Raw genomic sequence first — 144179 nt, 5'->3', positions numbered from 1 at the left:
AGCGGGTGGGTTGGTGGCACTGCTGGTACAAACACTTAAATGGGCATTTTATCCCCACAATGACCCTTTGATGTAGCTTTGTGCTGAGAGACAGTGAATGGCCAAAGGGCACCAAATGAGCTTTATGGCTGAGTGGGGATTTCAAACCCCTTTTGCTCAGGAAATGAAAAAGAAAGAAAATACTGCTGCTATTATGAGGCAATAATACATAACCACAGCAAATGAATAAGGTGCTTGCTTTTTAACTATTTAAATCTTTAATTTATCCGAGCATGAGCATCTGAACTGAATTGGTGTAAATCTTAAATCACCTTTGCTCCCCTGCCAGGTCTGATCTTGTCCTGAACGTAGTATTGCTGCCCTAAGATCAGCTGACGAAAGATTGACAGTTAACATGACTCACTTACAATTTGTGAAACTTGCCAAGACTGAGAGCTGGCATTAGAAGAGAGCAGGGCTCTCATGTCTTTAATAGATATGCGGCAGGTAGATGTTAAACAAAGTAAGCCTTTTGTAGTATGGATCTAAAATTATGGGGAAAGAATTGCCTGTTGGATAGTCTGTCTGTTGGACATCTTATTACTTGTGCGTGACCCATTTTGTTTGGGTCATGTGCAAAAAAGGGTAGATAGCTTCATGTTACATTAAGTGTATGAAAATTTTATGCAAACTTGTGTCTGATTTGGCGAGTGCCACAGAGGGCCCTAGGGATGCGGGTGGTGCTGTGGGTTAAACCACAGAGCCTAGGACTTGCCGATCAGAAGGTCGGCAGTTCGAATCCCCGCGACAGGGTGAGCGCCCGTTGCTCAGTCCCTGCTCCTGCCAACCTAGCAGTTCGAAAGCACGTCAAAGTGCAAGTAGATAAATAGGTACCGCTCCAGCGGGAAGGTAAATGGGATTTCCATGCGCTGCTCTGGTTCGCCAGAAGCAGCTTAGTCATGCTGGCCACATGACCCAGAAGCTGTACACCACATCCCTCAGCCAATAAAGCGAGATGAGCGCCGCAACCATGACTGGACCTAATGGTCAGGGGTCCCTTTACCTGTACCTTTACAGAGGGCCCTATCTGTGCCAAGAGCCAGGAGCAAGTGGTGAGGCACTGGGAAAGTGTTATGTGCCAGGTGGCCTGCCCTGCACCCTCTAAGCCAGCCTGGTGTCCTTGGGTGTAGTGGAAGATGCTGTCTTGTCTAGCGCTGGGCAATATCAGCTTTCAACATCGCGGTGCATTACCAGGCAAACATCGCAGTTTGGCAATCTACCACGATGCTGAAAAAACAAGATGCATTGGCCTCTGCTCACGAGACACCGGGTGAAACTGCTCCAGCTCTCACCCTTGAGAGTGGAGGCGGTTTCACCCAGGCTTGTAGGCTGGGACAATGCAGCTTGTCCGCCCCCCACCCCCCTAGCCAAGACAGGCAACTGCACTCCCCTCAGCTGAGCAGTTTCACAGACCCTCCACCCCACTACCAGCTTGCAGGAGCCAGCGCCGGGCCGGGGGTTCCTTTAACTGCTTGGCTGAGGCAAGGGCAGCTGCACACTCCTCAGCTGAGCAGAGGGAGGAACAAGCTGTATCGACGCCTTGCTGATACAGCTTGTTTCTTCCTCTCTATAGTATAGCAGAGTGGGATGGCCAGTGCCAGATTTATGTATAGGCTAAGTAGGCTGAAGCCTAGGGCCTCTAAATCTAGGGGGCCTCGCCAGCCCACCCACTCCGCAGCGGGCATTCTTCCTTCTCCCAAAATTGCAAACCCAAGACTTCATGCGAGGGCAGGGCAACTTGGGCCTCTAAATCTATGGGGCCTCGCCAGCCTGCCCACTCCCCATTGCCGCAGCCTCCTCTCCCAAAATTGAAAATCCCCTGCTGTGCAGATAATGGAGAAAGCTCATAAATTGTATCCCTTCCTGCATCCTGGCCAACTCTATTACGCTGGTGTAAACCCTGGTGCACCAGAAGCCCAGAATAGCAGCAAATAAAATTCGCTCATACGTCAGCAACTGATAAGACTTGTCAACCAGTTCTTCCAAGGTCTTCCTAAATTATAAAGCTCCAAAATACAGGCCAAAAGAGAGCAGGTCTGGGAAGAGCGAGGCATACAATGGGCACCACCAGTGAAAAGGCCCTGCTCCATGTAGCTCCTGCCCTGTCATTTGATAGGGTGCCCACTTGCCCTCCTTCTTGACATAGAATGCTCTCGATTGGAGTCTCCAGGTCCAGTACAAAGGTCATTAGAAAGGAGAGCAGGGACCTTGAAGTTCCCAACAGCTGTTAAGCAAGCAAGCAAGCAAGCAAGCACACAGGTCACCTTTGTCACAGTCAGGACACCTATGTCCTGGACCAAAGCACTCATCAGGAGAGCTAGAAGATTCAGGTGAGGGTCAGATGCCTTGTCAATCCCAGCAGGTATATAACAGGAAGACCCAGCCAGGCCTGCGGCCAGCGGTAGTTCAGTTATTGCAAAAGTTTTTCAGTGTTAATTTTATGCATTTTTTTAAAAATCACCATGGTATTTAACAATAATATCTTACGTTATTTAAAAGAGAAATTGTGAATTGCAGAATTTTAAATACCCGTCATCATCCTTGGCTTCACTGAATTTTGTTTATAACGCTCTTCCACTTTCTTCTAGTTGTGTGGGTGGGGGAGGGGCCTCACAAGTGGAGTAGCCTAGCACTTCTCTTCATCCAAATCTGGCCCTGGGGATGGAGGTTTCACCCAGCGATACATTGCTGGTGAAACCACCACCGCTCCTGAGTCCCTATGCTAGCATCGCCCACTGGAGGAAGGAACTCTTGACTCCCTCCAGGGGACGCTGCTAGCAGAGGGACTCAGGTGCGGTGGTGGTTTCACCAGCAATATACCACTGAGTGAAACTGACATCACAATTTGCTCCTCACCTAGGCCTAGTCATGTCATCAGGAGTGAAGATTCAGCTGCCAGTGCAGTTAGCTTTGGGGATGAGTAGGTGCCATGTTGTTATTCTCAGGTAGCAAAATGTATGGCTCTGTATAAAGCTACATTTAGAGCAAAACAAGCGCATGGGTGAGGGTTCTAACATCTCCCTGTACCTCCTCAGAGTCCATATCCTGTATATCTTTCTCCTACACCAAGCTCCCATACTGGAAGTCAATTCCACTGGAAATGCTTGGAGACAGGAATGTAAGTGTAGGTGGTGGGTGCCTCTTTTGCTCTCAATGTCAGATTACTCAAAAGTCATTTCATACATGGTTAGGGCAGACCAAGATTTAGACAAATGAGTCTGCCTGTTGTCACTGTGTGTCCCTGATGTTAGTGAGGCTGAGTTGGGCCCAGGTGACATCTTCTCAAGACAGCTCCATGTTCACAGTTCCATCAAGTCAACCTTGGAACCTGCCTTGTCCAAACTTGATATTTTGCCATTATCTGGGTCAAAGTCATGAAAAGGATTGCTGTCTATCCAACACTGAAAAGCACCTTAGTTTCCAAAGTGTGTGAAACTGCTTCTAGATCTGGCACAGCCAGCTTGTCTTATGGGTCATGCTGTTCTCCAGTTACTCGTTTGGGTGTCAGAAGTGTACTTCGTTATGCAGCTCAATCTTTAACAGGCAGTCAGGCTCTATAACTAAGTCACTACCACTTAGATTTTTAAGGTTTAAGGCTTAGGGAACACATAGATTTGGGCATGGACAGGGGGGCTACATCAAAAAAATAATCCCCAAAGAGATGTAACATTACCTTTTTGAATACGTCATATAACTTTGATTTCTCTCTTTTTAAATATGGGCATTCTGCTGTACTTGGTAGGGACATCTGGAGACTAATAAAGTTGTTTTCTGGTCCAAAGCTGCTACATAAGCACACATATCAATATGGGACGATCCAACAGGTTTCTTGCTACAGGTGTGCAGCTAGTCATAGCTTTCAGGTAGAGAACGTACTCACAGCAGCGCAACCTCCTCACAAGCCTCCCCAGCTTACAGATGAGCACTTTTTTACGTGTAGGAAATCCCTAACGTATGAAGAAGCAACTCTGAATGAACGGTTCATCCAGGCTTCCTTTTGTGCCGCATTTCTAGCCACAGGGCGCCTGGCTTTAATCTGACCTGATGCATTAAAAGGTGGGAATCAGGTGAAAATTCTGCCAGCCAGGCAAACTGGGCGCATTTAAATTATTTATCAAACTGCACGTCTGAATGTGCCTATTTTCCAGAAACGCTTGTCTGCCAGGAAAACAAAAGGGCGCTTCGTTTTATTCTGTATTTCCCTCTGGGAAAGCTCCGTACTTCCTGTCATCGCTAGGCGATTCCAGGCGGGGCCCGAGCTGCCAACGGCAGACTTGCAAGGGAGGGAGGAAGCCGAGCGGTCCCGCCACTCTTCGCAGCGTCGCTTAGGATCAGGTTTCCCCCCCTTCAGCTTTCCCCATCTGTTCCCTTGCGCCGCCTCTCATTATCCGGAGCTGCCCGCTTCTCCTGCCTAGCGACAGCGGCGGGGCGGCCCAGGTGGCGCAAGGTGGGAGGAGGGCGGCAGAGGCGGCGGGGAAACAGCCGCAAGGCTCCCCACCGCGTCGGCGCGGGACCTTGGGACAAGAGCGCGCCGAATGCCGCGCCAAACTCGCCGAGCCAGGGCTTCGATCTGATTGGCGGGAACGCCAGGGGGACGCCCCGTCGGAGAGAGCCTGATTGGCCGGATTGTAAAAATATGTTGCAGGGCGCCAGAATAGAAGCTTTAGCGCCTAGTGGAATCTCGGGGCTGCGGGGAAGCGGCCAGTGCAGGCACGTCGCAGGCGCAAGCGAGGGAGGAAGGGCGCGGGAGGTCAACGCCGAATTGGGGCGGGGGGCTCTTTTTCTTCCCCTTCGGAGGCACCCCCATGAGCCTCAAGCCCGGCTGCGGCTTGAGCGGGCCCGGAGGCGCTGACGCGAAGGGCTCCCTTTGAGAGGACAGGAAGGAAACTCGAGAAAAAAATGTAAGTTTCTTGAACTTTTCTTGCGGGGCGGGAAAAATGGGAAGTGGGTCTCCCGCGCTTGTGCCGCCGTCTTCTTCCCTGCGGCTGCACCGAGGGGGCGGCCGAGCCAGAGGCTTCATGGCGGGGGGCGGGAGACCACCTTTTTGGGAGGGGGGCCGGGGTCTCTCCCGCTCTCAGGGCGCGAGTCTCGCTCAACCGCCTTGGGCTGCGAGGTGGGCAGTTTCTGTCCCGCTTCAGTTTCAAAGCCGGGATTTCACTTCCAGGTTCTTTGCGCCAAAAGTAACTGATCCCGGGGCGAACACCCTGAGCTCCCAAATGACAGATTCGCCCTCAGAAGATCCCCACTTTTCGGGGACACCCACCTCCTCTCCCAGGCCAATTTCTACCTAGTCTACTGAATCTGGAGATATTTTAATACTGTAATACGTTTCTTCACCGCCGCCTTGGCCCCCTTCTATTATTTTGGGTTGTTGTTTTTTTTAATTTAGTGTTTAGAAAACACTGTGAACTTCATAAGCTTTGCCCAAATTATTTTGGGGTTTGAAGAGGACCCGAAAGCTGATTTATTTATTTTTTAGGTGGGAGATGATGTAAGGTGCTGACCCTCTTGTGCAACTTTCAATTTTACAGATGGAGGTTAACTGCTTAACGCTAAAAGACCTGATCAGCTCGAGACATGGAAAAAGGGATTTTATAGATGAAGATGGGGAAAGTGCTCAAAAGGTAAGCAGGTGCCTAAACACCCAGTTCTGTATTTTCAAAACTGCTCACGGCCGTCAGGCTTTGTTCTAAACTGTGTTCTCATTTATTAAAATCATGGTGAAACTTTCAATATTCCAAAGTAGTAAAACCTACCTGTAATGTCCAACTCAAAAAAAACACACCATTTTAAGTATTATAGTTAGTTCCATTAAGTTTAAAAATAAAATTGTAACAATATACATATTTAATCACTCTTTCAGTTGGGCACTTCTCTCAGAAACTTGCAAAGGATCTTCCCCTTGGTTCTAATTTCGCAGAAAGCCAGTTTCTCCACCCTGCCCTTTAAAGGAAATGAGGAGTCATTTTTTCTATTAATGAGATTTTGTGCAAGACATTTGCCATATGGGCATGGGATTACTGACAATCCTGTCATTCCTGATTGGATGTTTGTGGCAGACTCTTATACCTGTGAAAGGGTCGAAGCTGATGCAATGCTGTATCCTACTAGTGCTCTCACTGAGCAAAATGGATCGATACCTGGTTTCAGATATGAAACAGTAAACCTGAAGAGGTGCTCCTGATTAAACAGAAAGCACAGCAAGAAAAATGTCTCCAGTGTCAAGTGTTTTTACTTTAATGCAGTGGTCTGGATTTGAATGGAGCAGTGGCATTGGGGGAGGGGTACTTAACCCTTTATCTTCCAACCATTCTGAAGCTGCTGTTAACCAAATGAGAGGAGTGGAGTTATATCCTCCGCCGCAGCTTCAGAGATGAGCTTTCCTTCCAGGAAAGGGCTGTTCCGTTCAAACCGGGGGACACACACTTGGCAGTTGCATTAAAGCAAAAACAGAATACATCAAGAGATCTCCTGTATCAATGAGGCGTACAAGTCAATGTAATGGATTGGTTTCTCCTGAGATGCTACATTCTATGCTGACTGGAACCTCACATTATAGATTTTATCTAAGGGGGGAAGCACAACCTTCACCTCAAAATAGCACTTTTTAATCTGCAAAAGCAATGACTAGCTACTAGTGGAACAATAGGCCTGGAAATTTACAAGCAACGTGTGTGTAAAAGTGAAGAAGCCAGAAGAAAGCTCAATTAAGTATACAAATAATCTTGCTCTCTGATTCAATAGTTTTTTAAAAAATGTTTGTCTCAGTTTGCTGCCATTGTAGGTATTAATCAGTTCAAGTTCCGCAATCACTTTTGGCTCTTTTGACATTGTTGGTTATCTACAGTAGATCTCTAACACTAGCTAACCAAACAGGCAATGCAAGTCTATATGACTGTTGACTGCTATGGTTATATTCCCACCAGAAAAGCTAGATAGATGTCCTAGTGAGAGCAGAACAATTGTTTTTCAGCCTTGTAAAGTTTCCAAAAGCAGGAGGCTTAAGTAAGAAACATGATACTGGTACAGCAGTGTGCATTGACATGACCATATTGGTAAGATGTATTAAATCTGAAGTAGCAGAAAACTAAGGTGTCTTGCAGGAGAAACGCAGTATGAAAGAAAACTCAATTTGGCCCTCACAAAGTGTGGCTCCCATTGAGTTCTATAGGATGGAATAAGCAGGCTAAAGTTTGGGCCACAGCTGAGAGGGAATTCTGTGGCTTCATTTGCATGTCACAGTAAGCCAAACTCTGGTTTATTGGGACCTTGCAGCCCCAGTCTATTTTTACTCCTAAGCTCAGCCAAGGTTAGCTTAGCATGTCATTGATACCTGGGTCCATGGTTATGCTTTTCCTCACTACAACTTGTGTTTAGTGAGAAGAGACCCTAACTACAAGCCTGGGTTTGAATGACACCATACAGCACATGGTTAGTGAAGAGGGAGCTGAAACATGAACCTGCATTTGGGCAGGATGCTAAGTCAAACTTTGCAGGCAAAGTGACTTGTGGGCTTTCCAGGAGCCCACTTGCACGAAACCTTTACCGCAGTGTGTGAACCAGGCCTGCGTCCCTGGCATTTAAGTCGAGCTGCCAAATAAACTTAATCACTGGTTAAATAATACATGAGTCAGTGTGATGTATCACACAGAACAGGGATGAGATACTTGTTCAATGGACAGTTTTCATCAGAGATTTGTACAATCATACCTTGGCAACTCCCAGGGATAGAAATGTATAGTTTCAATGTGAAATTTTCTCCCAAGTGCATTCATCAACTTAGCAACTGTTTTTAACCCAGTTAATTTGATCTTAATTGAGATTTTTTTTGTATTTTTGTTATCCCTTCCAGAAAAGAGTGAAAGCATTACACAATTTAAAAACTGGTTTTTCTCCAGCATTTTCAGTGTTGGTAACCAATATAAGATTTCACAATGTACAGAAGTAATTTCCATAGGTTCTGTCATGTTCTTCTGTGACCAAGAAATGGTATCCTGGACATAGCTGTCAACGTTTCCCTTTTTTAAAGGGAAATTCCCTTATTCCGAATAGGATTCCTCATAAGAAAAGGAAAAAGTTGACAGCTATGATCCTGGGTAGGTTCATGAAAATGTCAAGGGCCTATGCTGGTCAATGGCTTCCACTGCGTTCTATGAACAGGGTAAAGGTAAAAGTACCCCTGATCATTAGGTCCAGTCGTGACCGAATCTGGGGTTGCAGCGCTCATCTCGCTTTATTGGCCGAGGGAGCCGGCGTACAGCTTCTGGGTCATATGGCCAGCATGACTAAGCTGCTTCTGGCAAACCAGAGCAGCGCATGGAAACGCCGTTTACCTTTCCGCCGGAGTGGTACCTATTTATCTACTTGCACTTTGACGTGCTTTCAAACTGCTAGGTTGGCAGGAATAAACAGGGTAAATAGGCTTAAATTTGACACAACTGGACTCTCCCCACATATTGTGGTCATCAGAGTCTGGGACAAAAAGTCCGTCCGTCCCCCCCCCCCCGCGTTGTTCCAATCCACTGTCTGGTTTCAGTCCACTTTTCACCAATTTACATGAAGGGCGTTTAATCCTATGGCAAAAATTAAAGCCCTAATCTTAGGAACAATGCTAACCTTGAGCATTGTTCCCTGACCATAAAACTGTATTTTGGTCTTTGCTACTTGACTGACAGGTATTTAGCTCAGGCCCAATATGTTTGAACAAAATGCCTGTCATTGTATTGGGTGAAGCGTGTTTAGAAGGAGGGCCTGTGTGGCTGCGTGATAACTTGCTCTTAAAACATCCTAGCACCTCAGGGTAGTGTCCGTTGGTGGGGGCTGGGATGTGAGGGGGGTCACAGATATTTATTTCATTTATTTTTATTTAACAAAATTTACATACTGCTTGGGTGTAATAAAGTCTCTAAGTGGCTTACATGAAATATTAAATTTTACAATTACAAACATTTTAAAATGATAGAAAAATGAATAGTACAAAAGAGATTGAAACACACCAACTTCTACATGTTTGGATAGACCTGCCTAAACAAAACCTGTTTTGAGCAGGTCCTGAAAAGAGCCAGCAGAGGTTCTTGTCTGCTGTCAATAGGCAGAGAGTTCCAATATGCAGGTATAAAAATAATCATTTTCTTTCAATTGTGGAATAATTATGTGGCAGCTGTAATGGTGCCAGTTCCCCAGACTGAAGCAGTTGAATGGGCACCTAGGAAGTAAAATACAGTCGTACCTCGGAAGTCAAACAGAATCAGTTCCAGAACTCCGTTCGACTTCCGAAACATTCAGCTTCCAAAATGTGGCTTCAGATTGGCTGCAGGAAGCTCATGCAGCCAATCAGAAGCCATGGAAGCCCCATTGGATGTTCAGCTTCCAAAATAACGTTCAAAAAACTGGAACACTCGCGTCCAGTTTTCGATTGTTCGGGAGCCGGAACGTACAAGCTCCAGGGCATTCGAGAACTGAGGTAAGACTATACAGTAGTAGAGTTCTTCTAAAGTGCATCGCTTTATTTCCTGCCTATATGGCTAAGGTAAAGCAATGCACTGGATATAAACTTGTCTCCTTCCTTTGGGACACAAGGGTCTGGGATGAGGTTCTCTCTCAACTCCATCCTAAATTTTAGCCTGTGTATCTTGCCCCATAGATCTCTATGGGAGCCATTTGTAATTGAGCAGGCCACCGTTTCTTGGTACAATAGGACCACAGCATTGATTGGCTGCTTCTCTGCCTTCCCGTTATCTCCAAAGCTATCTTTTCTTTCTAATAGGAAAATATATTTGATCGACCCAGAATGACCCCAAAGACTCCCATGAAAAATGAACCCATTGATTTGTCAAAGCAAAAAACCTGTACCCCTGAGAGAAGTCCAATTACACCTGTTAAGCTGACAGATAGGCCCCTGGCAGATCCATGGACCCCCACAGCTAACCTAAAGATGCTTATTAGTGCTGCTAGCCCTGACATGCGGGACAGAGAAAAGAAGAAGGAGCTCTTCAGGCCAATTGAGAACAATGAATTGAATGACGCTTTTCCCGATTCCTTGCAGGTAAGAGAGACTTTCCACGACACATTTGTTTTGAATTAGTCATTTTTTATCTGTTTAAACTAAATAATATTTCATTTGTAGCCTTCTTCATTTATCTGATTTGTGGACAGCTCTCCCAAATTGTTCTGATTTGACTTTTCGCAGCCGTTCTCCTATTTCTGCTCACATGACCAAAGTGCCACTTCCTTTGTTGTCTCTTTGCCTGCCATTTTGAGCTGTACTGTCACATATTACTTCCTCTGCACAGCTGCTTCACGGGGCCACCAGCATAGAAGATTTAGAGAATGTGAACCTTCCTTAGAAGCAAGAATGCATGGGGGAGCAGGCAGGCTCTTTGTGCTTTCCAAATGACACGAGCAAGAGACTTAATTTTCTAAACCTTCCCCCCCCTCCCCAAAATATCACTGCCGTTACAAATATATTGCACAATAAATGACTACCAGCTGTTGTGTCACTGGAATCATGAATTAAAAAGATGTAATTATGTATACATAAAATGTGAAAAAATTCTACTCTTCTCCTGTTTTTCAGAAATCCTCATGTCAACGAGTTGACCCCCTCCCTGGTTCAAAGCGGGGTGAGGGAGGGGCGTAGGTGGTAGATTGGGATCCACTGGTAGATCTCTAGATAGTTTGCAGCAGAGCAGTGATTCCTGGCTCCCAATTGTTTTACAAAAGCAGTAACAATGTTATTTTTCAATTTATTTTATTTATACACCGCCCTTCATCAAAAGCTCCCAGGGTGGTGTGCAACATTAAAAACATACTTTATGGAGCATAATAACAATACAATACAAAGAATAACAACATACAGCATAATAATAAAACAATCATAATCACAGCCCGTACAACTTTCCCCTCTGAAATTAGGCTGCCGAAATGAAGAAAGCTCATTAGCATGAGTTAGTCTTTGAGCTCGGTTTTTGTACTGAAAAGGGATTCCTTGGCTCACTGTGTATCTTACACCGGACTGCTTGGTACATCCTCGAGTTCCAGCAGCAAGAGGCAGAGGAGCAGTGTGGGTGGGCACTGGCTGCTTCCCCAACCTGCCCATGCCGTGTGTTTCTGCTGCTTACGGAGAATGAGAGGGGCGAGGCGCAGGGAGCTCAGGGTGGTAGCAGAGCCAATACACTTGCTGCTGCACACACGCCACCCTGAGCTCCTTGGATCTCCCTCCGTCAGCCCCTGTGACATGCAGCATTGGGAAGTCAGGGTAGCAATGTGGCCCCACCCTGCTGGCGGCTGCTGGGTTCTAATAAAAAGCAAAGGAGGTCCAGTGAGCCTTACGCTACCCATTTAAAGTACACTCCAATCCAGCTGCTGTATTGTGCCTCTGGTGAACTTCTCCAAATAATGCTGAACGCTCCCAGTTCGAAGCATGATTACTTGTACTCACTGGCCGTATTAATCTTGCTCCCCTTGGATAAAATCAGCAGTTCCTGTTTAGAAACGCTTTCTGCAAATTCTTTAAAATGCAAAGGCATAGATTCCAAAATCTGCCCCCACCATGCACATAAAACATAGTGCTACCTAAGGCAGCCAAAATCTTCCTGAGAATGGTCACTCCCAGAGCTAATCTAGTGAGAACCGCTTTCATACATTATTGCTTAAAATACAACTTCAGGGGGTGGGGGAATGAAAGCTGCAGTTTCTTTCAGCATTTGAGACTGTTTTAACAAATGTTCCTTTTAAGGACCACTTGTTGCACTGCAGTAGCCCTCAAAGTTATTTACTGGAGCCGTTCCAGCATCTTTTAAGATTTCTCTTAGGTGCAGAGGCCAATTAAACTCACTATAGTGTAAGAGGCTTCAGAAGTTTTCTTTTGTGGTATGAAACCTGGCCTTTGGGGTTGCTAAAGATCTTTCTCTCAAAATTGCCCTCTTTCCTCTGCATCCAGTTTTCCTTGTGTTGTGCCTTTGGGGCTGTAAGCCTGCAGGCAGCAGAAGGGCTACAGCTCAGTGGCAGAGTATTTGCTTGGCATGCAGAAGCATCTACAGGTAGGGATGGGAATGTCCCTTCTGAAACCCTAGAGAGCTGCTGCCAGTCAGTGTGGGCAAAAGCTAGATGGACCAGCTACTTGGCTTAGTAAAAGGCAGCTTCCTATGCCCCTAGGCCAATTGTTTTTAATTGGTATGGGGTGCTTCGTGAAGTTTAAATGCTCTACCCCTCTAGAGATAGGTGGAAAGGCTCCCGATCAAAACTAATGTGCAGTGTTGCTCATTACGTTCAACACCGGACCAGTTTTATCCTTGCCGCCTTGCAAATCACGACATTCCCAGTACTGTCCTGCTTGTCAGAGGAGCTACCAGTGTCCAAGACCTGTCCGCCATGCTGCTGTCTTGGCCCAATGGTCAGGGGAGATGGGAGTTGTAGTCAAGCAACATCTGGAGGTTACTTGGCTATCCTTGATCTACAACTCCACTTTCTAGACTTGCTTAATACCTTATGCATGTATTTCGTTTTCCTGCTGAAAGTCCAGGTCTTACGTATTAAAAATACAACATGTATTGCTGGTGCCGTGCTATATAACAAAGTGTTATTTAAAAAACCAGGCAACTACAACCCATTTTATTTGTTTCTAGTGTGGCACCGTAGATGATGGAACAGTGGATGAATATGAAAAGCAGAGACCCAGCAGAAAGCAGAAAAGCTTAGGGCTGCTGTGCCAAAAGTTCTTAGCCCGCTACCCCAGTTATCCTTTATCAGCAGAAAAAACAACAATTTCTTTGGACGAAGTGGCTTCTAGTCTTGGTACGTATGCAAGGAAGCAATACTGACTGCAGGAATGAATGCTCCGGTTGAACTAGATAGTAGCCCCTTTAAGGCAAGCAGTTCTCCTTACAAACCCCATTTAAATTAACTATCCTCTCATGAAATTTCCCATGCATTTCAGTGGTGTTTCCATGGAAGAAGGTACGGGGGGGGGGGGGGCGGGATGGCATAAAAACTCAATGACTGAAACTGAAAATATTCCCCCCTGATGCTACTTATCAATTATCTGAAACAGGATATTTAATATATACAGCACCATGTTTCTTATTGGATGTAAACCTGAGGTGCAAAATCAGATGGACCCAAATATGTTTTATTTAACTAGATTTGGGCTGTAGCATTCTATGCATTTCTTGTTGTGAGCTGCCCTGAAAATTCTGTTGCCTATAAATTACATTAATTAATAATTGGCCTTCACACAAGTATTTGGAAGAGCACATTTCTTCCAAGAATTGTAACTGCTAGGTCTTGCTTCTAAGCAAATTGTTTCAGGACTGAAATAGAAAACTGCTTTGGGGGCAGCAGTTGCTCAGTTCAACTCCTGTAATTTCGAGTTAAAAGGAGCAGGTTGCTGATAATAGGGAAGACCTCTATCAGAGAGCTTGGATAGCCACTGGTAGTCACAAGAGGCAACACTGGGATATCATGTATAAGGCAAAGCAGCTTTTTTAATGTTCCAGTAAGAGTAAAGCAGTATTGAGCTCAATAGTCTGATCTGGCACAGAAGGAAGTTTCACATAAATATGTATAAAGTTATTTTTCATCTTTCTGTTTGCATAGCATATTTCCTTAAAATAGATTTTTTGACATGGTGTTGTTAGGGCAGATTTGTGTAGCCTTTTGCTAAAGGAAGTTTAATGGAAGATGTAATGAGATGTGACAGCGTCAAGAAATATTGAGCAGGGCACTAAGTCATTTTCACTATAGGCTCGCCGCCCCAGATCTGCTGCTGAAAGGGGGGGGCACCTCTCCGCTTCCACTTGAGCACCATTTTCATAGTTCCCTAAACTCCCATTAATAGTGTCATCTGTGGCTTAGCCTGTGAGTGATGATGCAGGGACACTGCTTGGTCCCAGCTGTAAATCTTCACCTGGAGCATGAATAATGGGTGGATGACTCTACCACAAGTTCGCGGTACCATCCCCTTTCCCAGGTGAATTCCAAGCCTTGTTGAAGCGGACGTCAACATTGTAATTCTAGGGAGCTCTACATCACAGCAACAACTCAACTACACCCAGAGCCCAACAGTTTCAAATCTTCTGCCTGTCCATCCTAGAATAGTAGTAATAAATACTTGAAGGAGGTGGGTGGCAACTGTGTTTTAATACAAAGTAGGCTGCCTTCTCTTGCCCCATCAGCATACGCTGCACTGCCGTCCACTCCGAATAACCCTAAAGAGCAGCCAATGTAGTGCCCATCAGATCTTACGGACTACAAGTCCAATCATCCCTGACCATAGGCTGTGTTGTTTGGGGATGATGTATGCCAGGCATCCCCAACCTACAGCCCTCCAGATGTTTTGGCCTACAACTCCCATGATCCCTAGCTAAGAGGACCAGTGGTCAGGGATGGTGGGAATTGTAGTCCAAAACATCTGGAGGGCCGAAGGTTGGGGGTGCCTCGTGTATGCCCATAACACCTGGAGGGTACCACATTGGCTACCGCCGGAATAACTTTCTTTCTCTCTGAGGACTTGACTGCAGTTTACAGTTTAGTAGCATGTTAACAGGGATAATTTATGGATGTTGCCATGCAAATTTAAGGATCGTTGCGTAGATTTTAATGCTGTAACAAGCGCCACAAAGCCACATGCTGTTTTTGACTAAGTAACTATACATTATTTACTCTTTTATTGGGGGTGGGGGAGAGACAGAGATTCTAACTACGTGAAGATTTCCTATCACTGCCACACTAATTCCTCAGAAGGCGGTGTTATTAGGAACTCTGGTACTTTTGTTTGTCCCTTAAGCAGTGGCAAAGGCCGCTTAGTTTAACACTGGGATGGTAGTCAGCAACCTGTTCTCTCTTGTTCTGCGTGACAAACTAATAACTGCCTAATTGATATTTTAAATTAAATTAAATGTCTAGGTATAGACAATCATGAGCTACTTCTCACATAAAGCTTTTCATTCCGGGATTGGCGTTTTCAAATGATAACGAGAGTGTCTAGACATGAAAGGATGATGTAGGGATTGACTATTCATGTAGCACTTCTCAAGCTGAATGCTTCCACCTTGAGGCACCCAAACGAAGATAAATCGTTTTAACAGAAGTCGCTATGTAGGCTACAATCCATATTGTGAATAAGCCGTAAAAGCCCTCCTGTAGGATACCTCTGAGCCAAAGGACCTGGACAGGTTACTTTGAACACACAGTCCTATGCAGGCCTGCTCAGAAGCGGTATCCGGGGTGCCTCCTTCAAAAACAAGTTGTTGAGGCTGAGGGGAGACAATATGCTTGGGAACTGTTTTTAAGCCAGAGACACCATATTAACCCTCTGGTGTTACCTAACACACATACATACCCCAGGCCAGGCAAACCATGAGACATCGCTGTGATGCAAATGCTTCAGCTAGAATTATGTGAAAGTCTCTATGACTTGTATAATATGGAAAGTAGCCCTGAAGAGACCAGTTTTCTCCTGTTATGTAACTTTACAGCACATCTCTAACGAGCCACTGAAAAGTTTTGCTCTTTTGACAGATGTTGTGTCTGTATCTTGTCTGGTTGCTAAACAGTAGAACACAAGACCATAATTGTGTTCCTTGTTTTGGAAGTAGAATACTGTACCACCATGACTTGTCTTGTAATGTGCCCAGGAAAGGGAGTTTTGTTTTTTTTGGTGTATTTTGCGATGATTTGCTTTTATTCTCTTTGTCTTTCTTTTCGTTCCACTTCTAGGAGTTGAGCGTAGACGAATTTATGACATAGTGAATGTCTTGGAGTCTCTTGATCTCGTTAGCCGAGTAGCTAAGAATCAGTACTGTTGGCACGGTCGTCACAGCTTGAGTCAAACGCTCAAAAACCTCCAGGAAATAGGAGAGCTGCAGAAATATGAAGAACTTATGGCTTCTTTCCAGCATAAAGAGCTAGACCTTGACTGTAAATTTGGAGAACACAAAAAAGAGACCTTTCTAGATTTCCAAGACCGGCAGTTGCTTGACTTCTCGGAGACAGATTGTCCGTCTGGTAAGTTAGCAAAGGCTACTGGCAAAATAAGAGAGAGGTCCTTGCCATCATCAACATGTGATAGGTGTTCTCTTTTTATTTTTGAAGTAAATTACTGCATTGAAACATGATTGTATCTTTTGGGGGGACAAGACTTCTTTTCGTCCAAATGGTGGAACTATATCAGGGTCAGCTCTTGCGTCACTGCCATCTCTTGTTGCCCCAAACGCTGCCCTGATATTGCAGATAATAATAATAATAATAATAATAATAATAATAATTAATAATCTATTCATACCCCGCCCAGCTGGCTGGGTCTCCTCAGCCACTCTGGGCAGCTCCCAACAGAATATTAAAAACACAATAAAACTTCAAACATTAAAAACTTCCCTGAACTGGGATGCCTTCAGATGTCTTCTAAAAGTCAGATAGTTGTTTATTTCCTTGACATCTCGTGGGAGGGCGTTCCACAGGGCGGGTGCCACTACCGAGAAGTCCCTCTGCCTGGTTCCCTGTAACTTCGCTTCTCACAGTGAGGGAACCGCCAGAAGGCCCTTGGCGCTTTACCTCAGTGTCCGGGCAGAACGATGGGGGTGGAGACGCTCCTTCAGGTATACGAGGCCAAGGCCATTTATAAATGGTGCTATGTAAATGCTTTTATAAATAGATGAGATAAATCAAGCTACATATCCTTTTTCTTCTGGTGCTTCTAACTTCTGATTTCACTCTTCTATATTATACACAGAATAAAATCCACAGAATGTCCTGCTTTCCACACACTCCTTCAAGATACTTTGCTATGACCTTCCTTCTTTCCTTAAGAGAGTTAAAGTGCAACTGCCCATCTGCTATAGTCAATTATTTTCTGCTCATTAAAAAAAAACCTGCTTCCCAACAAGGAAATGTTTTTCTTTTTTTTCTGCTTGAGAAGCCTTCAAAACGCTTTCTTGGCTGTGATAGATGTAGCATGCTGAGACTTGGGTTGTGTTTGTAATACAGCGTCTGCAAACAGCAGAAAGGACAAGTCGTTGAGGATTATGAGCCAAAAATTTGTCATGCTGTTCCTCGTCTCCAAGACCAAGATAGTTACTCTCGACATAGCAGCGAAAATATTGATAGAAGAAAGCCAGGATACAGCAGATCACAGCAAGTTTAAAAGTAAGATTGTTTCTGGGATGAATTATCATTTAGTCACTGCAGAGAATAACAGTCATACTGACATCACAAGGGAACGTACTTGGTTTTTCAGATTTTTTTAGGGGGGTGGGATTCATGGAAGACTATGGCCCTGCATCATGTCATGCAGGTGATACAGGATCCTAGTTCAGACCTTAGCCTGTGCAGGATGCAAAGTGTGTGCATGCGTGTACATGAATATTAAATGATTACTTGGCCACTGTGCACTGAAAACAGATTTTTAAAACTAAACGATAAAATGATCCCCTGTGGTCCTGCCTAAAATGAAAACAGCACACAAAGCTCTGAAACGAAATTTATTATCCTAGATTGGGTTATGAATGTATTTTAAAGAGGCTGCAATCCTGCCGGATTAAAATCAATTCATTGATTTATGTAGGACCAGGGTTTGAACTCAGGGACTATAATATAAAACAATTAGTTTTATGTTTTTTTCTTATTGAATATAGCGTATTCATGTTCCAGATATAAATCTTTATGCATAGTAATTTTGCTAGGACGTTCATCCACCGGTCAAGAGTAAGAGTTTAGACCACATCCACCCACCCCAAAGACCTAAAATATATTATAGTTTTTGTACCCAGTCCTCATGGGGAGCCAGTGTGGTGTAGTGGCTAAGAGCGGTGGACTCGTAATCTGGTGAACCGGGTTCGTGTCTCCGCTCCTCCACATGCAGCTGCTGGGTGACCTTGGGCCAGTCACACTTCTTTGAAGTCTCTCAGCCCCACTCACCTCACAGAGTGTTTGTTGTGGGGGAGGAAGGGAAAGGAGATTGTTAACCGCTTTGAGACTCCTTAGGGTAGTAATAAAGCGGGATATCAAATCCAAACTCTTCATGATTTTACTTCTGGGTTCTCTGGTAGCAGTTCTTCAGCCTGGTTAGTTACATCTTAATGTAACATAATGCATTTGTTCAATAATTAAACTTGTTTTCTTTTAGCAAAGGTACGGCGGTTGTACGATATTGCCAATGTCCTGACAAGCCTTGGGCTTATCGAGAAAGTGCATGTAACAGAAGAAAGAGGTCGTAAGCCAGCCTTCAAATGGATTGGGCCGGTGGAGTTCACTGGAGACAATGGTAATATTCTTTATATTATGTCATGATCACTTATGCATTTCTTACAGCCTTAACGGCACCAACCCGCCCCTGGTTGGCTCAAATGGTTTCTCGTATTTTTGTAAAGGAGACTCAAGTAATGCGAAGAATAGAAAGCCCAACCCTTAACAGTCAAGGGGCCTCAGGAGGCATCTTCTGTTTATAGCTGTTCCACTTCACCTGCAAAGTGTCTTGCTTTGTCAATGGAACTGGTTTATTGCCCAAGTGATGCTCCAGGGCTTCTTCATGTTGAGCGTGGCTTGCGGGTCATCCTTTGGCGAGCTGATTTTAACGAAGAATGCATCTCTTTAGGTGGCATCAAGATGGAGATTCCGACCTGTGCTGCTTTAACGAAAGCGAAAGCGGCGGCACGTGTCCCCCACCAAGCCTGTTCCAGTAGGAAAGAGCGGCTCTCGCGACATGCTTCTTTTGGCGCGGCTCAGCCTTCCGAAGTGGCCAAGAGGAAGGCCAGCTCAGAACCCAGCAGCCCACGCAGGGGAAAACAAGGTAACCTGGGGAGGGCTTGTGCTCCTCCAACCCACCAGCTCTGCTAACAAGCTTCCAGCTAACAGCCGTGCGTCTGTGCATCTCTTTTCGGGTAAAACAGCTCCCTTTCCACAAGCTTAAACTCGGAGCGCGCTCCTTTTGTTAGAATTTGGCACAGGCAGATTAAAGCCCTTTAAATGGAAAGAGAACATATTATTTTATGGTTGCTGGTAAGATGGAGCTGGCTGGAACAATCCTGTTTATAGTACTTTCACACTTCAGCACTGTCAGGCTTTATAAAGTGATTTGAAGGTTTTACTAGAATGGCAATTGGCCCATCTCTGCCTGGTGCATGGCGCCCAGCTCAGAAAGTACTGTGTTACCTTGGCCTATGGAACAATAGAGTTGCCTCTCTCCCAACTGCAAACAAACTGTGCTTGAGTGTAAGTTGGAGGTATCAGGGCTGAGCTATAGAATACTTTTAAAACATCAATCTGAATTCCAGGCCACCATTTTCACTGGGGGGTCCATAAATTCCTGGGAGAGGAAGGAGGAAATAGTTTCTGCAATTCCACTGAACCTCAGAGACACTTGGAGGGTACAACTTCAAGAACAATCCTACACAGGGCCCCCCTCCCAGCTCAAAAGAAATGTGTATCTATATTGTGATGTTCTTCAGGGCCTCTTCAAGGATCTCTGAAGTGCAGCACAATTGCGGGAACTCTGGGCTCAAGAGAAGGGCTGGGCTAGACCTGGGATAGCTCAGTTGGTAGAGAATGAGACTCTTAACCTCAGGGTCATGGGGCCGAGTCCCACATTGGGCAAAAGATTCCTGCATTGCAGGGGGTTGGATGAGATAACCCTCCTGGAACCTTCCTACTCCACAATTCTATGATTCTTTGATTTTGTATCATGCTTAGCTTTGGAAGAGGAGCTCAACGTGAACATGCTGAAGAGCTATGGGGTGAGTGGGAAGATGATTGTTCTCGCAGTCATACTGCATTCCCAAGCTCAGCGGCGAGTGGGGAAGCATCCTGGCCACCAGACATTTTAGCTATCATAGAATCATAGAGTTGGAAGAGACCACAAGGGCCATCGAGTCCAACCCCCTGCCAAGCAGGAAACACCATCAGAGCACTCCTGACATATGGTTGTCAAGCCTCTGCTTAAAGACCTCCAAAGAAGGAGAATCCACCACACTCCTTGGCAGCAAATTCCACTGTCGAACAGCTCTTACTGTCAGGAAGTTCTTCCTAATGTTTAGGTGGAATCTTCTTTCTTGTAGTTTGGATCCATTGCTCCGTGTCCGCTTCTCTGTCGACGATGGCCAGCCAAAATTTGTGGACACCTGTATTTTCACATAGGCTAGAGAAGGGACCTGCAGTGCCCAGCCTACTGCAAATCACTTTGAGGGTGACAGTCATCTGAAATCTGATGTCAAGTGATTGAAACTTCAGGTTGTGACTTCAAAGGAAGAACTGGGAGCGTAGCGAAGAATGCTCTCAATACTTCAATTGCAGCCCCATCTGAGACAGAGCCTAGAAAATGCATAATTACCAGATCCTATATACATGGTCCCTGAAACAGTACTCATCAACGGTGCTGCCTGTCTTCCTAAGTCTCTCTGTGTATTCTAGTTGTTTCTCAAGAGAAGACATGATTGGGTGTTTGCATGGCTGTTTCTCATACGGTACAAACATAACCATCACCCGTTGGTAATTAATTCAGCGTTCTGCTTTTCCTTCATTCTTCAGATGACTGCTGCTCCAAAATGATAAATCTAGCATCTGTTTGCTGCCAGAAGATGGAAGATGACGCAAGGTATGTTGTGGATTTTAAAGCTTGATACTCTGCAAAAGCTTTGGTCTGCATTAAAATGAGCTTCAGTCTTCCAAGTTTAGCTGTTGTGCAACATCCATATGTTATGAGAACAGGCCATGGTTCAGTAACAGTTTGTGCCTTTGCGTGTTTCACGAAGAGTTTCATGGGGTACAGCAGCTGCTCCAGTTGGATTGCTCATTAGACTTGAACAAATTTTGGCTTTGCACAAGGTGCAGCACACAGAATAAAGTGAACTCAGGGTGTGACGTTTCCTTGATAGTTGTGAAAATATGCATCCCACTAAGTGAAGTAAATAACTAACGTTTTAGCAAAGGTAGACGTTTTGAAGCTCTCTAATTTGAAGCTTTGGTTGCACTAAAATATAATGAATGGCGCCTCCAAAAATTATCTGTGCTACCATGGAGAGACTGAATAACAAATCTAAAGAGGAAGCTGGATTTAAATAAAGCTTGTGTTACCCAGTGGCCATTTTATCTTGATAACGCAGGTGTTCTAATATTGTGATGGATTAAATCCAAGGATGTGGTCCTTTATGTGAATTTAAAGTTGAGTAAAATGTGTATGGCACCATCTTAAACTTAAACACGGCAGAGACAGCTTGCTGAGAATCTTGTTTGGCCTCCAGTGCTCATTTCATAAGGCAAATAAAAATTCCTGAAATGAGTACTCATCATTGTGAATGTTGTCATGAATAACACTGATCAGCTAGCACCGTGGCCACACAGCTCTTTATAGAGTGTCAGTTCTCCTATTCTTTTACAAGTCTAGCATAAATTTTAAACCCCTTTTACCTTTTGCACAGAAAATTGCTCATGTAATAACATGGTGACTTATCACATAATGTTCTAGTTAGTGTCTAAATCTAGGTGAAGCCATTAAAAAGGGTGGCAATGACGGTAGGAGGGTGTGTGTTTTTTATTTGGCACTGCCATTTTGTAACAGAGCAGATTGCTTATTTTAATTTGTTTTTCATTGAAACACTTATATCTCGCCCTTCTGGTGTGAAGGCCTTCAGTGCACATCAGAAAATTGCAACAAGCCTTCCTCAGGCCTAATCTTGTTCATTGGATTTTCCCATCCCAAACTGGAATAAATAGACACATGCATGCAAACCTTTTGGTGATTTAGTTCTTTCCTAAGCCAGTAGAATAAATCAGGTTTTTCTTAGTAGAGCAAGAATAGCGTGTGCTGTGGTTCTAGACTAACTTATCTCTCCCTTTGTCTTTATAGCAGAGGTCTCGAAGCGGCAGGAAACCTGGGCATCATTTCCCCTTTCTCTGTTCTTTCTGGAGACTCAGACTATTGTCTTAACACCTTCCCTCCCTCAAATACAAGCTCAGACACGTCACAGCCATCTCTACCAAATGGGATAAATGACCAAGGTCTGCCATTATCGGCTTCCAAGCCAGAGGCTGGCAAAACCACTGTGCTCTCCAACCAACCTTTTGTTTACTTGCCATCTCCCTCTCTGTACATGCTGTGTGGCAGTCTTCATGAGAGTCTCTCGAGGGGAAGTCCTCCAGAAAAGGGAAATTGGGACTTCAAGGGCCAGGCTTCACCCTGCCCATCAGAAGGGGCCGAGTCTCCAGTTAAAGGTCAGAAGCGGAGTTCCCAGTGGCGTGTTCCTCCCACTGAAGAGGAACCGACGGCAAAAAGGCAGAGTCTGGAGCAGAGCGATGGTCCCATTTCACTGGTGGTATCTAAGGTAAGAGAAATGCATTGGACCAATATCCAGGTTTTGATTGCAGCAGGAGAAATGGAAGTTTATACTTGAAATGACCCTTTCCTAGACGAATTAGCATACTGCAGAGAACTAGGCAGCATTCATTGCCCCTGACGTGTTTGCTGTAAAGCGTGAGGTATTTGCTTCCCCTCTGTGCTGCAGAAGTCATCATAAAGACATGTGATAAATGGCAATGAACGTTTTTTTGGCTAGCGCAGTTTGTTAAGAGCGTGGTACTGAGAACACCGAGGTTGCAGGTTCAGTCCCTATACGGGACAGCTGCGTATTCCTGCATTGCAGGAATCTTTTCCTTAGGGTCCCTTCCAACTCCGTGATTCTGTGTGCAATCCCTCCAGTATTGGAAGAGGAAAGCAAATAAACGAAACGTCTCCTAGAGTTTGAAGAAGTCAAAATGCCATTTGTCCCCCACCATTTGCTCAGAAGCACCGGTCCACCAACACCTCCGCAATGTGCCACATGCCATGCAAATAAGCCTGGATGAGTCATTCCAGTGAATCAAATCAGACATTGTAGCAGAAGGATTCCTTAATGAGTGGATTTGGATGTAAAATCGCTCCCAAGTTATCAGTCAGACTGAACAAGGGCAAAATGCTATCCGTAAGTCATTGCCACCCAGCTTCCTGTTCCAGATTGTGACAGTCCTTGCTGTTTCTCATTCAGGAACAAATCATTGGTTCTTATTACTTTGTCATTTTTTGCCAGTTGCATGAATTAACTCCTGCCAGTTCTGCATTGGAAATCAAAACTTCGTTTTGGTTTTGGTGGGCAGGGGAGGACCCTATTTAAAAAAGCTGTTTTATGATACATTTATCCCTTGATTAACCATTTTTAACCTAGACATAATTTGTCCTAGTCCCATAATAGAACTGCACCTGTTTTGTTTTGCATTTCTCTAATGAAATGAATTGTGCTTTTGTTTTTCTTAGAAGAACGCTAAGCCAGCAGATGCCGAATCTGCCTCAGATCGTAACTGCAGTCCCATTGACCAACTTCAGTTCGAAGCAGGGGTGCCTGCTGCTATAGAAGCTGCTAAATCTTTGGAAACTTGGGAGCAAGAAAAGCCATTTAGGAATAAGTGTTCGAAAGAAAATGCAAAGGAAAATGAACAGGCCTCTCAAGAAAATGGCAAGCAGTCCTTCTTGCCGCAGTATCTCTATGTGCAGCCTGCAGCTGGTAAGGCTACTCTTGGAAACTGGGTACTGATGTAGCATCTGGCCAGAACATACTTTAAACTAGGTGCATGCAAAATGCCAACCAATTACTAGGTGGGGAGGTCGAATTTCCAAATCTAAATCCTTTCACTGCTACCTATCCCCTTTGTTGTAGCATAGGTAAAGGTAAAGGTACCCCTGCCCGTACGGGCCAGTCTTGACAGACTCTAGGGTTGTGCGCCCATCTCACTCAAGAGGCCGGGGGCCAGCGCTGTCCGAAGACACTTCCAGGTCACGTGGCCAGCGTGACATCGCTGCTCTGGCGAGCCAGAGCCGCACACGGAAACGCCGTTTACCTTCCCGCTAGTAAGCGGTCCCTATTTATCTACTTGCACCCGGGAGTGCTTTCGAACTGCTAGGTTGCCAGGTGCTGGGACCGAGCAACGGGAGCGCACCCCGCTGCGGGGATTCGAACCGCCGACCTCTCAATCGGCAAGCCCTAGGCGCTGAGGCTTTAACCCACAGCGCCACCCGCATCCCTTGTTGTAGCATAGCTTGCCCCAAGTCTGGGATGGCGTGGAGAAGTCACGCTGTCTACTAGATCATCTCTACTTCATAAAGCTTAGCAGAAGCTGTCCAGATTTTTTTTATTTTTCAAGCCTAAACTCATACCCTGTAGAAAGAGTAGCAAGCAAGGTGGTACCCCAGGTGCTGTGCCCCCCAACTCTCATCCCCCCCAGCTGCTATGGCCAGTAGTTTGTCAACGTAATCTACAGCAGAGCTGGAGAACCTGTAGCCCATGAACCATCCTTGGCCCTTTCTCAAGAGAAAAGGATATACAGTGGGTGGAATTCAATGTCTCATTTCCCCAGTATTTTGGTCTGGAGGTTCTCATCACACACACACAAGTCAGTTTGGGGGAGGAGAACCCCATTGTGCCAAGCAGAAGTCGAACAGGGTTTACACTGCTGTGGCCAACTAGGCGAATCCCGCCAGCTACTGTCTCATCTAACTGCAAATGTCTGCCTCTGTTCTTCCCTCTCTTTAGGACTGAATGGGTTTAATTTCCTGTTTCCTGCCAACCAAGCTCCTGGTCCCGTCAACCTGTCTTCAAGCCGTTTGCCTTCGCTTAACGTTCCCTGTATGATGGTTCCGTCTACAGCCTTGGCACCGTTCCCTCTCATCTATTCCCCAGCAGTCACAAGCCAACTTACTTCCGCTCCTGCCGGCTCCTTCTCAAATGTCACGTGCATGAATTTCAGAATGCCTGGCCTGGCACCTACAACACCTGTTTTCATTGGGACCCCAGCAGCAGTCGTCACTCCAAATTCAGCACAGCTACCAACCCTGGAGCCGCACCAGCAGATTCAGCCAGCTGTACACCTGAGCCCTGTCCTCGGGTCTGCCTGCGGCTCCGTTAAAGCAGACTCGCCGGTTTGCATGGGGCACCCAGTCACCCTCCTGAAATTCCAGCAGGTGAGAATGCAAAGACTGGGTGTGAACGAAGCTCAGATTGGGAGCGCGTGAAATGCATCTGTTTAAACCAAATCACCTTGCATTTCAAAACTGGCACTTTTGTGGAAGTTAAAGATCATAAAATTGCTAAATGTTTTATTTTATTATTTTGTAAACAGCAGTTCCTATTTATGAAATCAGACAGGTGCTTATTTATAAATGAAGCTAGGATTTAGGATTCTCCTCCCCTCACTCACATAGGGCAAAGTCACTCATCTTTATAATAAGCTCCAGCGCATATATGGACTTACAACCTATACAGGTTTTATGTATTTATTGTATTTCTATCCCGTCTTTTTCTCCAAGTTGCTCAAGGTTTTCCCCTTCTTTCTTTCATCCCCACAACTCTGCAAGGTGGTTTAGGCTGTGACTGGCCTGAGGCCACTCATTAAGTTTCATGGCTGAGTGGCAATTTGAGCACTGGCCTCCTAAGTCTTAATCTGACACTAACCCCTAGACCACAGTAACTCTCTTGTTGATTTCAGTAAAGGAATTCCTTTTTATGGGGTGCCACCCAATCAGGAACCATGCAACTAGGGCGAATTAATGCAATCCTATACAACTGAGTGCATGCTTAAAAGTTAAGCACTCTTGTTTTAATGTTAAACACTATCATTCTCTGGAACTCTTGTGAGTGGAGTCCAGCTTTGTTTTTTTGACTGGAGCCTCTTAAAGGCTGGGATAATTAGATACAGTGGTGCCCCGCAAGACGAATGCCTCGCAAGACGGAAAACCTGCTAGACAAAAGGGTTTTCCGTTTTGGAGGTGCTTCGCAAAACGAATTTCCTATGGGCTTGCTTTGCAAGACGAAAATGTCTTGCGAGTTGCTGCGATTTTTTTCCGCTCCCCACCCCCTTTTTCTAAGGCACTAAGCTGCTAATAGCCTTTTAGCAGCTAATCCGCTAATCCCTTAAGCCTTTAATAGCCGCTAAACCGCTAATAGCGCTAATCCGCTAATGGGGTTGCTTCGCAAAACAAAAAAACCGCTAGACGAAGAGACTCGCGGAACGGATTCTTTTCGTCTTGCGAGGCACCACTGTATTTGGGTAAGTGCTGCTAATACAGGCATTGTCCTGAACTGTTCATAGTGGCATACATTCATTCATACAAGATTTGAATGGTTTCTGTTCTGTGTGGTGGTCAAATTCAAATAGGCTGAGGGACAAACTTCCTTGCACCCATGGTTTTTCCACCAAAACAAATCAACAGTTCTAATGGGGGAAGAGACCGGTTATAAGACCATGACTACCATCTAGAAATTGCTCGCTCCATTCAACCTCAATCTGCAACTCATTTTAGTGATTGCAGAGGCAGGGAACCTCAAAATGATGCTGAACTCTTTACAGCCTCAGCCGGAATAGCCAAGACTCAGAGATTATGAGAGTTGTAACCTCGCAGTATCTAAAGGGCCACAGGTTCCCCCCACCTCTGAGCTAGATGAATTGGATTTGAAAGAGAACGGCTACTGAATTGCTTTTGTCTCTCCCTACAAATAGTCTTCTGCAGCCCCGCTGACTCCTAAGAACATGCATTCTACACCCCAAGAAGTGTTTTTCAAGACCCCTGGCAGCCTTGAAGACCCTGTGGCATGGCGGAAAAGCGAAGGCAGCCAGAGCAGAACGGCAAGCTCTGTTCAAAGAAGATTAGAGATCTCCAGCAACAGCTCTGACTAATCCCGCTCACAGCAGAGGTGCGGGCAGCTTAGGATGCAGAGCCTTAAACTTTTTTTACAGAAATAATCAGTTATTACATAAAAAGGAGAGAAGAGGTTTTAAAAACAGGCACGCTTGGCCACTGTTCATTTGCCAACTACGCTGTTGACGTTCTTCCTCGTGAATCACCCCAGCTGTGGAAATATTAATACCCGTTAAAATCTGAATTATGTGCATGCTGATACAAGGGAGCCTCAGGTTCTCTTTGGGAAGTTTATAAAATCGCATTAGTGATCAGTTATGTGAACAGGTTTACCAGGGTCTGTTCCGAAGTCCAAAACTGGGGGGAGCTGGCTAGCACTTATATAGGGGAAATGCTCTTTTACAAATATGCTATCCTGCTTAAGTATGCAGGATAGGCCAAGGGGGACCTCTAAGTAAAAAAAAAAGTGTAGGAGCCGGTGCTTCTTTGCTACAACACTGAAGTATTGCAACTTCAGAAAAACAGACTTTTGTGGAGTACTTGAATGTTATTGATGTACAGTTTCCCCTGCATTTGTTAAAAGCGGAGACGTCTGATAACTTACAGTAGGAGTGAATGTATTCATGTGAAATACTTTAAGACCAAAACAACTGTGAAGTTTAAAATATTTCAGCGGGGTTTGTATTAGTGAACTTCGTAGTTTCTCTGTGTCCTTGTTTTCTGCACAAAACGTACCGGCTAATTATCAGTTGATACAAATGCCTGTCCCCAATACTATAGAGGGTGTAATAGGTTGCTTCAAGAATAAGGAATCTCTGAAGTGTGTGTGGTAGAAATTCATCCCTAGTTTAAATATACAGTGGTATCTTGGCTCTCGAACTTAATCCATTCCGGGAGTCCGTTCAACTCCCGAAACCGTTCGAAAACCAAGCTGCGGCTTCCGATTGGCTGCAGGAGCTTCCTGCAGTCAAGCGGAAGCTGCGTCGGACGTTCAGCTTCCAAAAAACGTTCGCAAACCGGAACACTTACTTTCAGGTTTGCAGCATTTGGGAGCCAATTTGTTCAGGACCCAAGCCATTTGAGAACCAAGGTACCACTGTAGTGTAATTCTGTACTTAACTACTTGGAAATATGCCCCATTGAATAGAATGGGGTTTACTGCCAGGTAAGTGTAAAGGATTGCAGTGACAATCCCATATACAGTGGTACCTCGGTTTTCAAGCATCTCGGAAGCCGAACACCGAAAACCCAGAAGTAATTGCTTCTGTTTTTGATGCACCTCGGAAGTCGAATGGCTTCCGCTGCATTTTTTTTTCTCCATTGACTTTGCTGAGCACCCTTTGTGCCTCGGTTGTCTAACGTTTCAGAAGTTGGAACAGTCTTCCGGAACGGATTATATTCGACAACCAAGGTACCACTGTGTTTTTCTTATTGAGCCAAGGTTCAATATATTGCAAAGCATGTTCTGTAATTCTGCCACTGGCTCTGAAGCTTAGTTGGGCAGATTTGCCTATAATGTGGACTTGTATGAATTACACAATAACAGGTCTAGTTTTCATCAAGATAATCCTTTGAGCACGGTATTTATGGCATGAGTGACTGCTGAGGAAAGATTGGATTTATGACAGAAAGAAATAGAGGATCTGTATCCCAGCATGGAAATAGAAAAATTAGGGAGTGATCAGTGAAAGGGTTGCATTAATTTATGGGCCACTCTTCATTTACTTACACTATAGAAAGTCAGTTTAGAGTCTGCTGCTGGAAATGGGTTAATTTCTTACAAATTAACTGGGCAGTGCATACTTTTGCATTTATTTCACCAGTTTCATAGACTAACGTGACACTCATTGCTGATTTTAAAAGAAAATTCATCATGATATTTTTCATTTTTAAATCAAGTAAATAGATAGTGTGGCTGGCTCTTCTTCTTTTTCACCTAGGGATGACTTTGTAGCCATGATGTACGTTTCTTGAGGTCAGAAAAGTTTTCTGAACTTTCATTTCACCAGGTTTAAGAAAGAACAATGGTTTTGTGTGACAAGATATTTTGGTTCATTTAGTTTTGAATAATGAATGTGTTATGAAAATTAAGTAATTAATTTTAGAGCTGCAAAATAATTTGGGAATATTGTATTTTTATGTTAGAATAGACCAATAACAGCCTTACAAGGAGTGTAGTGCAACTTAATGTTTCTTAAATCTCTTTAGTTCAATCACAATAGGAGATTGAAGAACATGAAGGAAGAGGACCTTAAAACAAAACTTTTTACACTACAGAATTTTCACGTTTTTGTGACTTTTACCCAATGCATTGTTTTATTCACCCACATTCAAGTTTTCCCACATGAAGTGTAATCTTCTGTTTAGTAACAACTGTTGCCAAGCATAATTGCGGCAGGTGCCTGATTTACTGGTGTACTCAAGTCTGTACCTCTTTTGCTCAAAGGATACTGTTTCTCTTAACAGAAAGATAGCTGGTGTGCCTGCTCTTAATTAGTAATCCCTCCTCCATATGCATTACATGTGGCAATAAAGGGGTGGTTCTCAGCAATTAAGGCCGATGGAAAAACTCTTGATTCTAAAACATTAAAAGACAGTATGTCTTGTTTTTTCATGATCAATAGAACTATACATTCAGTAACCAATACAGTAGTACCTCGGAAGCCGAACGCCTTGTGACTTTAAGGTTTTGGCTCCCGAGCGCCGCAGACCCGGAGGTGAGTGTTCCTGTTTGTGAACGTTCTTTGGAACCCAAACGTCCAACATTGGTTCTGCAACTTCTGGGTTGCAGAAGCTGTGCCTTGGTTTCCGAATGTTTTGGAAGTCGAACGGACTTCCAGAACGGATTCCGTCCGACTTTCCAGGTACGAATGTACTTGCTTTCTTGGGCATATTTTAGCTGCGTTGGTGACAGCATAGGAAGTAGTGAAGTGATTGTTTGAACATCGAGCATCACAGAACTACCAGGGCAAAAAAGCTATCTGTAAGGCACGAACATCTACAAACCGCTGCTAGGCTGGAAGTTTAAGACTGTAGGCTGCGCTAGGCTTGCCACTACCTCTGTCAGCTGTATTTGCAAGCAAGGTGTGAGGAGGAGAGTGAAGTTAAAGATACTTGGGTTGCGTGAACTGGAGAATCGGCTAGATTCAAATTTTCTGTGCACCAGCATGAAGCGAGACCTGTTGCATATAGCTAGTGAAAGGGGAATCAGATTTGGTGGCAGCCAAAGTGGTGGTGTGAACAGGCCAAGGTTTGCTTCTGGGGCCAACCTTTTAAAAGACTGGCTGTAAACAGAAGCAAGTGTGAAACTGCAGCCTTTTGTGGTGGAAGCAGGAGCCTGCAGGTCTGGTGACCCAGAATGTGGTGTTTTGTCTTATGACTCCTGTTTCACAGAACCTGTGGCAAAACTGCTTCAGCAGAGGCAAGCATTCATTTGCACTGATGCAAGTGCTCATGCACTGTCTTGTGCAGGATTTCAGGGCTTGTGAAAAACCTTAACTCTGGTACTATGGCACTAACCCGTTTGCAGGGGGGAGAGTGTGTGTATAACTTAATACTTGAATAATATAATATACCACGTTTACATATCTCGGTTCCTTTTGTAAAAGGTGCTATTTCTGTATTTAAAAAGCTGTATTGTTTTTGATAATGTAAAGCTGCTTCGTGTTTATAACATTGCACTGCTAGTTTCTTATCTTCGTATTAACGTCTCAATTGCTTGAGGGTCTTCACTGGTTAGAAATTGCTCTCTGCTTGTCTTAGGTTCTTTGCTACACTCTGCATTCAAAACTATTAAGAGCACACACTATTTGAACGGGGGAGGGGGGCATATTTTTATACTTAAATTAGATAACTCCTAATCTTTGTAAAATAATAAACATAAAGCCAAAAGTAAAAGGGACTGCTTCTTTTTGTTTCTTGCAAAACCACCAGCCAGCATGTATTTAATAATTCCTCAGCTCTGAACACAGTTGATCACAGCGATCCCATGCATCTCTTCCCTCTGACGGGGCCAAATGAGATGCAGTTCAACATGTCCATTATAAGGGCTCCTGACATTTCTCCCCACCACAACCACTTTTTATTAAAAGCATCTTACATGGGCATCCACTCTGGGTTGCAACTTAATGTTTCTTAAATCTCTTTAGTTCAGTCTCTCAGCCCAGGCAGGTTCATATGTGATAATATGGTCTTTCAGATAGCCTGGGCCTAAGCCAGATGGCTTCATAACCAGCCCTTTGAATTGTGCCTGGAAATACACTGCTACATGCCACCCCCAAGCTCCAAAGCAGTGTGAGATTCCAGGGAGTTCCAGGCACACTTGACAGCAAGTCTGTGTTTCCTTTTGGACAATGAGGCACAGCGGAGACTGTGGTGTCTTTATGATATATGCTTTGTTTTTTTGATACAGTATATGGTTTGTTTACATGTGCAGTGGTACTACCTCTAGTTATGGACTTGATCCGTTCCGGGGTGCCGTTCACACCCCGAAAAGTCCGTAACTAGAGCGGCGCTTCTGCGGAAGCATGAAAGCACTTCTCCGCATGTGCAAAGCGCGCACAGTGAAACCCAGAAGTATACTCTTCCGGGTTTGCCGCATTTGCAACGCAAAAGCACGCAACATGAACCTATCGCAACATAAGTTATGAGGTATGACTATATACAACCCAAGAGGGTCCATGATTCTCCCATACGGACAGCAGCATCCTTGCGTTGCTCCCTCAAGCCACATCTCTTGCTAACCTATTTCCCTGCTTTTTTGTAACACTGGGAGAGGCCAGATTCCCCTTTAATCCTCTTTTGTTAACGACCCATTACCCCAGGCTAACTCATCAAAGGAAATAATCATACATGTTAATTTCCTAGGCCTAGAAGTGTCTAATACACAATTTAGGAAGCTTGCCTATGGAATTAGTCTTTCTCGCATGCTAATTTAAGGATTAGAAGTGTAGTACACACTAGCTTTGATTACATTCTAAGACTTGGGGGTCTGATACACAGCTTTAACACACAAGCCTTAATTAAATTCTAGCATCTACAAGTCCTATAACAATATATATCTACGGACAGTCACGTTTTTGCCAGCAGCATAGGCTGAGTTACATAATGATCCTAAACGAAACCTAGGCAAAGAACACGTAAGACTTGTCAAAGAAGTGCAGCCCATTTTCTTTGAATGTTTCTTAACCCATAGGCTGCATACTCACAATATATTTAAAGCACGTTACTTCCTCCAAAGAATCTTGGGTACTGTGGTTTTACTCTCACAGAGTTACAAGTCTCAGCACCCTTAACAAACTACAACCCCCAGGATTCCTTGGGAGAAGTCATGTGCTGTAAACATTTGGTTTAGTTTGGCCTACAGTCACCCTACATGTATGTTGGCAGATCTAATACCTGACAAGAAAAGCTCCCTGAAGTGTGAAACTGCAATATCGCCATTGTTTTGAGGCCTGTGTTAATTGCGTGTGTTCTAGATATTGGGCATGAGTATTTTGATCAAATGAGACATGAGGCTTCCAAGAGTTCTGTTCTCTTTTTGTTGTACCACTCCTGATTCAAAGAATTTGTCTTGGTTCACCACACGATGGCAGTAGTGCTTATGTGACAAACTAGAAAACTAACCATGCATATTTTTAAAAGGGCAGAGAAACATCCTAGTTTGGGTATTTCTGGGTGACCCTCTATAATTTTTAGCAATAGCTCCTTTGGCTATCCTGCAGCTCTAAGCCTCAGACCAACTGCAATCATGTCTTTGTGCATGCTTTATTTCCTGATAATAATAAAAATATTTTTTATTAATAATAAAATGAAAAGCAAAAGTGGCCCATGCTGGTCCATAAGGGGGGAAACCTCTAAAATCCACAAATGGGGGAAGAACTTTGTATCGTACTTTGAAAACCACTTAGAAGCCAATCTTGGCATTGAACAGCAAATAAATAAATACCAACCAAAACGTCACAAAATTGGACATGCTTTTGAGCTCTGTTTTAAAACAAACAGATACGGTGACTAGTAAGATACAGGTTAACAACAGTAGCAGATATGGGTACAGTGGTACCTCAGGTTATGAACTTAATTCATTCCAGAGGTCCGTTCTTAACCCGAAACTGTTCTTCACGTGAGGTGCACTTTCGCTAATGGGGCCTGGCTCGCGATTTCCATTCTCATCCTGGGGCAAAGTTCATAACCTGAGGTACTACTTCCAGGTTAGCGGAGTTTGTAACCCAAAGCGTTTGTAACCCGAGGTGTCTGTAACCCGAGGTGCCACTGTATTAACATTAGCATTATCACACAGCCAATGTTGTGTGGAACATGCTGTCCGCTTGTTTTCTTAAATTCTCTCAAAACATCCCGTCTACTTTATGGGCTGAGTTTTTGTTGCAATGACAACATGCCAGGTGACATCAATAGAACTTCTGTACTGTTTTTGCTAGGGGTGCCAACTTGAATACAATATGGGGGGGGGGGAGGTAAGCCCCGCCTTGCATAATCTAATCACATGACTGCTTACATGCTATTTGAATCGCAATGCCCATCAACTTTTTGGGGAGTTGTTATGTACTGAGTTGAATAGGATCGAAACTGCAGCAGTCTGATTGGTCCTAGAACAATAGGATCCAAATCGCAGCAGTCTGATTGGTCCTAGAACAATAGGATTCAGAATGCATCAGTCTGATTGGTCCTAGAACAATGCAGCAGTCTGATTGGTTGGCAGGAACCACCCAATCATGCTCCAGATATAAGTGAATCCACAACCTGATTGGCTTACAGTAGAATTCCAGAATTAGCCAATCATGTGCAGCCCATTGTGTAAATAATGTATATAAAGCAGATACTTTGAGGGGACTTTCATTCATTCCTCCTCACCACTATGAGCTGAATAAAGAGCATGAAATCACTTTGCGACTCTGAGTATATTTCACTGGCGACGAGGATGGGATCCCGCTGAGCTGACTGCCACACACCGCACCGCAGCACCGCCACCTGCCGCACCGCTGCCTCGCACCGTGTATCCAGGCTTCAGCTCCGGGACACAAGGAACTCAGAATGGCAACCAACAGCAGCTTCGCGCCGTTCAACCCAGCATCTGGAGACTGGGAAGCGTACGCCTCCCGTTTCACCTTCCTCCTAGAAGCCAAAGGGGTCACCGATGAAGAAGACGCCAAGAAGAGGGCAATATTCTTCAGCGTCTGTGGAGAGGAGACGTTTGAAATCGCCCGGGCTCTCCTTGCGCCTGAAGACGTTGCTACAGTTCCATACAAAACAATAATGGAACAGCTGAAGGGGCACTTTTCGCCACAGCCCTCAGTGGTGGCTCGTCGAAATGCCTTCTACGCAAAGCGGCAAGCCCCTGGGGAAACCATAACTGGGTTTGTGACCTCTCTCCGCCAAGCCGCCCGGTTCTGCAACTTCTCAGAGCTGGAGAACATGCTTCGTGACCGCCTCGTCGGTGGCCTGAAGGATGAGAAGCTGCAACGACGCCTCTACGCCAAGAAGGACCTAACATTCCAGGTCGCTCTGGAGGAGGCCCTGGCGACGGAAGCTGCTGAGAGGTCGACGCAAGAGGCACGGCCGAGCCAGCCGTCCCAACCGAGGGTCCACCACGAAGACCTCACCGACAACTCAGGATCCAACAGGGAGGAGGTGCACCGTGTACAGCAGCGCACTCAAGCAGCCCACATACCACAGCTGCCTCGACGAGAAGGAGGGAACTGCGCAAGCTGTGGAGAAAGTCACGAGAGGAGGACCTGCCGTTTCCGCAACGCAGAGTGCAGGCAGTGCAGAAAATCGGGACACATCGCCCGGGTGTGTCGGGCTCGGCCTACCCGATGCCAGGCATCAGATGACCACTCCAAGAGCCCCAGGTCCCGGGGCCCAACGCACCAAGGCAACTCAACGGAGCTCACGGACATCCAGGTATACCAGTTGCCCTACCCCAACGTAGAGAAAATTTATGTAGAGGTACAGATAGAGGGGGCCCCATGCCGCATGGAGCTTGACACGGGTTCAAATCTATCCATAATCTCGGCAAAGACCTTAAGGAAACTGTGTCCTACTGGGGGTCCCAAACTCAGGCCGGCCCCATTCACCCTCCGGGACTTCCAGAAACGTAAGGTCCCCACAATGGGGGTGGGGACCTTCAGGGTGCAATACCGAGGGCGGACGCGGCAACTGGACTTGCTTGTGGTCAAGGGCCCCTACATTAGCTTACTGGGATTGGCATGGTTTGGACCACTGGGGCTAGCCGTCACCGGGGTGAACAACACTAGCTTACAAGTGGACGTGGACGCCATATGCAAGGAATTTCCGGGGGTTTTTGATGGGAAATTGGGACAGTATACGGGGCCCCCCATTGCTCTACAGCTTGACCCCGCAGTACGACCAGTCAGGCTCAAGGCCCGCCGGGTCCCGTTCGCCCTGAAACCCCGTATAGACGAGGAATTGGACCGGCTCGTGGAGCAAGGAGTGCTGGAGCCGGTGCCTAATGCCCCCTGGGAAACCCCAATCGTCACACCCGTCAAGCCTAATGGTTCGGTCCGCATCTGCGCAGACTACAAATGTACCATAAACAAGGCCCTCACGGCCCATGCATACCCAGTGCCAGTGGTCAGCCATGTCCTTGCCACCCTGGCTGGGTCGAAAATTTTTGGCAAGCTGGACTTGGCCCAAGCATATCAACAGCTACCAGTAGATGAGGCCACAGCAGAGGCACAGACGATTGTGACGCACAGAGGAGCGTTCAGGGTAAAGCGGCTGCAATTCGGCGTCAGCGTGGCACCAGGCATATTCCAGAACCTAATGGACTCTCTCCTTAAAGGAATTCCTGGCGTCACCCCCTTCTTCGATGATGTGTTGATTGCCGGGCCCACACCAGAGGAGTTTGAGGACCGCCTCCGCACTGTTCTGCACCGTTTCCAGACGGCGGGTCTCAAGGTAAAGCGGGAAAAATGTCTACTAGGAGTGCCTCAGGTGGACTTTCTGGGATTTATGGTGGACGCAGAAGGGGTCCACCCGACTGGGGACAAGGTACGGGCCATTTGTGATGCCCCAGCGCCCAAGAACAAGACTGAACTTCAGGCCTTCTTGGGACTATTGAACTTTTACCATTCCTTCCTTCCCCACAAAGCGGCGGTAGCAGAGCCCCTACACAGACTTCTGGACAAGCGGGCCCCTTGGGTGTGGGGCCAGCGCCAGGAGGCTGCATTCCAGGCAGTCAAGGACTTGCTTGTCTCAAACTCGGTCTTGGCACACTTCGACGAGAGGCTGCCGGTGGTGCTAGCATGCGACGCCTCACCCTATGGCATTGGCGCTGTCCTGGGACACCAACTCCCGGATGGAAGAGAGGTACCAGTAGCATACTTTTCCCAGACACTCAGCGCAACCGAACGGAACTACTCACAAATAGACAAGGAGGGGCTGGCAATTGTGAAGGGAGTAAAAAAATTCCATGATTTCTTATACGGGCGGCCCTTCACCGTGGTGACTGACCACAAGCCGTTGCTTGGCTTGTTTGCCCCCGAAAAGCAGACCCCCCAAGTGCTGTCTCCTCGAGTCCTCAGGTGGTCAATTTTCCTTGCCAGCTACCAGTATGCACTGATTCACCGACCTGGGAAGGCGATGGGCCATGCGGACGCCCTCAGCAGGCTACCACTACCGGAAACAGGCCCCGACCCAGCACCTGCACAAGAGGTTATGAGCCTGGAGCTGCTTCCCGACCGCCCCATTCAGGCACAAGAAGTTGCACACCATTCCAAGAAAGACAGGGTCATCTCCCGGGTCCTGGACTGGGTGTGGAGGGGATGGCCCAGCAACAGCCCTGGGCCAGAATTCGCTGGCTACACAACCCGCAAACATGAACTGTCGGCCCACAAGGGGTGCCTGTTATGGGGAAGCAGGGTCTTTGTTCCCCAGCCCCTCCGCAAAAGGGTCCTCACAGCCCTACACGAGACACACCCAGGGGTAGTAAGAATGAAGGCCCTGGCCAGGAGTTATGTGTGGTGGCCGGGGATCGACGGAGAGATAGAGGCCTGGGTCAAACACTGCCAGGCCTGCCAAGAATCCCGCCCAGATCCCCCAAGGGCCCCAGTCCAGTCCTGGGAGTCCGCCCGAGCACCATGGTCACGCCTGCATGTGGACTTCGCTGGCCCCTTTCAGGGGAAAACATTCTTCATAGTGGTGGACTCCTACACCAAATGGCTGGAAGTCGCACTGGTACCGTCCACTTCTACATCCGCAGCCATCCGGGCACTACGCAGGCTGTTTGCAACCCACGGGCTCCCTGACACTCTCGTCTCAGACAACGGGACTGCATTCACGTCAGGAGAATTCCAAACCTTCACGGCGCAGAACGCCATCCGCCACATCCGTTCGGCGCCATTCCACCCTGCCACCAATGGCCAAGCAGAACGCATGGTGCGGACCACCAAGGACACCCTTCGCCGCATGACGCAAGGGGATTGGGAGTACCGCCTTGCCACATTCCTCCTAGCACAGCACAGCACCCCCAGCTCAACGACCGGCCGGAGCCCCGCTGAACTACTAATGGGTCGGCGCCTTGCAATCAGATTGGACCGCCTTCACCCCGATAGAGCTCAGGATGAGGTAGTGGTGGGGGAAGGCAGGAACCCCCGGACCTTCGAGGTCCAGGACCCAGTGTACGCAAAGAATTTTGGGGCAGGCCCAGCATGGGTACCCGCCACAGTCACCAGGGTCACTGGCCCTGTGTCATACGAGGTGCTAACGGATGGGGGGCAATGCTGGCGCCGCCATTGCGACCAGATACGGCGACGATTCCCGGGAGAAAACCAGGAGGAGGAAAGGTCAGAGGAGTCCCAAGGGAACAGAGCGGCAGTGAGGCCCATAGAGCAGGAGGGGCCAGCAGGAGAGGCAGAATCAGTAAATACAGAGAGGACCCACGAGGCCGAAAGGACACTGGAACCAGAACCACGACTGAGCGAGCCGGTTGCGCCAGACCAAACAGGCCCATCACAGCCAGCATCCTTGGAACACGAGCCAGAACCTGAACCCCGGACCAGGGAACACCACAGGCCGCAACGTACACGTAGGCCGCCGGCGTACCTCGAGGACTATGAATGTGACCTCCCGGGCAGGACTGGAACTTAGAGGGGAGGGGTGTTATGTACTGAGTTGAATAGGATCGAAACTGCAGCAGTCTGATTGGTCCTAGAACAATAGGATCCAAATCGCAGCAGTCTGATTGGTCCTAGAACAATAGGATTCAGAATGCATCAGTCTGATTGGTCCTAGAACAATGCAGCAGTCTGATTGGTTGGCAGGAACCACCCAATCATGCTCCAGATATAAGTGAATCCACAACCTGATTGGCTTACAGTAGAATTCCAGAATTAGCCAATCATGTGCAGCCCATTGTGTAAATAATGTATATAAAGCAGATACTTTGAGGGGACTTTCATTCATTCCTCCTCACCACTATGAGCTGAATAAAGAGCATGAAATCACTTTGCGACTCTGAGTATATTTCAGGAGTAGTTCCTATGGGTTTGGCATTCCTACAGCTGGGGGCATACCCCCTCCAGTTTTGCACAGGCAATGTGACCTAGAGTGCTTGCAATGGTTTGAATTCAGTTGTAGTAAAAGCCTGTGCGAGATTATCATTTCTCTAACCCACCAAAACATAGTTTGCTTGAAACTGCTCCCACAAAGAAATCTGAAACCAAGAGATTTTTGTGACGTGGGGATGGGGGAACTACTTAATAGTCTAGTCTGGACTTTAGCAGCACCAAATTGCTTCTCCTAATGCAATTTCCAGGAGAACATTTGTGCAATCTGTACAGAAAGTAGCATATTCGTGCTTGCCTGTGCTTGGAAACGTTTCAGCTAATTTCATTCAAACGAACTGAATGTAACAGAATGCTTCTGCATCTCTTATTTTCATTCCCCATTTTATTGGCCCATTGATTCTATATAATAACATTCCTTGGTGCTGTAGGTGAAGCCATGGGCTGCGTCAGCAATAACCCATAAATCAATTTGAGAACTGATGAAGACATTGGAAACCTCTAAAGTCCCACACATTATGACAGGGTCATCAAATTTATAATAAAGCAGTGGAGCTGACACAGGAATCAAAACTTGAATGGCTATAATTAAGCACCAACTTAATAGTCAACTGTCTCCTTTTGCATAAATTGCAAAATGTTGGAAAATGTTAGAAAGCACATTTCTCATAAGAACTTTGATCGTAAATATGCTTGACTTTTGGAGTCCCTTTTTACCAATATGTCCTTCCTTTAAACATGATTAAAGCACCCAAGAAGAATAAACTGTAAGAAAGGATTTCTAAGTCTTTACATATCTAGAACTTGAGATTGCTTGCTAAAGTTCTATGCTGCAGTAAATATATTAATTAATTTAAGTATTTTATGCTGATAGTCAAATATATATATTGGGGTTTACAAAATACAACAATAAAACAGCATCTAATAAATCTGACAAATCAAATCAATAAACCAGCTACAGTAAACTGCAGTAGAATCAGCACAACCAACAGGACAAAGGAAACCAGCCTTTAAACAAACAAACAAACAAATAAAAGTCAAAGCCCTTATGAAACACTGTTCAGCTATCTCTAAAACAACAATTACAGGGAAGAGGCTACCACAAAGAAGGCCCTGTATTTCCTTCCTCCACTGTGGGGATCCTACATATAATTTATTACATGCATATTATGTCTCTCCAGATTCGCAGTAAGCTTGCCCTCTGCAATATTGGGCTTTCTTGTGTTTGCAATTATGGAGGGTTATGATTTCTTGAGGATCATTTTTCTAAATATTCTGAGCCCAGTGCTGGCTTGAATCACATCCATCCATCCAGATGTCTCAAATTCTGCTGTACTAGAGGATCACTTGACTGTCATAACTAATGTGGAAGATGCATTCCAATGCTCTAATCCAGCAAAGGAGGAATGAATAAAACACCTGCCTTATACTGAGTCAGACCATCTCACTTAGCATTGTCTACACAGGGCACTGATCTCTGGTTCCTCTCCCAGTTAGCTAAAGCTACAAAAATAGCTTTTGTATGCTGATTCCTTTGTTGCGGGATGCATATGCATGTCCAGATGCTCATCTGCATTGCAAGGTGCGTTTGGAGTTGAGTCATCAATGCAGTCCCCATTTGTACAATAAAATACAAGGAGAGGGGGACACACATTTTCAGAGGCAGTGGAATACAGATAGGAATGCACATCTCCAAGCAGTGTAAACGGAGAAATTGAGCAAATTCTGATCAGGCATTTTTCCAGATTCTGAACAAATAGGTGAACTAATGTGAATGTCACAGTGTTACCATATCTCTAAACCCTTGCAGCATAAATTCTGTCTCCGCCATGCTAAAATATTCCAACAAGCTTCAGTTTCTCTGATTGCGAACATACCAGCAGCAAGAACAGGCCACAAATGATTACTTCTCATTGTTCCACTCTGTAAGAAACTTGCAATTTTTCATGTTTTGTGAACAATTCAAAATTCAATATGCTTAAAATAAAAAATAAAAAACTTTCTCCTGACATATATTCTATGAGACTATCAGTCTCCAAAGAACTGAAATAAATAGGCTCAGCATGGAGCAGCCGATTTGTGTTTAGAATTTGGAGCAGCCATAAGATAATGCATTCAGGCTTCCAAATGTGTAAAGATTTATCATAGTTTCCCCAGAGCACTTTGGGGGTTGGGTTACAAGGAGAATATAGAGAAGGTTTGGAATGTATTTGTGCTACAAGCGTGGGCCAAGTTTCTGTCCTCTCTGCTTAAAGCTACAATTATTTATCAGGTCCACTGATCCAATTTTAGTTGTTTAATAATGTGATGCGCCATAATCAAGCAGTTACAGCCATAAGCTTTTCCTCTGAGCGAAAAGTTGAATGATTCAGAGGTTGGTTGGTTGGTTGGTTGGTTGGTTAAGGTAAAGGTAAAGGGAACCCTGACCATTAGGTCCAATCGTGACCGACTCTGGGGTTGCGGCGCTCATCTCGCTTTATTGGCCGAGGGAGCCAGCGTACAGCTTCCGGGTCATGTGGCCGGCATGACTAAGCCCCTTCTGGCGAACCAGACCAGCACACAGAAACGACCTTCTGATCAGCAAGTCCTAGGCTCTGTGGTTTAACCCACAGCGCCACCCTATGGTTGGTTGGTTGGTTGGTTGGTTGGTTGGTTTGTAGCAAATGTTTATGACCCACTCTTCATCTATATGAAGACCAGGGCAGAGTACAAAACATAACAGAAAAATAACCCACTGATTCATAAAATGTAACACTACGTATAAAATGGACCATCAAACAAACAGGGCAGCTACAACAGACCAAGTTAAACAATGATCAGTTGGTGCTGCTTACTGTATGAAAAGATCACAGAAGAATAAAATTCTGCTTCCCTGGCAATTCTGACTTATAGAGTGTTTGGGAATAGTCAAGAGTTTCACCCAACTAGTTGTAGCTAGTTGTAGTCTAGCAATAAATGGAGCCCCACAGGTCTTCAACACCTATAGTTGAGTATCAGAGCCAGAGCACATTATTTATCATAATAAGTCAGCTATGGGCAAACGAAATCATGTGCTATACTCAGATTTGGGTTATGATGGTCTGCCAGCACACGGATGTGTTTCCCCCTGACTACTTTGGCACCAAACTTATATTCAATTCAAATCAATGAAGGGGTTCTACTCATTGGGGGACATCACACACTGAGAACATATCCTCAGTGGGCAGGTTTGAAGAGGACCAGATCTGTGGAGGAGAACTCCTCTGTTTATACTCAGTCCATTCATTTCAATGGATCTTGTACATCAAATGTTTTCATACTGCCTTAAGGTATGTCGGCTCTGCAAACGTAGAGGAGTTGGAACTGGTTTCTTTCAACTGTTTGCTCTGAATATAAAACATATTAAGTAAAGAATGTCAGATGACCTCAGCATTCCTATTAAAAAAATCTTTTCTACATATTGTATGGATTATGGCCCACCCATAATACCTCTAAAAATGAAAGCTGATTGGAAATGGTAGTTCCAGAGAAGTACAATGGTGCACTCTGCAATTTCTTAACATGAACATTAAAAAATCCATTTGAAGGTTTAGAAATGAGACATTGCCAGCTCTAACCCACCTTTCTCATAACCCTGTGTGTCCACAGAGAATGCCTGTTGGATCAAACAATTTTCAGCTGGCATTAATCACATCTTTCCCCCACCCTTCTTTCAGGCAGTTTCTCTCCTACTGCTTTTACCTTCACAACAACTCGTGAGAGGTAGGCTAGGTTAAAAGAGGATGACTGGCTTAAGATCACTCAGTGACTTTTCTGACCTTAACATGGACTGGAGCTTGGTCACCTCAGTCCTAATTCAACTCTCCAACCACTATACCACGCTAACACTTCTTAGCATAATTGCAATGTATTCATCACCTGTCTCTGGTCACCTAGCCCACTAGGAATCTTACTTATTCTGGAAATTCTTCAGTGTCAAAGGGCCTTCAGTTTGTTGAGAGCAGGGCTAGCTTTGAGCACCACAAGCATGTGAGTGTCTTCTGCTCACTTCCTTTAGCACAAATGTGGAGTAAATGCAATCATAGTCTTGCTCGTTGAGCTTAGGGAGTATGAAACAATAGCTCTCAACAAGATTTCAATAGCTCTCAACGATATTTCTTATTGCTTCCTTGTGCTGAAACAGTCTACTAGCAGCATATTAAACTAAATCATGCTGAAACGTCAAGGCCAAAGTCCAACAGCTGACTTTTAAAACAATTCTTGCCAATATTCTCACAGATTCAGCACTAGATAAAGGCACACATTTTAAACTTATTTTGTTTTAATGGTTGTTCCTGGTTCTAAATGGGATTTTGCTGCTAGCCAGGGAAATTAAATGCTGGAGGATGCATGAATCATTCCTTATAGAAATGATTTCTAGCAAATCATGTTGAGGCTTGGAGAGGATGACTTTTCCCTTGTGTCCTGTATTTTTCTTTTAAAAGATCCAGGTAATTGATTGTTATAATTAATGGCTGCAATTACTAACGGAATTAGGATAACATATGGGAACATGCAACAGATTGGTGGAGCAAGTAGCATAAAGCATCAGAGACTGGCCCAGGGCCAATGGTGCCCTTCTGCATTCTGAGGGTTTTCTGCTTGGTGCAGCCTGTGTGAGCTTCATTAACTACAAACCCCCAAACTTGGGATCGCCTCCAAACCTGTGCCAAAGTTTTACAGTCATTTTGCAGCAAATCTAACCCCCAGCATTTTGCAGTGCCCCCAAACTGAGTAATTGATACTCAAGTTATGGATCATAGGTATCAGCCAAAAACCCAACATTCTCCAATTCACTCCAAAAACTTTGGCACAGGTTTTGAGTGGGATCCCAAATTTTGGGGTCTCAGCCTTCCCTGCCAGTATAGAGTCATTCTCGGCTTATCCTATTCCCCTCCTATGGCCTGGAGGCTAGGAATTGAACTGTAACTAGCCTCCAGGCCATAGGAGGTGTATGCCTGGACATTTTTAAGGTTATCACCCACACCTTGAATTGTGCCTAAAAGCTGACATCCGCATTTCTCTGCAGATAAGGGGCAGGTGGGAACTTTCCAATATATATTTTATATAGCTTGTGAAAGTTCATATGGAGAGAAGTGCTAGCTAAAATATCCTGGAGCCAGGCCATAAAGGGCTTTGTAAATCAAAACTAGCACCACAAATCGTGCCGAGCAGATAATCAGTAACCACTGCAGTTGCCACAAAGGTGGCCTTTCACAGCAGCCCTGACCTAAAGCAGCTGAAATATTTCCAATTGCTTTTTCTCCCTGGGGGGCAAGGGGGAAGGGAAAGAATTCTTCATGCCTTTGGATCAGGGCTTTGCTGTAATCACAAAAGCAAAGTCAGAATGAAGGTGGCAGCAGTCTGGATATGTTATCACTGTCTCCTTACCTGTTATGATGACAATAGTGATGATGATGACAACAATGACAATGACGACGACGGCGATTTCTATACCACCCTATACCCGTTGATATCAGGGCGGTTCACAACATAAATTTTAAATATAAAAAACACAAAATACATAATAGAAATATGAACAAAAACAAACCAACACAGTGGTACCTTGGTTCTCAAACTTAATCCGTTCCAGAAGTCTGTTCTAAAACCAAAGTGTTCCAAAACCAAGGCGCGCTTTCCCATAGAAAGTAATGCAAAATGGATTAATCCATTCCAGACTTTTAAAAACAACCCCTAAAACAGCAATTTAACATGAATTTTACTATCTAACAAGACCATTGATCCATAAAATGAAAGCAATAATCAATGTACTGTACTATAAAATAAATAAGACAGTATTGTAGATGATCAAAATTAAAATATATTTTTTTTCCTTACCTGCACTGATGATAGTCATTGTTTGGATGGGGGCTTTTATCCATTTCCACAGTCACACAATAAATCAATCAGTAGCTGAACTGGGTTCCACACAGTCACAAAAACAAATTAACCGAAAAAGCCTCAAAAACAAACACACAAATAGCAAAAACAAAAGCGCCAAACTTAATCCATTCCAGAAGTCCGTTTGACTTCCAAAATGTTCGGAAACCAAGGAGCAGCTTCTGATTGGTGCAGGCACCCCGGAAACAATAGCCGACAGCTGCATCAGACATTCGGCTTCTGAAAAACGTTCGAAAACCAGAACACTTACTTCCGGGTTTTCAGCGTTTGGGAACCAAGGTGTTTGAGTACCAAGGCATTTGAGAACCAAGGTACCACTGTAATCCCTCCTTCTACAACCAGTTCTATTCTTCTAGAAAAAGAGATGTCAACATGAATGCATCCCTTGTTTTCTTATAATGACAATGGCACCCCCTGTGAGGAGCCAGAACTGAGTTCTGGTGAACTCCAGCTGAAAAAACGCCCTGTCCACAACCCATTTAAAAGGGCATTGGGTGTCAGTTAGCCAAAGGTAAAGGTAAAGGGACCCCTGACCATTAGGTCCAGTCGTGGCTGACTCTGGGGTTGCGGCGCTCATCTTGCTTTATTGGCCGAGGGAGCCGATGTACAGCTTCCAGGTCATGTGGCCAGCATGACTAAGCTGCTTCTGGCAAACCAGAGCAGCACACGGAAACACCGTTTACCTTCCCGCAGGAGCGGTACCTATTTATCTACTTGCACTTTGACATGCTTTCAAACTGCTAGGTTGGCAGGAGCAGGGACCGAGCAACGGGAGCTCACTCCGTCGCGGGGATTCAAACCGCCAACCTTCTGATCAGCAAGTCCTAGGCTCTGTGGTTTAACCCACAGCGCCTGTTAAAGACGCATGTCTTTGCTTGGCACTTAAAGGTGTATAATGAAGGTGCCAGGCGAACCTCTCTGGGGGAGCCACTGCAGAAAAACCACTTTTGAACCAACTTGCATCACCCAAATAATTTTCAGTCTCATATTGATGGGCTTAGCAGACAGAGAGATTCTCAGTAGCTGGAGCAGTTCACACTCTGGGTAAAAAGGCATGAATGATGGCAGCAAGACCCCTGGCACAACCTGTAAATGATGGTACCCTGTATCCATCTCTTGCAGGATGTGGCCAAAACCTTCCACACCAAACCAGTTATGAAAACCAAAGTCTGCTGATGAGCTGAGCGACAGAAAAGACAAAAGAAGTCACCAACTGGAATCAGGCTTTTGCTTTTTTCCCCTGGTGTTGCAGCCTCCTAAATGCAGACTGTTCCTGGAACTTTAATCACAAAGTGTATAAAATCAAAACAAGCTCTTTTGTCACCAGGAGGATATTCATCAGCATTACTTTGTTATGTAAAGTGCCTCAGGCAGTGGTGAAGATTGATCTGGCTGCATTTATGTGGCTGTTAACTGTGGTGTTCTTCCCCCTGCTGTCAGGCAAAACAAACAGGGGCTAAAAAAATAATGAACCACACACAGAGAGAGAAAGGCTGGTAAAACAAGCCTCTGGTGTCATTGGGAGCCACTGGCATGGATAGTTACAACAAAGAGTTACACTGCTTAGCTCTGCTTCCCCGACAGGCTTCTGACATAATAATCCATCCTTAATTCATGGATGTTGAGCACAACCACCCTTTTGCCGCCAGAGCTACAGGCAAGTTATCAACAGGATCCTACAAACGCATTTTTTTCGCCTTGGTGGCATTGTCCTCTGAGTCCTTGTGGCACCACTAGGGGGCTGAACATGGCACTTGCTGTGCAGCTTTGCTTCTGCGCTAGCAGAGAAGTTAAATGTCTTTTCTTTATCATTCAGAGGAAATGCGTATTAACAGTGAGAGGAGCAGCCTTGCAAACCTGATCCTTTAAAATGGCTTCGGCATGGCGAGAAGACAAATTAAAGTTTGTCATTTTGTACTTCTTATAGCACATATTTTTGGATGCTCAAGGTGACAAACACCGGTCTTCCCACCTCCATTTTATCCTCGCCACAACTCTATGAGGCACATTGGACTGAGTAGCAGTAAGTGATGCGAGGTCATGGGAGTTGAAGCTTGGGTCTCTGTGATCCAAATCCAGCATTTGGCAAGGGCTTTTTTTCAGCAGAAACTCACCAAAACTCAGTTCCTCTCAAGTGGGCGCTATTGCCATTACAGTCAAACCTCGGCTCCTGAATGGCTCCATTTCAGCTCCTGAACGACGAAACCCCAGAAGTAAATGCTCCAGTTTTCAAACTTTTTTGGAAGACGAATGCCCAACACAGCTTCCACTTGAGTGCAGGAGGCTCTTGCAGCCAATCAGAAGCCGCACCTCAGTTGTTGAACATTTCAGAAGCCGAACAACAGAAGTTTGACTGTATAAGAAAATAAGGGAGGCATTTGTGGTGAATTCCAGCACCTTTTTCTAGAAGAACAGCACTGGTTATGCCAAAAGCCAGGCATGTTGGTAGAAGGTGGCCCAGGTCCCCCAAGTGACCTACATGCCAATAATAAGATTTTTTTAAAAGCTTTAAATCATGTACACAAAAAGTCAGTGGGAAAGGCCAGAGCTCAGTGGTGTAAAGCATTTGCTATCCGTGCACATAGGCTCCCAATTTCAATCCTCAGCATGTCCAGGTAGGGAGAGACACTGGCAGTCAGTGTAACCAAAAGTCTGCCTCTCTATAAGGCAGCTTCCTCTGTTCCTAAAAAGCCTCTCAGTGAGTTAAAATGAATAAACAGCATATAATGCCTTCAAGTACAAACGCTAACATATAAAACAAATACAGTGATTCCTCGGGTTACAAACACCTCAGGTTACAGACTCCGCTAACCCATAAGTAGTACCTCGGGTTAAGAACTTTACCTCAGGATAAGAACAGAAATTGTGCGGTGGTGGCACAGCAGCAGCGGGAGGCCCCATTAGCTAAAGTGGTACCTCAGGTTAAGAACGGTTTCAGGTTAAGAATGGACCTCCGGAATTAATTAAGTACGTAACCAGAGGTACTGCTGTATTAAAAAAATCAGCAGATAACTGCATGATGTGCAACACAAATCCCTGCCTGAGATTTAACAAACTTTATAAATTATAAACTAAAATGATGGGTGACAAAAGACTATAAACTGGCGAAAATGCTCAAATGTTTAAAAGCTGGGGAGAAAATAAAAGTCTAGCACTGTAAAGATTCCAAAGATCCCCAGAGGAACTTCCCTGGGAAGAGCTTCTTGCAGCTGGGGAGTCATCACTGGAAAAGCCCTCTCCATGTATGCTCCAAAATGCAACAAGAGGGGATTCTCAGAGGAGGGACTCTGCAGATGAAATTAATGCCACGACTATGAAATTAACTATCTGAAACATACTTGGAGTCGAGAGTGGATTTCATGCTCTTTATTCTGTTCATAGTGGTGAGGAGGAATGGAAGTTCCCCCAGAATGTCTGCTTTATATACATTATTTACACAATTGGCCCCATGTGATTGGCTAATTCCAGAATTCACTTGTAGGCCAATCAGGTTCACTTCCAACTGGAGCTGGATTGGGTGGCTCCTGTGGACCAATCAGACTGCTGCATTCTGTATCCTATTGTTCTAGGACCAATCAGGCTGCTGCATTCTGAATCCTATTGTTCTAGGACCAATCAGACTGCTGCCTTTTGGATCCTATTCAACTCAGTACATAACACTATCCATTTTCCTTAAGTTTAGATTTTTACTCTCTTGCAGTGGTTATATTTTTGGAGAAACGAACTTCCTTGATCATCTATCAAGTCATATGAAAAACTATCTAGCACTACTAACACATTTACCAAAAACATATACATTAATTAGATAATAATGTATTGCAGTGTAAATCTATATCTATGGCTATTGATGTTTGTATATTAAAAAAAAATACTTTCTAAACGTCATAAAGAATTCTTAGCTATAAATAATATACCAGGCACCTGATTTTAAACAACATGGTGCTGAGTTTCCATTTGACAGAAAACATTATCGAATTTTAAATGTATCACACTTCGCTGAAACGCAATTCAATTTTAAAATGTAATCTAAAACATCTCAATTACATTAGACATTGGCATGGAGGCAAATTCTGTCTCCTAAGAATATTTAATTATAGTAAATCACATTCCACCTCAGAAATGGAACAAAAACACACCTGGGGAATGGAGGAGAATGTTTCATGAGAGATACAGGAGAAGGAAGCGAGAAGGCAGAATTAGCTATCAATGGCTACTATTCAAAGTGGCTATGGTTTCCCTCAGTTCTCAGAGACCCTTTGACTTTGAATACCAATTGCTGGGAATCACAAGTGGAGCAGGTACTATTAAACTCAAGTCCTTCTGGACTTCCAATAAGCATCTGGTTGGCCACTGTAAAAACAGGATGCTGGGGCTTGGTGGGTCTCTGGCTTGATCCAGCAGAATTATTTGTATGTTCTTATCTCTTTAAGGCATCAGATGCTCTTATACGTGTCAATTTCCAAGTGAGAAGACTTTCTCTGTTGTGATATGACTTCGGAGAGACTCGCTGGGCATTCCAGCGCCAGATGAACACTTTTTTAATTTCCCAGGTTTAAAAACAATAAGCTGTGAGTTTACTGTTTTGAACTTCTCTTTATTTTTCTCTCTGCTGGGAATCTTTAGGCTGCAGGCTGTTTTATGATATTGGTGGGGTTTTTTAATTGTATTTTATCATGTTATGCTTCTGAGCTGTTATTGAGCGGCCTTCTATAAATATAGTAAATGAAATAATGAAATAAATAAATCACGACCATTTTCTGATGTCTGTTGAAAGCTGCTTAGGAGATAAATCCCGGAACTGAAAATGTATATATATATATTAAGCCCAAAGAGATACAGTTAAGGATTTGATATCAAGACACATTAATTACACGTGTGCCATGGGATTTAAATACATCATGGCATCCAATGGTACAGTACAAGCAAAACACTGAGCATAGTTTGTAGAAAGGCAAGGAGAGCGTTAAAAGGAATAAAAGTGTTATTTTTCAATAGTTTTTCTAGACTTCACAAGCTAGTTAAACAAACAGATAAAAGAGACCTAGAAAGGAAGCATATCCTATCACCAAAGAGCCATTTTAAATAGTAAAAATATACATCTGGTAAGAAAAGGAGGAAATGCGTGTTTTGTACATTCTGTAAACTTCTGTGCTAGTGTGAAAGTTGATATCAGAACAGAGAAGTCCCATATATCCTGCAAATGATAACAATTCAAACAAACAAACTGAAAGCCACCCGCACGCTCCTCTCTACTCTTATGAACACTGACATGAATGCCTTCAGAAATGTAGCAGCGGTTTGTCTTTGGAGGGTTATAGAGCGGGTCTGTATTATATTTATATTATGTAATTTCTTCATTTGTAATGTATTGCAAATGCACATAATTTGCATAGGCAAATTTACAACTCTGTGGTCTCTTTCAAGCTCTGCTCACTTTGTTCTTTAAATACATGGTTCAAACATTTTTTATTTATTTACATTTCTATCCCACCATCCCTCCAATCAGGTAGCTAACATGGCGTCCATATTGTCGAACTAGAACTCCCATCAGCCCCCATATGACCCCAGTAAATCAGGGATTTGGGGAGTTGTAGTCCCACAACATGTTTTAGATTATGTTTGCAATTTTTAAAAAGTGATAATGTTATCTTTTTTATCTTTTTTGAAAAGCGCTTTGAGGTTCCCTACAATCAAGCGGTATATAAAATTTATGAAACAAACAAACAAACCACAGCTGTAGGGCACCGTGTTGGCTGTCCCCGCACTACGTTCTGACAATGTTGTTGCTGTGGGAGAGACCAAAGAATGCAGTGCACATTCTCAAACCAATATATGCGTAGGTTTTCTATCTGCGCTGCAGATCAAACTAGCCATGTGAAAGCAACTTTGGCCTGTGGGTGGTGTCTTAATGGACTATGCATTATAGTAATGCTACAGTGTGCTGCGAAAAGAACCAGTGGGAACGCAGGAGAGGAATAAACAGAAGCTAGGATTTATTTCAGAGACAGGAGGAAGCAAGAAGGACAACTCAGGTAGGTATACAATGTAAAGTTAAGCCACAGAACAGGAATGAACAGGATCCAGTAATGGCATTAGACTTAGTAACAGCATTAAAAGTCTCTTTGATGTGCCTCTCGCTACACCGTCCTGGGATGTGCAGTTCTATGCCTCAGGCTCTGTCACACAAACCCTGGTTGTATACAGCTGTGAGGAGGCAGAAGGTGACTGCTGTTCTCTCCATGGTTCCTTTCTACTGCCCTTTTTTCTGTAATCTCCTTATTCTCTCTGTCTATGCTAATATTCAACTCTCCTGGGAATCACCTCCAAGTCTCCTCAGACCCATCCCTTCTGGGCAGCTGGAAAAGGGTAGAAAATGTTTCTGCTATAGTTATCCCACAGAGAGGCTGCACCAAAACAGGATTACACTTACAAATGAGCTATGCTAATTTGAAATAGATGAGTTCTATGTGATGATATCTCAGATATCACCACCATTTTGTATGCGTGTGGGGAATGAGAAGCCAAGGTAGGATTTCAGGGAGATGTAACTGTGGAATGAAATTCTCACACACACACACATGCAGGACAAGTGTGTTTGTGTACACACACACTTATCCTAAATTCCACTGAATTTAGGGAGTTTCAACAAAATATGTTTAGAATTGTGGTGCTATGGTACTTTTCAAGCAAGGGGTAGGACCAGTAATGTCAAAAGCAGTTTTGTCAGAATATAGGCATTGGGGAAAAATATTCTGCAATTGCAAATCAAGGCTCACAATCTGCCCAGTGGGGCATATACAATATCATGCGTGCATTTCTTGAGAGTAACCCACCATTAATACCACCACATGGCAAAGCACTTTTGAAACTGAGGGGGAATTTAAAACTTATTGTGGGTGGTGGGGCTGCTGTTCAAGGAATCAACCCTAAATCCCACTGAGCGCTCCCAGGCTTTTTGACTGCTGCTAAAGCAGTTTTCTGGATTGTGGCCATGGAGTTTTACAAGACTGAAAGCCTGCTTCGGGTCTCTTTCCGCCACTTGTTCCATTTTTATTTTTATTTTGGAAGAAAGGACAAACCCTCCTTTTTGTCTTGTCTGCCTCACAGAGCTCCACTCAGTAAGTCAGAAACCTGTTACCATCATATGTAATGCTTCCTGCAGCTTGAAAGGTTTTTAAGGCCTCCTTCCTGCCTTTTATATCTGGCAGCATGATTTTAACAGAGCTGCCTTTGTTGGCTTCTTTCCTTATCTTACTCACACACAGGTATTCTCTACCTCCATCAACAGATGGGTGTTTCTTGTACCAAAAAGAATGCTGGCGTTCCCTTCACCTCCACTTGCCTTCTGCCACACAGTTCAAGGAATCTTTTCAGTCAGGCTGGCACCTGAGCAATTCCCCTCACACCTGTCTCCCTGGACGCTCTGGCCTCATTTTAACCAGCAGGCTTGTTTTTCAAAAGAGTTTCCATCTTAATCACCTTGCTGGTATTTTTATTTTACCACTGCAATAAAAAACAAAACGGCCATGTAAATAAGCCCACAGGGGCTAACAGCCCAGTTCACACAACTACTCTAATGCCCCCTTATAGCCATACACATACAGCCTAACAGAGCAAGGTTTAAAAAAGGAGCAGAGGAGGGAGAAGTAGGCATCTGAGAGTCACAACTTTCAGCTTCTCGATGAGGATTGAGGGAGACAGAAGCGTCCCAATTTCTAAATTGGCTAGTAGCATTTTTATGGGCAAATCTGAACTTAATAATCAGCACAACAGCAATATGTTATTGCTGTCTGATAGCTGTTGGGGTACTGAAAGTTTTCAAGGTTGTGATAGCAAGAGAGAATTTGTTATCTAAAATGTGGATCTTCTTCCTGCTATCCTTCCTGCAGGTAAGTGAGGAGAGAGATTAGCCTGTCTTTGGAGCCTCTCTCTGGCAGGAGCCCCAAGGCATTCCAACTTCTTGTCTGGTCACTGTAGGGAGGGAAAAGAAGGCAGGAGAGATGTTTCATTAACATTTTATTTCCTGGCTTTCAAAAGAAGTCCTCTGTCTGGTGCTTTTTGTTTGTTTGATTAAATATAAATTCAAACAGTAATAACAGGAAAGAACAACAACGTTGTGCAGTGCACATTTTACACAAATGAGACAGCATTCAATGGATTTAGCAAGAGCTGACTTCCTGGCTTCCATAACAGAGACCCTTTTTTTGCCTCTTCAACCTGAAACAGAGCTTCCTTCTTAGGTGTAGGCTACCATTCTTACCTGGTGCCTTCGTTACATATCTTTATGTTACATTCCTCAACTCCCAGGCCTTTGGCTAATTAAACAACCCATGGCCTTTTGAACTGAGGGAAGGAGAGAGAGAGAATCATTTTTATTTGTTACAATAGTATGTATTTCTGTGTGTTTGTATCGTAAACAATAAATATAGCAAAAGCTGCCTTTTAGGGGTAGAATCTCCTCACTCCTGCTGTATCTGTGGATCCTCATGAAGATGCCGACAGGACATGGAAGTACAAGAACCATGGCAAATGAAGGTTGTTTTGCACTTATGGTGATCCTTGGATAAGGATTATAGGCCAGGCCTGTAGAGCAAGGATGTGGAACCTGTCTCTCTCAAGCTGTTGTTGGACTATAACTCCCATAGGCCGTGCTGGCTGAGCCTGAGAGGACCTGGAGTCCAAGAACATCTGGACAGCCACATGTTTCTCATTACTGCTATCCAGAACCCTGTACTAGCCAGAAACAGACTTAGGAACTCATTTGCACCATTGTTGCTGTTCATTATGGCTCAGTATTTGAATATAGTGATTTAAAGTCATGTGTGAAGCCCATGGCATAAGCAACATACATATATGATAAATCAGTCACATAAATCTGAGCAGGATTGCAGCTGGAATTATTTTTACACAGAAAACAATAATATTTCCAAGATGAACACTTTAATATGAATCAAACTTATTTCAACTAAAATATGATGTACTAGGATACATGTATATGCACATACAGTATAGGCATATACATGCACACAAATACAGAGTTCAGTATGTTATATGACAATGAACTTGCTAGACTGATAAGTGAAAATCACTTCCAGGATTGTGTCAGTTTGTAATTCTGCATGATTGATGACCCAGTTATAAAGAGGACTTCTCTACTTTACGCTGATCAGTCAGCACAGCACAGCTTCAACTCATTCGGTTTTATTTTAAGCACAGTGAAATGCCCTCTTAAAGAAAAGCTCATAGGGAGCTGTTTCATGGTTATATACTTTTGACATTTATTAACTTGAAGCCAATTCATAGGTCACTTTTTTCCAACGCTGAGATTAACGTTCACCTCATTAAAAGCACCATGTGAAATGTTCCTTGAAAAAAGCCCCACAATCATCTGTTTCACTCCCACCATGCACTGGGAATCCAATATGGATATTGATTTCTCAAGGTGTATATTGAGAACAGCCAGCCATACAGCTAAGTAGAGCTTAAGATTTCATTTCTGAAAAAAGACTTTCCTCTATCAGAAAAAAACACATGCAATTTTCAGAGCATTTCACAAGACAAGCAAACTTCATTTTAAGATTTATCACAAGTATCAAATCAGAACAAAACCCATAATTAGAAAGACCCTAAAATGAAAAAAACTTGAAAATAAATAGGGTTTTTTACTGCAACTTTATAAAGAGACAAACTTAATGGCAGTACTGCTTGTTTAAATTGCTGAAGGTTAAGTACTGATGATACTGTCTCCAGTGATAACATTTTCTTTAAAAGAGGGTAGCTCTTTTTTTTATATTGCTCCCATATCTTTAACAGCACCCTAACATACAAAAATTAAGAAGAGAATGAAACTATGCAGAAAGCTTCATCAACTAACTTTCTCTGTTTCTGGCCGCTATTAAATGCCCAGGAACAGGGCCAGTCAAAACCTGGCAAATATAGTTAAATTGCAGTTGCTGTTAAGATAAAAAATAAATCCTTTCATTATCTAGTCTATAGTCTGAATACATAAAGATTGCTTCCTACATGAAAAGTTTATAGGTCCAAGCAAAATATTCCAAATGTTTGGATAATTGGTGCTATAATCCCACTATATATTCCCTATCATGGTTTTTAATATGTTGTGGGAATCTGTGTTAATCAAAACTTCTACCTGTTTCACCATGTTTACTATTATAAAGTTAAAGAGATGTTTGGGGAGATGGAGGATTCAGTTAGTCAGTTCGGTTAATTGTGTCTAGCAAACAGCCATTACACACATAAAAATAGTAAGAACAATGCTGCTACTACTACTCACAGTGATTTACATTCCTACTCCTCGACCTTTAGTAGGAGATGAAGAATTGCATATTACACATTACACATGAAAGGCATGTTAGTATGTACATTACCGAGCTAACTAGTATAACCTATTCAATATGTTTCACATATCTAACAGGACTCGAAAAGTTCAACACTGGAGGCAAGTACCCTGGAAAAATATGGCACCCTTGGCTGGTGCATGGTAAAAACAGTTCTCCAGGGCTATCTGGAAAATGTAAGGGGTGGCCAGATCCACTTGTCCAGTACTGCTCCGAGCACTGCTGTTGCTACCTACCATCACTGCCAAGTATCTCCACCAAAGCCTAAGTCTGGAATGCTGGGGGAGGCCCCAGGAGAGGACACTTTGCCTAGGACTCCCTCAAACCTGGAGCCAACTGCTTTTGTTTTACACTGCAATATCGACACATTTTTCTACCTAAATGTTTCTGATGTTCTCCAGAAACGGGGCTGTGCCTTCCGCTCTGTTTGTTGTACAGCTTAGCATTCACATGCAGCATAGCCAGATATCCTCTAGGGCATTAGGGAATAATAATTAAGCGTTTTCAAGAAGAGGTGTGTGTGAAAGAATTGTACATGTGGAAATCATCACTGCAAACCTTCCCACAATTTGGCTACCTTTACTGGAATAATGCTGAAAGGTACTTCTCCTCCGAGCAGACTATGCTCCTCTTACTTTCCACCCACCATATTTTACTACTAAAGAGCTGCACAGGTAGAGGACAGGGAGAGAACCAGAACAGCGGGAGGCCACATAATTTTTTCTGCCAGGAGACAAGCAACTGTGACAGCAGAGACCGCTTCTGAACCCAAGTAAGACACCTTGCAGTTTAATTAGGTGCTGAGTACAACTGCTTAGGTGACTACAGTATCTTTGCAAGGGAGGAGGTCGGGGAGAAAACCAGAATAACTGGGCTACATCTCTGTGAGATCCTGGAGCACTACCACGTCTACTGATTGTCAGCCACCACTGGTTTGCATGCATGTTTATGTGCATGTGTATGTCTATATTGATAAATTGATAATTCTTCATTTACACACTCCAACCATTTGGGTTTTGGCCCTCAGGAAGAAAAAGGCTGGAAAATTTCAGCTTTGGAAGGTGGGGGACATTTCAACAAATTATGAACAAATTAAACAGGCCTTAAAGCAGATATGATAGCTGCAGTTCAGTTACACACACACACTCTCTCTCTCTCTCTCTGTATATATATATATGTATATATAAAATCAAGGGCACCATGTGAAAAAGCTTTAAAATTAATACTGCCAACTTTTGAAAGTGTTCAGGCTGAGAAGAAAAGACATCACAATCTCTTTGGCTGTTGCAGGGATTCCTTGTTTTGCACATATGCAGTTCATTTGAAAGGCTCTTTCTATTCATATACCGTAGGAACAGTAGGGAGTTGTTCGTATATGAATCTGTTATGTTAATGATGTAACTTTCATTAGATATTCTGCACTAATGGAAGATTTCTGTAAACTGCAGTGAAACAACAAGACACACCATTCATAATTCCATGTTCAAAAGTACTGATGTGCACATTTATAACATCACATTAAGACCTCAGTATTGATTTATTTATTTTAAAAAACCCAACAACCTGGAGATGGGTATTAACAGCCCTCACACCTGTAAAAAGCACAAGCCTCCATTTTGTCTGTTAATGATAACTAAAGGCTGGTAACATTTGCTCTTGAACCATTCCAGTGATTTTTTTCAAAAAGTACATAAATACCTGCATGCATATCCAGGACAGAAAAGGATAGTGAAGGGTCAATAATTGAGGGAATGGGAGAAGGGAAAACACTTCCAGATAGTACATTTTGTCAAGTTCTGCATGTTGGCATGGAAGTCAAACAGATGATTAGGAATAAATATTTAAAACTGTGGTTATTTGGGATTTCAGCATTTCTTGGCATCCCAAACACATTTGTTTGATTGGAGTTTTTGTACTGTGGCGCTGGAGGAATGACCTACCCGCCTTTGATGGGAAAAGTGATCAAAATGTGCAACTTAATACTGTAAGGACAAATGGCAAAAAGAATTTAACAGAAATGGTGCTTTTCAAGGATGGACCTTCTGGAATAATCTTTTTAAAGGATTTTGAGGATTTACAGCAGGCTATTTGACAAATTACACCTTCAACCTCTATTTCACACACAAAAAGGTCCCTTTCATTAGAGGATTTAATGACTGCTAAGATTCATTAGCAAAGGTAATTTTGGCCTAATTAGCCCTCTAATGTATCTGTTATTCCTTGCAGGAATATGCCCTTAGAAATTAGTAAAATGGCTTATAATTTATGTTAATCACCTTAATCTGATTTGTCTTTAATTATACATGCAGTGAGGGATCTAATAAGAAAATGAAGGGTATTCTGAAAAGGTCCAAAACTTATGTAAATTAGAACAGAAGCAGTATTTTATTTCTTCTTAAAAGGGAATGTGTGGGATGTACGTGTTAAGCGAAGAATAGTAGTTCAGTTGTGGAAATGTAAAGCGACTTTGTTACAAGGACTTTGCTGTGTCGAGTCTGGTTTATAAATATTATAATCATACTTAATACTTGGAAATTTTTACAGTATGATCATTCAGCCCACTTTATGTACGTTATCTGGTAATCTTGTTGTAAAGGGATAAAAGTTCCCCAACTGCGTAATTAACAGTTTTAGCATTTGAGTAGTAGGAAGTTCTGGAAAATTTAGCAGTTTGTGACGTAAATAGTTACCATCAGTTCTATAAACTAGACCTCACAGACAGATATGTTTCATACTGCCACTGGAGTATGAATGGAGGTCATTTTCCAAACTCTGCTACGAGCACTTCCTCCAGGCGAAAATTTTATTCCAGGAAAAGAAAATTGCATTAAATATGGATCTGTAACATCTGGCTAGTTTAAAGAATGACTGAGTCAAAGAAGTCATAGGTGCACATATATAGATCATCCACTTTTATTTATGGTAAGGCTCCTGTGTCCTTTCCTGCAGAAATTCAGCAAGCCATTTCCCAGTTGTGCCAAGAAAAGCATCATTTGCCGAACTGCTTCTTGTGATATAGGCACTAAAGATGCAGAATCCCTACCTGGTAAAAAGTACACATGCACACTGATTTATTATTAAATGTCTATCCCACCCTTCCCTCCCAAAGGAGCCCAAGAGTGTCAACCTTGCGTCAGGATTTGCGTGTTTGGTGGGGTGTGTACATGAATGTTGAACCGAGTACACAGCTAGAAGGTAGAGCCAAAACAAGAGAGACTCACGGCAAGAGCACACTGCCTGCATCTGGGCAGGGAATCACTGTCAACCTTTTCCAGCTCCAACCGCTGGCTTTTGCTCCATGCTGAGTTTTGACGTGCGTTTCAAAGGGCTTTCCCTTCTGCTGCTCCCTTTGTTTCACATCCACCTCCGTTCTATTGCTTTCTCAGTTATTTCCATTAAGTGCCGTCCACAGAAGGTCAAGGAAGGCCAAAGGCAAGCAGGAACCGATGACTGCCAAACCAGAGTAAACGGTTCATGCTCCGAGGAGGAGCCACATGATTTTATTCTTTGCAGAAACACTTGAACTGGTTATGGGATTGTAGACAGATGGAGGACTGCACTTTCGATGACATCTGCTAATCTCTTCAGGAGAGTGAAATATGCAACAGGAACTGCAGTAAGTTTGCAACCCATCAGTAATTTTCCTTTGCTTACTTTGTTGTCGTCATGATGTGCCATTGCACATTTGCCAATTTGGCATTAGACAATGCTGTTCCTTTGATTACCACCAAAACAAACAGAATCGTCATATTTGAATAATATTTCTTACACACACAAGAATTTGTTTATAAGTGAATAATTGCAAGGCTGCTCTAGTGCTCTATGTGTGTTAAACATAACACAGAGAACAGCAGATATATATTTCTAAAAACAATACAAAGTCAACACATGTGGCAGAGACCCATTCATTCAGCTGGGAAAGCCCATCAGAACCAAAATGTCTTCAGTTGTTTTCAGAAACCATTGCGCCTGTTGTATCTCAACAGAAATGCTATTCCACAGAACTAATAATGTACTAATAATGTACAAATAATGAATGAAGTTTTAACAAGCATTATTTTCATTTCTTCATTTTTCGGGCCTTTATGCCCAATAAGGAGATGGTGGCGGTGGTAGTAGCAGTAATTTTATTATTTGTACCCCACCCATCTGACTCAATTGCCCCAGCCACACATTGAGCCTGCAACCTTTGGAACACTTGGAAGTAAATTCCATTGAATGGAATAGGATTTACACTTACTCCTGTGTAACCATGCCTAGGCTTATGCAGTGCAGTTAAAATAGAATATTGGCCAATTGGCTCCTCTACAGGTGGCAGTCTTTGTGGAGCTGCAGTCAAGTTTCCAGTTGACAGAAGAACCCCAAGACACCAAGGTGACTTCATGCTTTCCCAAAGAAAGTCTAGTAAGGAATTCTTATAGCTCTGAAAGCCAATCACATCTCCTGAGGTCGTTCACATGCTGGATTGTCTCCGAAGTTCTGCTGTGCAAACTCAAGCACCACAGATTTATGAAAAATCAGAATACAAGCACAGCTGTGGTGTGGATGTGAGTAACTGTAGATGGCATTTGACATTACTGTTAATGGTTGTTATTGTTATTACTAAGTTTTACCATTTAGTAGGCTGTGGAAAATTTGTGCCTTTGGGAATCCATGTACTTGGAGCCTTTATCTAGGCAACATGACCATTAGGGGCAAATTCTCCTTCGCTCCATTATTAACAGCAGTACTATTAATAGTCTGATATTATGCATGTGGCGGTGATGTCATAGGGGAAATCTGTGAAAAGCCAGTGTTTGCATGGCAAGCAACAGTGTTAACAAAAGGCAGTGCTGTGCGGCAATAGGGCTGTAGCATTTCGGAACTTGGCAAATGAGAACCAATTAAAAGTCCCTTTACCCTGTGAGGTACATCTATAAGCAGTTTAGCTCTCTAAGTAAATTAATCCCAATGGCTAATCTGTTAATCCTGGTGCTCGCCAGTCATTCTCTGCTAAGCACATTGCTCTCCAATCCAACACCAGTATTACTGGCACATCAGCGGACAGATTCAATATTGCCTGCAGGGGCTTGGAAAAGATCCTTACATGCAGAGATTCTTGAGGGAAGGGAGCAGGGCTCCAGAGCCAAAGAGTATTAGCAGTTAGGCAGGGCTTCCAAGCTGGCAGCAAGCACAGGCCTTGGATTCGATACTGGTGAATACCAAAGGGAAGACAGAGTTCCAGAATGGTGAGATAGCAACAAATATTGTCTAGGATCCCTTGCATTATTTTATTATGTCTTTCAGGCATCAGATGTGTATAATCTACATGTTATCTAAGCAAATGTAAATGTTAAATATGAGTTTCTCGGTCACTCTATGATGGAGATACTTCCTTCTTCTTCTTTGGTGATCGCTTGTAGCCGTGTAAGATTGTCTTCCATGAAAACGGTCTTAACCATGAGTCCGTGACTGTGGAGGCCAATTCTAGATTCCACAGTGGGATCATAGGTTTCCGGATGGGAGTTGATCACGATGAGGGTTTGCCAGATGTGCCTTCCTCTTAGCTCGTTCTTCTTTTCGTTCTGAGTTTGTGCTTCTTCAAAGTCTGCAACACCTTTGGGTAAAGGCTGTTCTCCAATTGGAGCACTTGCAGGCCAGTGTTTTCAAGTAATCAGTGCTTATACTACATTTTTTTAGATTGTGCAGTGGAACTCCCCCCTACTCTTCCTGTGTTCTGCTGTTGAAGCTTGGGAGGAACCCAGAACAGATTAACATGGGAGAGGAGAAGAAGTTCCATTATGCAGCCAAATGTCCTTGCCTGATGGGATGAGTTAGTTGAAAACCTCACAATGTTTTGTTTTATTGTATTTGTTATTTGTATTGTTCCTTTCTATTTGTAGTATCTCTCACTCCCCTGATTGGTTCAACACTAACACTTATTCCAGTCTAACCTGGTATAAGGCAACTTACTATGAAATATCCTGATCGGTAACATTTTGGTTTTAAGAAATACATATCGGCAACATGATCCAGCCAATATTAAACAGTTTTAATGCCCTATATAACTGTGTCCGTAAATGTCCCATTAAAATAAATGGGATTTATACGTGGTTGGGATAGATTATGGTTGGCACACAGGCAGTAGTTTTACTTGTTTTATTTTATTTACTTAATGGGATTATATGCAATTTAATCAACAAATACCTCTAAGCAGCTTACATAAAACAATATAAAATATTCATTAAAAATACCAATAAAAGCAAACATGAAAAGCAAACATTTCCTCTGAACTTTACTTGCCTAAACAAAGCATTTGTCAGTGGAAGCCAAAAAACAAAACAGAGAAGCTGCCTGCCTAATATTCATAGGCAAGGAGCTCGAGAGAGCAGGTGCGGCCACGCTGAAGGATTGATTCCTTGCAAGTGTGGAATGAACATTATGTGACACTTGTTTTAGGCATTATGTTTGAAAAGAAGGAAAACAGATGCAGAAGCCACTTGGGTCTCCTCTTCCCTCTTTCCATGCAGCTTTTAAAGCACTATTATCCGGGAACCTGCACTTGGTAGGTGTCAGACTACTTTAGACTAGGGTGGAAATAATTTCACAAACCAGGGGTTTCTGTCTATCTTGCTTTTAGTGCTTCACACAAGAAGTTGATAGTGGACATTCAGGGGGAATTATGCAATTAGCACTTCTCTTTTGAATTAAGCCAAGTCTCTCTCTGTTAAAACAAACAAACCAACAAACCCCAAAGCAATCTAATTCTTCACTGAACAGAGGAGGAATGGTATTTGCTTTATCACTGCAACAGAGGAGGAATTTTAGCATTTCTAGATACAGGAGGGAGGGGGGAATTCCCCTCGAACACTCCTGATGTCAATCGCTCCTGTCAGTAATTTGATTAATGTGGAACCTACAAAGGCAACAATGTAGTCCGGAAATCTTTATTAGCTGTCACTTGCTACCTCAAAGTTAATGATTGTTAATGATTTATTAACAATTGTTCCAACCCCAAAATGAGTTCCTCTAGCAATTGGATGAAATTATATAGGAAATTACTATGCTGTGGCACATCAGATAATTGATTCCCCAAGTGTACATTTAGAGATGTAAATTGCACAGGAAAAAGCAGCATAACCATTACCAGAACTAATGACTCCTGGAACTTGTGATCTTGTTTACCTTTCATTTTGTGCTTCTGGAACAGACCCATGTAACAGCCATGAAAGGCAGCATTATGTAGAGCAACATCTGATGAAGGCCATCAGTTTAGCTCGGGTCTGTCTCCTGACTAGGAGAGAATAGTCTTTTCATGCTACCTGGCAGATGTCAGGACAAGATGCATAATTGCAGGGGCACTTTAAAAAGAATATTTCTGCTCTAATAAAAACTAAAGAATGGGATGGGCTATTCATCAGGTTGTTTTTGCCTAAATATTAAGCAACAGTGCTGCACAAAGATCAAAGTCTATTGTCTGGATTGTTGTGTTCTCTACATATTGCTATGAGTTTGGGGGACAGGGCGTCAGGCTGAATGCCTCCCCCCACCCCTTCTAAATCCTGGATCCAGCACTGATTCAATTGCTGGAATAGTCAGGCCAGCCTGGTAATAGCCTGCTAAAGTTGGATCATTAAGGGAAACAAAGGAATGACTCTGTGCCAGAGGGCAAATGAATGGGTCTCCATCCCTCAACTGTCTGTCAGTTAGAAAGACAAAAGGCCAGAGTTTGCTGCAATGTGAGTTAGAAGCTGCAAGGGCGGGGAGGCGGGGGTGGGGGGACGACAACAAGCGGATGATCAGAGAGCCATGGCTGATTTCTGCTTGAATCAAAGGAAGAATGAACTGGGAGAAGCAGGAACCTCTTGGGGTGTTAATGCTGTGAACCCCTCCATCATAGGCTCAGGTTATATATAAAGGTAAAGGTAACCCTGACCGTTAGGTCCAGTTGCTGACGACTCTGGGCTTGCACGCTCATCTCATCCTATAGGCTGGGTCATGTGGCCAGCATGACTAAGCCGCTTCTGGCGAACCAGAGCAGTGCACAGAAACGCTGTTTACCTTCCCGCTGGAGCAGTACCTATTTATCTAGTTGTACTTGACTTGCTTTTGAACTGCTGGAACCGAGCTGGAGCTCACCCCGTCGCAGGGATTCGAACTGCCGACTTTCCGATCGGCAAGCCCTAGTCTCTGTGGTTTAGACCACAGCACCACCTTTGTGGTGTGTATATGTGTGTGTGTGTGTGTGTGTGTGTGTGTGTGTAAATAAACCATGTATCATAAAGACACCACACTCTCCGCTGTGCCTTATTCCCAAAAGGAAACACAGACCCTGGGTAAGCACCTGGAACCCCTGGAATTTCGCGCAGCTCTGATATTGGGGTGGGTTATTGCCCTTTTAGATGTTCAGCTTCCATTACATGTAATGAACTAGTCCATGATGAGTGCTGGCAGAATGTTTTTTCCCCATCTGGCTGTTGAAATCTGTAAGGGCTAGCAGAACATCGGTAGCTTAGAAGGCTGCCTGAACCCGCCTGCACATGTCTGTCTGCACTGGAGGTCCAGCTGTGTGTTCCACCTCCATCTGAGGTGCCATTGCTGGGCATGAGGGACAGGGTCTTTGTGGTAGTTGCACCCAGCTTGTAGAACATCTGACTATGAGAATTCACTAGCCTCTTCTCTATAAGTCCTCAAGTGCAACTTGTGCTTTTTTAGATGTGCCTTTCTGTGATGAAAGCAACTATTTGTATTTGTAGTTATGATGTTCACTTGTTGTTTTTAATATTTGCTACTGCCACTCATGCTGCTGTTCCACAGCAATATACAACCTTGTGCAGATTTACCTGGGAGTAAGTCCACTGAAGCTAGACTTCTTTCTGAGTAAACATGTATGGAATGGTGCTATGTTTTTTATGTTTGTCAACTTTCCTTTGGCTTTTAATGTTAGTAACCACCCTTGGTGGTCCTATGGTAGCAGACTAAACATATTTTACTAAATGAAAATAAATACCTAAATATTATCTAAAGTGCTACATAAATTGGAGAAAAATTAAGAAATATAAAAAACTTTAATATGTAAATCCAAAATAAGAAGAAACATATAAAGGTTTTCATCATGCAATTGGATCTTGTTTAGCAAAATTGGTTCCTGAACTGAAAGGTGAGTCACACTGGGGGGGAAATCTTCAGATTATTCCACCACTTCCAACAAGCATTGTTAAAACATGTCAGCTGTAGTTTTAGCAAAGGCTGCCTGGCTCTGGTATTTATAAGAGCTTCAAGGGAAACTTGCTGGAAGTGAATAAAAGGCATATGAAAACGAATCACAGTTTAAAGAAACTGAACTTAACTGAACTTTTAAACACTGATCAGCTGAGGAACTACCATAATTTGTGCTGCAATCCTATCCACATTTAATTTGTGGATGGCAGGGCAACAATTCTGCTCTGAAGTAGGCCCTTTTGAGTTCTATTGTTATTATTTTCTCCAAGGAGCTCAGTGGGATATATGGTTCTCCCACAGCACCCTAATTTTATCCCCACCACAACCCTTTGGGTTTGGTTAGACTGATGATGATTGCTCCAAGGACACCCAGTAGGTTCCTTGGGTGTCTCCTGTCCTAATCCAGCACTCTAACTGCTACATCACTAAACAGTTTAGAAGCCTGTTTTGGCATTAAGCAGCATATCAATTAATAATAAATAATAACCACACTGCCTTACTTTCTACGAAACTCCAGAATTAACTGTAGGCATTGTGACCCTGGAGTCAGATTCCTCATCTTCAGGGGATGAGGGCAAGGACTCTGAAGCAGAAGGGAGAGGTCAGCCCCAGAAATATGTCCACCAGAGGAGCCATTGGTGCTGTTGTCATGGGCCTGATACAGTATAGTACAGTGGTACCTCAGGTTAAGTACTTAATTCGTTTCGGAGGTCCGTACTTAACCTGAAACTGTTCTTAACCTGAAGCACCACTTTAGCTAATGTGGCCTTCTGCTGCTGCCGTGCCGCCAGAGCACGATTTCTGTTCTCATCCTGAAGCAAAGTTCTTAACCTGAGGTACTATTTCTGGGTTAGCGGAGTCTGTAACCTGAAGCGTATGTAACCTGAAGCATATGTAACCCGAGGTACCACTGTATTCCTCAGACATGGAAGACTCCAGTGCCAAAGGCCCAGTCAGACCAGAGTTTCTCCTGCCCTGTCACAGTAGCTGATGAAAGAGAAGGCTGAAAAGCAGAATGTTGCAGGGAAGGTGGTGCGAACAGTTAGGCTGCACCTACTGCTACTTATCTTATAAGGGGTCAGTTTCAGCTTGCTGCTTGCTGGAGCTCTGCTTTGGCATGTTTCATAATATGGTACAGCACCTTGTCTCTTGCCTGCTCCTTGCCTTATGCCCAGTCTGAGTCCAGCCTTGCCTCAAGTCAATGCTTGCCATGTGATGGTAAGTTCTATCCCTGACCTGGAGCCCATTAAGGTGTGCAGGAGGAATCAGAAAAAATGCCTCCATAAAAACAGAAGATCACAAAAGCTAACTACCAGTAGTTTGTGCGTGTTCCCTAGCTCTAGGCCAAATTACAATCCATGTCCAATTGCAAATAAATATAGTTTATTACAGAAGTGCAGTTGGATGGATCAGGTAGCAAATGGAACAGATTCATAGTAAATCACAGCAAATGTAAATTTCTAGGCAAGGAGTGGGGAACTTTTGCCCCTCTAAAATGATGCTAAACTACAGCTCCCATAATCCCTGACCCTTCCTTAAAGTGAGGAAAAAAATATCATTTTCTATAGTGGTTGCTGACCCTATGGACCTGTTCACAAGATCACACTGTTTTATTTTTTGCTAATACTCTCTTATTACAATAAGCATGCTTGAATTATTAACAGGAGGTATTCTTTGATTGCTTAAAGTGCTAGTTTTGGGAACATGACCAGGTCTCAATGTCGAAAGAGACCAGAAGGGGTGTCAGGGTTGTAAGTGGGAACTTCAGGTTTGCATGCCGTCTTGCGCAATCCATAACACTTTTCCTAGCCTAGTATTCACTGTCACACGTTGGGTCAACATTTCCCTGTCTCCCTCCATAAAGATCTGTTTCATCAGCTGTACGCTGCAGATTTTTAAAAATCCTCCCACCTCCAGCCAATGAACAGCAGTGGCTGGACAAGGAGGAGGAGGGAGGTGATTATTGAATATACTCAGCTGATGAGTGCAGTAAGCTGGAAGCCACCCTGAAAATTAAGCCCAATGTCGGCTCGATTCCCTTTTATTACCATGCTCCTTCCAAGTATGGGTGTGTCTGCTTAACAGACAGCATCATTCCATTTCCTCTGCTCGGTTTTCCAGCTCAGTTCTCCCCACTCCTTGCTTCATTATTCACTTGGCTGACATAGCCTGGATGTTAAGTTGTGGGTGAACATATCAGACCACACAGCGATTCTTCAAACAGCTCTTGTTTATTCACAGGCCAGAACAGAACTGACTGAAGGGTTCAGCCAGCCTGCTTATATAGAGCTCCACTAGAACGCAACAGTAACCATTTTCTGTAACTATCCAATCACTGAACGTCACTTTCAATCCCTTATTTGCATATGTGGACCTGAGTGAAAACTATCTACAGTATCCCCCTGCTGGCCCAGGGTGAGAACTTTAGTACATAGCACTGGACATTTACTTTTGTGTATGCATCAACTCAAATATTTGATTGTTTTTGTAATTTTGAACAATATATTTGCACTAAGATAACCGTTCCCTCATTTGAAACTGTTGCCTTCTTAATTTGTATTATATATTTTATTTAAAAAAAAGTTGTAGAAAAATTGTATCTGAAGAAGACAGAACTTTGAAGAAATCCCACTATTTTCCCAACTTTTATTTTCATAGTCTGCTCAGCGGGAATGGGAGGGATCAACTCAAGAAAATGTAAACAGATCATCACTAAACTGGAAGTCACACACAATTCCCTCAATATCAGGAAGCAGCACCAAGCTTGGAATATAGCCGAAATGCATAAAATGAGTGACATCCAGATTGATCACTGGGATAAAGTTCAAGACAACGAGCTTAATTGGAGTCTGCTTTGTGAAAACTAAATAAAGCTGGCAGTCCTGAAATGACAACTTGAGACAAACAGCAACAGTTGCTGCACCAGTGAAGAATACACAAAAGTAGGTTGGGCTATCCCTGCACCACATGCTCAGTTTAGAAGTGGAGATAGTTTCTAGGTCAATTCACATGGCAGAAGTGCTTGGGATATGGAAACTGTACTAGGGATCAGGAAGCTGAGTTCCTGGTGGCACTTCCAAACCTATTTCACATCCCCTTTGGCAATTAGGATTAATATCTGTTCAGGAAACTTAAGTCATACTCAGACTATATGCACTGAAAATAATGAGCTTAAATTAAGCCCGTTGATTTCAGTGGTCCTGTTAGAGTAGGACTAACATTGAGCATCAGCCACATTTTGAAATGCAGTAGAGTTTACTGGAATAGACTTATTCCTAATTATTGTGTGTTTGTGTTTTATATGAAGTTTGTATATTGTTTTATTATCTTTCTGGCTAAGATTGATTCAAGGTCCCTGCAGAATTTTCTTCACCACCCTCTTTCACTACTTGTACAGGGAGTCCTGTCCATGGGAAACAAAAGCTATAAAATTTCCTTCTGGCCTAGAGCAATAGTTTCCGAGATGTCTGGAAATAACTTAAATGTGTATTTGATACTGAAAGACAGTAGCAAGATTGACAGTTGCTACTCCCGAAATAATGAATACTGGCATTGCTAGGAAACTGGTACATTATTACATGGGTTCTGAAGACACCGTGCACATGAACCCTCCGAGACCCCAGCTAATAAAAGTACACCTAATACTGTCTGTGGGAGGGAGTGTTCAGAATAGTCAAAGCCCTGGCGTATCATAGCAAATCTAAAGTCAACAGAAAGTCAGAAACAGAACAAAGGAAATTCATAAATAGCTGCGTCTAGTGCCAAAAAAAATTAAATGGAAGACTTTATCTATTTTCCCAAAAGTACAGTGCTCTGTATTTTGAGCAGCTCTGGAAAGTATCTCATGTTTGCCAACAATAATAGACACCTTTAATCAAATATAATCCCTTCCCTATGACTTACGACATATGACTACTTAAGGCAAAATACAGCAGGCATATCTACGTTCTATAACCTTAATTACCTATATAGTCATATTTAAAACATAATAATTCATGATTATGCTTCATCTGTGTTTTCCATTATACATTTATTTGTCCAGATAGTCTTCGGTATTTTTTTTATAACTGAAATGGAAACAGGGACTTTCAGTCCATCAGTACGTTGTGCTTTAAAGAAGCAGGGGAGGGAAATGAACTGCTGCAAGCAGATGTGAACAATGCAGCAACTTGCTCTGAAATATTTGAAATCGTAAATGAATCTCTTTCTCTTTCAGTTCCTTAGAAAAAAAGAGAGTCATTCAAAACTGTGAAAGAGAAGAAAAAGGATATGGGCTACATGGTGAACGGAGTCAGCATTCAGCAGAGGAATAAGAGGGCATGAACCTAAGGTAAGAATAGTTCCCAGCTCTGAGGGGGAAAAACATTGGAACAAAGGCTGAATTGCTTTCAGAATGGAAATTGCAACAGGTCCTCATAGGTTATCGCTGCAGTGACCCTGGGGTTTGTGACTATCATTACTAGAAGTGTCATTTATAACCTATGTGCTAGATCTGGGGTTCATAGTCCTATGTGGACATTAATGCTCCTGTGTTACTCAACACAGGAGCAAGGAGTTGCTGAGTAACCCTGACCCCCATCCTTTGTGTGAAGAGTGCAACCATCTGTCACGACGGGGCTTCAATGCAGACTGCTGTAAGTGGCAAAGGCTTTTACATAAACGGGAAGCATGCGCAACTGGAGTTCTGGGTCACATTGATGCCTTCACACATACAACTGTACGCAGCAAGCGTGTCACTAAAAACCACCAAGCTCTTCATACTAAGGGGCTAAAGGGCAGGTCTACCTTGGCAATGTCCCCCTCTCCAGTTTTGAGTAACAGGAGCATTAAGGCCTGGCTACTGATATACTTTGGTTTCTGTGAGTGCCCTTCCAAATGGTTATCCTTACTCCATCTTGCACAGTGAGATGAGTGAGTATCAAGTGCTTCAGGTAGTTGTTACAAAGGGTACAGTTATGATTTTAAAAAGGTAAAGGTAAAGGACCTCTGACAGTTAAGTCCAGTCGCGAACGACTCTGGGGTTGCTGCGTTCATCTTGCTTTCAGGCCGAGGGAGCCGGTGTTTGTCCGCAGACAGCTTCCGGGTCATGTGGCCAGCATGACTAAGCCGCTTCTGGCGAAACCAGAGCAGCACACGGAAACACCATTTACCTTCCTGCCAGAGCGATACCTATTTATCTACTTGCATTTTGGGCGTTCTTTCGAACTGCTAAATTGGCAGGAGCTGGGACTGAGCAATAGGAGCTCACCCCATTGTGGGGATTCGAACCGCAGACCTTCTGATCGGCAAGCCCGTGTTATGTTTACTCTCACACAAAAACATCTTAAACAAGAAGTGTCAATTTAACCGCTGAATCTTGTAGACAATCAGGATTTTCTTTTCTGTCGAGGAAATGAGGGGGGGAATTCTTCTTCCAAACTAAAAAGGGGGGGGGAAGGGGGGTCCTAGTATTCATTGGGAACAACCTCCAACTGAACCTGGCAAGAAGAACTCTAACTACACACTTGAGAATTGATCTGGCTAAGGTAGGTAATTGAACTTGGAATGTACAAAGCGCAGCAGCAAATACAGACTCTCACTGGAGAAGCAGTGAGAGCAACAGGATTTACAAATTAAATAAAGCTTGTTTTATATTGGGAAATAGGGGAATAATGCCATAAACCACAAAGAAAAGGATAAACGACACCAAAGGAGGAACAGTTTATGTGTGTGTGTATCCAACGAAGAACTAAAATGGAACAATGGGTCATACGGGATACAGACAAATAGAAAGTGAAGGGAGCTATTGAGGAGGAGCAAAGAAAGCAGTACATATTATCCCACGTATGAAAAGCAATACCATGAAGCTCATAAAGTGTATATATATATACCTTTTACACTAAAACATCCTAAAATAAGATATGAATGTATGTTCTGCCTTCTGGGCTTCCCAGAGACATCTGGTTGGCCACTGTGGATGCTAGATTAGATGGGTCTTAATCTGATATGGCAGGGCTGTACTGTTCCATGCTTTTACCTTCTTAAAATGAATCATTAGCTTGCTTATCTTGGGGCCTGATCCTCACTTCAGCAAGGTGTGCTAGAATCAATATCCTCTAAAACAAAAATTCATTCTTCAGCACACCTGTAAAACAGAACTGCAGCTGAAAATTCTATGACCCTGTATTGTGTGTCCAGTAGGATGGTTAGAATGTGATTGTCTAAAACATCTGGATTTGTTTGTTTTCCAAATATTGCTTAAGATAGTTTCAAGGGAGGAAAAGGAGACAGGGAAAGAAACAATAGAAAGGAAGTAATTAGAAAAATCTATGGAGAGTTCTTAGAATAGCCGCTAGTGTGGTGACTCTATTCATTTTTACTCAGAAATAAGTCCCACTGAGTTCATTAGGGCTACTCCCAGGTAAGTGTGAAAAGGACTGCTGCTGGAAAATTGGATGAAGAGCAACGGAAGAAATATTGTGGACTGTTGTTTTGGATTGTAGCCTAAAGCAGAAAAAGCAGAATAGGGAGAATAATAGCTCAAAAACATTTCCAGGGAATGTAAGCCATATTTCCAAAGGATTGGTGAGCAAAAGAACTTTTATTTAAACTGTCAGCATTTATTTCGACCAAGAGCTTCAACAGAAAGCCTGCAATACTCTGCACACCTGGGGATTTCGAGTAAATGAGACTTTATTATGCATATATCAAAGGCTATTCAATGTTCTTCCTGCAACATCAGCTTCCATAAACTTTACATTTGCACAAATTTATTTTGCTTTCAGGGAATACACATCTTACAGGTGATGGTAATAGAAAGTCTATAGATCACTCAGCTATTTATTAAACCTTTTAGGTGACAATGAAGGTAACACACATGCAGGCAGCTGGGAAAAGATAGCATCGGATAATGTCCAGACACCAAAGCTAGCATACAGTCAAGTGCTCAAGCCAAATGCCTTCCAAAATAAAAGTGTTCCAAAATATGATAAAAGGGTTTCTGAACACACGGTCTGAGTTTGGAGCGATCAAGCTCAGACATCCTGCCTGGTAGGGTTGCCATGGTGGAAGAGAAAGTGAACAAAGAAATCATCACCCAAGATGAGGGGGTGTGACCTAGTCAAGTCTAGCCAAAACAGCATACTCTACTATCTTAACCCCTTCATGCATGTTGGTTTATATGAAGCTAAATTTCCCAGACCAATCAATCCAGTTTCTGAGTGAAGGCATTCCAGAATGATATAACTGCACAACCCTGAGTTGGGAGATTCAGAGGTAGAGATCTAACTTTTGGCAGGTGCTCACAAAGTAAATCAGTAGCTGCCCAGGGCAGTTCAAGGACTGCATTTAATAATTTGGTTACTCCCTGTCCTGACTGAGAGGTACAAACACTGACCCGTGACAGTTTCTGTTGTTTAATACTGCAAAGACTTTCTATCTCTCTAACAAGGAAATAGCCGTATGACCAAATAGCAGTGCAAGTGTATCTTACAATATTGTTCTGTCCTATCCCTTTTGTTGTTTAGCCTACTGAACATTTATACTATTAGAAATTACTTCCACAGAAACTGCATTTGCTCTATTTCCTCCTGAGCAGTCTCCGTACAAGTTTTTCCAACTACAGAGAAATGCACTGTACATGCTCTGATCAGCCACAGAAAGCTGCCTTTGTACAGCATTATAGGAGTAAGTGTTACATAACTATTCCCTTTTCTAAGTGGATGGCGTTGCTGGAGGACAATTACCGAGCAAAGTGTTGAAAACAGATTATCATCGGTACACAAAGGAAGCTCTCACTGTCCTTGTCACTCTTCGGCTACTCCAGTTCTCTTCACAGTAAAGGGGAATTGTTGCCAAGGTGGTGCTTTGACGAGTCCTCTTTTGGGCACAAAGCTGTTTTACCTCAATAGCTGAGTCAAGAAGTAGAGCATTGTATAAACTGCAGGAAACAGAAGTTTCCGTGGGGTGTAGTGGCTTGTATGTGGGACTCAGGAGCCCTAGGCTCAAATCTCCACTCAGTCATGAAACTCACTATGAGTCTGTCTGCTTCTGCCTGTCTTTCTCTGCAGTAGGTTAAAATGAGGGGTGGGAAACCATGTACACGATCCAGAACACCTTGAAAGAAGACAAGTTGTCATCTGGCTCGCCAGCAAGGGAACATCAACCTACTGCTCCTTCTTCTATCACTAGGTGGTGAAACAGAAGTCACTTTAAGTCAGTAGTACTACCAGCTTCCACTAGCTCCTGAGTTATTTCACTGGGCAGCCTCCTCACCTGAGACCAAACTAAGTCTTTGAGCATAGGTGCCAACTCCCTGGGTGCCTGAGCACACACAACAATTTCCCATGAAGAGGCTGAGCACCCATGAACTCTGCATGGCACCCATGGCCCCAGGCACCCACAGTCATGGGACCAAGCTGGAACTCCTGTCTTTGAGCAACAGGTCTTGCCCCAGCTGCACATCCGTAATTCCTGCACCCCCATCCTCCTGCATGATCAAGCACTTAAGCTGCTGGTAGTAGTCCTATTGACCTCTTGGGGCAGAGCTTTATCCTCCCAGATCTCCAGATAGGGCTGTGTACCTGCATCCCAAAGCACCCCACCGTGTCCCCTCTGCAGCCTCCAGAAAAAGCTTGGTCTCTTCTCTCCTCCTTTCTTTCCTCTCCACCTGCTCCCTCTGTATTCTAAGGTAATTTAAATAGCTCAGCACTGGTGAGCAGCCGCCTGTGTCCACCGTTCTGTTATGCCGCCTGTTGACTAATATAGACAGTAGACCCACTTTCCTTAAATCAGTTTTGTGGATGGCAGCCACTGGTGCTCAAATCACAGCTTTTTAGAAGGCTGCTGGGGAAAGGCAGCATGATTAACTAAAAGTGGAGTCAAGGATTGGCACTTGTGGGTTTCTTTTAATGATGCCACCACCTTTTCGCCCATAATTCAAGACCTGACAGGCCACGTTAATGCAGAGCGGAGTATGTTTGCCTCTACTCCACACAATATTTTTCCTGCTGAAGAGGCATACATGTTACTTTCCTAGGGTATACTGAAAGTATAGAAGCCGATATAAACAGGTAATTTAGCCATGACCTTCCTAAACAAGATTAAAGCTGTTAACATGTGTACACCATCAGAATAAGTATAACTGCCTTTTAGAAATCGGTGGTGCTATTTCACCTTCCCCTTCAAAGCAGTGGTTAAGATTAGCAAGTGTTGAATTATGCTGCAAAAGGATTTTGAACTATATCTTCCTGGTATCAGGAAATGCCAGAGTCCCATATGCCTGCCTTAAGGCCAACATACATGTCGGAAATATCTGAGGAAAACTAGATATTATAGAATCATAGAATTGTAGAGTTAGAAGAGACCACATGGGTCATTTGGTCCAACCCACCTAATACCCATGACATCGTTTCTATTATCTAAAGTTACAGATATTTTGCTTTTTTTAAAAAAAAAAATAAGCTGTGCAGTGGAACCAATCTCAACAGGTCTCTATCATCATCATCATCATCATCATTATCCCACTTCTTTCCCTGACAGGGGCTCAAGATGACTTACATATGAAATAATAACAGCTAAAAACTTGGGGTTTGTTATTAAAAATAATTGAACACACATATATAAATATATTCAAAACATACAGCTAATTACAATAAAGACAGCACAGTACCAGCCTTTCATTAATAGCAGTCATTTCCCCCAAGCCTGTTGGAATAAAAAGGTCTTCACCTGCTGGCAAAAGGGCAAAGAGAGAGTTCCAAAGTTTGGGTGCAACCACTGAGAAGGCCCTACATTCCTACCAAGCATTCCTGTGAGGGTGGCAGGACCAAGAGAAGGACCAATAAATCTCAGAACCCAGGCAGGTTTGTATGAGGGAATGCAATATTTCAGATAGCTTATAAAACCCTTATAGGTTTTATAGGTCATCATCAGCACTTTGAATTGTGCCTGGAAACAGACTGATAGGCTGTGGAGCTGTGGTAACAAGGGAGTTGCATGCTCCCTATAACTTGCCCCGGACAACAATCTGGCTGAAGCTCTTTAAGCCAGTTGAACTGCACTAACAAAGTTATCAAAATCAGCAGCAAAATTGGGCAATTTCAGAAGATTAAGTTTTAGCCCAGGAGCTAGCAACCTTTAACCTGGAGGGAGAGAAGAAGAGCAAGCAGAGAAATGTTGGGACAGGGGGAGGCATATAACAGATGGAGGGGCCATTCTGTAAACAGTCAATCAGACCTCTGACAAGAGCAATCTATACCCACTGAGCCTGCTGAGTGGATGAGAGGCAAGAGAAAACGGTTGAGAGAGAGAAAAGATGGCTCTGCCCAGTTCTGGCTGCTGATTTTTGCCTTGCATCCAACTTCTAACAGTGTTATAAGCTAATGCATTCTTAGACTTAGGTCTTCCCCAGACAACCTGTTTATTGATCATTCATTCTAATCTGCTTGTACAGAGTTTACACACAGGTTAGATTATATCCAGTCTTTATTGAGTATCAGTTCCAATTCGTTTGTGGGGCATGACAATGAACAGGCAGAGGGCCTTCTCAGTAGTGGTGCCCTCCCTGTGGAACTCCCCCCCTTCCGATGTCAAGGAGATAAAGAATTACACAATTTTTAGAAGACATCTGAAGGCAGCCCTGTACCAGAAGGTTTTTAATAATAATATTCATTCATTCATTCCCTGCCCATCTGGCTGGGTTTCCCCAGCCACTCTGGACGGCTTCCAACAAAATATTAAAAATACATTAAAACATCAGTCATTAAAAACTTCCCTAAAGAGGGCTGCCTTCAGATGTCTTCTAAAAGTCAGATAGTTGTTTATTTCCTTGACATCTGATGGGAGGGTGTTCCACAGGACAGGCACCACTACCAAGAAGGCCCTCTGCCTGGTTCCCTGTAACTTCACTTCTCACAGTGAGGGAACTGCCAGAAGACTCTCAGCGCTGGACCTCAGTGTCCGGGCTGAACGATGGGGGTGGAGACTCTCTTTTTTAATGTTTGATGTTTTAATTATGTTTTTAGATATCCTGTAAGCCGCCCAGAGTGGCTGGGGAAACCCAGGGTATAAATAATAAAATTGATCCCACATTCATTCATCCCACATTTTAAAAATGCATTTCCCCATCACTTTCAACAAAGTGGGTTTGTTGCATTAGGATGTCAGAGACCTTTAATAAACGTCAGCCATACTCACCTAAAGTTCCAGCATGTGCTTAAATACCTTCCACAAAACAGTCACACCCTGGAGACTCCCCCACCCAAAAGGTTATTCATCACTGTTTTAGCTAACAGAATTCTTCACAGTACAATATTAAAATGATATAATAAAACAAGCTCAACTTTTTAGAGAAATACCTTGTCCTAAATTATATTCCTTATTGTGAATGATTACTGGAGATATTGAAATTCTGTGGAACAGGTTCCTTCAATGGAGCTTGTGTTGGGCTAAGCTATTCAAAGAGTTCCATCCAGGGTTCTCAGATCTTTAATTTAATAACCTCCTTATTTTCCTGTGCTTATCACATTCAGGTGCCATGATAGCATCTTTACCTGCGGTCTGCACGACACATTGTTTCTCTAATTGCATTTAGGATTACATATAAATTGCATGCTGCTCTCACCTTCTTAGATAAACCTACTAGCATCTCAAGTGGAGTTTAAACTACGGGCAAATATTTAAAAAAAGAATTTAAAAAAGATTTCATCTTTCTAAACATGCTTCCTAAGTTGCTGAAATATTTTTTCTTTAACCTTGTACTCAATACATTTAACAAGCAGCTCTGTTCTTCATGAGGATGTGAGTGTAATTACCGACAATCTTAATTCACCTTTAAGATTGTTATTTAGCCCAGTCTACTGGCCAGTCTTCTTTTGTCACATTTTTAATTTTACTGTACTCTGTGTGATGGATGCTAGGATATAAAGAGGACCATATTAATTGAAAGAAGTTTGTAAATCAACCTGGAGAACTCCGGAGCCGATAACAGGTTTGAAATTACTCCAATGCATGTAATTGCCTTGGTTTTAACAAGGTTGTGTCCATGCTAGAGACCTTTAGTTACCATTGAGGCATTGCCTTTTTGTAGTCACCTAGATGTGGAATTAAAACAGAGGTTCTTCACAGCACTGTCCCAGAATTTAGAGGCTTTTATGATGTTTACTTGCCATGGCCTTGGCCTTAAGCTGAGAGTAGGAGTAGGAGACTGCTGAACCTAGAGCTGTGGTGATACCAGCTGAGGAATTTGACTTAGGGCTGCCGATGCACCAGACAGTGCCTGGAGCACACCAAGCTGGTGGTCACAAAAAAGCAAGTGATTCTGCTCCTCTTCCCTTTGATAGATGGTTGGGGTAACTTTCAGTGGCTGTGTGTGCACTATAGCTTTAAAAGCATATGAAAACACATTACTTCCCTCAAATGATTATGTGCACTGTAGTTAAGCGTTGCTTGGAATTGTAACTCTGTGAAGGGTAAACTACAGTGCCCAGAATTATTATTTTTGGGGGGTGGGGAATGTGCTTTAAAGGTACAGTGTGTACATGGCCAGCAACTCATCATCCTACGAAAATGGGTCTATTCTGCCAAATTCCGCAATGGAAGTGGGCAGGCCAGCAACAGTTGCTTCTAGGTGGGAAACCAAAGAGGCTGCAGGTATAAATTTACCAGGGTTCTTGATATTTTCATCTTTCCACAGCAGGACAAGTGATGTGGATTTTACTCTGACTTGAGATTTATACTCAAATACTGCCATTAATTTTGTACCTGTCCCTTAAATGTATCACAAATAGGAAACAAAACAGCTTCTTCAGCAGCTTCCCGTGTGCATAGAACACACACACACACAAATAATTCAGAATGAAAAGCATATTAGCTTTCATCCTTATTATCCATATGCCTTTTATACACCAATCCATTCATTGTCTACATAAATGTGATTATTTGGTTTCTGCAATTCAGCTCCCCCCCCCCCAATAAATAACAATCCTTCACTTAGAGCAATTACATTTTTGTATGAAAATCGTTACCTTCAACGGAAGACAATAGTTTTCTATTGCGGCATTATTAAGAAGTTATGCCTGTGTGACAAAATAAAACAAAATGAGCTTTGTGTTTAGAAATACTCAGCTGATACAAAGACTGATCCTCAGAAGTTCATTTGGCACCACCCTCTACAGACTGAATTAGGGCTTTTTAGTATATCAAGAAGATAAGTCTAGCTGCAGGGCAGCTAGTCTTACTGTGTAGAAGTGGCACGGGAGGAGGAGCCACATTCCTGATCTAATTCTTTTTATTCAATTAATTCTTAAATTAATTTGCTGCTGTGCAAAGACCCAGCCTACATAGAAATTTCAAAAAGAAAATGTTCACAAAATGGTAGGGCATTGTTCTTGGGGAAAGGACAAGAATATTTATCTTTATGTTTTTCAAAGAGCTGGATGAGCACTCAACTTGGATATTACAACTAGGGAAATTCAACCTCTAAACTATAGGTGGGGAACAGCCCGTGGCCCACCGGCCTCTCCATTTGGCTTGCATGGCCATTTTGACCAAACCACACCTACCTGCCCTAAACCTGACATATGATATCAGGTGTGGGGCAGGTAAGGGCCTGGTTTGGTTGAAAGGGTCTTTGTAGACCCTACTTCCTAAGTGCTGATTTTTGGGCACTTTGGAAAGCACTGTGCTTGGTGCTGCAGAGCACTCAAACATTTGACAACCAGCTGGTTGTGAGGTGCTTTGGAAGCACTGTGCTAGAAGAAGAAGAAGAAGAAGAAGAAGAAGAAGAAGAAGAAGAAGAAGAGGAGGAGGAGGAGTTTGGATTTGATATCCCGCTTTATCGCTACCCGAAGGAGTCGCAACACGGCTAACATTCTCCCTTCCCTTCCTCCCCCACAACAAACACTCTGTGAGGTGAGTGGGGCTGAGAGACTTCAGAGAAGTGTGACTAGCCCAAGGTCACCCAGCAGCTTCATGTGGAGGAGCGGAGACGCGAACCCGGTTCCCCAGATTATGAGTACCACTCTTAACCACATCACAGTGGCATTTCCCAAGCACAGGGTTTGTAAAGCCCACCACTTCTGGTGCATCCAGTTATTGGTCCACATCCACCTTGCCCCGGAATATATACTTCAGTCAGCAGTAGCTCTCTGGGGTGTAAGGTTTTTTCTTTGTCTCCCAAATCTTGCTTTTCAGAACAGGTGCTAGACTCTAAAGAAACCTTTTCCAACCCGGTGTCATCCAGATTTTGAACTGTGGTCAAGCTGACAGGGACTGAGGGAAGTTATAGTCCAAAATGTTTAGAGGGCACAAGCATTAAGAACACTGCTATACTGAAACAGGGACATAACAATCTGCCATCTCAGACCAAAGGCAAAGTAGAGAATCCACTTTGCCTGCAGAAGATCTCAGGTTCAATCCCAAGCATCTCCACAGGACTAAGAGAGAAGTTGGAGAGCTGCTGCCAGTCAGTGTAGGTGAAGCTGGCCCAACAGGAGAATGGTCTGTCTTGGCATTAGCCATAAGGCATCTTCCTAGGTCTCATCTAGTTACATTTGTTTTGCAATTCAACTGTTACACAAGTTGCTCAGAGAGCGTTATGTTTTAAGGCAGCGTACAAATATTGTAAATATACGATAATAAGAACAATAGTCCAGCACAGTGCTTGCCACAATGACCAACCCCGTCCTTTCAGAAAGGCCACAAGCAGGGCTCAGAAGGCAATATATTTCTCCTGCTGTCACTTGCTTGCCCCCAAGAAACACATTTGACTCGTCTTCTGATATTTGAGTAGAAAGGTACCTCCATAGTTTTGAGACACCTGATGGATGTCAGATGAAGGAAGAACATTTTTGTCTGTATTAATGATTTTACTTTTTAAGCTGTAAGCCGTACCAAAGAAAAAAGACATTCCAAGCTGAGCCACAAATTCGAATACTGTATTTATTTCCAGCGTGCAGTCAACACTCAAATGGAGAAGAGCGCATTGTTTTCCTTGTCCAGCAGGAAAAACACCCCCCCCCCCACCAAACACACAAATTCCGACTACTAGACACAGTACATTTTTTTATTTTATGGGGACCTTTATAATATACAGAAGTCTGGGTCTTCAGGAAAGGCTCTGTTTTGGAAAGCAATGCATGTTGAGCCTCCTCAGCCCTCCCCCCCAGTCTGTACTGTAAAAGGGGACAACATCAAAGGCCTATTTCTAATGGGCGGACGATGTCTGCGGCGCCGCCGCCGGAACGTGTGAACAGTTGAGGGGCGTCAGAACGCTCGCGCGCGGGGTAAGCGAAGCGGGAGCGAGCGAGGGAAGGCTGCCCTTTGGGACGAGGGCGCGCCGTGGTCCTAGGCGTCGGCCGCTTGAACGCGCAGGGCGGGGCCTCGCGGAAAGAGAAAGGGCGGCCCAGAGGGAAGGGGCTTGCCCGGCTACGCTCCGTCGCAGCACCGCCCCCTTGTGGGACGCTATAAACAGCTGCAGGGGAAACCCGGCTGGCTTCTGCGGGGCGCGCGCTTGTCGCACTTGTGGCGGAGTTGGTGGGGAGCCCTGGGAGAAAGAGCTTCCGAAGCAGCTGGTGGCCGCGCGCCCAGGTAAGACGCGGCGGCGGCGCTTCCTCAGCGGCTGGCTTGATTTTGTTCCCCTTTTGTGTTCGTCCTCCACAGTCTCGCCTTTCTGCCCAGGCTGGGCGCTTCGCTTTCCTAGGTTTTTAACGGGGGCGCGGGCCACGCTGGGCTGGCGCCCCTGGGTTTCCATCTCTTTCGGAAGCGGGCGTCCAAAGCGGCTGGAAATCTCCTGACGGTGGGCATATCCACGACCCCTGGAGCTGGGACGCCCGGCTCTGTTGCTCCGCGCGTGTGGATGCTCTTGCTGCTCTTCTGCGGGGGGGGAAAGAAGAGTATAAATCTCTGCACATGCTCGGAGAAGCGAGTTGGGTTCAGTGTATTCCCGTGTTTTCGTGGGCTCTCTTGGAATGGACGGGTCATAACCCTAGTCAGAGGCAATTTTATCTTCTCCCTTCTCCTGCCACTTCTCCCCACTTTGCGCAGCCATCGCAGTTCATGGAAGCCGGGTCTTAACCTAGCTGTAAGCTGTGCTTCTCTCAAAGCTTAGCATATAGCGCCCAGCAGGGCCCAGTGTTTCTGGAAAGGTGAACGTTTCAGAATTGAACCCATTTTATGGCAGCCTTTTCTTCTGCTCCTGAGCACCTTTTGGAAAAGTTTCACTGGGAACTTCGGGTGGGGTGAGATAATGAGGTTAAAGGAATTTGTTTAACTCTTGCCTGGCAGCTGCTCTGTTTCCCAGCTCCCTGTGCTCATTTGTAAAGTAACTGCCACAAAGTGGCTTATTGGTGAGGAAGCAGGAAAGCTACTCAGCGCACTTCTTGTTTCTAAATGATGCTGCTAAGTCTAGTGATGTGAGCGAGCAGTGTGTCTGGAAACTGTTTCCCTTTAACGTGCATTGGGTAGAGTCTCTTGGGGACATACAGCTACCTATGGATAGTTGGCTGCTATCCTGTTAATAAAGCAATTCTTAAAAGCTTATTCAGGTTGGCCCTGCATACTAATCTATAATGGAAGAAATTACTGCTTGGTAAATATCCATGTTGCGCTGTAGGTATTCTGCTTCATTTATAGATCCTGTTGAACAATCTTTGGGCAGTTTGTTTTTCCAAGTTTGTGAAATGGCTCTTTTAATAGGCATGGATTAATTAGGAAAAGACCAGCTACGTGTCATAAACCCCTTAGTGCAAAGCTAAATGCTGCAGGTAATGGGATTTAGTTGCAAGTCACATGCCCTGACAGCAAGTTCAAGTCACCTGCTTGTTAATTGTCTTGACCCCAAAATTAGCTACTGCCAGGTTGAAGATATGCTAGTGGCAGGTTTTTAGTCTTCTAAAAATGAGTGTACAGCTGTTGACATAAAAAGTGGAACAGAATAGCTGCAAAATCCATTTAAAGTAGGTGACTCTGGAGACTTTTTATTCCAGTGTCTGGATATATAGAATTTAGAATGTATAAATGTTTATTGGCTATATGCCATTGTAGTAGTAATCTTGGCCAGTATACGGTATTCTGCTTTTCAAGAAGCCCTTTTATGAGAGACAAAATGCATAACTGTCTCCCTCGCTGCAAGGATTTGGTAAACTTCATGCAATGCCCCTTCCTCCACACTTTTAAACCATTTTCTTTGGGTTCTGTTTGAAATTGGAGTTGTAAGCAGCTCCAAATTGCTTTTTGACTGAAGAGCGGTGGTACAAAATATTATAACAGATAATAATAGATGCAAGAGTTATGGCTTTTGGGTTTATAACCCCATAATTGCTTACGGGGGGGGGAAAACTCCCCAATTTTTGCAACAGATTTTTATTTCTTCAACACCTAGAACAGGTTCTGTCATGAACTGCAAGAGTCAGGAGGATGGAAATGGAAAACTGAATCCCATTGGCCCTTGAAGGTAGTTGCATAATTCCTTGGCTCTGTCATGCCTGATTCTTCAAACTTGTTTAACAGCCTGGATACTATCCTGTAGAACAGTGTAGATTATTTTCTAGCCTAGATTGCCTGCTCTGTGGCTGCTGTTGGATTAGTACTCTTAAAGTTACTCTAACACTTTTAAAGTTTAACAATTAATATGTTTACATATTTTGTTTTAAGCATTTTTACCTTGCCTTCTGTCACACCCAAGGCAGTTTACAATGCAAAATTAGATGCCACAAATTAAAATAACAAAAACAGACATAGTAGCACCACAATATTGTATGGACAAACAGAATCAAATGTGTGGGGACTACTAGAATTACTGAGATCTAGAATCTGTAAGGAGTTAGACAGGGTTATTATTTTCTAGCACAGCAAATAGTACATCCCTCCAAGCTGGGAGAACTGGCATTGAAATGGTAAATACATAAGACAAATTCATTGAGAATAAAGCTCTCAATGACCACTAGCAATGCTGGTTCCACTTTCTGAAATTAGCAATGGAAGCTTCCTCCTTGGGGGAAAAAATAGTAGCTTCATGAGGCCAGGGAGGTATTCCTCAGAATGACAGCATAAAGCGAGGTTGTTGTGTGTTTTTTTAAATGCACCCTGTAATCTTGGTCCTGATCTTGCAGCTGCTACTTATCTTTCCATTAAATATGCATGTTAATTGCAGTTGTTCAAGTAAGGTTGCATCTAGTTTAGCCTTGAGAAATGCCAACTTGCTGAAGATCTCCTACTGAACTCTTTGCCAAAGCTGACTTCTTGTTCCCAAATCATATGTACTGCTCAATGCAACTGCACTAGCAGACACTTTCTGCTCACTAGGAATTTCAGAATAGTTCTAGAGTTGTAATCCACAATAGATCTTTTCTGTAGAGAGAGGTTTTTCAAATGGAGCAAGTTGTGTTCCAAGATGGACCGCTTGGTGGTTTCCAAAGTCTCTCCTGCAAGTGGTTTGTGAGTGCCGCCTTCTTGTAGACCTGCATTATTATTTATTATTTAGTTAATTTTCTGTACCAACCCTCATCTGAGAATCATAGGGTGGTTTACAATACAAAAACACAAAAATATAAAACATGCTGACAAATAGAAATAATACCCACCCAGTTTAATTAGCCAAAGACAGGAGAGAAGAAGAATGCTTTTGCCTGGCACCTAAAAATACGTAACTAAGGTACCAGGCAAGCCTCCCTGGGGAGAGCATTCCACAAATGGGAAACCGTTGCAAGAAGGGGAGATTGGCAGTTGGCTAGTAATTAGATTTTCCAAACTGAACGAGGGTTTTTTGAGGACTGCTTTTACCACTGCCTCCTTCAAGCAGGCAAGGGCCCCTTGTCTCACCAGGAAGCATTAATAATCTCCTTGGCCTAGTCAGCTGACTCCTCCCTACTAGTTTTTATCAGCCAAGAGGCTGACTGATCCCAAGCACCTTATCCATCCTTACTGAAACTCATCCAACATAACCAAACTAGACAGTGCTCTGGACACCTCTTAAGATTGGAACATTGGAGTCAAGGTCCAGGCGGATGCAAGTGATTTTATCCTTAAAATGCTTTGCAAACAAGTGACAGCGAACTACCATCTGTTCTACCACCTCCTTCGGACCAGACTATAAAAGGCCCCATACTACCTGGAAAAGCTCTGGTGGACGGCATAGTTTGCTGCTTTCACTTGCAACTAAGTAGGTTTGATGATGAGTCCACACCAGTGTTAGATTGCATTCGACTGGAGTTTTCCTCCATCTGTGTTCAAGCTATCTTCCAGCTTGTCTCATTGCCTGAAGCTCTGGAGTATACTAAGGAGCCAAAGCAGGAGAAGTTGCTCAGGAGTGATCATGACAACAGCCCAAGCCATTTGAATGTACCAGAGATCAGCCAGCACTTTGACAGGAGTGCAAATCATAGCAGCCATAAAATTCCCCAGAGCTGTCTGGAAACCCATTGGATCCATCAGCCTCTGAAGGGTGGACCATCCCATTAGGCCTATGCAGAAGGGAAAAGGTGCTGGAAGCCTAAATCTCAACAGGAAGTGATGTGACCATGACAAGTGATTGTGATATCAATAGCACCCTCTTTCTGCCCAGCAGAGAAAATAAGGTCCAGAGTGTTGCCTCTTACATGCAGTGGCCAATGGCATGTTGGGACAGCCCCATGGTCATCATGGCAGCCACCCCAGAGCCAGCCACCTTGGCATGGATGTTGAAGTCCTCCAAAACTAGCAGTCTGGGAGTCCTCAACATCGCCTCTGAGACCAGTTCTGTCAGTTCAGGCAGGGAGACTGCTAGGCAGCGAGGTAGGTGGCATTATTGAATACTGCTTGACAGGTGTATCAAAGCACTGTATTGTTAGGGAAAGGATTTGAAGAATGGTAGCTTAGAACTCCATGCTGCAGAGCACAATTGGCTCCACATCATGGAAAGGTTTACTGCAGTGTTCTTAAATACGTTATGGGCATGCCATTACTAGCTGAGGGCACATCAGAAGTGGAAACAATTACTATAGTAAACCAAATCTGGATGTATATTAAGCACATTCATCTTGAATGTAAAGCCCAAGTACAGATATTGGTGTTAATAATGAATGTTGACCAAGTGCCCTCAGCTGCTTATTAGAAGTCAACTCTCCTGACATCTGTTGATAAAATTGGTTCAACACCATTATTTCCTCTTCTGTACCAAAATGAGTATTTACACTAGTGCAGACATATTGTATAGCGGTTGTGTAGTTCTGAGAGGCTGCGTCAGTGCATCAAATGATGTTACACTTGCAACATGTGCTTATATGCGTGCAAATATAAATGCAAAAGTTTCCCAGTGCAATCTTGTTCTGATGACTTGCTCTGTTTGTGGAATGAAAAAGCAGGGCCAGCCTACTCATGGAGAATTGTTTTTATGGGAAAGAGAAATAGCCAGACCAGGCAGTTGCCATTTCTTTGCTATTTCTGGGTCCATTACTGTTACTATTATTGTACACATTTGTACACCACTTTATGGCATAAAACCATTGAAGCAACGTAGAGGGTAAAATACAGAATAAAATACAGACGCACAATAAAACCAATTCAACGAACTCTTAAAAAGAACATTTCATGAAAACAGAGAATTGAGCTTTCATAAATAACTGGGTGACACCTCAAGGAAAGTTTTCCTAAACAACAAATGTATTCAGTAGGTGCCTAAATATCAGAATGCTATATGCCCGTCTGATTGTGGCTGAAAAATGAATCCTGAGAGTTGGGGCTAAAAGCCCAGTGCAGACTAATTGAATCTCTGTGTCAGACATATGGTATTCTCAGCAGTATCCTATCTGAGGAGCACAGTTGCTGGGCGGGAGTGTCTTGGGCAAGACGATGCCTTAGATATTCTCGTCTCAAGTTTAGGGCACTAAATAGTAAAAACAAGACCTTGAATTGTGTCTGGTAGCATTTTGGCAGCTAGTGCAGCTCCTTCAGCAGAGGATCTGTGATGTTGATGGGGTACCCCAGTCTAGCTGCTGCATTCTGCACCAGCTGCAGCTTCCAGGTTTAGTCCAAGTGAAGCCCCACGTACAACACATAGCAATAATCCAGTCTTGAGGTTGCCAGTGCCAAGGTGAATTCCTTAGAGTATGTGGTCTTTAAAGTGGAAGGAAATGAACTTATACATACACATTAAGGTTGGTTGCCAACAAAGGAACAACAGAACCCCAGTTAAAATTAAGTTCCTAGTGGGTTTACTCTTTAGGAGATGCTATAAAGTGAGAAGGAATCTTATACTGCAAAGTTCTGGAGAAAGGAATGCAGCTTATATCCGTCTTAGGGTCCTGTTTGCTATGATTGATATCAGCTGCTACATAGTAGTGCAGCCAAACCCTTGGATAAATGTAATGGAATCCCGACATTTTAGATTCCAGTGGTGCCAAGAATGACAAAATAACAGTATATGTCATAAGTAACCGTTTCAACCTCATCTTGACCATTATATAATGCCAAATCCTGGAAAAGCAGTATTAAACTCTTGAGGACTCTTAAAGGGATGTGCTAAGTAGTTAAAATTAATGTTGCTACCTAAAGTGGAGCTACTAGGATCATGCAGAAGACGACTTGTAATTGCTGGGTAGGGAATGCACTAAAATGTCCTGATCTGGATTAATCGTTAATCTTCTTTTCCTACATTCCAAGAATGGTTTACTCTATACAATGGTCACTTAGCTGTGCAGCTCTGCTTTGTAAGATTTTCTGGGTCACTCTCTCCATAACAACTAAGCTGAACTTGGGTTCAAGCTATCTGAAAAAGCTAATAGAACAGCAATGATTTATAGAAAGATTCTTTTATTTGTACACTTAAAGGAGATGGCTGCTGTTGTTTTTCACGGTTAATCCAAAACCATTAGGAGTTGGGCCAGGTTCACAATGTGACCCAACCCAACACACACACACAGAACTGTGTCAGAGCAACCTTGTCTGCAAGGCAGCAGCTCCAGTATTTCAGCTACACAATATGTGTTCTTGAAGCAACAGCATCAACGGAAGTGGTGGCAGTTGCTATTTCATCTGTGAACTTCTGTCTTACGTTGTCTGGTTTGTCCAAAGGGCTATTTGTTGATGGGTGACTCAGCAAAAAGCGCTGTTAGATAAGGATGCGTGGATAGATATCATTATTTTCTGGTGACTGGAATTCTGTGCCCCTTGAAGCTTTACTAACTGAGAGGTTAATTTGAGAAAAGACAATTTTAACCAGTTGTTAAAGTTGTGAAGGACACAATGGTGTCATTAACATGATTAAATAAAATAAGATTCGTAATAGAGGGGAAATGATATTATAACAGACCTCACAATCAGCTTCAAAATCTAGTACAGTCGTACCTTGGATCCCAAACGCCTTGCAACTCGGAACATTTTGGCTTCCGAATGCCGCAAACCCGGAAGTGAGTTCACTGGTTTGTGAATGTTCTTTGCGTTGAACCCGAATGTCCAACGCAGCTTACACGGCTTCCAACTGAGCGCAGGAAGCCCCTGCAGCCAGTCAGAAGCTGCGTCTTAGTTGTTGAACGTTTTCAGAAGTTCAATAGACTTCCAGAACAGATTCCGTTCGACAACCAAGGTACGACTGTCGTAAGTGAAATTGAAAAACTTTCCATTCCAAAAATAAGGCCTATGGAAGACAGGCAAACAAGATTGCCTTATCAGTGGCTCAGAGGGAGTTTAGCTTCATTGAGTATCAATAGTTTGAGGCCAGGATATCTTGGGGGCAATTGCTGCTTCCAATGTGGACTTCACTTGACTTAGACTCTTCTAGTTGTCTCTCTCACCCACTAGACAAATGTTCAGTGGGACAGGTGTTTTCTCTGCCCCACATCGCCCCCGCTAAGCAAGCAGAAACTGTGTTTCAACAGGCATATTAAAAGATTTTTTAAAGCACCTTTTATTAGTTTTTCCTTATTTGTTCTTGGGCTGCGTGTTAAAATGGAAAACAAAGATACCTTTTCGCCACATAGAGATGTTCCATTTACCAATTTTAAAAGTTTGGATACACCTTTCTAAGCAAATACCCACTCCAGGCAGCTTACAATATTTTAAAATATTTGTTTTCCTTTTTACACTTTCTTGCTGTGTGCTAACCACCACTGGAGGATAGAAACTGGCTTTGTGTTTTTGAGGCATTTATCTCAAAACTAATCTGTGTCCTTGGTCAGTAGAGTTTAATAACATTCCTTGCTCCTTTCCACCCCAAAATATATTTTCTTTTGAGCCTTCAGGATCTGCTCATGGTTCCAGCTTGCATCCTTCTCTTTTCTATGGAAGAGGGAGCTGTGGAGAGTTTAATGATGTTGGATTAGGGAGCCTGCACCAGAGACATTTAGGAGAATGAGCCATTTGCTATTGTCCCTTGCACCCCTCCAGTGGGGTATGGTGCTGCACATATTCACTTCCTCTGCTGATTGGAAAATAGGTGTGTGTGAGAGAGAACATGCACTGGGGCATACTGTTCCGGTTCCAGTTGTGTGAATGAGGGTGAGGTTACTCCCCTGCTTTCTGAGCATGATGGAGTTGTCTGGAACAATTGCTGCACTCCAGTGGATACTCCCAACTCTGCTTTCATCACATTGCTATAATCATTCTCTTACACGGAATATCTATGGAATGCTCTTACGATGTTGTAAGAAATCTATGCATGACAAATGATTTGTTCCCTTAAACCTAGTAGGAAGGCTTTGCTTTTTGAGAAATGTATGAAAATTTACCTCGGCCTGCAGTTACTCCAGCCTGTAACTCCCAACTCTCTCCCCCGCCTTCCCCCCAGCAGCAAGATATCTATGACAAAAGTGTCTCTCACTAAATGTAAACGAATTGTGAAAAAGACTCTTAGGAATTGAAAATTGAAACAATAGACATACCCTTCCCTGTTCATTTGTTTTGTAACACACACACAAATCCTTAATAAAACTTAAAACAAAAACTGATGGGAGTGGAAGTTGGGAGGGGAAAATTAAGATTGTTCTAGAAAAGTTATTGTTATTTTCTACAAATGTTAGCAAAGCTCCTGCTGTGGAAACACAACCTTTACCTTGTTGCTAATTGCTAGCATCTCTTTTGCAGACTCAAAATGCCAAACTGGGGAGGTGGCAACAAGTGTGGGGCCTGTGGCAGAACAGTGTACCATGCAGAAGAAGTTCAGTGTGACGGGAGAAGCTTCCACAGATGTTGCTTTCTTTGTAGTAAGTACTCTTTTCAGTTGAAACAGTGAATGGGCAATGCAAGTTGTGAGCAGCAGGACCATAATTTTTGCTATTCAGCTCCAAAGACAGACATCTTATGGCCTCAAGGAACAAAGAGTGTAAAATACCAAGCACTATCTATGCTGCCTTGAGCAATCTTGAGTTCCTTTCTTCCCAGGATGACTTGAGAGGACTGTATCTTCAGCAGAGGAATGCAGTAGTCTTTGTCAGGAGAGCATTTTCAGACACTGCATGACCACCAGAGGAAGTGGACCTGCTTGCATGTCTCATATAACTGAGCACATAAACAATAAGAAGCTGCTCTAGCTGCTCTGTGGACCAGCTCTGTCTAGTACTGAGAGTATTAAAAGGACTGGAATTAGTGGGATTCAAGACTGAGCTATATCACCATCTTTGCAAACGAAAGGCTTAGGTCAGTGGTCGGCAGGTTATGGTCCTCCAGATGTGTGGGGGCTGCAACTTCTATTGGCCTCAGGAAGCATGGTCAATGGAGTTGTAGTCTCAGAACATCTGGAGGGCCACAGGTCCCCCATGCCTGGTTTAGGTTTTCACTTTGCTGCACGTTGGTCACTTCAAATCAAAGCCACCATTTCAGTTGGCTCTGAGCTGAATTTATATTCTAAGATTAAGCATGTTAACAAAATACCAAGTTTAATCCATAAAAATGCCTGTTTCACACTGTAAGTTGTTCCAGCAGTTTACATTTTAAAGATCATTTTGTGAGAATTCATTAGTTGGCTCTCTTCCTCATCCATACCAAATAAGTTAATTGAATGATCTGGTTGATTTTCTATTTCAGCACAGTGGAGCCAAAATTCTGTTGGGCTTTGGCACAGGAGGCTGTTGATTGTCTTAAATGAGCAGAGTCTATGCGATTATGTTTCAGGCCAACAGCTTATTGAAGAATTGCATTTTTGTACTAAAAAGCATGTTCATTAGATACTAAGCAAAGGATTGCATCAAATAACTGCCTTGTGATGCAGCTGCCACAAAGAAGAGCAATATTGTTGTGACATTAAATGTGGATTGTAGTTTGCCCAAGCTCATGTCATGAAATTAGTAAGAGCAACAAGCAATTTGGGTGGGGGGAGGCAGGGCCTGGAATTTTCAGTAGCTGCACTTCAGGAAAAGCAGGGCAGTCGATAACAGCTGTCAAACCTCATGGTAGCAAGAAAGTCAATGAGCTAAGCAGCAAAGCTGGGAAGGTAACAGAATAAGCTCAAACTATTTGCAGTTTAGGTTCAGGATTGCTTCTTCCTGTTTAGGCTTGGACATGGAAAATATGAAGGAATAAGTTTCTGAGGAGCTGTGAAGGAATTGGTTATCTCATTTGGCCTCTACAAATCTGGGATTAAAGGCAAGAGCCCTCCTAGTCAGAAGGCATGATTTTTCCTGACAATTTTTTTCATGAAACTAAACAGTGTCTTGTGAGATAATAATGGAACACATTGTACACTACACAATTCGAATACAGGGGTCAAAACCCAAAGTGTGGCACTGCTCTGCTTCAAAAAGAGGCAAAAACGCACACAATAGAATCTAGTTCTGCAATGCAGCTTGAGTCACATTTGATGTGGAATAGCGATGGGCAGACGAGACGTGAGCAGAAATGCATTTCTATCTTCGTAACCTTTGCAATGCCAGTTAAAAGTTGGCTACTGTATTTTCATTGGGTGTGAGGAATGGCTAGTGCTGGCGTCAATCCTTTGTGCTGTGATCTTGACTGCCACTCCCCTGTGGCTGCAGTGTGCAAAAAATAATAAGAGTGGAGATGCATTTGTGCACCTATTGTTATGTCACATTTTGTCCTGATACAGACCATTTAAATGCAAAAGCTCTTGCAGTCTTATGGATCAATATATATATTTTTCTTACTAGGTGAGTTCTGAACTGCCTGTTTCTGGTGATATGCAAAAATAATACTGAATTTTCAAGTCGTAGTGGTGTTAACTAAAGCATGTTGCCCTGAAGTAAACTTCTTGAATGTGAATGGTGGAGAGCACGTGGACTCTGTTGTGCTGAGTGCTCATATAGAACTGCCCATATTTTCTCATTAACAGAGAAATTCTGGCCTCATTCCCAGGAAACAGAACAAGCAACTTAAAAGTTTAAAAGCAGAAATAGGCTACTAATGGTATTTCAGGACATGGATTTAAGTTGGGTCAGTATTCCCAGTAAGTCTCTCAAATGGAGTACCCATATAAGGTGCACTAATATTTTTTTTAGTGCCTCTAGTTATGGATACTTTGTAAAAGTGGGAACTGTTGCATAATTAAACATGTTGGTTGTTTTAAAAAAGCAGGAGGGAAAATTGCTGACCTCAGTTCCTGGCTTCTCTTGCAGCCTTGTTAATTAAACTGCATCAAGCTTCCATTCTGTAAATGTCACAATTAAGAATGGGAAGGAGGGACAAGCCCCTCAGTAGAGCAAAATGTAATCCAGCAATTCAAAAACATTCCCCTCTTTTCATTTTCCAGTAGTCCGCTAAGGTTTAAGAACTACCAGAGGCACTTTCCCCCCCTGGCACTTAATGTTCCTTTCTGTTAATAAATAGGCATCCGTTTTTTGAAGAAGTAAATTCTTTCTTTCTTTCTTTTCCAGTGGTCTGCCGGAAAAACTTAGACAGCACAACAGTAGCCATCCATGACGAAGAGGTCTACTGCAAATCATGCTATGGAAAGAAGTACGGTCCAAAAGGCTATGGCTATGGCCAAGGAGCAGGCACTCTTAATATGGACAGAGGGGAGAGGCTGGGCATCAAGCATGACAAGTAAGTGTAACTTGCATTCTACTTCAGCTACTTGTAACTGCAGCTGGCAGTGAGACCCTACATGAAACAGCCTGCAGCCATGCTTTTGTCGTGTCTGTATTGTGTATTGTCCCTAAGCAATGGTGGAATGGTAAAGTTCACTCTGATTATATAACTAAGCCTTCGTTATTAGCAGCTGTCCAGGGAACAAACATCTCTGGAAATGAGTCGACCCTGGTTTGTTCTCTGTGTGTAATAGTGATTCAGTTTTCTCAGAAAGCTGTTTATTATGGAAGTGACGCAGCTAGGCTCTATTGGTAAGTGTTTTATAATTAAGGGTCCACCTCTTAAATCATGTTATGTTACTTTAGAATCTCATGAATATCCAGCCTAATATATACGATGGGGCAAACCAATGTCTAATTCACATGTGACACCAAACCATGGTTTGGGCACAATGAGAATTGTGTTTGCGTGCACTTCCTCTTCTCTTTATGCACTCGGCTTCAGTTGCTTCCTCTTGAATCAAAACCAGTGCACATTGGCTTGTGCAGCAGCAGCAGCAGCAGCAGCAGCAGCAGCAGCAGCAGCAGCAGCAGTTATGGCTTCCAGTATGCCAGGAGCATTGGGGGCGGGTAGTAATTGCGAGCAAGGCTTGGTATTTCATTTGAACAGTCTCAATATGTTGGATGCTGAGCAGTTCCTTCTGTTCAGATGAAGGCTTCAAAGCCTCGATATTATGCCTCAGATGAATTTATAGTTCTCAAGGCTATAGAGCACCTTCACTGTAAAATGAAAAGCCATGATGCAGTCCACCATAACCTCATTGATTGTAGTAGGATTTTCAGGGCCCTCTAAATGGATAAGAATACTTGGCTGGTGAGGGCACCTCCCTAAATGACAGGGGATATGTTTTAAAGACAAACAAGCCACAAGGCGAAAAGAAACTCAGATCTGTAGAAGGGCTGCATTTTAAAGAATACAGGGAATACTGTGGCAGTCTTTATCATAGCCAGAACTTCAGGCACAAATGAGGCTGTATTGATGTGGGCTTTCGATAAAAGTTGTTTTTATAAATTCCAGTGAACTTTAGAGCAAAAATCCTGACAAGCACATTTTTAGCCGTGCATGTTTGTAAACCTAGCCATTGTTCAAACTAAGGGATAATTTGCGAACATGGCTGTCTTTAAAAACCTCTTTCATATTACAGGTGCAAATTGAGGGAAAATCATTACAACAGCATTGTGAGAGTTAAGTGAGCCAGCATATAGAAGTATAACTATGGGCTAGTATGCATCTGCACTAGGTTATTGGTTTGTGGGGTTTCCCCCCTGTTGTTTTTATTATGTATTTTTATGTTGTGGACCGTCCTTTGATCTATGATTGAAGGGCAGGACACAAATTTAATAATAATAAATAATGGGATATTCACGCTAGGGCACCTTTACTTTATTTTAGTGCACCTTCTCACCGACCTACAACAAGTCCAAATACTTCAAAGTTTGCCCAGAAATTTGGAGGAGCAGAGAAATGTTCCAGGTGTGGTGATTCTGTGTATGCAGCCGAGAAAGTAATAGGAGCTGGAAAGGTAAGGTGGCATATTGTTGCAAATACCTTGCCAAGCATCACTGACATTTTTCAGTTTCATTAATTGTAGATAAAATCTTGACTTGTTAAGAGTGGGGTAGCTTGCTCTCTTACAAGAGGTGAGCAAGTAGATCTCTTTGAGGAGGAAGAGATTTGCAGTCTTGAGAGAGTTTGTACTTAAGTGTTTTTTACTAATAGATCAAGCTCATATGAATAGCAAGATAACTCTAAGAAGAAAACTTTTTTTTTTTTTTTTTGTAATGGCTACTTGAAAATAAAGATTTGGATTTTTTTAATGGTGCAATACAGAAGCCTAAAATAAATGTGCTCTCTTTCTATCTAGCCTTGGCACAAAAACTGCTTTCGCTGTGCCAAGTGTGGGAAAAGCCTTGAATCAACAACTCTGACAGAGAAGGACGGTGAAATCTATTGCAAAGGTAAGAGGTTAAGGCAAAGGGCATAAAAATTGCTTGTTCCGGTGAAGAGTCATATGGTTTGATTCCAGGAAGGGGTGGTCAACAGGTCAAAGGAATCTATTCTGCAACTGTTCTTTAAGTGGATAACTATTTTGTCAATTTAAGTGATAGTTGGAAAATATTGAAGGTATCAGGTTTTCAGCTAAGGAAGTAATCTTAAATCATTGCTGTGGATGGTTAGGGACAACTATTTTACACCAGCCAAAAGGATTTGTATAGCAGTTTCCTTCTTTCAGAAGTGACAGCTCTATAGGTATAAGGAATAATTTTGCCCTGGAAAACAATAGAAACTCATTTTTAAAAATGTTCTGTAAATCTGCTCGAGTACCTGATTTTATTATTTCACCAAAACAACTGCTAGAATTGAACTGACAGTCTACTATTTATCCTTGCAGGTTGTTATGCGAAGAACTTTGGCCCCAAAGGATTTGGCTATGGGCAGGGAGCTGGTGCTCTGGTTCATGCTCAATGATTCGTTAGTGCCATTGCACTGAAATGGTTCTATAGTTACAACTTAAATGCCACTAATTACTGTGAAACTGATAACTAGTGTCCTATGCCGTTGCTTGTCTTAAAGTATTGCATTTTCTCAAGCCTTAAAAGCACACTTTTTACATGCACTGTCAATTGGGTTCAGTAAATCTTTTTTGCTTAGAAGATTTGTGTGTTGAAAGGCCCCCTGGAGAAAATTGTCCTGTTTCTACTGCCTACAGATCTGCATCTATATATTGCTTTGCCTGCAACATTTGAAGCGTGGTATGAGTTGCTTGATGCCTAAACAAGCACTTCATCAGGTAATGGGAAGACTGGGAGTAAAAAGCATGTTAATCCATTATAGCCAAGTCTGTCATGGTAGATTTGCAGTAGCCCTGCTCAGGCATTAACCTTCCCAATTATGCTCACTGGTCTTGCCTACTCCACTCTGGAGAAGTAACTTCTAAAACAGGAACCTGCTCTACTCATGGAGTCCATAATTTAGAATCCTGGTGTTACTCCACTAAGTATAGCAGGTTCCCTTCTAGGGAATGATGGGATAATGGCAGAGTTAAGGCCAATAAGCTGACAACCACCCATCCCTTGCTCTGCCCCTTTTATAGGGGATGAACACCTGAACAGGGCTAGTGCAAATGGTCATCATAGCACTATGTTAACTGTCCATCTCAGTAGTTTCACAGACAACATATGTGAGGTTACCTTGATGTCAGAAAGGCAGCAACTTCTAAAAATGCAACTGAGGTATCTTCTGCAGTAGATCTCTGCTCTGGCTATTCTAATTCATGGTATCCTAAAGAGAGACTGGGGGGGGGGGGACAGGACCATAGCTTGACTCACAAGGAAGTTCCCTCCTCTCTCCTTCCCTAGTCCCATTTCAGCTGCACATGCTGTTTGGGAAGAGGTTGGATGGAGCACAGGGGGAACTCTATGAACTCAAGTTTACTATAAGATCCAAGTCTATGATATATACTGCAGTTATGAGAACATTAAGAGTCTGGAGTAACTTCTAGAAAGCCTCAAATCTTGTTATTACTCTTTGAATACTGATGTTCTGAATTGCTTGTAGAGTTAGCCCTACAACTATAATTGGCCAGGGTTATGACATTTTGGAATATACACAGTAACAAAAATGTCATTTGTGATTCAGACTTCTGCAAAGGGACCAGTACTTCTAACCACTTACTAGGGTATCTTCGACATTGTGGATGAGGCAGTTCACCAAGGCACTAATTTCTGGGGACAGGGGAAGAAGCAGACAGGACAGTAACTAGAAAGCGTAGGGAAACTAAGGTTTCACTTGTTAAACAGTTTCTTGTGTTATAGACAAAAACAATTTTTGTCAGATTTTATTCATTTGGTAACTTGTTCCCATATCCCTACTCCATAGTAGACTTCACTACAGAGATTTTAGACATCTAAGTATATATGAACTATGGGCTTTGCTATTTTTGCAGTATGAACTGGGATAATGGACATCTTATTTCAAGCCAAGATGCTATTTTGCTTTTGTTAATCATGCGAGTTTGCTTGGTATGCTTATGTACATGTGGGTCATTTTGAAATTTTTGAAGCAAGGACAAAGTATGCATGTCTCAACAATAAATGGTTAGGCTGCCAAAGAAATGACTTCATATCTCCTTTCAACGTCATCTGTGTGCACAGCACAATTCTGAACAAGGATCCCCAAATCAGAGTACTAATTATTCTTTAACTCTGTGTTCTTACAACCATATAATTAACAAATCGAGGCCAAGGGCATATACAATAAGAGCAAGAAATGCTTATGCAATAACAACAGTTAAAGCTATTTTCACTGGTCATTTTGGCCAAACTGCAGCTACCTGACAAACTAGAGATCTGCTGTTCCCAATCTAAGCACCACAGTAAGTGTTACTATTCTTTCATAGCAAAAAGCAGCTCTGTCACCCACCTCAGAAATTATTCTTTTGCCTCCCCAGCTTTCAGTTCAGGCTGGGGGTGCAAAAGGAGAGACATGGCTTTAACTTTGCACCACCTCTTCTCCCCGTGATATCAGGTGGGTGCAGTGCAGGGCCGGGCCTGGACCAGTTCTTGATTCAACTAGCCCACCCCCGCTATAGAGCATAATTGCTATTAAAGCCTTCCTGCATGATCTTGGCTCTCAAAAGCTGGGGGGTAGGGGTGGGAAAGTACAAAGTTGGTTTAAGAATAACTTGTGGATCAGAGCTTCCCAAACTGTTTCTCGCAACATGTTAAGTGTGTCGCATGAATGCTCCCGGCACTTCTCCAGAGGCTGGAAAACCGAAGGACTGTGTGGTGAAATGATGCATGTATACAAAGTGTCACCAACATGCAAAGTTTAACTCCAATGCTGGAAAAAAATGCTCCGCTAGTCTACTTACTGAGGTAGCAATGGGCTCTTTGGCTCCTTTTCTGCTAATTAGGAGGTTACTCCAATCTCCTAAGAATAAATTCCTGAGTGTTCTGAGCAGGAGAACAAGAAACTCTTGCTGAAGTAAAGACAAATGCTAGCATCTAGGAGACAAGTATTTATTTGATTAATAACTTACAAAAAATGACAATTTTAATTTATGTAAGGAGTGCTATTTTTATTAAACATTTTACAGATTTTGTTCACCATGTAATACATCAACATTTTGACAGTAGTAAAATAATGCTTGGCACAGTTATAAATAAGGTAAATTAAAAAAAATACTCAGTTTTAAACAATGATGCTCTTATGCATATTAACTGTTAAAACAACTTAGGAGAGCATTGAGAAACTTAAAACCTGCAAAAAGAAAATAGCTTATCTAGGGCAGAAACAATTTTTTCATTTGCTTGTTCTGAATAGATCAATGAATATCTATCCAGTATATTTGGATCGCTTTCATGCAGCCCTCTAGAATGGTGTGGTCTGCTGCAATAAATAACAGAGTTCTTGGTAGAAAAAAATGCTGCATAGATACTCCCCCCCACCCAATCTGCCAGATTTCAGAAAAAAACCCTTCAGTATTTCAGACTACTAGAATTATTCTAGCTGCCTCAGATGTAGAACCTTCTTCTGGGCAATTCTAACTCCATTATATTTTCTTTTTGCAGCATAGAGTTAAGCAAAATTTACACCCAAGTATTTTGGCTCAACTGAAGTAGGATTTATTTTCACTATCAAGGACACAATTATTTGTACAAGGAATCCATATGGTACACATTACTGTAACTTGCAAAAGAAATATAGATGTATATTACACAGATTTTTCTGGAGCTATGAAATATATTTAGCAAATAGATTACGGAGGGCTTTCAACATCAAATGAGATTCTGCAGAGCTACGCTTTCTCCAAAAGGGAGTCAACTCCTTGTAATGTAAAATAAGAAATAGATGGCTCTGCTCAAACATGTTCAGCTTGAAACTAAAGTTTACAAGTAGTGTTGTAAGAATAATATATTCTTATTATAGTTCTAAGTTGTATCTGACAAAATGGCACAGGCCTCTTTTGCCATCCCTGCACCCAACTTCATTCTCTTTCCCTCAAAAATAGCGTGTCAAAGACAAAGTTGAATTTTTCCAGTATTAAACATTCAAGTACACTAATGTTGCACTTCTGTAAATCTTGATATCTGGTACTTGCAAACTATGCACACCTGGTGATCAAAGAAACGGCTAGAGGGAAAATGCCTACTTGAAAATACTGAACATCAACTATTTACAGTTTCACTGCTCCTCTTACTAAGGCAAGGGGCGGGAATACCACTAGATTGCTTTAATACCTGTAATCTGCATATTACAGGAAATGCTAGTTTTGCCAAGCATCAAACATGCAGTGAAGTTGCAGGGTACAGTGCCTATTAACAGCAATATTGATCATTACTAACAAGCCCATTAGATATCTTCCTACATTTTTGGTTGGATAAAATGAAATGAGCAGCTTTTAAATATACTAACACACACACACGCACACACTCACAAAGAGAAAACTATTTGATAAATTATGTATATACAGATAAACATTCTTTACACTGGTCTCGATCATCTGTATTAAGGTCCCCTCCCCAAATCCCCCTCACAGGATTCTCGAACCACTATGTTGCTACAGCACTTAAAAAGAGAACTTAACCGATTTTTCAAGTCTCTCTGTAAACAATAGTTAAGGAAGCAGTGAATAATTCACAAGGAATATATAAAAATGCTGTAACATAAAATCAGTGCATCACATTCAACAACATAAAACTCTTCTGGAATGCAACTTCAAACCACTCCTTACCTTTCAAATATATCTGGTTCTGGTAACTTTGAGACAAACAAAAGTTAAGGGTGTTTTCCCATGTGCCATTACCATATTCTTCAAGAAGCCATGTAATGTTTTCCCCCCACTTAAATCTGCTACAAAGGAATTACAACTTTCTTTAGCTTGAATTCCATCATTTTATGTAAAGTAAAAGAGTTATTTGTTAATCAGTTTTTACTTCTCCAGCAGCCACATTCAATTTAACTGCAGTCATATCCTTCCCCGCTCCCCTATTACTGAGAGTTGGCCCTTTCACTCTTTGGTTCCACCTACATAACTTCGCACATCTTCCAACGCTCCAATGACTGTAGACTACATCATGCAGAACTGTACCTACTACTTAGGTACCAGCATTTCACTGACTGCATATATTATACGTATTTATTTAGTTTTTGCAGATTATTATGCTATATTTTGTTTTGTGGTCTAATTTTCAAAAGTCGTATCATGCACCTAAGTAGGGCTTTATACTGGACGAGAGAGATGTAATTTTGTGCAACTTCACCCACCCTCCCCAAATATACATCTTCAGACAAGGCTTATTACGAGTAACTCAATATATCGGAAACAAGACAGCTTTAACAGCCAACAGCCATTACATTTACGTAACAGTTTTGTGACTAACATCCTTCTGCGTCCTGCTTCCAACAACTTCACGCTTTATGGTGGATTCCCAATAAGACCACATGATTCTTCGGAGTACTGAATGCACATTTTCAATGCACATAATACTATAGCAAATCTGTACAAAAATTCCATTACAGGAAATATAATACATTGATCTCAAAGTCTGGCTGCTTTGTAAAATTTGACTTTAATTCCAATGAAACTGTTCAAATTATGAAATAAATATTTCATGTTCAGCACAGCATGACTTTAGTATGTTTGTATTTTAACAATCTCATGCTCCATTGTGAAAGCAGTTAAAAGGAAAGAAAATGGCGTGAATATGTCTTTGTGAATCATTCCCACGGTAAGGACAGTTAAAATCCCTTTCTCATCTTCCTCCTCATTGTCAGGATTGGCAGTTTATTCTGTCCTTTGATTACATCTGTTAATAAAACTGATGTAGAGAAGGTACCATTAGATTCACTGTTAGCTCTATTCATAGCATGCTACTGTTCAAGGGATGTGGATTTGAGAGAAACAAATTTTCAGGCACCACTCAGATACGATATGCTCACAGGTTTGGAGGTGGGTGTTACACTAGCTGGTAGCCACTTCCAGTTGTTTGGTCATATTCTATTGTATACTGCCTTGTCCAGTCCACAATAACAGGACGAAAAAGACCGCAGCATCTGAATTCAAAGAAGTCTATAATGTTTCTTATGCATCCATGGCTAAAAAATACAAACAGAAACGGTTACATAAATATATGTTAGTTCAGCAAGTGTAACGATGTTAGTCAACATTAATGAGGACTCACCCCCCACCCCCACCCCCACTTACGTATAACTGTGTTTGTGCTTGTTGATACTTACAGAAACATTCACTGCTATGGAGGAGTGAAAAGCGTCAGCTATCAACCAAGAAGCCACACAGGGTTGTAAGCTCTCAATAGGAAGCTTTAGGAAAGCTATGATTTCTTGGCTTCAGTTTATCTGCCCCCTTTATAATGGGGATAATACTTCTGACCTAGTGTATTGGGTTTGGGGAAGGACTGATTACATAGCACATGTGAGATATTACAAATACCCATTTAAATTGGCTAGAACTGAGTGAATTCATGGTTCTGATGGAACACAATTCACATATCTAATGTGGTTGCACAGTCTGGCCACTCCCACAAGTGAGAGTATGACCACTATTTCATCAGATATTCTATAAGTCTCTGGATGCTGCTTTCAACAGCTCTGGATATGGTCATGTTCCCCCTAAAACAGCTTTCCAAACTTTTTATGTTGGTGACATACTTTTTAGACATGCATTATTTTGCGGCACAGTAATTCAGTTTTATTAGCAAACTGGAGGTTAAACTAACCCATTTCCCCCGGAGGAGCGTAGGGAGTGTTTGCATGGCACACCTACACACTGCAGCTGACACACTAATGTGTCGCGACACACGGTTTGGAAAGCTCTGCCCTAAAAGTTCAGGTCTGTGGTTTGTGGGTTCTCTTACTATCGCCAGAGACAAAAGTGGTCTCAATGGCTTGAGTGCCTTTATAGCTTTCTCTGATGGCCCACTCCTTATGGATAATCCGGCTTCAGTGGCTTCCTCCTTGGTAACCTCATTTAGACAACTACTGGAAAACTGTTATATGTAGGGCTGCCTTTGAAGACAGTCCAGAAACTGCAGCCTGTGCACCCAGACTGCTGATTAGACTTTTACTTTTTGATGTTATTAGATTGCTGCTGTTTGATCATACTATTGGTGCCCTTAATTCCAAAGGAAGAAAGATACACAAGAGGAAGAATAAGGCAGGGTGAATGGGATAAAGAGGTTTGGGGAAAGAAGAAAATGTAGGAGTCTTTGTCAATTATTAATGGGATCGTAGAGAAGAGAAAACAGGACCAAATTAGGGAAAGAGAAAGCAGATGTCTGTGTACTCTAAAGTATTTTTTTCTAAGGAATAATCTTTCATTTATGATAATGTTTATTTTGAATGTTACTAGGTAGCTAGGATTTTTTGTGCACTTCAGTACTAATGGCTTAATTGCTTCCAAGAGAATCCAAGTATGTGAACAATATGAAATGGTAAATATTTGCATATGCATGCATATGCATGCGGGAGAGAGAAAATGAAGTGTATGCTTTTTAGTTTTAGTTTTGAATTTGAGGGTGCTAAAAGAGAAATGCGTTTCTGCTCATGTTCCAGTTATTTGTTTAAGGAAGTTGTAGTCCACATTTCAATTTGTATACAATTCCCAGAGCAGGTAAACTATAAAAGAAAAAATACTTTTGATACCCTTCAAACAGTTTCCCCAATCAAGATCACAACCCTAGCTCAGCTGCTTTCCTGGGAACAAGTGGAAAGAGATTCACATTTCTGTGGCTACCTTTTAGGAAAGGAGGGAAACAACCCAGTACACAGAATCCATTCACATGCGCTATTTAAGCTTTCCCTAACTTGTGAATACCACCCGCATGTTTGTATAAACACATTTCCATGTTTCTTTATCTATGTACTTACTTAAATGGGCTTTCGATAGATGTTGTCGTAACTTTAAAGTGCTTATATCGTCTTGCATTCATCCTTTCATTTGTAGTAATACCTAAACAAGAGATCTGGGAGAAAGGGAGGAGGGGGAAGTATTCAGAGTCTTTGAAGATGTAGCATATAAACCCGCTAAAGGAGGCATGGGGAACTTCCAGCCCCTAATTCTTATTAGGCCTGGAACAGGTCCCAATTTGGTCCACAAGGTGGTTCCACCATGTCCATCTGCCCACATCTGATATCATATACACATCAGGCGTGGGGTAGGGAGAGATGCAGCTGCCAATATACAACAGGGAGCCTTTAAGCACTTTCCCAACTGCTAATTAGCAAGGGAGACTTACTATCACCACCAATCGACTGTCTACTGGGATCAGCAGGCCTGCTGGTATAGATTGTGCTATGCAGCTTCTCATGGGACACTCCACAGCACAGCAAACTGCCTGTTGAACTCGATAGTGCAGCGAATCCAAATGGCCTTGAAGTGAGAACCTATCAGCTGACAGGTAGTGACGTAAAGCCCACTGGAATAAGATGCACTATCAAAACCCCTATAGGGAAATCTGTAGCATAGGCAATCCTTGCAGAAAGTGGAGGTTGAAGCCAGAACTGTTCTGCTGTAACTTCAAGACCACCTTTGACAGCTTAGTACAAAGATGAAACAAGTTATAGCTAAATGGAATACTTTTCCTGTATTGCATGCTAATGGAGTTTGCTGTTAATGCACAAAAAAACTTCTTTGATACGCTGGATATATACTGATGGTTGCTCTGAACCATGATGAACTTAATAATAACTGTGAGTTAACAGGTTCAATGATTCATTTTCAAAAACAGTCAAGCAGTAACTTTGGGCCTGCTAAAGAGAAAGTTTGTCATGTTAACATTTTCCTTTCCCTACCCGACGAAACATTGTCAGTGTTATATTACTTTGCCTATTATTTTGAGACACTGACACAAATAGGCTGTTCTTGGATTATCATAGTACATCTTAATAATCCAAGATAAGAAAGAGCTTAGCGCCTCCATTTCTGCAAGTGAGGGAACATGCCAGGACGTCCCAGTTAACAAGAGTTTCTTTTTGTGTCTTAATTGCTGACCATCATTATCTAAGCAAACCCTCACCCCCCAAACACTAATGGCTACTTTGACCAATTTCTTTAGTGAGACTTTGCATGTTCTGAACTTGCCTGGGTAAAGTCTTTATTGACTGTGTAAAAACAGTCAATTGCGTTTCAGTGATGCAAATTCCTTGCCAGCAGAACAGCTGCATCCAATATGTACTTGACGCCAAGTCTTTTCTATTCTCCTGTGTGTTTCTGTCACTCATGATCATTTATGATAAGAGATACATGAAAACAGATTTGAAACTAGCCACTTATTTTTTTCAACATTTTTGTATACCAAACCCAACCAAGTTCCATAGTGCTGGAAATCAAACCTAGTGGCACCCAAAGGCTTGGGAAATAAGTGCATTTCAAGTTTGATGCTTTGCATTAAAGAGAGAAACAGCCAAGGGCTTCAATATGCATTCAGATCCTCACATATGCAATGGAATTAAGCCCCGGATTCTCAGGAAGGTTTCTGTCAGCAGAATGAGGAGGTAAGCACTTTTCAGTGATTTCCCATCTCCTCTGCAGCCCTCCCTCAACCCCAAATCTGCTCTGGAGAATCTCCCATCCCTCTGAAGCAGATTTAGGAGGCTGGGTGCAAGGGGAAGGGTGGGGCAAGTTCTCTTGTCCCTATTCAACTGGCCTTACTGCTTTACTGTCAGTGAGCAACACTGCTGAATGCAACCCTGCTTGTTTGCATATTAAGTGCTTTCTCCTACCTGATACATCTGACACATTAGCAGCACAGCCACCCACATGAAGTGAAACACGCTATTCAAAAACATCCAGAACATCCAAGGTGAACAGGTGGCTATTTGTGTAATATATGTCCAAAATCCATCTGCTGTGTAAGTAGTGTGACAGTGGATTCCCCAGTCTGGAATTAAAAAATAGGTATCATTGGATTAGAATATGATATCATTGGATTAGAAAATGTTCCTGAACATGAGCCTGCAGAATACAGGGCATGTTGCATGGGGAACATTTCCAAAAGCATTTTTTATGAGAAAAGAAAAACCCTACCAGGGAACAATCAAGGTATAGGTTAACGTTCACACAGAACATTGCAGTCACAGTAGGACTTAAACTAGGCATTAAGAAAATGGTTCAGGAAACAATACTCACAAGAGATACATCCATAAATCATCCAGCAAATCATGAATAGTAAAAAGAATAGATAGCCCATGAAGTAACGATGGTTGCCAGCTCCTGAGAAGAAAGAATGGAAGTAAATGTATTTGTTTTTAATGCTGTTTTAACAAGAGACCAGAAAGGGTCTTCTAGTAATACATAATATATAAAGCATAGCTTTCCCTGCCACAAGACTAGGAGAGTCTAGAAGAATCTTATTTCAGCACGGCAATGCAGTTCATCACGTGCTTTGCAAATAAAGCACAAGCTCCTCTGGGGAAAGAATTGGGAAGTATTCAAGAAGTAAATGAATAAGTGAGCATAAATATGCAATATGCAAATATACAGTACAAAGCTGACCTTCAGCCCAGTAACCTTTTCTTCTCCAAAATAAAACTATTTCATTTGTTTATGAATACTAATATTACCCTGAAATTTATTTATTTATTTGAATATTTATAAACCACAAACTCAAAAAAATGAAAGTGGTACACAATAAAACTATTAATGCGTCATAAAATTGTAAAAGAAAAAAAAGACCAACACTATATCAAATCAGTTCTCTAAAAATGCTCAGGCATTCTGTTGAGATGAATCCATTTGGAAGTGCTTCAAATGCGAAGCTTAAAGACTGTGTCTTAGCTTCACAGTCACTAAGATTTGTGACCATACTTGCTTCAAGATCACCTACCAAACATTCACATGAAAAACCTGTGTTCCCACAAAAAAAGCAACCCTGCTCTCTGCTGTATTCATTTGCTATACTGCTTTAGCTCCCAGTGACAAAGACCGTTGGAGGTCAAGAGGCTGGCTGAGCTTGCTTATGCTTCTAAACTATAGAATAAAAAATGTTTGGCATCTTCTTGGTCTGATAGCAGTGGTGAATACATGAATACTAAGAAACTGTACTATGCTAAATGCACATACTATTTGAGATTGAAAGCTAAACATGATGGAAATTTTCTATTCCTTATCAGTACTTACCTACACAGTTACCAACCCAGGGGCAGTGATGATCAAACTTGGCTATACATCGATTGCACACACCACAGTGTTTGGACCTCACTGGTTTCCGTATCTGTTCAACAGATTTTTATATGCATACAATGTAACCTGCTTTTCATATTATCAATCTTTAATATGAATTTTGAACACAATGTTGCTATTGTTGCTTCTACTACTCATGCATGTCATGATACCAAGAATTTAAGAATGTAACCACGTGGAGCCTGTAGTTCTAGCTTCACCTAGCAAAAACATACCTCCCTTACTTTAACTTTCCTCTAAACGGAAGCTTTGTTATTGTCACCTACACCCACTAGACAAGTCTTATACACTATACACAAGTCCTACAGCATTTGCAATCGCCAATCTAAATTAAATTGAAACAAGAAAATTCTCCTTTCCATTGCGAAACAGAATTTCCCACCATTCTATTTACTGCCGACACTGAAACTCTGAATTAGAGATCAAAGAAACTGATGACGATACTGATGGAAAAGCTTGCAGAGTTTACAAAAGATTAAGTATTTTGGTGATTTTTATCGTCTGCAGTTAGATCAGTTACTTATGGGTGGATGCATAAATAATTTGTATTCCATATAGAAAAAACTGAGCATAACACTGCTGTAATGCTGTCGGTGAAAACATTTCATCAAAATAAATGTTAGCGCACAAAAGACATTTTATCTTGAGAATGACACCTACAACGCTTAACATTTGCATTTTAAAAATAGTGTATCTATCAAGTAATAAACAATTTGTCTGAAATACAAAATACTCAGATCTGTAGTCAAGACTATCTTATCAATGTCCCAAAGTAAGAGAACACTTATGTTTCACCATATCTCAAGTTCTTAAAAGATTTTCATACAGAGCAACAAGTTTTTAAGTACCATTATAGTATCAAATAATTTATGCAACATGATATATGGTATTTAGGTTTAAAGGTTTTATATTAAAGAGTCCAGAGTTGCATGTATTTAGATTCTGGATAGGAATATAAATGTATCATAACAATCTCACAATTCCTGTATATTTTGAGAACATTATTATATAAAGCACATTCTGCTTACTTCATTACAGATGTTTTAGATAAGGCAAAACTTTTACTGAAGTGCCAGTTGATAATAACTAATGTTGATATTTACTTTATACACACCACAAACTGAACAACTAAATTTCCTACAAAATATCCAGTATAAGATGTGTGTGTATCTAAAATGGCACTGTAAATTTAATCTGAAGTTGTTAATGGAAGTATTTTCATGGTTTTGCTCTATACTCGGAGATCTATGCACTTGTTTGATTTAGTCACAATCTAAAGTAGTCCTGTTCTCTCTCCTATTTTTAGGATTCTAATCCAGGGTTGTCATTAAGATACATAGGAACAACAATAACTTTCAGAATTACTAGGAACTCTTGTATTGCTCCTGCTAAATACTTTGGTAGTGGAAAGTCTTACCACAGGGAGTGGCAACAGATACCGTAGCACACCTAGTGTACTAGAATATATCTTTTTCTATTTGAAGCTCTGGAACGGTCTGCTGCCCAGATTTCTATACTGACTTAAGAGAGCCACTGTATTTTGATATAAAAACCTGTGGGTGTTTTAAGTTAAGCTTCTACCCAAATCCATCTGAACTTGTGTCAAGGACATCCCACTGGAATACAGAGTCCTAACACTGTGGGACAGGGACTCCTGTAAGGAATTTTGATATCCTGCTTTCTTCTGGATCCATCACAACCACACTATGGACTTGCCTTTTCCTATCCCTAGGAAGCGTGGCATTCATATGCCCAAATACTGGCTTAGTATTTTAGTTGGCAGAGGCTCACTTATACCCTGTATGAATATCGCAAGGTCAAAGAATACACACATTTTCTAAACAGACGTGATGTTAAAATTGGTAATTTAATTACATGTAAGCAAAAAAGCATACTACCAAACAGGTACTGCAGAATATACTAAGGTCCAGACTTCCTGTCTCTGCAAGTTCCACTATTGTCTGCAGAAAAGCAAAAAGAAGAACATTTAATCATTTAAGAACCATATTCATACATGCTTCATAAGTCGACAAACTTATGTCATAAAACAATTTGTTAGCCTTCAAGGTGCCAGGAGATTCTTGGTTGTTTTTACTGCAAAAGCTACCCCACTAGAAATCCAAACTTCTATTAACACACTCAGATTAGTTTAACACCATATCAAGCTTGGGCAAAAAGATCTTAATGCCATTTTATTCACATCAAAGAAATTCGGCACCACTAGAGCCTACATAAACACACATGTGTAATTGGTTCTGCCCCACTTGCCTCTAAGATACAAGGGGACTCTATCCAGCAGCAAGATCAGTAGTTTCTGGCTGCTTCTCAAGATTGGACCAGCATTAGGGCTGTTGGGTCACTCCTGTAACAGGCATATCCTTTCCAACCTCAAAAATGTATCCCCTTGCATTCAGTTTGAAGCCGTTACTACCACCCTATGTTCTGCTGCGGTGACATGAAGAGGATAGCTGGGATACATTAAAATCTCCCAATACACAGAACACCATATCGGGAAGGAGAGTCTACAGCCTAGTCTTTTTTCTGGACGTGCTGGTATCCTTTCAAGGATGACATCTTCACCTTCATTTTCAACTGGTTCAAAAACAATTACACCATGTGATGAGTAATCTGTCTGGGCTTAACCTTCAAGGTGCCACAACTCTTTCCACAATTATTTCTTGGAAGTTAAGATGCATACTTGAGGGATTGTGTGTGTGTGTGTGTGTGTGTGAGAGAGAGAGAGAGAGAGAGAGAATGTGTGTGTATCTACACACACACACACACACACACACAAAAGTTTTAAACAAACACCAGAAATATCTGGATGACCTCAGCAGATTTCTCAGTAGCAAAGCATTCACTCTGCTTAGACTACAATTACCTCTGATGTTCTTAAATGGAACAACTTGGCAAAACAGAGACAGAAACAATTTTCAGCAACTCTCTGTCGCCTCTGCAGCCCCCTGTGCCCCTCTGCGGGAGGCTGGGTGGGGGAAACTTTCCTGTAATTGCTTTGATTAGAAAACACTTTGAGCGTGTACACAGAAAATCTAAACAACATCTTCAACCATTAACAAGAATGGACTGTTTTGCTTTTTACCTTTTTCTTTTGTTCTTCTGTGGCTTTAATTATTCCTGGGTCTGATTTCCAAGATTTTCCAAAATTGTAGAAAAGTGCAACACTATTAGCAAGAAATGGAAGGTGGATGAACACAAAATTTAGATGTATTAAATGTTAAGGAATTTTAAAATGTTTTCTTTCCTGTTAAAAATAATTATTATCTGAAAATAATAGAATTCTGCAATACACTTTTTTCTTGCTAATGCATTTCACAGGGAATGTACTAGATGCATGTCAAGAAATCTAATAATCCTTTTTTGTCATTATATGCTGTTCAAGTGTCTTGTCTTAATTTGTCTTGTCTTAATTTGTTTGATAGCTCCAAAATTAACAGTGCAACATTATAAATGTTCTCTCAAAAGTCTGAATTCAGTTGAGCTTATTTCCTAGTCAATGTGTTTAGGATTGCAGCTTTTGTATCTCTTTAAATCATTTTCTGACGTAAAACATTCAAATGGTCAACCATTTTTTAATATATTTTTTACTGTTTATGCCTATTAGTGGCCTGAAATTCCAGCTAAATCACAAAAAACACTCTATAATAATAAAGAGATTATACAGGGAATGATAAATACAATAATAAACTCTTTTGGGAGGATGGATTACATTCATGTTAAAGATTCCTCCTCTTCTTCCCCTCTTAATAATTTACTGAAAAAAGGAACACGTACTTTATCTGGAAATGAAATTGTTGGAATAAATTGCAGACCCTTGGATTTTTCCCCAGTATTTGAATTCCAGCTGCTTCACAATTTGAAGTTAACTTTGTTAATACCTAGGTATCTGTATTTTCTTCACATTAATTTGCACATAGTAAGAGCTAATTATATTTTAACAGATTTAAATATTTTCTACCATGAAATTACAAATGGCCCCAGTAGCACCTTTTCTGCTTCAGTGCCTCAGCATTTATACACTCCATTGCCAAGGGAATAGCAAGCTCTAAACACACACACTTAAAACCTATTTAGCTAACATCACAAATTTCAATGGTAACCCATCAGTTTCAAGTACAAATATGACACATTGGAAAATGTTTTCAGCATATGTAAAGGGGCTCCATAGCACTGAAATCAATGTGGGAAAGAGTTCCCTGAAGTTAGAAAGCCTGAAAACCACTGTGTTGCTGCTGATCATCAACAAGAAAACAATGAGCCTTAAACTTACAAGCCTGGTTTGCATGTTAGTGCCAACACACAGAATGTTGGTGCAACACGACTGAAACTGTGGGTGCTTCGTTCCCTGCTGTTCCTGCCATGCTGCTAAGTGTTATGTCCAGATCCAGACTCATGGTCTGTTTCTGAGAGCGATTCCCGCAGAGGCTTGGGAGGGAAGCTGGATGACCGCCAGCCATATGGTTGGTGGGGCACAGCTGGCAGGCATGCAGGGAAAGAGGAGGCCGCCAACAAAGCCGCGCAGCTCCCCCACTTGCTGGGGCGCCCCTGAGAGGCCGGAGCCCTGGCGCGATGCGCCACTAAGCCCTATGGGAAAGACGGCTCTGCAGACAAAACACCAAGTCAAAGCATGCGCTTGTTTCTCAGCAGTCTGGTAGGAGGAAGGGGGCGCATACTGCATGTTCATATTAAACCATACTTGATTTAATGTTATATGCAAAGAAAACCGTGGTCACTTAAGCCCATTTAGCCAAGACATAAATTTCAATTAGACTTCATCACCTTTGTGTAGAAAAATGTCATTATAACAGGGCTTTTGAGTCTAAGTCTCATGCAGTTAAAGCTCCCAAAAGAATATGGTACAGTCATACCTTGGAAGTCGAAAGGAATCCGTTCCGGAAGTCTGTTCGACTTCCAAAATGTTTGGAAACCAAAGTGTGGCTTCTGATTGGCTGCAGGAAGCTCCTGCAGCCAACTGGAAGCCATGGAAGTCCAGTCAGACATTCAGCTTCCAAAAATAGTTTGCAAACCAGAAGAGTCACTTTCGGGTTTGCAGTGTTCGGGAGCCAAAATGTTCGAGAACTAAGCTGTTTGAAAACCAAGGTACGGCTACATGTTTTCATAAGTACCAGCATTCATTTCAATTACTAAACCACATGTCTAGCCCACTAAAAAGAAGCTAGTAGAGAAAACTGTATTATGTTCTACTACAAAAAAGCTAGATGCCCTTAATTGTCTGTCTGGCATTAAACCTCTGACAGAGAGATGCTTTCAAAACTGGACAGTATGTTCCTGTGACTAAGAAGCAAGAGATAGGTCCAAGCCAAAGGAAGAGATTAGATGGTTCCCCCCTACCCTTGTATGGTCACATTTGCCTGCTTTTAGTGCTCTACACAATGTGCTAACAGAACTACCTCTGTGGTTGGGCCTCTGAGCTTATATAAGTGGGGGAAGTTAAGAAGACTTTGCTACATGAAATGCAGACATCTTGAAAAGCACTTGCTTTAACAGGAATAGAGGACAACATATCCTTTATCCTAATAATGGTGAGGAAAGTATGTAAGACTACTGAGGGGGATCTCATGGTATCATCCAACACAAATTTCTCTCTTTTATAGGTTGTCTTTCCTGCTGTTGTAGACTATTATTGAAGCTAACCAGATTCCCTCTTATGTAAGGTTTATAAAACATTATCAAAGCCTGTTTCGATGTAAGGTTAGAAGGCAATCCTAGTCAGCACAGAAATAACTAAACAGACCTCAAGAGTCCCAAGTGGAATGCATTGAGTAAATACAAAATATTACTTTTCATCATAATTCTAGTGACAAGTTAAAAGTCAATTCTAGATATTTAAATTAATCAATCTGGATGCCCTTTTATTTCTGATCAAAACATATTCCAGAAGCAGATTTATAAAAGGCTGCCACAGAGACATTTAGCCAGATATCACATTATTCTTCCTACTGAGAAGAAAGAAGGCACTGTTCTCTGATGCAATTGATTTCATCAAACTGTAAGACATATGAGAATAAATTCTTACCCTGACCACAATTTTTCTACTTCATTCTATAAAACAGAGCACATGTCATATATTTTTTTCTAACAAGTTGCAGACAAGCTGACTGACAGCAGAACTTGAATGGCTAGAAGAACTAATAATTGAGGCTGGCAACATTAATCAGTTAAAGTAAACTGACATGTAGGATTTAGAAGGGACTGTTCTGGCAGCACCCACATCGCAAATGTAGTGTCTACTTGTACTCTGCTATAATGTCATTAAATGTTCATAAATATTAACTTCAGAAGGAGCCAGTAATCGGGATATGACAATCAGCACAGCTACTGAGAAAGCAAAGTCAATATGAGCAAGAAGGAAACACTTATGTAGAGCCAAAGAAAATGAAGAGATTGAACGCAAGGGGGTAGAAGACTAGGACTAAATATTGCTAGGTTTAAGGACTTGTTCAAAAGCATCTTATTTTAACTTATTTTGCCACAAATCAAAAAAAACCTGTGAGCTTGTGTTTTGAGTAATTTAACTAATGGGTATACACACACACAGAGGGACGCAGGTGGCGCTGTGAGTAAAAGCCTCAGCGCCTAGGGCTTGTCGATCAAAAGGTCGGCGGTTCGAATCCCCGCGGCGGGGTGCGCTCCTGTTGTTCGGTCCCAGCGCCTGCCAACCTAGCAGTTCGAAAGCACTCCCGGGTGCAAGTAGATAAATAGGGACCGCATACTAGCGGGAAGGTAAACCGCGTTTCCGTGTGCGGCTCTGGCTCGCCAGAGCAGCGATGTCACGCTGGCCACGTGACCCGGAAGTGTCTCCGGACAGCGCTGGCCCCCGGCCTCTTGAATGAGATGGGCGCACAACCCTAGAGTCTGTCAAGACTGGCCCGTACGGGCAGGGATACCTTTACCTTTACTTTTTATACACACACACAATTAACCATGTTGTCTGGGGATAATGGGAACCCAACAACGGATTCCCCATCCCTGCCTTATGCAATTAAGTCTGTCCCCTTCAATCTGTATGTCCTACTATCTGCTTTTACTTGTTCCATCTGGCCCAGTCCCTTTTTACTTACTGTCATGCTTCACTCCCTCTCGTGGTCGCTTGTCTCCTGGCTTCAGCTTCACTGAAGTCCCTTAAGCCTTTTCCATGACCTGTCTGAACCATAAAACTTCCACATCCTCTTGCTAAAACTTCAATTTCTTAAAATTCTAGCCTCTTAATTTTCTTGAATGTGAGCACTGGAATATAACCCACTAAAATGAAAAAATTCAAATGCTGAGCACAATATAAAGGATATCGTTCCAAAACCAGAAAAACCATGTCACATACATCCAGAATTTTGTTGCTAGGTAGATTCCAAGGGGCAGTGCACTATGCATTGAGTGATCAAAGAATGATCTGTGAAACAAAGAACATAATAGGTTATTACATATTCAAATATGTGTGTGCTCGCTCATTCACAAACAAGTAAATATAGACTTATTTTTTAAAAAATAAGAGCTTTAAATAAGAGCTTTAAATAACCTGTCCATTTGCTACAAATGTTGTTAACCACTACACTAAATTATTAATTTAAATTATGTGACCACCCAAACAGACGGACTTTTTCTGGGGTTTGTATTTTTTTCGGTCAATTTTCCCAATTGTTACTTGCATACATATTACATATGCTGTCCTAACCAGGTCTAAAAGCATTTCATACTCCTGCTTGTATGTGTTTTTTCAAAGGAGATTTGGAAATAAAGTTTTCTTCTAAAGCCACATTTTGACAGCAGTTAAAAATAAGGCTGAACAGCACACTCAGCAAAACTCAAAATGATAGTTATTTTAACAGACTTTGAAGAAAAAGCCAAACCCAGAACATGAGCTGTAGTAATATAATCTCTTATACTTACACAAGAGATTCCAGTGTTTAAAATATTTTCTGACATGTGCTATATTACACTGACAATAAATAAATTTAAGATACTCAACCATGCAAACTTTCTTTGTTTAATCATGTTCTTACTACGAATGTATTTCTCTTTGCCATTAAAATTAGAGTCATAAAAATTAAGAGGCATATACAGGCTAGCATTGTGTTGCACAGGGTTTCTGCTCCGAAACCCTGTGCTTGTCAGTGGAGCCCGTGTAAGCCCACCCCACCCCTTTTGTGATGTTTTTGGGCTCCTTCCAGGTTCAGAGCCATGCACATATGCACAATCAAGTGTCATTCGAACATGCCTAAACTGGGCATTGCCTGTAATAATTCTTGTCTTTTTTTATCCACTCACTGAATACTAAGATCCCTTTAAAAAAATCCAAAAATATCCTCCTTTAAAAAGTCTGCTTATTACAGACCATTACGTTATGGAAATAAAAGAGTAGGGTATTTTCATTTCTATAGAAAATAAGCTAATCATTTTATAGAGGGATTTCAATATTTGGTTTGTGAAAGAGGAAACATTACTGTTGGGCAGGCAGACACATTTTCATACAACACAACTAGTTGATGATTCATAATGTGACTGATGTGGTATTTAAGGTTCTTTTTGCTCAGAGCTAAAATATGAATGCCACTTCAATCTAGCACAGTAGGTCTCCTATAAACTAACTGGAAGGCAGGACAGAAGGGCATCAAAACACAATTTTCTTTACTTATCCTGAACAATCATTTAATAGAAAAGTGAATTAGGTAAAACTTTCCCCCCCAAGAATGGGGCTTTTATAAACCTGTCAGTATTTTATGTAAAACCAAACTATCTACTCCAACATATTCCCTAATTAAATACTTACTTGGAAAGAAATTGAACCATAGCCCAAACACCACCATACATTAGTCCTTTAATGAGCCAAGAATCGATATCAAGGTCGGCTATAAACCCAACCAGCCAAATAACTAGGAAAGGTGTTCCCAGCATCACCTTCTGACGAAATTCCTACATAAAGACAAACAACAATTAATTAACCTGGATATTTATGAACTGTATAAAAAGTTAGTGCTTCATTTTAACACTCAGATACTTCATAGCAAGTTTAATATGTACAAAGAGGGGTTTATCTGCAAGACTAGGAAGGATCCTAGATTCAGAAAAATGGAAGATGCCTAGGATTGGTCAATCATTTCTCACTGCAGTGAGAGAGAATGGCAAATTTGGGGGTGAGAAAGACGCGTAAACCCAAGACTCCCAATACCTCCTGGTACAAACTGTAGTGGGGTGTCATCTAAGCAGGGTCAGAAATTACTTTTAAAAGAACACATTACATGAGTCATCACTTAAAGATTCTTCTCACCTTATCAGCCCTCAGCTTTCTGAGAAATGATGGATTGTCATATCCCTTTGCCTGCCTTGCCTCCTGTAGATGGTTTATCATCCAAACGTTTTTTCTTTGCTTTGCTAAATCAAGTGGTGATTCACCCTGTCAAGAGTATGAAAGATTAACAATTTTTAAAAGGAAAAAAGTACAACAATTTCACTTTTAGAAATAGTAACTTAAGCATTTAAAACTACTTAAGAGTTTTAAAACATGTAATATTACTATGTTGTTGTTCTCAAAAAGCATTATTTTGGTTGCTAATTTATTTTATGCTCTGGAGAGTTACTTTCTTCCAATCTTTTCTCAGTTTAATCAGTTTCATCAAATGAAATAAAATCTTTGCTATTTTTGTGTATTGACAATGAGCTCATTCATTATCCTTAGTGTGCACATGTAATAATTAATGGGAGTTTAAAAGTTGCTTAGCTCTCTAGTTTGGAACAATTGGTTCTCTCTCAAATATTAACAAGCAGCAATATCCATTCATGGAATTTCACAAACAGTGAACAATGCTTATTGCTTAGTTATCAATGCCATGTACATTCAGTTGGTACAGATGTTCAATCTTGTGGACTGCATGTGTAGGTGTGTATTCAATTGTTCTGATGCACTTACATGCAGTGAAAAATCAAAACTATACTTGCTTACCCTACTCCTACGAGATTTTCACATTTTGGATTTAACACTTTGATGGGTAGAATGTTCTATATATATTTTACTGTGTACAGATTACATATTTGTAGGATTCTGTGTATATAAGCCCTAAGCCATGTGGTTGTTGGAAGCCTTTGATGGGGACACAGAGCTAATCAGGATTACTCAAATGCAAAGAGGGAGTGTTCCTCTTGAGTTCAGGCATGCTCTCTGGCTTGCCCGAACTCAGCACTAAACAGGTGGTCCTGCTTACTGCTGGCCCCATTATTTTAGCATTGTTCCAGGTTTAATGAGGGTGGGAAATGCTTCAGAGAGAAGGTTGGCAAACCACTCCCTGAGTGCCCCCTCTGTGTTAAACGTCCTGGTACACTGTTAAAAGCAGGGTGGGATGTGCTTCAGAGAGTGATTTGCGAAGCATTCTCTGAAAGTCCTCTTGCCCTCCTTTAATCATTGCTCCAGCAAGGGATTTTGACAGGTAGGTGAGGCAGCCCACCTGTATGCAGACGGAGCATCTGCATGCATGGGTCTGGTACACACATTAAAAGCACCTGAAAACAGGTAGGTTTCTCACAATTCACTAGTACTTTAAACAACCACCACTAAAAGCCTAAAAAATGAAACAAACTTATGTATTGATTGCGGATACCTGATTGGCAGCTTGTACTATTCACTGAGCATTCAGAAGTACATTTACTAGCCAAGCAATGACTAATTTTTATAATCTCTTCCCCAATTCAGAAGGTTGAACAAAATGTCCTATAATAGGTACCTATCTACAGCCATTTTAGGCAAATGTGATTCTCCATTCTTCCTCCCCCCCCCCCCCCCGTGCATGCACTGCTAACAATTTGTGGTCGCTTCCCTGAGCAAGCACCACCCACTTTGCGTAAAATAACAATTTCAAAGGACAAAGATATGTGAAGTTATAATCCAATTGCATGAGTTCAGAGCAAGGTAATTCCTTTAGATCACTCTATTGTAGAAATCCTCCCCATCTAAAAAGCAAAAGAAAACCCCAAACTGAAAACTGCCTCACAATATATGGGGTTGTACCCTAAATCTATCACAGTGATTTCTCACAGAACCGTAATGCCTCAAGAAAGAAAGAAAAGGTTGTGACTTTTCTTGTAGTATAGAGGAGGCAAAAAACAACCAACTGAAGGTACCTCCAGCTCCAGTTTTGCACTCCTCCACTCTTCTACTGAAGATAACTCCCCTCCTAAACAAAGCATTCATGGAGGCTTGAAAAATGGCTGAATCCTCCATCGTTCGGCCCCCGCCTAAAAAAAAATGAGACAGGTACCAGAAACTGAAAAATCACCCAAGGAAAGGCAAATAGCCTTTGAGACAAGAGTACAAACGCCAAGGAGTAGACGTTTGAATTCCAGCATCAGTAGAGACTAGACACCTAATCAAAGTTAGGCATTTAATTTCTATTGATAGGATTTGTGCACCAAAACCTTATGGGTGACTTGGAAATTTAGCCCAATGATGATCACTGGGGAATTCGAAAGCAGCAAAAACCAGGCAACAATATTTATTGGTCTCCAAAGGGAGAATTTCCTTCCACTTGAACAGTGTATTGAAAAAGCTTAGGCCACAAAGGTATCAATTTACCAAACAGGACTTTCCCCAGCAGAAGCAAAAGAAATGAGCTCAAAAGCAGCTAATACCCTGCTAGTCAGTACATCCACTCATTTCCTACATTTGCACAGCTTTGGAAACAATTATCAATGATACAGTGTGAGTCTTTTAAAAGAGGCCCCATGGAACATGTGTACTCTGTATCCACAGGGCCTCTTTTAAAGGACTCACCCTGTAGGTAGGTAGATAGATGATAGATAGATAGATAGATAGAGATGGTAGAGAGAGAGAGAGACCATACAAATCAACTAATCAAATTTGAGGCTTCTCTCAATAATATGAAGCCATGGATGGGGAACCCTCCAGAGCAGATGGGGGGAGAGGGGCAGGGAATGGAGGACTGCCGAAAATTCCCTCCCTCCCAGTTCTGCTGACAGAAGCAGAACTGTCAGCTGTGTGACTGGATACAATAGGTGACTCTTAAAAGTAGAATTACAGGTTACTTTTGGAGGGATAACTAGAGTTGCAAAACCAAAGTTAAAAGTAGATATGTTTGCTTTTCTTTCAAATATATTGCAGGAAAAGACCACTATATATGAATTACGAATATGTACCATGTTCTGTATCATTTCCTGGTGTCCCCCCCCCCCCCGATAATCACAATATCCAAAGTAAAAGGAAATAAAATTATATCCATACTCAGACCCTAAATTAGATCACACCAAGATACCTCTCATATTAGGTTGGTTGTTTGTTTGTTTTTTAAAAAAAGAGGTAGTATGCTTTTGCTCACTTCGGTGCCCTGATGTCTAACAAAGGCATAATACTGCCTGTTCAAAAAGAAATTTATGTCATGATGAACTTGCTATCTAATCAAAAAGGCAGGCTTTTATTTTTATTTTTAAGTGTTAGGTTTAAAAGTGTCTCAGAGGAGATGTTCCAGTAAAAACAAAGAATTCTGCAAGTTAAGGGCATAATTTATTATAAGACTTATCACGCCTTTCAAGGATCAAGGGGGGGAAAAAACCCTTAAAAGGCTAAAGAATGTCAGTAACTTTATCCCTACAATTTCAGCTGAGTGTCAGAAGGCACAGCCAGAAATAAAGCAACAGTTTAAAAAAACACGTTATTACTCCCCTCAAAGGGTATACCACAATTCAAGGGGTATGATCTGCCACCCTGTTGCAGGACTTAAGATTCTACAGGCTTCCTCTTGTTACAAACAACCAGCAACATGTTTGTATCTCTTACAATTTAGAGAGGGGAAAAGAAAAGAAAGAGAAAATACTTAAACCCACCCTGAGGCCCTAGGACAGGCAGAAAGCCAAGATGATACTCATGAAAAAACTGAGATAACCTACAGAAGAAGCTTGCCAAAGTACCCTACTACTCACTTGACTATTTCATTACATACTTCTATTATACACTGGCCAAGGTACCCAGCCATATGCTTAGAAACTCCATGCTAAAACTAAAAACAGCTATTTGATTACAACCCAATCAAATCGAAATGACGTTCCTGACAGCTTAAAAGGCAAATTCAGGCAGAGGGAACGTCCAACTTTTCACTCATTTCTCACCGCAGCCTGGGGAAGTTTGCTTTTCTCTGTCAAATCCCTCTGATAACCACATGTAGTGTGAAACACACACAAGAAACCTAACAGTCAATTTTAAGAAGTTTACTAAGGATGGTGGTACGAGAACAAAGGGGAAAGGGAGAATGGTGATTTAGGAAATAAGGAAAACCTTTTAGAAAAACAGGCTAAGTCTATGATCTGTATACTCACAAAGCTAGGGCCTTCATCATAAATAATGCAGCATCTTGGGTGGTCAGAGGGGAGGGTAATGGATGACAGAATGTTGGTAACATTCCAGTTTTTAGGGTTCTCAACCCAAGTAAGATTTGATTGACAGATGGCTTTAAACAGCCACTCAGATAAGTGGCACACAGCCAAGAAAGGTGTTACCACCTTTGGGAAGTTGGGAGATGGGGCTGACAAGACCTTAATGACTGCCAGATTTAGCCAACATCCCTGCTAGATAACAGGCTTTCCTTAGTTGGTGTATTTGGACTTGGTGTGGAGCTACATGGTATGTCTGCCTCTATGTCAGCAGTGGCAGAGGTGTATGGTGGCAGCAATGGCCATACTGAGTTCTCCCACCACCAAACTCAAACACATCTTCACTGCAGCAGCAGTGATGAGTTGCCTCACACCAGAAGCTGGCAGCACAACTACCATTGGGAGCAAGGCCAGTCCTACTACCAGAACCACCAAGAGTTCTCTTATTGTTAAGCAGGAGGCAAGGCTGTGCCACTGGCTAGTACTGGCAAGGTCAGCTTGTAAGGTGTGGAACTTGAGCAGGGTATCCCAGAGGAGATGTCAGATGCAGTGTATATCTCACCTGTCACCTGGGAGCAGCCAGACTGCCACTGAAGTGTGCTGCTTGGTCATTTTAAGAACAACTGCTTAAGAATTAATGACGGACTTTGATTTCCCGCCCCCCTCTTCCTTCCCCTTTTCCTTGTGCACCATATTTTTGTAGATTGCAAGCCTTCTTTTAATTGATTTCATGTATGCCACTCTAGAAGCCTTTTTAGCTGAAAAGCGAGCTACAAATCCTCTTAATAATAATGATGATCTTCAGTATCCTTTCCTCAAGAGAGGCAGCAGCATGGAAGTGGTGGGCGCTGGGGAGGAAAAGGAACAGCAACCAGCAAATCTCTCTCCTACACTACCACCACTCATCCTGTGAAAAGCCACCAGCCCAAGCAGAAGAGATGGGATTACTTTGAGCTGGCAGTGGACCCAAACTATGCCATCTGCCTGCACTGCAGGAAGCAGCTGAGTAGGAGGAAGGTTCCAAGGCATTGCATCACCAGCAGCTTTATAATGTACTTGCACAGGCAGCACCAGTCCTCTTGATTAGGGAAAAGGCAGAGCCCAACAAGTCAATCAGGAAGGGCAAGAGGTGCACACGGCAGAATGACTCTCAAGCTGCCCCCCGCCCCCACAAACACCCAAAAAAGCAGCAGCTCAGGCAGTAACAATGCAGGATACGCGGTAGGGAAGTATGGATCCACCAGATGAATGCTTCCAATTCCTATGCCAACCTACTACTCAAATCACTTTTCTTGCCGCTTTGTGTGCACTGCTACCTGGGTGCCCATAAACAAAACCACTAGGAGAATACTGAATCCTTTCAGCCACCCCACCCGCAAAAAATCAACTTTAAAGGCGGCTAGTACAAAAACCTTCTTGTCTACAATTTGGCAGGTTCTAAACCTAGGGGGCCTCATACCTCCCCTTTTCATAACAATTGCTGACAAAACATTAGTGGAAACAGGGAAACTTTTTCTTTTAGCCATCTCCCAAAAGGCTACCCTTTGTAGCAAGAGTCATCCCCTCAGAAAGGAACAAATTTTATCCGATTCTGTTAAAAAAATAACACTGAAAGGAGCACAGCACTAAATCTCCTGGACCTATTTGCAGGCTTTATCCACTCTGAATAGGCTACAACACCTGCAAATTTTACATCCAGTTCTGTCAAAGGGGGGGGGGGGGAAGAAAGGTACCATCATTTTTTACATTTTCCTTTAAAGGTGAAGTGGGTTCAGCCACAGACCCTGCTCTGAATCAGACAGACTCTGGAAGCACACACTCAAGTTGGTGTAACATCCTGACAACACTTTCCCAGTCTGGGCAAAATGGGGAGGTATGGTTAGTTAGAGTTTTCCTGATTTGTTTGCTCATACCATAAAGGGAGATTTGAAGTAAAAAGTTCATTCAGACCTGAGATACAATCAAAGATGGTCACTGTGTCACTTCAATTGAATTACTCTTTTTGAAGACACAGTGCCTTGAGAAGTCAAAAGCAGCTCACAACACACAGTTCGCAACAGCTAACAGTTCAAGGAGTCACCTTTTTCATATTGCATAAATCCAATTCTGCATTAATATAAATCAGTGTTTTATTGAGAGTAGGATCGGTATACTTTTTAGACATCCTAAAAAGTAATTCAGCAACTAGCTCTGCAGGCAACTCAGCCAGGGGAAGGCAATGATGAATCCTTCTCCACTGCCTTCTTTGCTTCTCTTCCCAGCCTTCTTTAAAAGGCCCAGAGGGAGGGAGAGGAAAAAGGCCACTTTCAAATTTTTGCAACCTCCTTTCTCCTTCCCTCATCCTGGGCCATTTGAGGTAACATGGGATGAGTCTTTGTGCAAGAGTTCTAAACATGGGATAGGGAAGAAAAAACAAGTAAAGGTGTATATTCTTTACTCTTGCAACACTTGCTTTGCAATTTCAAGGAGCACAAAGCAAACTACAGCAACAGGTCACCTCAGGAGTCTGAATTTTGCTGGCTGCAACTAGAACTCGCCTGTACCCTACAGGTAGGCCTGCTATATGTCTGGAAAATTCCTGACATACCAGGAAATTGGACGCCTAAAATAGAGTCCTGGGGAAAATTTTTGAATTTTAAGAGATGTTTGAAATTTCCCGTATGTATGGAAACCTGGTTTTTTATTTCTGTTTTCTGCCCCCCACCCCACCCCCCACTGAGTAGTGGAAGGAATGTCCCCTCTTATGTGGGAGACCCAAAGCACGCTTGTGACCCCAGCCTCCCCACAAGCAGCAGCCCCAACTGAGGAGGAGGAGGGGAGCCCAGGATGCAGAGCAGAAGGCAAGGAGTCTGTCTAAAAGGGAACAGGGCACCTGTGACCACTTGCTCTGGAGCAGGTCCAAAGGAACCTATCTCCTCAGTCCCACTCTCCCAAAGTGGGGAGACGAGGGAGGCTCTCAACAAAGAATCTCCCTTTCTTTCCCTGCTAGAAGAAGAAGAATCAGCTCTTGGAGATGCTGGGGTGTGTGTGTTGGGGGTTTTTTTGGGGGGTGGGAGGCCGTGCCAATGACCCTTCCCCGTGTTTTTTTTTCCCTTTGGGAGTGTCAGGAATTTTACTTTTTGAAATATGGCAAGCCTACCTGCTGTCCTAGATGCATTTAGATTACAATAGCTGTGTATTCTTAATAGGTGGCAATGTTTTGTATCAACCCATCAATATTTTTACCAACAGGCAGTGTAGCAGAACCAATGTGTACTGTCCATTGTGCACAGATTAGGGTGTAGAGACAACACAGACATATGTTTACTCTACCCTGGGTCTATTAAGGATAAGGAAAAGAGAAAAACAACAGGTAAAAGGAACAAAACAGATTGGGCCGGCAAAATATGGCGGAATACCTACGATTTTGCACAATACTTGCAAACAAAGAGCTTTTAATCCCCAATACAGAGTCAACAAAAGGCACAAAGGTACATAATTTCTTCTACAGTACTGAGTGGAAGGGAGGGATTATTTAGCTTTCTGGTGCCTGCTGGTGGCTTCCAAGAGATACCTGCTTCAAATTTTTGAGAAGTATTAGCCTGCAGTATTTTATTAATATTATGAATAGGAGCTTTCAATTCAAGTATCTGACCACTTTTGTTTATTCTCTCTTCCAAACATTTCAAAGACTAAATAAAATATTCTCCCTGCAACTCTTATCTGCCAAGATGGAGAGAGCTTCCTGAGTTTTCTCTATAACGTATTAATATGGTACTTTATTTATGTATGTGGTTACATGTTCTTATGTGTTGTTTCTTTTTATTGGGATCCCATTGCTTCGTATGAAAAAGTATGTCTGCAGAAAGGTACCATGGCATACTGCTGCTTGCCATTAAGTGAAGAGAAAACACAAATGTTCCAGACTAGAGGAGCTGTATTTAGGGAGATCTAGAAGTAAACGAAAACATATTGACAGTAGAAAATTTTAAGTGAAAATTGCTTTGTATGAAAGCAATGTTATAAACACTGGGTTGTATCCAACTGGATTTAGGTTAGTCATTAATTTAACTTGGTTTATTCTGAGAATAGTCAATGTTGGATACAACTGGGGTGGCAGGAAGCTAAGTGGGAAAGGGCTCAAGGAGATAAGGGAGTTAAACTAGCCCAATCCAAGTCATGGCAGCTCAAAGAACAAAGGTGGAGTACTAAAACCATGAGTGTGGGTGGGAGGGACGGGAGGATGTGCATGAAATGGTAGGGACTGAGGGTAGAAAAGCATAGCAGTGAGCATGGGTTTAGAGTAAGAGGAAAGAGGGTTCATGGATGTACAGGATGCAAGTGGGAGAACCTCCCATAGTTGTATGAACAGGAATACCTGATTTTCACATGGCTCAGAACCAACCAACCAAATGTGCAGGTTTCTGTTAGAACAAACATAGATTTACCTTGATATTTTGGGCATCAACATTTGCTCCAGCTTCTAGCAGAAGACTAATCACTGTGGTATTTCCTGCTAGCACTGCCCAATGTAGTGCTGTGTTCTTATGATATTTGTCTCCCAGATTCACTGAAACGTTAAAAGTAAGTAGCAACCGAGTGGGGTCCACACTGCAAAATAAAAGCAAAATTAAATCCATAAAAACATGTACTTATCATTATCTTCATATTAATCCAGGGATCAGATCCCCTTGGAGATAATTTATTTGATCAATACTAATCAGATTTCTTTCTCCAGTATTAAAAGCACTAATGAGCAGGGAACTCTATAAAATACTCTATGAAATAAGAGTTAATGATTAGGGTTGGGGTTTTTTACTCTCTGAGGCAGCATTTTATACAGAGAGCCCCAATTCCCAGAAGCAGTAAAAAAAAAAAAAATCATTAGCAATTTTAAGACAAGACTAGATATTTGATCTGCATTGCATGAATTAATATTCTCCCCCCTCCTTATCTCAGATGCCCAGGGGTCAATTTCAACATGAAATCACAAAAATGACATTTCAGCTCATATCTAGGATATTAATAGAGGGAGGGAGAACACATAGTTCAGTGGTCCCCAAATTGCTATGTGCTAGATGCCGTATGATTCCTAAATGTATTGTATTGCTTCTTTTATTTCATTGTATTATAATTTGAATTCCATAGAATTAAAATTGTGTGTTCTTCACAGCCACAGACCATAGTCTGAAAACACCCAACCTGGTTTAGACATACAGTTGGACCTGCCTTCAAAATGTGATGTTCCTTCTTTCGAAAACAGTATTACTATTTAGCCCCTTTTCAAAAGTTTTATTTTTCTTAACACAGACAATACTGGTGATCATTCAATCTGAAGAATATTTGACTACTCAGAAAACACAAAAAAATAGCCAGCTTCTGCTCAGAGTAGACTACTGAAATTAGCAGGGTTAGGTTAGTCATGTTCAAGACTTTTTTTCAGCCAGAGCTCACCAGAACACAGTTACAGCACCTTTCAGGTGGGTGCCATTGCCATAAGAGAACAAGGGAGGTGTTCATGGTGAGTTACGGTACCTCTTTTTCTAGAAAAATAGAACTGATTATGTCCATTCATTTCAAAACGGCTTTATTGTGAGTACGTTTAATGTTGGATGTAGTCAGAAGATTTTGACTCTTCTTCTCCATAATAACCTAAAGTTGCAACAGAATTTTGAAAATAGGGGAGGTGTGCTGAAACTAGAATATACCTTGTGTCTGTCTCTGAAGATGATAACTGGAAGAAAAGTGTATAAAAAAATCCACTTTGTGTAAATGCCACAAAGACAGATATTTTCAACATATGTCAACAAAACATGCTGGGAATGTTGGTCCCAATGTGACATTCCTGTAATGCTGAATCAGTTTTCCTGCTCATGAATTCTTAGAAATATAGCTCCCTTTACTAAAATAATAAAAAAAGATTAATCATGCCTAAGGTAAAAAATATATTACACATTTTGTATAGTTCATTATTCTATTTGATTAGTACAAAAAGCTTCAGATTGGTCTAGTTTGAATGAGCAAATTACCTGTGTGTTCTATAAGCTGCCCACATCAAAGGAGTCATTCCATTTTGATCCATCATATCTACATCCTGATGAAAAGAGCAACAGTAATCAGACATGCACATTTATTGAAGTTGAAGAAAAAATATCAAGGACAAACTTCCAGATGTCTAGTCTTGAAGGGGTCAATAAATCATTATAAACCAGGGGTAGGAACCTGTGGTCCTTTGGATGTTGTTGGACTCCCAACTTACATAAGCCCCAGTCAAAATAGCCAATGGCCCCATATGAAGTGAACTGTAGTCCAGGAACATCTGGAGGACCACATGTTTCCCATCTCTGTTAAATGGTACAGTGATGTAAATAAGCAAATATTTTAAATAGTGAGGTTTTCACACACTGCAAAATGCATAATAACCACATTGTATGCATGTAATATAAGAGATCAAACATCATAATATATGCTACAGCACCATCTGCTGTTACAACTCTGCCATTTTTGCAAAAGAACTACCTAAATAATAATATGTACATCTTCCAATCAGAATTAACAATGAAGTAGGAAGAATGAAATAATCACACTGGGCAGGATCCAAAGAAATGTTCAACTGGTTCTCTGGACCCACTTCTGTTTCTTGAACAGATGGCTTCCATGCCATGTTTCAAACAGCTTTCAAAGAGGAGGGAACCTTGTTATACATCACAGAGTTTTGTGCAATGTAAGAAAGTTAAGAATCAAGAATATTCCACTCTATAGGTACAAGACTTTGGCAGTTTGACTAAAGGAATCTTTGGATGTGAACAATAATTTGAAATTCCTCGTGTTTAACAATATCATATTGGTTAAAGTTAATCTACAGTTCAGTCCTTTTAAGAATCACAGATGCTTCAGAAATAATCTGCAAACTTGAAAACCACGAAGATTTGATACAGGTCCATTAGATGTAACTTTGAGCCCTGCTTGTCCCATGATAAAGAATGCTTTTCAACTTGTGCAGCTCAAGGACATGGAGAGGATCTTTGGAAATCTGAGACTTACCACATCTGTGCCAGAACCGTGCCCTTCCTGGCTCATTAAAGGGCCAGTGGGTCATGGGTTGAGTGGATAAAGGGAGTGATCAATGCCTTGCTTAACACAAGGCAGGGTCTCAGCATTTATAAGACCTATACGAAGTGAAAAAGCCCTCCCTGAATCCCACCATATTGGATAATTATTGGCAAGTTTCCAATATCCCATTTACTGTATGGGGAAGGTACTGGAATGTGCGGTGGTATCTCAGCTCCATGGGTTTCTTGATGAGGTGGATTATCTAGATCCATTTCAATATGGTTTCAGGCCTAGTTATGGGAAACAGACAGCTTTGGTCACCTTGATGGATGACTTACAACAGGGAATTGAACTGGGCTTATGTCCTTGTTGATTCTGCTAGACCTCAACTCTGCTAGACCATGGTGCGGCATCTGCACAGACCTTATATTTCATACATACATTTTATTAAGCAGATGCACTATCTAGAATACAAATCTAAGAAAAATATACAGCCAGCAATCAGCAGCAATCCCTCCACAACCGGAGGGATCGCTTCCGCGAATGCGTGTGGCGCAGTAGAGCACTTCTGCACATGCGGCGAAACACTTCCAGGTTTGCTGCTTTCACAACCCGAAGTTTACGTTACCCAAGGGTAATGTAAGCTAAGGTGCTACTGTATGTGATCCTTGAATAATGAAGAGCTCAGAGAGAAACATGGAGTAAAATGTGGAGGTCCTACTGCTTAGGTATGGTACAACTGATCAAGGGCTTTTATTCAAACAATGCAAAATTGATGGTGCAATCCTAAGCATGATTAATTCAGAAACAACTTTTACTGAGTTAAACAGGATTTACTGTGAGGTAAGTGTGCAAAGAATTACAGCTTTAATAGTAGCTTATTAATCTGGAGAACAACTTCATTTTGTGATATATAAAGATGTGTTTTAAAAACCCAGGAAGACTGCGTCTTTAGATTCTACCACCACTAAAAACTACAGAAAGTTAAGTACATACATACCTGCCCCTTGGCTATTAAATAAGCAACTATCGAGGTATGTCCAAACTGAGCTGCCAAGTGAATACAACTACATCCTTCCCCATCAATTAATGATGGATCTGCACCATATTTCATTAGCTGTACAACCATTGATAAATGACCCTGTCTGAAATAATAAGAATATAAGATTGAAAAAGCTTTAGACTGTAGTAAACCACATTAAAAACTTTACATTGACAAACATTAAGGTTCAACAAATCAAGAACTCAAAAACAGCGTTTGCAATGTATTTTGAATCCAAGTTAAGCAACATAGGTTCATTTTTATTTTGGTACAAAAAAAATGCACATATAGAAGGAAGCAAACATGAATCTGATCCCCTCATATCTGGCAGGGTCATCTATCCACTAGACACTTTGTCCTAAGTTAAGGAAGACAACAGGGTTCCACAAGTAGAAAGAAGATGCAATGGGAAAAAATAGTGCAAACTCTTAAGAGCGAGGTCATTTCGACACCATAAATTTAAAGCAATCTTATACCACTTTAACAGCCATGACTTCACTCTAAGAATCCTGAGAACTGCAGTTTGTTGCGGGTGCTGGGAATTGTAGTTCTGGGAGGTGCCTCCAAACAACTCTCAGCACTCCTAACAAACTACAGCTCCCAGGAGTTTTATGGCAGGGCAAGCCATGACTGCCAAAGTGGTATAAGGGTGTTTTAAATGTATGGCGAGGATGTGACCTGAATAAGCCACACAATACAATAGATGAGTTTGGAGCCCATCTGTGCCAGCGGTTTATTCGAGTCACACAATCCTGCGTGGATAGCACTCTAATTTTTGGGTTTTGTTCCAAGGACTCAAAAACATCCTCCACCCCAATTTTTTTAACTGCTCAAGAATAAGCTACTTTAAATTTACTTAGTCAACTTGTCCTGTTGTCAAAACCACACAGAAGATTAGAATTTTATTTGGGGTATTTCTAGTCATTAAAAATTTGGACAGCCAAACACCTGGAAGTTCTATCTTTCTGTAACTTAACCAATCTGTTTTTAAAACTTCTACATGGTTTTTATTGTCTATGCTCATGATAGATTTTTAAATATTTCGTTCTGAATACCAGTATACAAATATATTCATACTATCTATAAACAGTCTATCTATAAATTAAATCAAGAGAAGGACATGAGTGAAAGTGCCTTTCTGTCACTGTTCAGCAGCATGCTGCCTCCAATCCTAAAGGCAATATATAATCATCATTAATATTAGCCACTGACAGCCTTATCCTCCATCAATTCACTTAATCCCCTTTTAAAGCTATCCAAGTTGGTGGCCATTACTGCATCTTTTGGTAATAAAAGCCTTAGTTTAACTATGTACTGTCATGTTGCACCTACCATGTTGAATGGTAGGTGAGTCAGGGCAGACAAAAAGAAGTACTCACCTACCATTTAGCATCACTGGATGACCCAGATTCTAGCATGATGACAGAACAGAAAAACATCTTCATATCAATTCTTCCTTACCCTGCATAATTTTATTTGCACATATCATGCCTGCCTTATCTCCCCCCCCCACTAAGAAACCCCAAACTTGTAACCTTTCTACATGAGGACATTTCTCCAGCCCCTTGATAATTTTGGTTGCATTGGCTGCATCATTTCCAGCTCTTCAATGTCCTCTCTGAGATGCAGTGATTAATAATCAACAAATTTCCTCTGACAAAACAGAAGAGAAAAACGCTGAAATCTTCCCCACCTTGTTGCCCAGTGAAGTGGTGTGGAGTTCAGGTCCCCTCCTAGCTGGTCAACAATAGCACCTTTTGATATGTAGTACCTGCAGTCATAAAACAGGTGCATATGTAGTAATGCAAGATAGTAATTAAAGACATGGGTATAAAGAGGTGTAACACATTCAGAGCAACTATGGAAATGAATATAATTTCACAGCTTGCCCAGTAATTATGTTCTCCTTATAACAGTGGCTTAAGATTAAGGAGAAACCAGGTACTTTTAGTGACTAGAGGTTAAATAACATATTTATAATTATCATTTATTTTAATATACAGCACTTACCGTATTTTTTGCTCTATAAGACTCACTTTTTCCCTCCTAAAAAGTAAGGGGAAATGTGTGTGCGTCTTATGGAGTGAATGCAGGCTGCACAGCTATCCCAGAAGCCAGAACAGCAAGAGGGATTGCTGCTTTCCCTCTTGCTGTTCTGGCTTCTGAGATTCAGATTTTTTTTTTCTTGTTTTCCTCCTCCAAAAACTAGGTGCGTCTTGTGGTCTGGTGTGTCTTATAGAGCGAAAAATACGGTAACTAATGAAAAAAGTTTTGACATGGGAGAGTATCCATGCTGTCAGCATTACTTTTTGACTGAGGAAAGAAAATCACACCACACACAAGTCCATATCCACTGTAGAGAGTAAACACTGCAATTTAAAACATCACAACTCAAGGCGCATCCTCAGAAGTCTTACGGGCAGTGTAAAGCCAGTGTCCAACATCAACCTCCTTGTACACTGAGGTCATCTGCAATGCTTTCTTTTGAGTGGCCCTCACTGATGAGGTGGATGATGACTGGAGAAAGGATATTTTCAGTTGTGACACACCATTTATGGAATTTCTCCCCCAAGAATGCTTGCCTGATGCCTATGCATCTATCTCTTCAGTGACAAAACAACACCTTTCTATTCTTCGGGGCCTTGAAAGCAATGTTTTTCATTTGTTGGTTTTTCTACATTTATCTTATTTTTTTAAAAATGGTCTCCATATTCTGCTTTCTTGAGGTTCTTTGTTATTGTTCACAGAATATATATAATCTTATGAATAAAATCTCAGAAGTTGCATTTCTATAGAGCTCATCAATATGAGCAAACTGATACCTACAGTTCTAGTGAAATCCATAGCTATTAGAAGGCTGAATAAGAAGCCTGTTGATGGTCCGCCTCCCCTCCGCACTAAGCAGTGTTTCTGTGATTCTCTGATGACCTGCCTAACAGCAGATCCTTTTCAGATCAGTTAACACATGTAATGGAACATCATTGCACAGGAAAATTGAAATATACTGTTTAAAAAAATGACAACCAAAAGCCGTAAGTAAGGTTTATTTATTTGGAAATATTTATAAGCTATTAATCAGAGCAGTATGCATCATAAAATTGTAGTTAAAACACACCTAACACCTTCAAAACTATTTAAAAACAATATACATGAAATAATTATCATTACCACACAGATAAAATCAATAGGTAAGGAGTTGCAAAGGACATGTACTGCTACACTAAAATAGCGACTCCTTGCAAATGCAGAACAAATACTATGTGGCACTTGTAAAAGTGCAAGTTCTGCAGAGATAAGCAATCAACTAGGCATGTGTAGGCAATGTGATTCTTGAAGTAAACTGGCCCTAAGTTGTTATGGCCTTTATATACAATTAGTAAAACCTTGAATTTGGACCAGAAACAAACTGGCAGCAAGTGCAAATCTTTGAGCACATATATAATATGTTGACAGAATTTCACTCCTATTAGTGATCACGATGTAGCGTTCTGCACTAACTGCAGTTTCCAGATCAGCCACAAGGCAAGCTCCACATAAAAGTGCATTGTTGCAATGCAACCTTGAAGGAACCAATGTGGCCAAGAAACTCTTATACCTGCAGAAGTTGGTAGAATGAAGTTTTGGGAGTGACACAAAACCATGCAGTATAAAAAGTCATAGCTATTTAAATTACTTTGCTTTAATGCACTCATTTATTCTAATATAGCAGGGTTTTATTGATGTATGCTTCTAATGATGAATTCATTTTGGTAGGAGAGTACTACTTACTTCACTAAATCTAATCTATTGTTGATTGCAGCCCAGTGAAGAAGTGTAACATTTTCTTTATCTGGTTGCCGTACATCGTAGCCCGCTTCCACCAACTCTCGACAACGTTCATAAATTCCATACCTAGACAAAAGATTCCATTATGATAATCAGTTATTTTGGACTAATAAAGACAAAGCAGATTTGAATCCTAATATCTTTTATATATACTGCGTCTGTGATTTTAAAAACATAGGACACAATCTATAAAAAATACCAGTGTGTCCCCATGGAGCTCAGTTACTTTATTTTCCTTCCTCAGATGTTCCTTGATGCAAGCTGTAGTTTATTCACAATCTACCCTTCACATACTTCCAAGGTCCCAGATGTCAAGTTGTGCTTGCCCTTCACAATCAATTATTTCAATAAAAACTGCATACATTTTCAGTACTGAAACCAAGGTGAGGCCAAATTTGTTGGTCATATTAGATTAATCACAGTAAGAATGTATATTTTATGATACTGTTGCAAGCCTTGCATTTCACTGTTTCTAAATACTTAAGCAAATGGAGCAAGATCTAATTAAGTCATACCTGGAGTAAACCTACTGAAATAAGTGAAAATTTGCCTGCCCATTGATTTCAATAGTTCTACTCCAAGTAGGACAAACATTGGATATCACCCATGATTAATTACCCTCAACTACATTTCTGCTCTTCAAGTACGTTTTTCTATAAATGTGTACATGTACAGAAAGAGACATAAATATCTGAACACATAAACGTATTCCACTGCAACTATGTTAAAGTACAGTGCATGTAATTCTCAAATACAGGAGTTCACAACAGCAAAAGCATCAGTACTCCATAGAATGAAAAGAAAAAAGGCTCTTCAGCTGAATATACAGTAGAGCTGCAACTTACGTGGCAGTTATGCCAAAATTGTGTATTGTCAAAACCCATTTGATTCAATGGCAGGTGGGACTGCCAAAGTCATTTCCCCCAAACCCCACCCTTTTTCATTTCTTCTTTTTTTTGCCACTCAGATAACGTTGAATGTGCACAAGTTAAATGCATGCAAGCTGCAGGGTTACTGTACCACACTAACTTACTACAGTGTCTTGTAAGACTCCATACTACAGTGGTACCTCGGCTTAAGAACTTAATTGGTTCTGGAGGTCCGTTCTTAACCTGAAACTGTTCTTAACCTGAAGCACCACTTTAGCTAATGAGGCCTCCCGCTGCTGCCGCACGATTTCTGTTCTCATCCTGAAGCAAAGTTCTTAACCCGAGGTACTATTTCTGGGTTGGCGGAGTCTGTAACCTGAAGCATCTGTAACCTGAAGCGTCTGTAACCTGAGGTACCACTGTACTTCCGCAGTTTAGACAAAATGGTTTTCAGGTTTACTTTTACACATACAAATGCAAAATTGAGGTTTACTTTGCATAACTAAAGCAAAAGTAACATAAACCTTCATAAACATAAACCATTAATTTTGGACTTTATTATTAACTAAATGCACGATCTTAGCTTGTTCAGGGACAGCAGAGAAGAAAATTAGTGTTCAGATATTAAAACACTGTTGCTATTTTTAGGCAAAACATTAGATGGTGCTCACTTCCACATTTCTCTTAAGTATAAAACAGCTTTTACTAATATCTTAAGGTAAAACACTATCATCGCCATTTATATTTGCATGAAATTTTCTTCCAGCTGTTATCCAGTTTAACTTACAACCTTAAACTGGATCTTGGGAACAGAAGGGAGATAATTCATCTTCAATTTTATCTCATTTTGCTCTCTAAGTTATCACATTTGTAAGACAAACACCTTTATTTTAGTATTACAGCTATGGGAAGAACAATGCATACTCTGCATGACCGTGATTCTATTAAGTAAATCTTAACACTAGACTGTGAAGAGGGGGGAAATATAGAAGAGATTAAATACAAATTCCTCTTCTCTTGGCACTTCCATTATTAAAACTGCTGTTGGTGGCTCTCTGCATAGGTACCTTCTTGAATGAAGAGATATGATTCAAGTTAAGTATAATCACATCTGAGAATTGAGAGAAGGCAGAAAAATAGCTACATCAATCAAGGTGTACTGTTTCCATGGTGTAGTGCAGGGGTCACCAATGCATCACCTATAAGCACCAGTGTGTCTTCCTATGTCTGCAAAAGGTCTCAGTAAATGTCCTCTCAAAACTCCACAATGCACAAGTGACTGTTTGCTCTTCCTTTATTTCCACTTGTGCTGGGTTAGTCTCTCCTACACTGAACACAGCCCCTTAAACATGTCCACATTTCAGTGGATACCAGGATTGGACACCCACCCTCCCATCTTCCTACTTTCTCACTTTAACAGCTGGTAGCAACAGCAGCAGCACTAGGAGAGTAACAGGGCAAAAGCATATATTGTAGTAATGGCTGCTGTCTTTGCAGTGTTAAGTAGCTGGCAGGAAGCGGCTAGCAGGGCTGGCAAACAGAGGACTGGCGAAATGTAACTGGGCAAATATACTCTGTGACGCTTTTATTCTAATTGTTTTAACACTCACATTATTGGATTCTTAAACTGAAGCTACAGACAAACAAGACTGAACTGCGTTTGCATACGCTTTCTTTCTTCCACAGACTTTTCAAGAAGTACCAGTCCAAAATTGCTGTTCCGTTCCTCAAAATCTTTATGCAGACGCTTTCAGAGGATTGTTTCCCACATGGTGCCAAAATAGACAGGCTGTCAAATAAACCCACTTACTGTGTAGCTTTGACGATATCCCATGTGCTATAATCATCAATGTGACTTTTGCGCCCAAGAGATTCACTGTATCCATGGGTATAATGTGCTTGGGGCTTGATTTCCTACAAAAAGAAGTTCATGACACTATTAGATTCATTTTAATATTTCTAAAACAGAAGAAAAGCTCTGCTGCATCAGGCAATTGGTCCATCCATTCCAGCATGCTGTTTCCCCAGAGTGGTTGCAGCAAACCCCCTCTTAACTACGGGCTAATTTATGGTTATTTAAAGTCTGGCACTTGGAGACTTGGGGAAGTTAAGCAAGAAAAAGATTTTGTTTAAGAACAAAACTGGTAAAACAAAGTGTGCCATGAGATAGAATTTTATCAAGAAACAGTTAAACTTACACTGTACATTTTAAATTCAGTGGATGTTACAGACTTCTAAACAAGGTGGTAAACACACAGTTTATTCTGCTAATTATATAGGTGTTACAGCTTAGCTCCTAATACTTGGGTTCCTAAACAAGGTGGTTCTTTACGTCAGTTTCCCAGTCTTCTTTAAAACACACTCCTGAGGCTTCTCTAGTAGTATAACAGACCAAGGGATCACCATACCCTTCCAACTGGTTTGGGGTTCTTCTCTTTTTCTATCCCCTTCTTACTGAACGGAGAAAAGCTGAGCTACTGAACTCCTTGGCATGAGGAAAACACTATGGTAAAGCAATATCCAAAGATGGATTAGATATCAGTACAAAATGGTGCCAGTAATTCTCAACTGATTATGCCACATTCTGCTTCCATCTGCTGAGACTGGCTGTGTCACTGCACCATCATTTTGTGACTGGTGGGCACCAGCAATTTTCAGCCACCTCTAGTGGGCCCCAGACAACCCCTGACTTAAAAGAATTATTTCAACAATTCTATGTTGATTTCAGTGCAGTTTATACTATTTAAGGCATTTGTTTCTAAATAGCAACCTGTGCTAATTACGAGAGAGTAAAAAAGGTATATATGAACAACCTGCAAGTGTTGACATTTAACAGAAAATGGATTTAGATTTAACAGATGCACTGGCTTCGGGGGGGGGGGGAATAAAAAAAATCCACAGCTGGGAAATGTCACAAAAGTATGGCAAGTTTTCAAGTTCTCTGTGAACTCTTCCATCAGGCTAGATGTCACACAAAGCAGGGAGTATGGCAAGTTAAAAGCTTGTCACACGTCTGTGACTTTTCAGTTTGTCCTAATAAAGATACTGTCTAACTCTAGATTTTGGAATTTATTCTCATAGACCAACACAACTAGCTTTAATTTTTCAATGTAGATTTTAGGAAACCATTTTGGTTTGCTTGAAATAATTGATAACTAATTTAAAACACCTACTATTAGGAGGAAGGAAATACAGTTACACAGCAGACACAGAATATCTTCATCTTTTGCCTTTTGCCAAAGCTTTCCAAACTTCCAAGCTTTCTACGTAATGGAACCCTTCAACAAATTTGGAAACCACAACCAATGCCAGTGATGAATTCACAAAATGGACTGATGGAAAAGATTCTACAGCATTCTATTAGCCACCCCTAATTTAGGGAAAGTTGTGAACAGAAAAATGGGCCAATTCCTACACATAATGGGGATTTAGTATAAGCCACTGCTTCCCTTATATGCACGCTTCAGTAAGATAACCCAGCTTCTGCTGCTACTGGATAATTTAGAAGGGTGCCTGGCAGTTGAATTATTTGGCAAGAATCTCTTCATTTCAAACCCAATTATATATGATAACCAATCCTTCAGGATAAGAAATCCATCTAATGTCTAGTAACAAATATTCAAATTCAGTTGGAAGAAGCTGCAAAATGTACAGCAGACAGTATATTGCAAGTACTAAAGGAACATCTTGATTCCACCTCCTAAGGAAATGGAAAAACACTGCATCATTGCTTTTATTTTTCTATCCAGAGCACCAAGAATAACTCAATCTACTATAATTCCAAGATCTTCTTTCCCTTGCTGGTGACCACAAAAAGTGACACTAATCAATACATTATTGCATTCAGTCTATTAAAGATGAGACGCCACTAGGCAGAGTTGTGGCTACTACCTTTCTAACAGTATAGCAGCTGCGTATGTAAACTCATCCTCCTCTTCCAGTGCATCGGATGCCCAGAGAAGAGCTACCATAACTAGCACATCCCAAACTCTTCCAACAAAGTCGGGTGTGTGGGAAAGAGTACAGAGCACACTGAGCTGAGGAGCTCTCACAGTCACCATCAATGCGTGTTGGAGTAGAAGTGAAAAGAAGAGGAAGGAAAGGCTTGCCCTGGCCAGCTACGGCTAGGAAGGTGCTAAGCATGCAAGCACCCTGCCTTCTTGTAGTCGTACCTTGGAAGCCGAACGGAATCTGTTCCGGAAGTCCATTCGACTTCCAAAACATTCAATTTCCAAGGCACTTTCCGATTGGAAGCCGTGGAAGCCCCACCGGACATTCGGCTTCCAAAAGAATGCTCGCAAACCGGAACACTCACTTCCGGGTTTGTGGAGTTCAGGAGACAAAACGTTTGACTGCTAAGGTGTTTGTCAACCAAGGTATGACTGTATCTTCCCAAAGTCCAAAAACAGTGAGGTGGAATCAAAACTGATATGTACATCAATCAAAATGGAAGGTAGTTGTATGCAAATATGTGGAAAAGTCAGCCAGACTGCAAGCAGGAAACAGTGGCTCAGTTTGCATGTCATTATGAAATAAAGTTAATCATTTATTAGGAATGCGCTGATTTCACCTGCTTTGCTCCTCCTCACTAGCATGACAAACAAACCACAATTTTTGGCTTAGCGTTACATCTGATTCAAAGATTGTGGCTTGTTTTGCTCAAATAATAATTTCTTGCGTATTTAGTAAAATCCACAAACTTCTTTTTTAACACAATTACAGTTTAATGTGACATTTGAACAAAGCCAGTAGTTAAGAGTTTTGTTTTAGCTAACAAAGTTAATGTTAAGACAGGCTTGCACAACCTCAGCCCTCCAGATGTTTTTGGCCTACAACTCCCATGATCCCTAGCTAGCAGGACCAGTTGTCAGGGATGATGGGAATTGTAGTCTTAAAACATTTGGAGGGCCGAGATTGAGGAAGCCTGTGTTAAGACTTTCAAATACACCCCTTTTAATTATAATTATTTATTTGGAGGTTTTTTATTGTTAGTCAATGTTCTGTTAGAAATGTTCTGAGGCCTATTTGGTTATTGGGTGAGATACAAATATAATAGTGCATTGTATCTGCTAGAGAAAGGTCACCACTGGAAAGCACTTCAGCTTGGGTAAGTCAGGGCACCTGTCCCCCCCCCCCCATTCCCCGTATTAACTGCAGAGTACGCTGCACCAGAAAAAAGCTTTTCATAAAAACTGAGACACACTCTTCAACAATATGGAATACAGTAGAGAAAGGTGCAGTAGATGTGGCCAGTGGTGGCGGTGGAGGCAGAGATCAGTGAAAATTGGATGGCATGCACTGCATAAGCAATTTCCACTAGTGCAAAGCCACAATGGATGTAACCCAATTGGCTACAGTTCAGTGGCCAATCACATGCTTTGCAAGCAAAAGATCTCAGGTTTAATCCCTGGCCTAGAATCTCCATGTAAAGTTGGGGAAATATTTCTGTCTGATGGACCAGTGGTCTGACTTGGTATAAGGCAGCTTCTTATATCCCAAACCCAATATACTGACTCGAACAATGTACTCCAATGCTTTGCTGTGGTTGTGCACAAGTTATTACTCTTGCTACCAATTATCTTTGTTTAACTAACAATTGTTTTCAGTTTGATTTCAGTTATTTATTAGTTTACAAACTTGGCCAATTATTTTGAAAGATGGAATATGCTATTAAAAAATAACTGACTACATGCGTGTAACATGGGCAAAAGGACTTCAGACTGATATTCTGTGAGTGCTAGCTTTGCATAGAGAAGAGAATAGAGATCCTTAGGCTGTTTTCTCTGCAGGAGAAAGTGTGTGCCATTATAAATATAAAAACTAAATCGCTAACTGCAGAAACAAGAAGCACAATGTTTGAAACAATTTGTGAAAGCAAACAGCACTAACAAATTGCATTTTTTTCAAAAATATTCAAAAATAGTTCTCATAAACTAATAGAAAACAACAGGGGAATTTTATTCAGCAAGAATCAGTCATTTAACTAACTGATTAATCCTGCACATTCTCCAATATGCTTATGCTGTTTTTACATAACAAAGGGATGGACAGATGCATGACCAGAGCTTTTAATCCAAACACTGCATTTGGAGGTCAGAAAGATCATGTGATTTCATGCACAGCTGGCATGGAATAAGCTGTCACTTTTTTTTTTAATGGACCATTCAGATTAGTTAAATTTTACTCATTCAAGCTGAAATACACATGCATTAAAAACAATGGGAGATTTTCCTCTATCAACTTCACCAGTCCATAGAATCTGCTGTGTTAATCTATGTTTTTTTTAAGAAGTATTAAAAGAGTCAAGTGTTCTTGTCAAACTGTTCTTCTATACTTACATAACATCTTTAAACATTTGTTTACTGAGAACACCTCTTTAACAGCATATGGATTTAGTTAAATTTCTAAAATAGCATTTGTTCATGTAGCATAAATTTCAATGGGGGAAATATATCAAAGACTTTACAAAAAACCTGGGTATAATAGAATCTACAGTTAAGCATACTTAAATCCTGTTGATTTCAGTAAGATTTACACGTGCTCAACTACTGTATGTAGAGTATTATTACCATTCTCAAACTTGAGTCTTTAGCTACTGTTTAACTACAACTCCCATCATCCCTAGCTAGCAAGACCAGCGGTCACGGAGAGTGGAGTGGAGACCTAACTACAAGTGGAGTCGAGATCCAAGTTTGAGAAACGTTGTCCTATTCCATTGCCCCACCAGAACCACCCCAATCTCTACTGTAGGTCTTCAGAAATGGGATGCAGTGGGGTTGGAAAGCGCGAAAAGTTATGAAGCAGCTACACAACTAGAAAAGGAAGTTGGGGGACATGGAAGAGACACGTGTATTAAAGAGCAGGGTTCTTCCATCTCTACACACACCACACAAAATTACAAGCAGTATCACACAGTCTTTAATATGCCACAGGAAACACAAAGAGCTATGTGAAGAATTAGAACAGCTGCTAGTGCTGTTTCACAGCCATTTGCACACAAAGAGTTCCTGGTACATTCATGCAGGTAAATTATCCAGCAATTCTTTTGATTCCACTTGAGCAGCAGCCTGCACACATGGAAAAACCTATTTGGGTTTTAGTTTCACTTTTCTAGTTCAACACACAGGAACAGCTTTGGATCCAATCCTCTGTTGTTTTCGTTGCAATAGAAAACCTGACCGCTATTCTAGCATTCATCACATTTTCTTTAAATCAGTGCAGCCTATTTTGACATAAAAGCAAATGTCCAGCAGGGAACAATGGAAAGGAGACCACTGAAAAACTTTATGGCATGCACCAATGTTTTGTGCACATAGGGTAATGAATGTCTTACAAGCCAACTCTTAATAATTTCTGCTTCAGAAAATATACACTAGAGATGACGCACAGTAACTCTTAACGGAATTAAACAGTACTTTGCAGGGATAGTTCTTACACTGCAGACATGGGCTGGAGCTACCAAGTTTAGACACAGGATCTTAGTCACATTTGTTAAATAAATACAAGTGTTTATCAAGACTACTTGCTATCTCATGAACCATGTTTGAAGTTGTTTGTATAACAAAATAGTATGAATATCATATGTGCTAACACCAGCTCCCTCAGCCAATAAAGAATGATGAGCCCCACAACCCCAGAGTCGGTCATGACTGGACCTAATGGTCAGAGGTCCCTTTACCTTTACCTTTTAATGATACTCAGTGCCGTCGTATCTCAGGTGAGACCTAAACCAGGGTCCAGATGTAGAAATGGACTGGATCCTGGCAAGACTATGGGTGGGTGGATTCCAATCTAGGAGTTGGGTAATGAAACCAACCTATTTTAGATGGGGTTGCACTCCCTGCAAAGGATTGTAAATGTCATTTGAGAGTACACCGTGACTCTTCTTTGTTCATAGGAGTCCAGGTGGATATGGTGACTAGGAGTGCCTTCTACTGGATTTGGCTGATATATCAAATGCTCCAAGTCTTGGATAAGGACAGCCTGGCTTCTGTGACCTATGCACTGGTAACTTCTAGACTGGATTACTATAATGCCCTCAATGCAAAGTTCCCTTTGAGGTTGATTTGGAAGCTCCAGTTGGTGCAGGATGCTGCAGTAAGGTTACTTGGTGGAGCATCCTACTGTGCACATACTGTACCACTCATTAAGCAGTTGCAGTGACTGTCAATGAACTACTGGGTCAACTTCAAGGTTTTGGTTTTAACCTACAAAGCTCTGAAAAATACCTGCAGGAGCCCTACTACCCTGCTTAAGCACTGTGCTCAACTGCAGAGGCCTTCTTTATTTTTTTAGAAGGCTGCTCAAGATTTATTAGTTTCCATCAGACAAGTACAAAACAAGAATTAAGTGTTAATAAGGCTTTGTTGGGTGGAGAGAGAGGGGAGAAGCTGCACTGACAAAAAACAAAGTTGTAGAAAAGGATGGTACAGAAGATTTCTCTCTCCCCCCCCTTGTTGCCATTTTTGCTTTTATAAAAACCTATGTCTAAGAAGTACTCAAAGCAGCCTGCTCTACTCTACAGGAAGGGGGAGTGGAAAATGAGTTCTGCTTCCTAGTGCTCAAGTCAGAAGCTTCCAGCCAGGGAGTGTCAGTCTCCTCATGCAGGGGAAACTGTATTCGGATTGATGGGCTCACTGGCGTAGCACTTCCACATCTCATCCTGAGCCAGGCCACATGTAATCATGCAGTTTGCCACCTTTAAAGTTCCTGGGTTCTCTGGGGATTCCGACACAGCTGTCATGACTCAGTGGGTCATCTTTCCAAAGAAGAAGCTGGCCCACCAGTGCCCAGGGTCAGACTTGGGGAGACCTGGATGGTGAGGGATGTCTTCCCCATATTCAGCACTTCCACAGGAGCTGTTGCTAGAAGTGGAACCCAGACGCCTTTGGTAGCAGTCATGGGTTGCCACAAGGCAGCCGCTTGGTGGTACTGCTGCTATGTTTCTTTGTTCTTGTGTAGGTTGTAAACCCTTTAAGACTTAACGCTGCGCTCAGCAAAATCCTAGCCGTTTCAGACCACAGGTGACCTGGCGGGGGGGGGGGGGGACTAGGTGATGGAGCCCATTTGCAAAGGAGATAGTAGGAGTACACTCCACGCAGACCCAAAAACACCGAGGCGTATATGGATTTCAGAGGCCCTCTTTGTTGTGCCACAATCTTGTTTAGTGACAACTAGTGTCCGCCATAGCTGCCCACTTCCTATAGAATTACTTCTTTATGGAGCTCCAATAAGCACAAAATGCTAAATATATTTCTGTATTTCTTAAAAATACACCTGCACACTCAAGGCTCTTCTGATGTTTAATGTCAAGAATTAATTAATGGTGTGGGACTTTTACATTCTAGCTAATCCACAGCACAGAGTTTGGTCTTCCATGTTACTGACCCAAAAGTAAGAGTCACTCAATTTTGCACTTTTTAGGGTGTTTAAAAATGTCCAAACTTATGTTTTAATTCTGCATTTAAGAATGTGTGCATTTATTTTGTGTCAGTTACTACTGACACAAGCGCTACTACAGTCAATCATGATCACGTACCACCTGGAGGTTAATAAAAAGTGTTATGCTGATATCAGCTGAGACCCACTCCTTCCATTAAAACCTCTACTCACAGTTCCATTTATTTGGCAGTCTCACACCATCTCTGTGTCTACAGACCATATGCTCCATCTCTATAATTACCTCTGAAGTTGTGAGACTGGAACAAAATATTCTTATCTGCCTCTGCCAGGTCTCATACCAGAAAAAGCAATGAAAGAGCCCTGCTGGATCAAACCATACCCCTAACCAGTCCAACACTCTGTTTTATAGGAGCCAACTATGGGAAGCCTGCAAGCAAGACCCAAGTGGAGCAGTACTCTCCCCACTTGTGATGCCCAGCAAATGGCATCAGGTACAGTGCCTCTGACTGTGGAGGTAGAACACAGCCATCATGACTAACAGTTATTAATAGATCAATCCACCATAAATTTGTCTAATCCTTTATTAAATCCATTCAAGTTGATGGCCATCACTTAATCTTTGGGGAACAAGATCTAGAAGTAAACTATGTGCAGAGCGAAAAAGTATTTTCTTTTGTCTGTGCTGAATCTTTCAACATTCAGCTTTTCTTGGGTGGCCACCAGTAGCATCTCTCCTACATAAAGAAAATACCTTAAGAAACCATGTTTTGGAAAAAGCTGAGGATATACACTTTAACTTACAGCAGCAATCTAGAGAATGTTAAACATCTCATGAACTCAATCACACTCTTGATCAGCCTCAACTTAGAATCAGAACCACACACTATAAGAAGACTACTTAAATCAACCATCAGTTCCAGCTCTGCCATCTCTGTTAAGTTTTAGTTTGATCTAAAAAAGACCAGGAATTGTTGAGAATGTTCAGATCCAGCCCCTCCTCTCTCCACCTGCTTCCCCATTATCTTAGTTTCCCTTTAACATTTCCTTATTATATATCCATCATTAAAATGATTTAAAAAGGTAGGTAAAGGTACCCCTGCCCATACGGGCCAGTCTTGACAGACTCTAGGGTTGTGCGCCCATCTCACTCAAGAGGCCGGGGGCCAGCGCTGTCCGGAGACACTTCCGGGTCACGTGGCCAGCGTGACATCGCTGCTCTGGCGAGCCAGAGCCGCACACGGAACACCGTTTACCTTCCCGCTAGTAAGCGGTCCCTATTCATCTACTTGCCCCCGGGGGTGCTTTCGAACTGCTAGGTTGGCAGGCGCTGGGACCGAGCAATGGGAGCGCACCCCGCCGCGGGGATTCGAACTGCCGACCTTTCGATCGGCAAGCCCTAGGCACTGAGGCTTTTACCCACAGCGCCACCCGTGTCCCTTAAAATGATTTAGCTATCATTAAAAGGTTAATCAACATTCAATGACCGGATAGCCTTTAAATGTATCGTATGTGGCTTTCTCAACAAAAGACTACTTGTAGTGGAGCATGAAAATAACTACACAGAAAAAGTATTATGGCTTTCATTAATTGTAGAGACTTAACTACACCATGCATGGACATCGCTGAGAACACAGGCCCAGATACAACAATCAAAAATTGTCTTCTTTTTCCCATTTTCTTTTTTGACATTCAGTGAATGTGATTGGGGATCATGCTAAACCACAGTTTAGCATCATGGGAATGAGCTGTAGTGAGCCTTAGACTCAAGGCAGCAATTCTTCTGAATATCAGCTGCTGGAAACCACAAAAGAGGAGAGTGCTCTTGTACTTGAATCCTGATTGCAGGTTTCCCACAGGCAGTCACTATGAGAACAGAATACTGAACTAGATGGGCCATTGGCCTGATCCAGCAGGGTCTTCTTATGTTCTTACATGTTCCATCATTCCCATTCTTCCTCTGGTATAGCTGCATCAAGTTTGGAAGCTTTTGCTTCTTTTTTTATTTAACCACAGTTTGTTGTAGTGTACAAACTAACGAACAGTGATTAATGTTAACTCTTTGTCTGAAACAAGCTAACATCCAACACAGTTCATTGGCTCATTTTCATGTTGGCACTCTCACTGGCAAAGTTCCCAACTAGTGGATTGTATTGATGTTTCTAGAGGTGCTGGGCACATATCTGCTATTTATATGCCATTTTAAAATTTTCTTATTGTGTTTCACCCACCCGCTTCCAGGGCTGACTATACACAGACTATAGGGGTGATTACACTAGTACAGTGGTGATCTCCCCAGCTCCCCTCCCCAATTGGAGTATAGGATTGCTATGTAAAATACTCCCAAGTGTATGGCATTTTCTTAGCCATGTCTTGCTATTATTTTACTTGTTTTTACCATAAATATTTTATTGTGTACATTCAATTACATTATTTTCACTGATGAAATCAAAAGGAAGGAAAAGGATTATTAAATTTAAGATACAGCCTTAGACAAATCCTCAATAAGTTGACTAAGAAAAATACCATCTGCTCAGTAAAAAAACAAACCCAAACACCCCCCGATATTTGGCACACCTTTTAGTCACATAATATTTCATAATTAACCAAAGCATGTCCTTCATTATACTATGCAGGAAGCAGCTATAAAACTAAAAAAAAAATGGCCTTCAAGACCATTTATTATAGGGCTTCAGCCCTATAAAGTGATTAGATTTTGAGTACTAGAATATTGACAAGTTAACGTTTCAAAATAAGATGACTACCAAAGGATTTTCTTGGCACAGGTTATCTCTGCTACTGTTCCACCACCAGCATCTAAACAGCAAAATATAATATGTCCCTGCTATACTGGACGACTAGTCTTTCTGGGACAGGAAAGACTGGATTTTTATAATGTAGAAGACTTTATAAATCTTCAAAAGAAAGGTAAACACAATGGACAGAGAAACAGTTGGAATTTGTTTTTTGTTTTTAAGTGCACTGGCATTTTTAAGTACACTGGCAGGTAACTGACAGCTAAGGCACCTATTAATGACAACATAGAGCACTATTCATTAGGTGCCCATAACACCACTGCAGTCATCTTCCTGATAGTCACGCTTATGAGAGTAGAAAAGAAATTGGTGTTTCCCAGCAACTGATTGCCTGGAAGCCAGTAAATCTTACAAAGAAGTCTATTCTTTGTAAGTCTGTAGCTAATTAGTCTGTAACTAATGCAACTTCCAGAAACCGTGTTAATCTGTCAGAGAGAAAAACATAACTTTAACACCTTTAAAAACTAACAAATATACAGTGTGAGTTCTTTAAAAGAGGCACCGTGGATACAGAGTACACATGTTCCACCAGGCCTCTTTTAAAACACTCACCCTGTATTATGTCCTAAAAATCAACAAATACATCACGCCTTTAAAAAATGAACAAAAGTTTATCCCATAATAGCTACCACACTCTTTGTTGTTCCCCTAATTTATAGGACCAAGCTGTAAGCCACAATAGGCCCCAAACTCTACAGTGAAAAGGGGGAAAGGAGATCAATGACCCCACAAGACCAGAGAGAGTATTGCTCTTGTTTAAATCTAGCTCTGAATCCTTTTACCCAAACAGGCAGAGAACAGCCAAACCAGAAAGCTGCCCTGAGGGCCCCTAAATTGTGCAATTGCGCGCTTGGGCCATTAGCAGGTTCAAAAGCCTTCTTCAGCGTTTAACTAGAGGAGTATGATACTTCTCTCTTGAGGTTTTTGAGACTCAGGACACCCCCCCCTTTTTTTTTTCAAGTAAACTCAGGGCACCTGCAGTTCCTCGCTCCTTTATGTGTGATTAAGGGAAAGCGGTTCATTGGGTACGGATTGCCCAGGAGGACACCCCAAATATCCTTGTGAGGGAATCAGAATTAACGAAAGCGGGGCGACAGGGCAAAGCCTCGTCCTCTACCTACCCACCCCTGCGGGCACTGGGGAGCTTGCCTGCCCAGCCTGTTCCCTTCCCCTCCCCGCAGCCCAGCCAAGGCGCACCCGCCGCCGCCGCTACTCCCTCCCAGACAATCCTGCCCGCGCCTCCGGGCCAACCTCCGCCCCCGCCTGGGAAAGGAGTGCCAAGAGGAGGGCGGAGGCCTCCGCTGCCGCCGCCACTTTCCGCTCCTCCTCCTCCCTCTCGCCGCCACCCAGCTTCTTCTCCAGGCTGACGGGGTTGCGAGGGAGGCCTTAAAGCCAGCAGGGCCTCACCTCAGGGTGCAGGATAGGGACGCAGCCCGCTTCTTTCTCGTACTCCTCCAGAGGCGCCGCCATCTTGGTGCGAACGCGCCGCCCGCTGCATGCCGGGTAACGCGCTCCCTCGCGACCTCGCTCCTGCTCTCTCGCGCTCTGCGCCGGTGGAAGCGGGGGGGGGGGGGGGAGAGCGGATGGGCCGCCAGACGGGGAGAGCCGAGGCGCGAGAGAGGAAGCGAACGCTCTCCAGTAGTAGCCGCTCGGCCCCGCTCGCGCCTGTGCTTTTGCTGCGCGTGGATTCCAGATAGGGCCCTAGATTGGGGGGGGGGGGGGAAGGCCGCCTAGGTCTACCCACGTCACGCAAAGCAAATGACAGCGGCCCATAAGTAGAGGGGGGAAAGGTAGACTTCAGAAAGTGCCTTGCGTGGGTACCCCCGAAGCCAGGATGTCCCACACGCAGGTCATGCAAGCGAGTCAAGCCATGTCAGTGGGAGCAAAGAG

At 42.2% G+C, this 144179-nt stretch overlaps 3 protein-coding genes across 5 annotated transcripts; 2 read left to right on the top strand and 1 right to left on the bottom strand.

The window, feature by feature from the left end:
- Positions 1 to 4722: 4722 nt before the first annotated feature.
- E2F7 (E2F transcription factor 7) lies at positions 4723 to 30586 on the top strand. 3 transcript variants are annotated; one of them, XM_083400957.1, is made up of 13 exons: positions 4723 to 4940; positions 5571 to 5663; positions 9806 to 10084; positions 12666 to 12834; positions 15757 to 16044; positions 17023 to 17181; positions 18161 to 18298; positions 18629 to 18823; positions 20557 to 20623; positions 21875 to 22349; positions 23318 to 23561; positions 24588 to 25015; positions 26551 to 30586. In XM_083400957.1, exons 2-13 carry the CDS (start codon positions 5571 to 5573, stop codon positions 26725 to 26727), a joined length of 2712 nt encoding a protein of 903 aa, XP_083257083.1. In that variant the 5' UTR covers positions 4723 to 4940; the 3' UTR covers positions 26728 to 30586. The 3 variants fall into 3 exon arrangements, with proteins under 3 accessions (XP_083257083.1, XP_083257081.1, XP_083257082.1); XM_083400955.1 differs by having other exon boundaries at positions 23315 to 23561; XM_083400956.1 differs by having other exon boundaries at positions 4808 to 4940; positions 5519 to 5663; positions 23315 to 23561.
- Positions 30587 to 78781: 48195 nt separating this feature from the next.
- On the top strand, positions 78782 to 94813 carry CSRP2 (cysteine and glycine rich protein 2). Its single transcript, XM_083400478.1, has 6 exons — positions 78782 to 79277; positions 87744 to 87862; positions 90485 to 90653; positions 92091 to 92220; positions 92563 to 92656; positions 93091 to 94813. Exons 2-6 carry the CDS (start codon positions 87751 to 87753, stop codon positions 93165 to 93167), a joined length of 582 nt encoding a protein of 193 aa, XP_083256604.1. The 5' UTR covers positions 78782 to 79277; positions 87744 to 87750; the 3' UTR covers positions 93168 to 94813.
- Positions 94814 to 95705: 892 nt separating this feature from the next.
- Positions 95706 to 143977, bottom strand: ZDHHC17 (zDHHC palmitoyltransferase 17). The gene is made up of 17 exons (XM_083400477.1): positions 143697 to 143977; positions 131885 to 131988; positions 129149 to 129271; positions 127074 to 127151; positions 125339 to 125483; positions 123315 to 123379; positions 121734 to 121896; positions 113204 to 113329; positions 112706 to 112848; positions 111228 to 111328; positions 107003 to 107127; positions 105801 to 105863; positions 103840 to 103933; positions 102850 to 102933; positions 102444 to 102601; positions 100590 to 100684; positions 95706 to 98798 (listed from the first exon to the last, which is right to left on the bottom strand). Exons 1-17 carry the CDS (start codon positions 143757 to 143759, stop codon positions 98660 to 98662), a joined length of 1869 nt encoding a protein of 622 aa, XP_083256603.1. The 5' UTR covers positions 143760 to 143977; the 3' UTR covers positions 95706 to 98659.
- Between the last annotated feature and the right edge of the window lie 202 nt (positions 143978 to 144179).

This window comes from Podarcis tiliguerta (assembly GCF_965153285.1).
Source record: "Podarcis tiliguerta genome assembly, chromosome: 10".
NCBI classification, from domain to species: Eukaryota; Metazoa; Chordata; class Lepidosauria; order Squamata; family Lacertidae; genus Podarcis; species Podarcis tiliguerta.
The sequence above is the reverse complement of the archived record's forward strand: the minus strand, read 5'-3'. Positions and strand labels throughout refer to the sequence as shown.

Excerpts from the sequence above, each read along its gene's own strand:
- E2F7 (XM_083400955.1), top strand. The coding sequence starts at position 5,571 with ATGGAGGTTAACTGCTTAACGCTAAAAGACCTGATCAGCTCGAGACAT. Across the intron at positions 18,824-20,556 it reads CCCACGCAGGGGAAAACAAG|ATGACTGCTGCTCCAAAATG; the intron begins GTAACCTGGGGA and ends TTCATTCTTCAG. Across the intron at positions 25,016-26,550 it reads CCCTCCTGAAATTCCAGCAG|TCTTCTGCAGCCCCGCTGAC; the intron begins GTGAGAATGCAA and ends CCCTACAAATAG.
- CSRP2 (XM_083400478.1), top strand. The coding sequence starts at position 87,751 with ATGCCAAACTGGGGAGGTGGCAACAAGTGTGGGGCCTGTGGCAGAACA. Across the intron at positions 87,863-90,484 it reads CAGATGTTGCTTTCTTTGTA|TGGTCTGCCGGAAAAACTTA; the intron begins GTAAGTACTCTT and ends TTTCTTTTCCAG. Across the intron at positions 90,654-92,090 it reads CTGGGCATCAAGCATGACAA|TGCACCTTCTCACCGACCTA; the intron begins GTAAGTGTAACT and ends ACTTTATTTTAG.
- ZDHHC17 (XM_083400477.1), bottom strand. The coding sequence starts at position 143,759 with ATGGCGGCGCCTCTGGAGGAGTACGAGAAAGAAGCGGGCTGCGTCCCT. Across the intron at positions 112,849-113,203 it reads GAAAGCTGAGGGCTGATAAG|GAATTTCGTCAGAAGGTGAT; the intron begins GTGAGAAGAATC and ends GTCTTTATGTAG. Across the intron at positions 98,799-100,589 it reads TCTATCGAAAGCCCATTTAA|CCATGGATGCATAAGAAACA; the intron begins GTAAGTACATAG and ends TGTATTTTTTAG.